General features: G+C 35.1%; 10 protein-coding genes across 10 annotated transcripts; 5 read left to right on the plus strand and 5 right to left on the minus strand.

Annotated features, from left to right (window-relative positions):
- Positions 1 to 17,647: 17,647 nt before the first annotated feature.
- On the minus strand, positions 17,648 to 43,344 carry LOC133328279 (poly [ADP-ribose] polymerase tankyrase). Its single transcript, XM_061536828.1, is given in 9 exon segments — positions 17,648 to 18,505; positions 18,572 to 19,118; positions 19,183 to 19,339; positions 19,411 to 19,703; positions 20,533 to 20,690; positions 20,771 to 22,508; positions 22,585 to 22,745; positions 22,907 to 23,689; positions 43,099 to 43,344. Coding segments are annotated over 9 exon segments (4,656 nt in total). The 5' UTR covers positions 43,283 to 43,344; the 3' UTR covers positions 17,648 to 17,870.
- Positions 43,345 to 47,051: 3,707 nt separating this feature from the next.
- Positions 47,052 to 51,118, minus strand: LOC133328271 (myogenesis-regulating glycosidase-like). Its single transcript, XM_061536820.1, has 4 exons — positions 50,959 to 51,118; positions 48,456 to 49,332; positions 47,303 to 48,021; positions 47,052 to 47,239 (listed from the first exon to the last, which is right to left on the minus strand). The coding sequence occupies exons 1-4, from the start codon at positions 51,116 to 51,118 to the stop codon at positions 47,052 to 47,054; spliced, it is 1,944 nt and encodes a 647-aa protein (XP_061392804.1).
- A 3,505-nt stretch (positions 51,119 to 54,623) lies between these two features.
- LOC133328285 (importin-9-like) lies at positions 54,624 to 61,020 on the plus strand. Its single transcript, XM_061536833.1, has 6 exons — positions 54,624 to 54,757; positions 54,832 to 55,479; positions 55,543 to 55,961; positions 56,030 to 56,415; positions 59,430 to 59,595; positions 59,674 to 61,020. The coding sequence occupies exons 1-6, from the start codon at positions 54,625 to 54,627 to the stop codon at positions 61,012 to 61,014; spliced, it is 3,093 nt and encodes a 1,030-aa protein (XP_061392817.1). The 5' UTR covers position 54,624; the 3' UTR covers positions 61,015 to 61,020.
- Positions 61,021 to 62,244: 1,224 nt separating this feature from the next.
- LOC133328283 (transketolase-like protein 2) lies at positions 62,245 to 70,975 on the minus strand. The gene is made up of 4 exons (XM_061536831.1): positions 70,856 to 70,975; positions 63,826 to 64,161; positions 62,498 to 63,769; positions 62,245 to 62,422 (listed from the first exon to the last, which is right to left on the minus strand). The coding sequence occupies exons 1-4, from the start codon at positions 70,957 to 70,959 to the stop codon at positions 62,245 to 62,247; spliced, it is 1,890 nt and encodes a 629-aa protein (XP_061392815.1). The 5' UTR covers positions 70,960 to 70,975.
- A 3,523-nt stretch (positions 70,976 to 74,498) lies between these two features.
- Positions 74,499 to 88,988, plus strand: LOC133328272 (inhibitor of nuclear factor kappa-B kinase subunit beta). The gene is made up of 6 exons (XM_061536821.1): positions 74,499 to 74,598; positions 83,400 to 83,806; positions 83,874 to 84,917; positions 85,863 to 86,035; positions 86,115 to 86,555; positions 88,901 to 88,988. Exons 1-6 carry the CDS (start codon positions 74,499 to 74,501, stop codon positions 88,986 to 88,988), a joined length of 2,253 nt encoding a protein of 750 aa, XP_061392805.1.
- A 1,020-nt stretch (positions 88,989 to 90,008) lies between these two features.
- Positions 90,009 to 92,686, plus strand: LOC133328273 (protein takeout). Its single transcript, XM_061536822.1, has 3 exons — positions 90,009 to 90,120; positions 91,944 to 92,318; positions 92,385 to 92,686. Exons 1-3 carry the CDS (start codon positions 90,009 to 90,011, stop codon positions 92,684 to 92,686), a joined length of 789 nt encoding a protein of 262 aa, XP_061392806.1.
- A 189-nt stretch (positions 92,687 to 92,875) lies between these two features.
- LOC133328275 (circadian clock-controlled protein daywake) lies at positions 92,876 to 93,974 on the minus strand. Its single transcript, XM_061536824.1, has 4 exons — positions 93,923 to 93,974; positions 93,443 to 93,683; positions 93,191 to 93,377; positions 92,876 to 93,118 (listed from the first exon to the last, which is right to left on the minus strand). Exons 1-4 carry the CDS (start codon positions 93,972 to 93,974, stop codon positions 92,876 to 92,878), a joined length of 723 nt encoding a protein of 240 aa, XP_061392808.1.
- A 29-nt stretch (positions 93,975 to 94,003) lies between these two features.
- Positions 94,004 to 94,351, plus strand: LOC133328276 (uncharacterized). The gene has a single exon (XM_061536825.1). The coding sequence runs from the start codon at positions 94,004 to 94,006 to the stop codon at positions 94,349 to 94,351; it is 348 nt and encodes a 115-aa protein (XP_061392809.1).
- Positions 94,352 to 94,998: 647 nt separating this feature from the next.
- LOC133328277 (uncharacterized) lies at positions 94,999 to 95,824 on the plus strand. The gene is made up of 2 exons (XM_061536826.1): positions 94,999 to 95,404; positions 95,769 to 95,824. The coding sequence occupies exons 1-2, from the start codon at positions 94,999 to 95,001 to the stop codon at positions 95,822 to 95,824; spliced, it is 462 nt and encodes a 153-aa protein (XP_061392810.1).
- Positions 95,825 to 103,715: 7,891 nt separating this feature from the next.
- LOC133328278 (insulin-like peptide receptor) lies at positions 103,716 to 110,885 on the minus strand. Its single transcript, XM_061536827.1, has 8 exons — positions 110,358 to 110,885; positions 107,991 to 108,275; positions 107,696 to 107,933; positions 105,954 to 106,307; positions 105,454 to 105,854; positions 104,460 to 104,538; positions 104,217 to 104,370; positions 103,716 to 104,148 (listed from the first exon to the last, which is right to left on the minus strand). The coding sequence occupies exons 1-8, from the start codon at positions 110,883 to 110,885 to the stop codon at positions 103,716 to 103,718; spliced, it is 2,472 nt and encodes an 823-aa protein (XP_061392811.1).
- Positions 110,886 to 144,179: the final 33,294 nt, after the last annotated feature.

The following is a 144,179-nucleotide window of genomic DNA, read 5'->3' on the forward strand; positions in this document are numbered from 1 at the left end:
GGTCCTAGACCCACCTTTAAGTATACCGATCGTCATATCTCGACTAGCAGAGTCAATGTAGACATGTGTGTCCGTCCGTCCGTCTGTTTATTATAATTTGTCAACACGATACAGGCCACAGTTATGGACCAATCTTCACGAAATTTTGCATGTAGAATGGGTTCTGGCCAATGAAGACCTCTATTTTTGTCGGTTTTTCTGGTCGCTCCAGAGGCCGCAATTATGGCCCGAACATCCCGAATTTTCAAAAGGACCCTAATTTTTGTGTGAGAAATGACAAAATGTGTATTCTATAGCGTATATATTTGCTCCTAAAGGACATAGACCCGAGAAGTAGATATTATATTCAAGAGGAGTGGTTGTACGCGGATGTGGGAGTTACACTTAAATATTTACAGGTCCTCACGTATTCATATATTATTTACCTATTGCTACACTAGAGGCCGGAAATGTAGCGTTGATCGCTTTGAAAATTTCCATGAGGATCCAGGTATGGTCGCAAATAACGCCTATAAATATCGATGATGATAAGATAATAATATTGGGATAAAGTGAACCGAAAACTTAATTTTTTGTGTTTTTCACCACAACACAACCCATGTTGAAGGGAATCTGGACAAGTAATTAGAAGAGTTGTACTGAATTTTAGTAATATTCGTTAAAAGTAGATTTTTGTGGATGTTGTGTAGGGTATCATATGGTCGGCCCCTGCTCCGCTCGCTGCTTTTTAAATTTTTTTTTAAAACCACAATAAACCTAGGCTAATAATGACCTGAGAAAAAATCCCAATTCAATTTAAGGGGCAAATACATCACGTCATTCTATGGCCTTTTTAATATTAGTAAAATTATTCCAAGAATATGTATTTTTTTCAAATTATTCATTTAATTCCATTTTATTGTTTCTTCTTATTCATATTTTGTATTATAACAACAATTAATTGCTGTTGTCTGCGTTGTTTTCTAATTATTAGTTTTTTCCTTCAATTTTGTGTTGTTATTTTTATTGCTATTGTCTGAATTAGTTGTTTTAATTTTCTTTATAATATTCCTCTGTACTCTGTAAGAAAAACTAAATTGTGTGAGAGAGTCAAAATGTGCCTCTCTTAACATTACTATTTTGAAGAAGAGAGAATAAGTTTATCTTGCTCTGTTCGTTCTTGCAACACACTCAGTTAATGATGTCAAATTAATAATCAAACTATAAATTAAGTATATTTTTTTTAATATAGAAAAAATCATGAGTGTTGCCAGATGGCAAAAAATACAATATTGGTATTTTTATTTTATACCTTGGATTCTATTTGTATAGGTTTAAAAAAAATATAGGGGAGAGGGGGGCACCTTTGAAAACTTTTTGCTTTCAAGTCTTATAATTTTTTTTATTTTATAATATATGGTTTCTTATAAATTTTAACTAATAGGTACATATGTAACCTTTAAAATGAATATACATATGACATACTTTAAGTTTGATAAATATATTTTATTACTGTTTTAATGGACGAACTCAAAGTGTTCAAAACTGCCCCCCAGGGGGGCAGCTTTGAACAGGGGTTGGCATTTTTGAACGACATGGTTTTTTACAGTGTTTATGTTCAAATATGTATGTATTTTATTCATAAATATCAGAAATGCAGGAATTCATTAAAAAATATATAAAAAATGTTCAAAATTTAAAAAATTTAGATCAAAAGTTATTAAAACATAAAATGACTTAAAAACAAAAATTAATATGGTGAAAAATACAGTTAATTTCGTAATCTTATTAGCCCATTTGAAATTTTGAGAAATCGAATCCAAAAGTTAAAAACTCATTTTTTTACTCGAGTTTAATGGGCATGTTCAAAGGTGCCCCACCCATGGCATTTTACGGAAATTTAAAATAACTTTTTTTGTAATAAATATATATGAAAGAAATTACATTAGTTATGTTTGAAATGATTGTTGGAATGCAAAAAAATTGTTTGACGAAAGAAAACTATCACAGAATTCTTACTGCGCCCTTACAACCAAATGAATAAAAGTTTACAATGACACTGCGAAAACATGGTCACCCATGCACAATTTTTCGACAAGTGCAAAAGCAAGCCAAAGTGATTTACGCATATAGAGAACAAAATTGCCATATACAAAAATGTGGTTGCGGGTCGGAAAAATATTAAACCCAGATTTTATGAGCGCTGTTCAAAGGTGCCCCACGTTCAAAGGTGCCCCCCTCTCCCCTATGTTTTTTTTTTTTTTGAAAATGAAGGCTTTTTATGTCCTCAAAAAAAAATGTACGTGTTAAAAATACTAAAGAAATATTTTTTAAATCCATTTTTATGATAAAACTCTAAAATTTTTTTTTTTTAAAAAATCGATGTTTATGATGTCTTCAAAGTTATATTTTTTTAATTCATGCTTATCGATGCCATCAAAAAAATTTTTTAATCCATGAATATTGATGTCCACAAAAAATATATTTTTATAAAATTCACGCTTATGATAGTCCTTAAAATTATTTTTAATATATGCTTCGATTTTTTTAAATTAGAACTTTTTATTATAATTCCCCCAAAAATAATTAAAAATTGGCGCGCTCACATTCAATATTACAAAGAAGCAATATGGCAACACTATTCTTATAACTAATTTTCTTTTTAAATCTCTTTGTATAATAATAGTTTCTCGCTCACCACGCTCTTTGACTATAATTTTTTTATATAAATTTTATAATATAAAAAAGAAGAACAAGAAAAAAACCATAAACTACTCATATTTTATCTTTTGTCTAAGTATGGGTAACAAAATTATAAGATTTATTAACTGTTATACATGCTAAAAATATATACATCTATTTAGCTGTTAATTAATTTTTAAATTGGTGGTTGTTTCTTTTACTCTCCCCGCTCTCCATTGAGAGAGAGAGATAGAGAGAAAGAAATGAAAAAAATATATTTTTTTTGTTTGTCAAACAAACAATGAAAATGTTTTTTTTTAATATATTTTTCTGTATAGTATTTTGTTTTTATAACTTAACCAGTATTTTTTTGATTGTGCACGACGAGTGTCTTTGTGTGTGTGTGCGAGAGCACACAAAACATAAAAAATGGAAAATTGAACACAAAATGAAATGAAAACGATATAACAATGCGCGCCAGCAGCCGCCACCAAACAAAACAACACAACCAACAACTGTTGTCGGCTAAACGAAATGTTGTTGTATGATGTGCGAGCGTGCCTTTGCCTGCCTGCTCAGCATATGCCATACTGTGTGCTTGTGTGTGTTCGTCGTGAGTGAGCATTTTGTGTCGCAGAAGAGCCATACCAAAGAAAACAACGTAATAAATATGGAAAATAAAAAATTATATACAAAAATAATTGTTTTAAGAGTTTAGTTTTAACTTAAATGCGGAAGAGTGCATACCTACTCTAAGACAAAGACGGCGACGACGGCATATCACAACGACGGCGGTAGAATATCTTTGGTCGTGTGGTGTATGCGAAACAAACAAAAATAACAACAAGACATTTTTCATTTGGTATTTTATCAAAAAAGAATTTTATAAAAAAAAATAAAGAAAAAAATTATTTTTGACAATTGATTTTTAACAACAACAAAATAAGAAGGTAAGTAAATAATTAAAAAAAAAATCTTACACAATTTTCTATTGACTCAATGGGTATTTCAAAAAAAAAATACATATATTTTTTTCTGTATTCATTTAATTATAATTAATTACGACGGGGTATATAATTTTCCATTTTAAAATATCATTTTTTATATAGTCATCATTACTAAACGTGTGTGTTAAATAATGTGTTTATTGTTTTTGTTGTTGCTTGTGAAATACAACCTTTTATAAATATTTTTTTATAAAAAAGAGTTTATTTTAAATTGAATTTGTTGTTTTTTTTACTTTGTGTGATTTATTATAACAAGCACCACACAACAAGCAATGAAAAAATATAAAAAATAATTACAAAGCATTGTGTGTTTTGCTGCTGCTGCCTGCCTGCCTCTGCATTATAATAAAAACATAAAACGAGAGACGGAGAGAGCTCACTGAGTGAGAATCATAACAAAATCCATTGTAGTGTGAGAGAGAGAGCGCGAGTTCATACAATGATGATGTTGCCACCACTATCATACCTTCCATCCATTCTATTATCTCTCTGTTTTCGTTTGCCTTTCATTTCACAGCCAAAGGTATTAAAGAACCCTACTTAAATTAGTACCTGTAATAATTAGTGTTGCCAATTGTGGCGATTTTATAAAAAGCGTCAAATTAAATTAGACATCTGACTTTAATTGCTTATAACTCGAGAACGACTTGAGTGATTTTCTATTAAAATGCACCAAAATGTTGGTAAAAGACTTAGGTTTAAATGATTCTATATGATCGAAACAAAATTTAACATGTTTTCATAACAGAGATGGAAGTTCCCGATAGAGCTCACAATATTTAAGACAAAGCTCCTGGACATTGGTATGAAAATAAATAAATATTAGTCGATTTTTTGGATAGACCAAATGTCGGTTTTTTGTGGACTTTGGTAACGTTTTTCAACCGAATTGTCTATAATTTAGTATTTTGAATTCTCATTGGTTAGCAAATACTCCTACAAAAAATATCAATACTGGCCCACGTTTTAGGATAAACCGCCTCCCTCCCACTATTAGTGTACGTTTTTTACAGAATTGGCTTTAATTTGAATCCAAAAATTGCCTATTCCGAATAATAAGTTCCACGTGAATTTGGTTCATTTCACTATGCCTATATTATGCATTCCTTTTGTGGTTTATTTTCTAGATGCGCTGTCCGGATACTCACCACAAACCAAGATTTTGCCCCACTGTTTTATCTGTTTATAATTTGTTTATTTTTGTACATTTTTAAGAACAATTTAAAAAATCGCTAGATTCACATGACTTTTATACTAGCCATACTTTTTTAAGAAGTTCTTCTGCTTATCGAAGCCACTTATTATTTATTTTTTGTTATTTTTTTTATTTTTTTTATTTAAATTTGTATTTTGTTTTTAAAATTTTTTATAGGCCGTTTTTTTAATTGTCTACACTCGCTACATTAGCATCACTTAATTTGTTTGCTATATTTGTAATCAGATCTATTAGTTTTTAATCATTTTTTATTAATATTTAATTTTCATTTTGTAACCCAAAAAATCCTCTACATTAGCATCACTTTCATTCTAGCCATGCGTTCGAGAGCATAGCCTCCTCCACTCACTCACTCGTTCTCCTCCTCTTTTAGCGGCCTACACTCATTTTCATTTGTTTGGTATCAATACCCCTGTTTTTTAATAAATTTACCTTTACTTTTCATTTATCTCTCACACTCATTGACAAATTTATGGCTCTCAAACATGTGAATATTTTATAGATTTTATTATTTTCATTTTAATTAAAAATTAAAAGAGAATGAGAATTCAATTTTTTTTCGCTTTTTTTGTTTTGAATGTAGAAATAATAAAGCTATTATTGTTGTTGTTATTTTTTTATTATTATTTATTTAAATAACAATTTATCGACAGAAAACAACAACGTTGAGTCAATAGAAAAATGTGCTAAGATTTTTGTTTTGTATTTTTTATAATGAATTAATTTTTGTTTTATATAATCAAATGTGATTTCATTTTATTTACAGAAATTTTGTATGAAAAAATATCAATAATAAAAAAACAAACACACATATAATTGTTGTTTTATAAAATTTCAAAAGAATTATATATTCGCGGCTTCAATCTGGCGCTCTACACTGAATATCAACCACGTCGTGGTCGTCCACGTAACTCTCTGCCTCAAATGGGTGAATTCGATTTAAGTTTAATTGAAGAATTTCGCCGTCGCACCAGTCTGTACGATCGCAATTCGTTACAGTTTAAGGATAAACTATATAATGCCCAACAATGGCAGGAGATATCAAATAAATTGGGCTATGATGGTAAGTTTTGATTAATCGTCGTATTTTTTTCAATGTGGCAAATGGAGGAAATGTAAAATGGAACACTTTTTATGCTCTTCTTTTTAAACAAATTAATTAAGTTATTCGTGATTTCAGATATGCATTTAAAATTGACTATTGCGGAAGCATTTATTTTTTGAAGGAAGTATTCGATGGAGTAATCTAAAGTTTGAGTTGTCGAATTTTGAAAAAAAGTTTACATCGTTGCCTGAATTTTTTAGAAAAAATTTCGTTCTGGCTTTCATTGAACGGGTCACCTTTGCAAAAACTTGCGAGATAATTTAGACACGCTCATAAATTTCAAGTCTCTAGAAGTTGAAAACAAATATTTCGGCGGTTTCACACATTTTTCGGGATCTTGACAGCACAGAAGTCATCTCCCCCAGTTCGAGTTGTATGAATGTAACTAATCTGAAATTTTTGGCTTTAGCACTCACTAATCTTAGGCGATATTCTCTGCTTAAAACTGCATTTCTACTGTTCACCGCAGGAAGAACTGGACTATTGATAAGTAGGTAACTACTAGAATCCTATTGGTCTTGCCTCTTTGTACCCTCAGCCTTAGGGCTAAGAAGGAGGGTATATACACTTTCCTCTGCAAAAAATGTTCCCCATCGGAATATTGGTTTCAGATCCCATGTTTCTTTGGGCCAAATCCGTTTCACACAATTCTGGAGTCGATTTACAAATGTCCGTCCGTCTGTGTGTTTGTCTTGCTGTAGTAATCGATTTCATTCAAACTTTGCACATTGTATTATTTCTCCCAAACTTACTTCATGTTCGAAGATGGGAAACATCAGTCCACTACTTCTGATACCTCCCCCACAAAATAGTTAAAATTAGCTTAAAATAAATTGTATATCATTATGCGAACGGAATAAGCGATTTGAACCAAACTTTACACACGCTATTATCTTTACCAATCCTTTTTATTGTTGGAAAATGGAACTTATCGGAGTATTTCTACCTCTCCCACAAAGGGTCAATGTTTTCAATTTTAATAAATCCAATATTAAGCGTATGGAATGTCCAATTTGACCCAAACATTACACATCGTAATATTTTTACCCATCATAGATCCGAAGTCCGAAGATGGCACCCATCGATCAACTCCTTCTGGCAACTTCCTATCCCGAAAAATGTAATGATTTTAAAAATTTGTTAATTCAATATCAAGCGAATGGAAGGTCCGATTTGATCCAAACTTAGCAAATCGTAATACTTTTAGCAATCCTAGATCATGTCCAAAGATGGGATCCATCGGTCCACTTCTTCAGGTACCTCCTCCACAAACATTAAAATATATATTTCTATAATTGTTATATAAAAATTGGGCACATCGAATTGTTTTGCCTCGTTCGTTTTTAGTTGGTTTTCTATCAAGAACATTGGATATTTTGTTCAACATCCTTTGAGTGGCCGTGTGGCCTTATATGAAGTATTATATAAAATTTTTAAATGGTCTTCTAATTGTTATTTAAAAAAAAATTATGAATCTCCTATAAGCATAGCACTTAATTTTGGTCAGAATGCCTTCAAGACTTATATAAGAATGTCTTTGGATATTCTATAAAAAATAGTATTTGGAAAATCTTCATTAGAAAATCTTTTCATCGTTTTGATATGCTATAAATGAATCTTCAAGTCGTATATGGGGAGAACTTCTATATGAAAGTCTGTTTAATGGAGAACTTCTAGAGAAATGTTTTTGGATCTCCTCCGATCGTCTTTAGGAGGATTTTTGTGTTCTCACTATGGACTCTTGAAATTCTCCTATAAAAATACATTCTCCTTCCTTTGCTCTCCTAATTTAAATATACTTCGGATCTTCTATAGAACTTTTTGATAACTTACTCTTAAATAAAGAGAATTTTTTTTTTGAAAGGAAATTTTCTATAAAAATTCCATTCGAAAATTTGTGAATGACCCTTTTGATACTTTACTCTGTTTGGGTAGTTTACTAGAAAATTTAATTCTTATGGTTTGCAGAATGTAACATTCCCCATATTTCCTATTTTCAAGTTTTCCTTCTATATCACAGTGTTATTATAAAACAACCCTTTTCCCAATTTAAAATACAAAACACACAAACATTTGCAATACAATGACTCATTCATATCTATTCCAGATGTGATACTACCTACATATCAACTGGTGATTGTCACTTTCACTTGTCTGTCGAGGCACTTTCGATTTAAATTGCAGCATTTTTTGCCTATAGGGAAAAAACAATTTTACTCTCATTTACAAACTATTAATTCATAAAATTGTTGTTGTTGTACAAAAAGCTTTTACTATGACTTACCCCAAAAATAGATTGATAACTAATTTTTGCCACAATGAAAAGGATTAAAAGGAGGTGGATGACGACGAGTGTTGATGCTATTTTGGCATTTACTACTTTCGATATGGTGGCGGCTATGCATAAAACATAAACAAATGCATTTCAGGAAAACACACACTCACAAACCTACACACAGAACACATGCATATCGAAATTGTAAAATTTAAACCCCTAAAAGCTTTCATGAGGAAGAAGGGCAGAGTATGGAATGAGAGAGGAAATATATATTTTTTAGAATTTAATGAATGAATGCATAAAATCAAACACATGTTTTCTCACCACCTGAGGGTAAAGCCAAAAACAAAATTGCAACCACAATTTTAAAGCAGCATGTGTTTGATAAAAGGGGTTCGACCGAACCATCCTTCCAACTAAAAACCACATTGCCATAATGTTTGCCACATTCGATTCGATTTTTACTTTTATTTTGATAAAGCCAATAACTAATTTGCCTGTATTTTTTAGTATCCATCCTTAAAGATCGCATGCTACAGCTACGCAATCGTTATAATTTGGAAAAACGACGCATGGAACAATTGCGTGAAGAGGTGCCAGGAAAATATCACGAATCCCCCTGGCCTCTCTATGACAGTCTACAGTTCCTTTCGAATCACATTAAGGCCCGGCGTAGATACAAGAGTATCTTGCCGGTAAAGGAGGACAGCCAAATGAATGATTCGGGCAATGATTACAGTGGCATGGGTCCAGATGATAATGCCGCCATGGTCGATGATGATGATGGCAATGGTGGTGATAATAATGAATCACAGACCGGCGGAATGCCGCCATATCCCAACGGTTTACTAACCGTTAAGGTTGAGGATGATGGATCCGAGGAACAGGGTTCGGAAGAGGAAGTGTAAGAAAATATTATTTTCAATTAAAAAAACCTTTTCTAATCAAAATTTTAATTTTTATAGAGTTGAAACGAATGATTATCGCCAGCAGATGCTACAGCGACAACGTCAACAGCAATTGCAGCAACAACAACAGCAGCATTTACACCTTCAGCAACAACAGCAGCTGCTAATACAACGGCAATTGGCACAGCAGCAGCAGCATCAGCAACAACAAGCATCCCGCATTACAAAACGTAACAACAACAGCAGCAGCAATTATGAACAAAATGAAAATCACCATCATCGGCCACTTCATCACAAATTACCACAATTGACGACATCCACTCCTTTGGCAAGAGGAGACAATGCCACAAAACGTCCATATGACAACACCAACGATGACATCAATACTCCAACAAAAATCGCCCGACTTAATCCTCGAGAAAATAAATACAATGCATTTGGTAATTTTATTGCCTCCTCCCTATTGGATTTACCCCAGAAAATGGCCTTGGAATTGGTTGAGAAATTCACCTCCGATATTGTTAAGGCCTTAACCATGAAAATGGATATTATGGAAGCTAATAATTCTGCAGCCAACAACACAAATGACGATGATGGGGACAACCATCATCATCACCATTCGCATCGTAACAATCATTCACAAAATAGTGAACAATGAGATTTACTACTACAACTACTTTTAAATCATAAACAAAATGACTTATTATTATTTATTACATAGAAAACAGAAACAAAAAACCAACAACATACAACCATACATTCTTTTTACAAATGTAAGAACGTGTTTTTTTATATTAAAAAAAATATATATATAGAAATTAGACTATAAATATTATAAAAGTTTGGTAATTTGTTTTTCTATTTAGGGAAGATATGCGAAGTGTGGTGATTTATATTTTATTGTCTTAAAGAACTCATTCTAGCTTTCTTTTTAGACTTTTTTTATAAAACCCCTTTTTGGGATTTATTGAAGCCACTTTATAAGAATACATTGAAGTCTTCTATGTGGAGTTTTTTTTTTTTTATTTTTTGTTATGAAATATTTTGTTTTCTATTAGAAGACTTGTGTTATAAAATCTATCTAGATGTGGTCAAAATGGATTTAAAAAAAAATATGATAAAAGTGTGAGTTTTTATAATATATATAATTTCAAGCAATAGTCAGAGGCGTGGATTATTCAAATGGTCATTAGAAACGTAGGTATAAAAAAATCAAAAGGCCGTCAGAGGCATTAATTAAAAGAAATTAAGAGATCATGTCAGTCTTTTATTTAAAAAAAAAAAAATTTTAAATGAATGAATAAAAAACACCAAGAATTAAAAAATGCTTTTAAAAACGACGACGAGGCGTTGATTAAAAATAAAATAAAAAAATCAACAAATGAGACAAAGACCAAATTACAGGTTTCCCGTTCTTGGGGGGTAATAAAACTTCTTTGCAGGAAATGGTCTATGTTTTAACGCAATTCTCATGCATATGTCGACCCTCTGTAGGTATTTTCCAACGGAATTGGCTGTATCATTTCAGAATATGAGAGGCAAAAATATATGTATATACTACAGAAAATTTTCAATATACATCCAAATTTTTTGAAGATAAAATAGTTGCATGTCGCGATGGTAGGGTATGTATCGTATGTTGGCATTTCTGCTCTTTCAGAGGATTTTTCCTCCTGGATGTTTTTGTATGTTTTGAAATAGTTCTCCATATTCTAGACTGTCCCATTTTTCTGTATTTCGAAGGCCTCAACGAGCCGAAGCAGCTGTAATTCTGCTATTTTGATGACCATGTTCTAATTTTTTTAACAAAAATTACAGTAATTTGATATTTTGGGTTATTGACGTATTCGAATAATCCTCACAAAAAAGATCGCTCTATCTTTCGTATACCCCGCCAGATTTTTATAGCCTTTTGGTGGGCAAAAGGTGGAGTGTATATTAAATTTGTTATTCCGCTTGCAACACTTCGAAATATTCTTTATCAGAAAAAAAAAATTCTATGTCGATTTACTCATCCCCATCGGTTGAAATCATGACAGAGTTTGCAATATTAAAGATAGAATTCTGAAAATTTGCATAGACTTTGATAGTACTCCTACGATGGTTGTTATTGCAAATGGATTCTCATTGTAAAACACATCTCAGTACTATTAATAATAGTTATCCACATTTCCGGGTAGTTCCCATATAACGGTACCACCAATTTTGGAAATTTTGAAGACTGCTTTCAACCGAATTGGCATTTTGTCAATTGGGTGTCAAATCTCACTATAAAAATTATTAATAGTGAACCAAGTTTCAGGGTAGGCCCCCAATGGTATCTCCCAATATTCGCTATTTGGGAAAATTTAGACATGTTTTTCAACCGAATTTTTAACTGGGGAGCCCCCATTAATTTTAGATATTTTGAATGTTTTCTTTTAGTTTTATTATGTGGAGGGTCGAACATGATATTTTTACTGGTCTATATTCTATTTCTATATCGTCTTGTCTTTTATAAGGTACATCTGTAGACTCGATTGGGATATATGGTAACGGGAACCTAGAGCTTTAAGGCTACTTTGTAATAATGCACCTTAAAAACCATTCATCATTGTTTCCAAGGCCTCCTAAAATTCATTAATTAAAAAAAAAAATAAATCCTCACCTATAATCGTCTCTACGTCTAGAAAAATCTTTAAACAAGCTAAATATAATATCGTTTTAAGGTCTCCCAAAAATCACTCTCATTTTAAATTTATTGTTCTCCAAATTCATGTATATATATTATAGATTCTAATATCTCCAAAAAATCTTTAAATAATTCACGCATATTTCAGATTTTAAGATGTCGTCTAAACTATCATCTTTCCTAAGGTCTCAAAACAATCTTGTTATAGCAGCCCTAATATTTTTTTTTATAAAATGGTGAGCATTGTTGGCCGAGTAACCCTCTGGTCATTTTCGATCGTAAAGGCTAAAGCACCTTTTTTATGTCATTAAAACAATTTTTTGGGCTTTATTTCCACATTTTCGGGCAATGCTTATGAGTTGGGAAAGTATAACATGGTTGGTTGGTAAGTATGGTTTTAATTTAATTTATTTTACTGCAACAAAGATTGTTTAATAGTGAAATTATTTGTGTTATATAAAGTGATTTATAATCGCCTCCTTTACTCTCCTCCTACCAAAAGTCAAAATTACGTAGGTCGTGCCTTGTGCTTATTTGTTATCATTTTTATTTTCAATTCAAATTGCACTCGTCCCGGCCTGCAGAAAAATTGACAAAGACATCAGAAGAGAAATTACAAAAAGAAAAAACATTAAATAATTAAAGGACAAACGTGTGAGGCATATCCGTGTGTGTATGTGTGTGGTAAGTTAATAATCAAAAAATATGTAACGGTAAAATTTCAAATAATTTATAACAATCAAAGTGAGAAGAAGACAGATTGATAATGATGCGAATACAATGTTATGGGTAAATTATCTACTTCAGAATATATTTGATCTTTTTTTTTCTTATTTTACCTTCATATATAGATGCTGCCTGCTTCTTCTTTTTCCATCTTCTTATTAATGATGATTATGCGAACAGACATTTTTGCATGTGTGAAATGTGGCCGCACGCAGACGCGCCCTGTAATTATATCATTTAATAAAATTGCTACATCTGCATAACAAAAAAGCAGATACAGTGGTGTCCGCCTTAGGCATAGCCAGGCACTTGATGAATGCAATATTGCGGCCACCAATGGCAGTAGCATGTCTATACTTTTAACCACAAGAACAAAAGTGCCAACAAAACCACACAAAAAAATTAAGAAATAATTTCAATTTATACAGAAATGCAGGTTTTGGATAAAATGTTAATGAATTTTTTATGCGAATGGTGGACTATCCGATTTTGAACTAAACTTTGTTCAACCTAATATTTTTAGTCATGCCTGTATAATGTTGGAAAATGGGGCTTATCGGTCGTCCACTCCTTTTAGTACTTCCGCCACAAAGGGTCAACGTTGTATAACTTGCGAATTGTGTTTAAAAAGATTTGAATAACCGATTTAATCCACTGATCTGGTCTGACGACTGACACTTATGTTTTATTTAGGGGTCTACATATTTTAGTAGTGTTTTGTATTATCATAATGACAACGAGGCTAACCTAGGAATATAGATTCTCTGAAAGTAGAAGTTCAGTGGTAGTTGTTTAGGGTATCATACGGTCGTGCCTGTCCGACCTGTCCCAGCTACCCTACTATTATTTTTCTTTTCTCTTTTTTCAAATAAAACCATATTTTTTTTTAATTTCGTATTTTTGTTTTTTTTTTCTTTTGAATTTATCGTTTAATTCATCATTGTTTATTTATTTTAGTTTCAAATATTTAAGTTGTTGTTTTTGTTATTGCATTTAATATGTATAATTTCATCGAATTTAAAATGTATTCATTTTTTTTTTGGTTTTGTTGTTTTTAAATTTAAATCGCAATTTGATTTTTCTTTTATATCAGTGTATATGTATATATATTAATATATAGCTTGTGTATATATATAATTTGTTGTTATTTAAATTTAAATTCTTAAATAAGTACGTTATCGTTTAAATTGTTGTTGTTGTTTTGTTTGCTTCGGTTTTAGTTCAATAATTACACGATTCGTTTTTGTTTGTTTATTTTTTGAATGTTTTTTTCTGTTGTTGATTTTTGTTTTGTATATATAAGAATAATATATATTTTTGTAATACAAATACATATAATATTTTTTTGTTTTGTTTTAGTAAATTGTAAACATCGGTAAACAGAATAATTGTTTTGACGATATCAATTAATTTCCAATAGATAAGAAGTTGAAAATTTGTTTAATTTTTTTCTTTATTACGGTTGTGAATTTTTTATTTTAATTTTTTTTTTTGAGTTTTATGACTATTGTTTTTAAGAATATATATATATGTATATTGATTTTTTTTTTTCAATTATAATACATATAAACGACGACAAAATATATGTAGAGAATTTTATTATTTTTTTCATTTAAGTATGAGAAGGAATTGATATATTTTAGTTGTATTTATTTATTTTTATATAATATTTTCAATGTGTGTGGAGGGAAAATTTTTGTTGTGTGTGTGTGTTTTTATTTAATATATATATTTTTTTTGTAAAAGGAAGATTCAAATAGAGAAAATTACATTTAATTTTCTGTTTTGTTTTCTTTTTTAATTATATTTTTATAATAAAATACATTTCAATTATCATTTAAATTCTGTTTTGTTGTATTTAATATTTATTTGTATAATATCCAAAATATTTATTTAAAAAGAGACACATTTATATATATATGTAATTAGTAATAATTAAAGTAGAAAAAGTGTATTTGAATTATTTAAATTTAATTTTTAGTTTTTGGTTTTAATTGTACATGCAAACGTTTGAAAATAACTAAAAATATATTAAAAATTGCAATTTTCCTAAATGTGATTTTTTTTTTTCATTTTGTTTGAAGAAAATTTAACTATCGACAAGGACAAGAGAATATAGTGTTCGGAAAATTGAAGATTTTCATAAACATTTTGACAATTGTTTTTTGTAGAATAATTAACCAAACTGTCTGATTTTTTATTATAATTATTAGTAAGAAAATAATTAACTTTTTAAAATTTTTATAAACAAATTGCTAATACTTTTCTTTGTTATTATTTAAAACATAACTTTCTATCTCAATTTTCACATACGACATTTCAAGTCTTTGAAGATACGAATACGTTTCGATATAGCTGGATTTATTAAAATATCAAATTTTATTAAAATACCTGAAGTAGTTCAAAAGTTATGACCCCAAAAATCGTAACCTTATTTTTTCATTTTCACCATTTCAATCTACTGCCATCAATAAATGCGATTGCCAAATCAGTCATATTAGGGAAAAATCAAGGTATTGTGTAAAATAAGAAAACAAATTCCAAAACAAATACATAATTTATTTCTATTTTTTTCCTTAATTGCAATCAATAATAGCATGACAGTCACAATGTGGCCAGATCAGGTTATCGTTGTTTATAAATTCCGATAAAAATCAAGGCATACCTTAAGGCGTTACATTAAATGTAAGGAATGATATTTTTAGTGAACGCCTAGAAGTATGCTTTAAGATTATCTAATTTGAATGAAACCATATAGAAATACCTTACAAGGGATATGGCAACGCTGCTAGCTAGCAAAACAGCACCACAAATAGAAAATGTAAAATATCGCCAAGATAAAATTGTGTGATACTAGGCGAACAGAATCATGTAGCAGCTATATTTTGTTACAAGGCAAAATTCAAATGCTCATATCTCAGCAACGCGTGGGTGGATTTACATGAAAATTTCACCACAGATATCGTATAATAATGTAGTTTTTATAAATATTAGTTAAAATACTATTATTTTTTAATAAATACTATTTAAAAAATTTACCAACATTTGTATATGGAGTTTAATTAAATTTTTTTCAGAAAATGTCTGCTATTTAAATTAGACCGAGTTTTCATTTGTAAATTAGACCGAGTTTTCATAAACACTCTGATTAATGTATTTTTTGAAAATGTAATTTTTTGAAATGAAAGTATATATATATATATACATATATGAAATTTTCAATGTCTGTCCAATTGAAATTAACTTTGAAATACTGTATAGCATTGAGTATATAATTACGTGTAATAAGTTTTATTGAAATAGGTTCAGATTTAGATATAGCTCAAATGTATAATTTAAACATATCAGCCGGTATGTTGTGGTCACCTGATATGGTAAATGCAATGATAGTTGTTGTTGTTGTAGCAGCCCTATTGCTTTTACACAATGGGCTGAGGTGGCAGACGTTGGCCGAGTAAGACTCTGGCGTGGAAACGACTGCAATAACAGTGAGTGTTGCTGCTGTATTTAAATATAGCTCCCATATATATTTGCGTTCGATTTTATATAAATGGTGCACCAATGACCCAATTTTTTACTTCTATTTACAGGAAATTTTACATAGCGTACTGAACTGAGTCTGAAATGACGTGTGTTAAGTTTTGTTGAAATCGGCTCTTATTTATATATAGCTTGCATATATGATTTTGTTCGATTTGAGTTAAATGGTGAACCGATTGAAATTTTACATAGCGTATTGAATTGAGCCCAGAATCACATGTGGTAAGTTTTTTTTGTAATCGGTGCGATGTAGATATAGCTTCTATACATATTTTTTTCTTCCGATTTCATGAAATTGTGCTCTGAATACCCAACGTTTGTTCGATTGAGACGAAAATTTGCACAGCGTATCGTCATAAGTCTAAAATGACGTGTGTATATGTTGGCTTTAAATAGGTTCAGATTTAGAAATATCTCCCTTATGTATTGTTCACATATATATTCTTCTATATGATTTCATCTAAATATCCAACATTTGTCCGATTGCGATGCAATTGTGCACATCCTACCAAAATGAGCCTAGAATGACATGTATATATATTTTCATTCGATTTCATATAAATTGGGTACCTAATTAAACATTGTTTGTTGTATTGAGATTTAAATTTGGATAGATTTCAGAATGACATGGGTATGAGTTGATTTAAATTAATCCATATATTTATGTAGAACACATATTTAATTTCGGCCGTATCCATGTCAATGGTTCTCCAAAGCTATGTCGGTTCTATACTATGCTATGTTCGACAGGATATTCTACATTAGAACATGTATAATCGACCCCGTTCGACTTTTGAACATTTCTTGCTGTTTTTTATTTTCCTTGCCCTCTACATCGGAATGGTGACGTATTATATATGTATATAAATAATTCCCGTAACATAATGGTCGGTAATCCAATAATTAAAGTTGTTTTCATTTATAATTTTTTATATAATATTCCAATGTAGTTGTTATGGGGTGATCAAACTATCCAGAATTAGTACGGGTTTCCTTTATAAGTTCAGTTTTCCTTTAATCAAAGCCTCTGCTCTTTTTTCTACACAAATTGCGTAAGGAATTTTTTGCCAACATGAAAAAAGTTTACAGTGATCCAAAGCGTTTATTCTTCAAACAATGTCTTTAATACAACTCTTTAGTGATGAACTTTTTCAAAAAAAAAAATGACAAAATAAAATAAAAATATTATTAAATTCGATATAAATAACTTAAAAATAACTTCGTTCGACCTACAGATACACACCAAAAAATACATCTAAGTACAAATGCTAAGTGTTGATAAAATTAAAAAAAATAAAATCTCATACAAATATGATTTTGTAAAATAAACTAAAAAAGGAAATGAGAACAAAATAAGAATAATAAGGCAATTTAAATAAAAGACATTTGCACGTACATCATCAACATTTGCTGGGGAGGACGAGGAAATATTGGGATAGTACTTTTGAGAGGACAAGGATAAAAAGTTTTATATGAAAATATTGCGAGCGTTTTATCATCTTCTTTTGCTTTTTTTCGTTCGACTATTTCATTCATAATGAGCTTAATTATGAGGAATAGTTGTCGTAAATTTTGCAATAGTTGTATTGTTATTATTAGTTGTTTTTGTAGTAGTAATTGTTGTTTTTTCTGCTTTTGTGGTAATAAAAAAGAGAGATCATTTTTTGTTGTTGTTTCTGGAAGTCTAAGTTTAATTTTTTGTTGCGGCTCCATTTGTAATTGTTGTTGTTGCTTTTGTTCCTGTAATCTTAACCAGCGTCACAACTCATAGGCAATGTTGTTCTGTTCGTCACGCGTCTTGCGCGCCTTAAACGGTGCAGAGAAATGCTCAAAGGCAGTTTCAGGTGTAAACGATGATGTGGAATACGAACGCAAACGACGATGCGGCGTCTTCGACGATGTATGCGGTCCCGAACTGCGTGACCTCTGGTAGGGTGGACGTCCAAAGGAGGTGCTATACAGACCGCTACGATTGCGGGCACTGCTACCGTGCGCTCCACCGCCACCACCCCCTCCTCCAGCACCAAAACAACGCATTGCTGCACAAATCAAATTACACCACGACGACGGTGAGAAATTGTAAAATGGTGGGGCTGATTTGGGCAGCAAGTGTTGTCGGCTATTGTGCAAATAGGGATTGTAGTTGGAACGAAACGAACCGCTGTCACTGCTATTGCCGCTATCAATGCTTGCCTGTAAATTGTTAAAGCGAAAGATGTTGCCATTGTGGGGATAGGGATCGTCGTCCGCCGTGTGAAAGCCATGGTTGTCGGCAGCATTTGAGGACAACGTATCAGTGCGATCAAAATCCCTGTCTATCGACACGGCTGGTGTGATAATCATAAATTGACTATATTTGGTGCGATATGAACGATTCGAGGAGGGTACAATGGCTTTGGAGGTTGAACTACCACCATGGCTTCCCCCACCAGAGGAAGAAGAATAGGAATTTTTATGACCAGATGACATGTGATGTTGATTGGTCGATGAAGCCTGTGATTGTTGCTGCTGCTGTTGATTGGCTGCAATTGAATTCAGCAACGTTTGATTTGTATCCACCGATGAAAACGAAGCTGTCGATGATGTTGGCGATAAATCAGCACCCGATGTTGCGGCATTAAAAAACGATGCCGTATTACCCAAGGCAGCTGTACTGCTTATAATCCCGGCCGTTTGACTTATAAACATACCAGCCGGTGATGGTTGGGTCGTGGTCACCTGATATTGTAACTGCAATGGCAGTGAGTGTTGCTGCTGTATTTTGGCATGTTGCTGTTGCAGAGCAATGCTAGAGGAATGTTGCGGTGGCAAATGCCCGGTGGTGGCATTTGTTGAGTGCTGTACTGGAGCCATAGAAGATTGTATTGACTGTTGCTGTTGCAGGGCTGGCGATGATGTGGTTGGTGTAGAACCGACTGAGGGCATCCATCATCTTGTTTCTTCGGTACCGCTACTGCTGTCCTCAGGTTTTACAATTTTATAGGTTATTAAATATTCTGGATAGGCCTGTATTCAGAAAGAGGAGGATTAAATAAATATCCAAAAAATGGAATACAATATCCACACACACCTGTTCACCTCTATAGACTACATATTCGGCAAAATGTAAACCGCCAGCCGAGGGTCTGCCAATAACGGAATGATGTCCCGGAGGTGCATGAGCCATTTTCATGGCACTATATTGCAGAAATGATTTACCCAATGCTACTCTACACAATAGCAGTTGTCTGTGGGGAAGGAATACACAATAAATTATTAAAAATTTAGGTTCTGTAAAATGTCATTTCTTTCTCCTTACCTTGGACACATATAACACGATTTATCCTTGTGCGATGGACATCCAATACCTCCACCAATACCATAAACATATTGATTACTTTTCGAACTGTGTTCGGCAAAATAGATGCCAGCACCAAACATTCCACCAATATAGGCATGTCGTTCATCAAAGCCCTTCTGGACAATGGCATTGATGAAGGGGCTACCATGGAAGAGCATTCGTTCATTGGCCTGCATTGTGTTCTCTTCGGAAACTTCTTGGCGACGATGGGCATATCGTTCCCATAGTTTGCGATTTTGTACCTTCTGAACCTGCAAAGAGAGTGTAGGAGGGCGGAAAATATGATTAGAATTATTATTGAAATATCAATTACTATCAATAGGGGAATCTCTTGAAAACGTTTTGTCGATTTAAAATATTTCTACTTTTCGGATGATTTCCGAAGTCATAAAGTAGCCTAAAATGTGCTTCAAAAGTTTTATTCAGGCCTTACAAATTTGAAATTTTTAAACAGCATTTAGATCCCTTAAAATATTTTATATTTATACCGGGCACGGCTAAAGTATTTTATCTGTAGAGGACCTTGACAAAATCATCTGTCATTAGGGATTTTTGAAACTACAATCTCGAAAAGGGAATAATTCCAAGGTTATCTTTCTATTGAAAACTTTTAGAAATTATTTAATTCGTCTCTGTAAATAACCTTCCGAAGGCCATTTTTCTCTAGAGAATCCTCAAAATATTTTATAATTATAGAGGGCTTTAATAATTATTTGATTTGTGTTCTTTAGAAGGTATTCTATATGTAGAGGACCTTCGGATGGTCACCTAAATATAATTTATATTCTGAATAACTTCAATTTACATGGGATGTCCAGAAAATTACCTTTAAGATTATTTCTATACACAAAAGTTCATATTTAGATGTTTAAATCGGATTTGAGTCTAAGCTAAATACATTGAGTTTGGTTGCGCCTTAAAACCTTCCCTCGTAGCTAAGGGTGTGCCGATCTAACAATAATTTTCAGAAAAGTCATTGCTTCTATGTCAAGTATTTCAATATTCTCTTGTGATCTTTAAGTAAGGCTTCAATATTTATTGCCTTTGGATTTCCATCCCCTTATCTTCGATACTACTTACTCGTATAATATTATATCGGGTAAAATAACCACCAGCTTGACCATTATCACGATGCTCTCGTATTGTGGCTTGCATTTCCTCTTCAACTGCTAGAAATTCTTTATCATCTGGTAAAAGATCAACTAGCAATGTGCCAGGATTGACATTATTGCCAATACCTAAAAACAAATAACAAAGAAATAGTCAGAATTTAAATTTTAAAACAAATTCAAAAACAAACATTTCCTCATCAACCCACCTGTGGTAGCCCTCAATTGAGCTATGCCCTTCAATATTTTATGCCGGAAACCATATGCCGACACTCCCACCTGTTTCAAATCTTCATGGCCCATCTCCGCCAATATCTCCAATGTGATTTGTTCTCTCTCAAAGAGATCCGTTAAATGTTCTAGCTGCAGACTACTTAAGAAACTGGCAATGTTTGTTATCGATTCAGGATCAGCAACATCTTCACCCAAATCAGTGGAATTTGCTTCGGCACCCTGGGCGGGACTAATACGTGTCGACAGGGGTAGAGGCACAGGAACACTTAGGGTCATTGAGGCACCCGAAGGCAGGGTAACGGTCTCAGTGCTGGGGGATAACACAGTACAGGCGGCCACATTGCTGCCATTTGTTGCCGACAAGCTGTTGGCGGCTGTGGCCGCTGTTGTTGCAGTGACAGGAGCCAGCGGTGTGGAATTGTTGCTCAGCAATGATTGTTGGGAAGCACTTAATGCCGAACTACTTAACGATGTAGCCATGGCATCTTGCAGCAAACATTTCACATCATCAGCTGTGGCTAATTCAATGGGTGTTTGGCCTTCTTGATTTTTCATATAGGGATCAGCTCCGTGGGCCAACAACAACGAACATAGTTGAGTGCGACCCTTCTGGGCTGCTTCATGCAGGGGTGTAAAACCCCATTTGTCGGTAGCATTTACCACAGTCTTGTGTTTGATGAGTAGAGCAGCTATTTCCAAATGGCCATACGAAGAGGCATTGTGCAGAGGTATTAGACCACCCTTATCTTGGGCATTGACATCGGCTCCATTCTCCAAGAGATATTCCGCCACCTCATAATTGTTGTAGCCAGCGGCCAAATGCAAGGGTGTGGAGTTGCGACCTTGAGCATCACGACAATTTATGGTTTCGGGTGTCACCAGCCTTTGTACTCGTGCCAAATTGCCTTTCTTGGCAGCATCCAAAAGGGCTGAGTTGCCTCTAAGCAACTCGGCCACATCATGATCGGATTCTTTGACTAAATCGGCAGGAGTGGCACCATCACGATTCTTTTTCGTGGGGTCTGCACCATGTTTCAGAAGTAATTTGACAATATCATATTTTCCCTTGGCTGCAGCTTCGTGGAGCGGTGTAAATTTCCACAAGTCGGAGACATTGACATTGGCACCAGCCTTGATTAACAATTTTGTAACTTCAAAGTGGCCATATGAACAGGCATTGTGTAGAGGTACCAGACCACCCTTGTCGGCTGCATGTACCTCGGCTCCCTGTTCCAATAGGAATTCCACAACTTGTACACGATTAAAGCCGGCAGCGAAATGCAATGGTGTTGAATGTCTACCGTCTAGGTCACGACAATTCACCGAATGAGGATTGGCCAAGACGATGCGTCGCACCGTATCCAAGTCTCCAGCCTTGGCAGCTTCCAGCAGATGTGTTTCAGTGTCTGGTGGATCTTTGAGAATTTTCAAAACACTATCTGAGGCCAGCTGGGCAGCGGTATAGCCTTCCAATGAGATAATGGAGGTGTCAATATTGTAGGAGAGTAATAAACGCACGGCCTGTTCGTCACGGGCACATTTGTGTAATGCCGTTTGTCCCAGCCCGTCAAGAGCATTGACTTTGGCACCATTTTTCAATAGAGTATCCATAATGTCGTAATGCAGTTGTTCGGCTGCCACATGTAGGGGTGTAAGGAATGCTTTGTTTTTCTCATTCAACAGAGAACCTTTGCGTATAAGTAGCTCCGATATCTGTAAGGGAGCAAAAAGGAAGAAAGGCAGATAATAGATTTTTAAATTATTATAAATTCGCCTTGATTAACATTACCTGTTTCCTTTTGGGATCAATGGACACAGCTGTGGCATGCAGTGGTGTATCTCCGGTATAGGGATGTACAAAGTTCACCGTTTCCGAGGAAAGGAATTTCTTTAACCTTGGTATATTACCCGTTTTGCAAGCATCTAAGACACAATGACCTTTATATTCATCTAGAAAAGGGAAATTTGATATTTTAATTGCCGCTTTATCAGAAATAGTTGGGGACTTTGAATAACGGGGTGGTTATTTTCAAAATACCTACTGGGAATGTGTGAGGCAGAACAAAAGACATCTCCAAATAAATTAGATTGTTTTGATTGCTACTACTTACAGTGAATACGTTCACGCAATTCCCTCGTTGGTGCCGAATCAATTGCCGATTTATTGTGGCAATTGAGTAGCGTCGGATTCGCCCCCTTGCTCAGGAGCAGACTACACACTTCGACACGACTCTTAGAGGCAGCTTCGTGCAACGGCGTAAATGCCCACAAATCATTGGCATTGACATCAGCACCGGCCTTGATCAATAGTTTGGTCACCTCAAAGTGACCATACGAACAGGCATTGTGTAATGGCACCAAACCACCTTTATCTTTAGCATGCACATCCGCTCCATGTGCCAGCAAAATTTCGACTATCGCTATCCGATTGTAACCCGCTGCTAAATGTAAAGGTGTTGAACGTCTACCATCGCTAGCATGACAATTAACATTGAGTGGTGTCAGCAGGGCCAACAGACGTTCCTTGGCCCCGGATCGAGCCGCCTCTAAAAGTTCATCCTTACGATATTCGCCGGTGAGAACGGGCCGTGTATTCTCGTCCGCCAATTCCAGTGGCGTTTTATTTTCCGAATTGCGGATATTCGGATTGGCACCGTGCTGCAACAGAGCTATGCACACATCGACTTTACCCTTGCTGGCAGCTTCATGCAGCGGGGTATAATTCCAATTGTCTGTGGTATTGGGACAGGCTCCGGCTTTCAGTAGCAAACGTACAACTTCGGCATGACCAAAGGAACAGGCATTGTGTAATGGATGTAGGCCACCCTCGTCGCATGCCTGTATGGAAGCACCATTATTGAGAAGAAATTCAACAACCTCTCGGCGACCGTAACCTGAAAACGAAAAAAGCGAAATGAAAACACACACACATACATAAACAAATTAGCATAGAACAGTGAATAACAATGTCAAAAGTCAACAATAACACATTGTGTCAATTTGCGTTTATTTCCTTCCCCCATGGTCCGCCGCCGTTCTCGGTTCGTTTCTTCTAATGTAATTCTTGCTGTTGTTTGTGCCTTTGGTTATTCTTTCTGGGCCAAGTGTTGATTATGAGGGGCTTTGAGAATAATGTGAACGAAGCTGAGAACGGAAAAAAAATCTTTTGTGTGGTATTTTGGGTTCATGGTTAATGGAAAAATAGTTAAAGGTTGTCATTGTGGGCCTATGAAAAATAAAAAAAAAATATCGAAATATCAGTGGTGATATGTGAGCTTGTGCCTAGTAATGGAAATTAAAGCAAATTGGTCATTATTTTCAATATCTATAGCAAAATTTTTAAATCAAATCCCGTTTATAATTAAGTAAAGGATCAAAAATTAAATATTGTCTGTCAAAGACGTAAAATTCCACCTTCAGCTGAACTAACTTTATGACACTCGAGGGCCTCTTTAGGTCGACTTTTAATGATTCTTTATAAAAAAAAAACTTTTAAGGAATATTAGTTAAGGGAAATCTTAAAAAGCCTTTGACGGGTTTTATGGACAGTCCCATTAGAATTATTTTTTTTTCTACCTCAAAAATTATTTTGAGGGTAGAACAAAAAAAAAACTGGTTCTCTTCAGAGAAGTATTTTTAATATTTATTTTTATATTTTAATATTCCACAAAATTCCTTCCTAGTATATCATTATTTTCCAAAAAATACTATGTAGTAATGCTGGAAATGACAAGAATTACAAGTAACGCACACACACACATTAAAACAACGTACATGCCGCATGCAAATATTGAGCACCATGTTCTTCAAAAAAACACAAGAATCATGTTCAGGCATAATTACATATATACGATAATATCTTTATATCCGTATTGTGTGCCTCTGTGTGTGTGTATGTCATTACAAATAAGCCAAGACAAGGTAATACAGGGTCACTTCGTAGCATAATTGAGAGAAATAGTAAATATATAGAACCAAGAGATAAAGGAAATAGTTTTTTGGTGACCTTGCAGCCATAATTGGAATGTTTTTTGAGTGGAACTAAGGATAAGAGGACTTGAAAAAGCATTATCGTAGTATAGGTAGAGATATAAGATTACATTTTTCGAGGAAAAGAATCTATTTAGAATAGATTGCCATACAAAAATAATCAATATTTTCGAAAAAGAAAAATTCTTTGGAAAAGTGAATGACTTGAAGGAAATTTCGATTCCAAATCTCTCTCTAATGATAAAGGATTAGAAAAATACTCTGGAAGGAAAGGAAATCCTTGCTGTTAAAGAATTAGGTTTAATTAAACATTACTTCAATGGTCTTCAAGCTGGTCCCGAGCCACTATTTCATTATCTTAGATGTCAACATAATTTAGGTTGGGTAGAATTCCTTTTTTTTATAGGGAATAGAAAATCGTATCGAACAGTTAGAGGGACGCTATAATCAATGTATCGCATATATTTTTTTCCCACATCTGAAAAATATGTCCGATGGATATCGTTGAATATTGAAGTGACTATGGCTATTATGAAGCATGTGATGAAAAATCGTAATTGAAAATGAAGATATCGTTTTAAAAACGATTTTTTAGATATGGAACTGCAATTAAACCAAAAAAGAGTTTCCAGACAATATTGAGACTGGAATACTATCCAATAAGGCCGCTACAATTTATGTATCGTCCCTCAATGGGATTGTATTAAATAAATAAATTGATGGCAAATATCTGTCAATATTCTTCGATCCGGATTCGATCTTCTCAGATTTGAAGAATATGCTCGCTGGAAAGAAAATAACGTCGAATAAAGAAGTGATCATCGAAACTATGACCTATATGAAAGGATTGTTTTAAGAAATTTGCCAAAAAAAAAAAATATATATTTAAATATGGAACGACTGGATTGATCCCCAAAAGTAACTCTAGTGATTTATATCGATAGTTCTTACAAAAACGATCCAAAAATTTATTATAAAAGTTTGGGTGAAGAAATATTAATGGACGGCCACACATGCGACATTTTATCACCAGTCCTGAGATTAGACGATATAGAAGTTGTTGTTGTTGTTGTTGTAGCAGCCATATTGCTTTTACACAATGGGCTGAGGTGACAGACGTTGGCCGAGTAAGACTCGGGTCGTTTCGGATCGTAGACCCCTCTGTCGTGGAAGTCGATATAGAAGTCGCTATATTCCACAATCTCTAATCTACTATTCAACTATGGAACCTTATTAGGTAGGTTAGGTTAGGGATGTACGGTTGTTAATAAAAACAGTTCACTGGGAGACAATTGTCCATTGTGATCATCCTTGATACCTCAAAGGAGAGGGGAAAAGAGGAGAGAAAGGAAGAGAGGAAAAATAATTGGACTTGGAGAGCCTAAAAGATGATTATTTCAGTCATGTCAGATTTTTGACAAAGACTATGATCTGATTGGGGTCTATTTTGGAGAAGATTAGATTTGAATTTCGTACTTTTCAAACTGTTTATGTATTCTGACACTCAGCGATGGACATCTACAGAGGGTATGATCAATTGTTTCTAGCTTCTCTTCGTCCTCACATAAACTACAGTAATCCTGTCCGTTGAAGTCCCATTTCGAAATGAGGGATCTAATCTTGCAGTGACCTGTTATGATACCCACAATGATTTTGATCTATCTCTCTTATTATGTGATAGCAGCGAAGAAGTTCTTCGGTGAGAGAATTCGGCAACCAGATTCTCCGACCATCTGTTCCCGACTACCTCGCCGTTTTGCCAATGAAATAACCAATAGGTGGTTGCACCAATCTCTCAATCGGAAGTTTGGACAACTGTGAACCCCCTCGAGCAATCTCGTCGGCTATCTCGATCCCTTCTATGTTGCTAAGTCCTGGAACTCAGCATAAATGAACTATCCGTCGTATCATCGTATCAAGAACTGCTTTTGAGTTTATAGTGACTGGTCTCGTATTATCGGCTGTAAGTATTTTGACTATCTCACCCGCTTTCGTGATTGCAAGGATTTCTGCTTGAAAAACGCTACAAAGATTGTTAAGTCGATTAAGATTGTTTGTTGTCGATTTCTCATTCCCTACAGTAAACGCCTGCACCAGTACCTTCCTCCATCTTTGACCCGTCTGTGAAAAATGACAGACCTGGCAGATGTAAGGAGCCACTAGATGGAACCTTATTAAATCTGCAACATCTCAACCTTATTAAATCTGAACACTTTAACCGCTTAACCAAATTTTTCCAACCATCACCAACCTTAAATGAAAGGACCGGGAAGTCTTCGAGTGATGCAGTCATATTTAGTGACTGCACATCCTCAAACCTAACCCAACCTGCGGACGGAAATAATAGATTACTGTGAACCCTTTAAAAGACAACAACAATAGTATATCCAAAAATGATTTTAGCGGAATATTTATATGAAATAACAGGGGAATATTTTATTTTCAAATGAAATGTTATGAAATTTTCTACAACATTATAGGCAAAACATCTTCTTCAATAAAAAAAACCAACAACAATATTTGTAATCTCATAAATATTTTTTTAGCCCATTAATCCAAATACATTTTCAAATTCTAAATCTAAACCGGAACAGATAACTGTACAAAAACCAAAGCAATGGCTTAATGGGTATCTATATTGGCAATACAAAGACTAATTGTGTAACACTTAAGACAACAACTGCGGTTTGGTTAATAAATTTTGGATTTTTAAGTTCCATTCGGTTATTAATAAATGTGAAAAATAAACCAAAAAAAAAAATTGGTAAAGAAGAAGACTACCACAGACCATGTTAACCAATTCAGTTACAATGGTTAATAGTTTTTTTTTTTCTTAAACAATAACAACAATAACTAAGTTAATATATTTCATTGGTATTGGTTACAAGAAGAAAAAATTAAACAATGACGTGACTTGAAATTTATATTCGAAAGGTATTCAATTTTTTTTATTTTTATTTTTTTTTTTTTTTTTTGGAATTTTGTTTTTTTATTGCAATTTTTATTTCACATTGTTATTTATGCAGAAAATTTTTTTGAGAAACCACACTTGTTTAGGTTATTTGAATGGGTGTCAGACGTTCGGGTGGTTTTTTATTTTGCAGACAGACAGGTATTGTTGTTATTGTTTGTTATTCGGTAGTCACTATGACTGAGTTTGAGATGATCCAGTTGTCAATCTTTGGTGGTATGGTTTAAAATGCGAAAGTGCTATATGTGTCACTATAATGAGTTACTGGGTGAAAAGTGTGTTTGTGTGCATTTTTGCGGATATCCCAGAGATATCTTTAACAAAAGATAATATAATCGGAATCATTGGGAAAAGCAAATATAAAAGTGATTAATATGTCAGCAAATTAAGTCATCATAGTTTGTCACACATGATTGTGTTTCCGGAGGTTGGGTCAATACGAAATATTGTTGTATATGTATTATCATTTAGAGAGATTTTTGAAAAAAATCGGACGCCGACAATAAGGAGTCGATTTATATGTTTTCCCACCTACAATAAGAATTGACTTTTTTTTTAAATATCTAAGGTAATGGCTATGGAGTCAAGTCTTTGTTTCTCTTTTAATTTTTTTGAAATTTGTTCCTAACATATTTTTTTGTGAAACATTTCTCAGGATTCCTTATCATCGTCGTGTATACACTATTATTGGTGAGTAGTAGAAAACCTCCAACCATATTATTTTTTTTACACATTTATTATCACTATTTCGTATTGTTTATTTAGTATTTGGCGACATATATCCACAAATAATAATAATGATAAGATATCATCATCACTCATATCGAAATTTGCAGAATTTTCGAAATAGAAAAATAATAAAAAAACAAAGAACTACTTGGGTGGCCTTTACTAAAAGAAAATTAAAGTTCTTTGTTTGAGAGTTTCTTTTTACAATGTGTATTTCACAGAACTTCACAAGGGTATCCCAATAAACCTAAAAGCCTTTTAATAAAATCCTTTTTTAAGAAGACATTTTCAGATTCAGACATTTTTTGGAAGACTTTTTAGTATTTTAGAAGTTTCCTTTCAATATTTCCTAAGAAAACGTTATGTCTTTGTTCGAGCTGGATGAAATTTGGCACAGCTCATTTATTTGGCCCAAGGACGAACACCATATGTATATTTTCGACCGATTTAATGTAAATGGTTCACCAATGTCCCTATATATCTTTCGATTTCCACGAAATTTGGCATAGCGTACTGACATATGTCTAGAATGATGTGTGTAAAATTTCTTGAACATGGGTTAAGATTTAGATATAGCTCCCATAAATATGTTCGGCCAATTTCATGTAAATCGTGTACCAATGTGCCTATATATCTTTCGATTTGCACAAAATTTGGCATAACGTACTGAATTGAGTCTAGCATGATGTGTGTTAAGTTTCGTCAAAATCGGTTCAGATTTAGATATAGCTCCCATATATATTTTCGCCCGATTTAATATAATTGGTGTACCAAAGTTCCTATATATCTTTCGATATGGACGAAATTTGGCAAATTTCTAGAATGATGTGTGTTAAGTTTCGTGAAAATATATATATAACTCTCATATATTTTCGTTCGATTTTCAGTAGGACCCAAAATATGTCCATTCGGAACAAAACATGCTGAAATTAATCTAACATAACCTGTGACAAGTTCCGTTGAAATCGGTTCGTAATTGGATATAGCTTTCTCATCTATTTCCATCCGATTTTTAAGTAAATGGTGCACCAAACTCTTCATGTATTTTCAGAATAGAATGACGTAATCGCGTGTAGAAGTATAGATATAGCCCATATATATTTCCGACATACTTCGTGTCAATTGGACTCCAAATATTCAACGGGTGCCCGATTGATATTTGCTTTAAATCTATGTATATAATTTTGTCCCATTGCAACAAACGACTGACATATTTGTGGATTGACATGGATTTAGATAAAGGATTCTGGATCTGTTAGGATGTACCTTTAAAAAATATACCCATAGTGGTGAAGGGTATCATATAGTCGTAAATTATAGGCCCCGTCCGACTTTACTACTTTCCTTACTGGTTTTTATTGGAAGTTTTTTTTTAAGATTGTTTCAGACTTCTGTAAGAAGGCTTATAGGTCTTCCTCGTTTGAGTCCCATTTAAGATCGGCTATGACCGATCTATAAACATGCCTATTTAGTCCTCTATAGTAAGGCATATGTAGACTTCAATTGAAAGATTTTGGAGATTTTTAGAAAACATATTTTCTTCTTCAATTTTCTAAATATTTGAAGACATGAATATCCCCTTAAATTTACTACGTAACAATATATTTCCCACGTCCTACATATGTGTGTGTGTGAACTTTTTGATTTCGGTTTCTAACAACAAATTTCTTTACTAAATGGAAAATGCATTAATGAGCGTTAATATAATTGTAGCTAGAGAGCGGAGCTGACGCTGACGTGCAGTGTGGTCGGGTCGGTTGGTTGGTGGTCTTGGTGCAGCACCACACCTCTTTTGTTAAGCGACAAAATTCCTTTGATGTTCTCTGCCTATCTGTCGTTCACACATTGGCATGATGGATGGATGAATGAACGGACAGTGAGGCTGACGAACAGTCTGACAAGTGCGCCTAGCGTTTATAATGACTTTAGGAGAACCTTGAATTTTGTTATTAACATTATGTGTAGAATTAATGGTGTTGTAGCAGCTATAATGCACTTTAAATGTTAATGTATGTGTGTCGGATTATTTTGTTGATGGTTATAATAATTAGAAAAAGTGCGGTTGTTATGAATTTTTATACCCTACACAACTATGTTGTCAGGGTATTATAGCTTTGTGCAGCCCCAAATGTTTGTAACGCCGCGAAATATTGGTCCTAGACCCACCTTTAAGTATACCGATCGTCATATCTCGAATAGCTGAGTCGATCTAGACATGTGTGTCCGTCCGTCCGTCCGTCTGTCCATTATAATTTGTAAACACGATACAGGCCACAGTTATGGACCAATCTTCACGAAATTTAGCATGTAGGATGGGTTCTGGCCAATGAAGACCCCTATTGTTTTTGGAAAAGATCGGTTAATATTTAGGGGATGAAATGGACCAAAAACTTTATTTTTGTCGGTTTTTCTGGTCGCTCCAGAGGCCGCAATTATGGCCCAAACACCGTGAATTTTTGCATGGAGAAGGGGATCGGGCCAGAGAATAAGCATGTATGTTTTGATAAAGATCGGTCAATATTTAGCGGGTCAAATGGGCCCTGACTTTTGTGTGAAAAATGACAAAATTTGTATTCTATGGCATATATATTTACTCCTGGAGGATGTAGACCCCAGGAGTTGATAGCATATCCAAGAGGAGTGGTTGGCCTTTAAATTGATACCAAATATAGTGATGTATCTACTCAGATGTGGAAGTTACAGTCAAATATTTACAGGTGCTTACGTATTCAGATATTATTTAGTAACCCATTACCACATTAGAGGGGGAAATATCGCGCTGATGGCTTTGAAATTTTTCATGAAGTTCCAGTTATGGTCAAGAACAACGCCTACAATTTTCGGTGATGATCAGATTAAAATTTTGGGATGAAATGGACCGAAAACTTAATTTTTTGTGTGTTTTCGAGTCGAGTATAATCCGAAAATCACAACACAAACCACCGTGAAGGTAATCTGGGCAAGTAATTAGAAGGACTGTACTGAATATTCGAAAAAAGTAAGGAAGAGTTGTTGTTGACCTCTAGTCGGACAAGAAGGGGCAAATATAACGAAATATTACTCAGACTCGGAATAAACATCCTAAGAAAGTTAGAGTTCGTGGTAGTTGTGTAGGGTATCGTATGGTCGGCCCCGTCCGACTATACTGCTCCGCTCACTGGTTTTAATTATAATTGAAATGTTTAAAGGGGCAAAAATTGGAAAGGGGAAAATCAGAACTAAATGGACATTGGAAACATATTTATTTAGAGGAGAAATATCCAAATACAGATAGGACATATTGTCCCTTTGACACAATATTATAACATATTTCAAATTACAAATGCTATAATAAGACATATAACTGATAATAACACTACTAAATATACCGTCATTCCATCGCTTATGACGTACCAGAAATCTGTATAAACAATTCCATAAATCTCGAATAATTATTCAATGACAATACTATATTGTCAGCAACAAAAACCAACAACAACAAAAAGAAGTAATTGCATTTACCAAAAAAAAAACTAAGCATATAAATTTATTATTAACCACAATGAGTGAGTCATAGCCTGACCAATTGGGTTTTGAGATACCGCTATTACTAACAAAATCTCAATACTTGTTTTTTGTGGTTTAAATTTCATGGTTTAACACTTAACGAAATATCAGAATAAGAAAAATAAAACAACAACAACAACAGTAACAAACAGAAAAAAATATTGGTAATAACACAGAAGCAACAATAAAGATAACAAAACAACAACAATAACAAAAAACAAATCAGTTGAAATGCACATTTTTATTTGAATCCAAGGTCTGTCTATTTTGTCTGTGAACGTGAATGCGAATGTGAGTAACAACAAAGATAGGTCGGTCGATTGGTGGGTCTTGGAATGGTTTCGTTTATCGATGATTTCCCGAAATCTTAAAACCAATATGTGTTTACGATAAGCACACACACATACATATCAATCACATTGTAGCACAATAGGAAAACCAAGAGATCAATCCATAAAAAAGGTGGAAGTAATGAGGAGGGAGGGCGGACAGCAGTTAGTATTCAATACTATATTACATATCGGTACGTCTAATGCCCTTGTAATCTCAATATTCGCCCGTTTCTTTTTTTTGTGAACGATAAAAATACGAGGTTGGTGTGCTAAGAAATGGTTACGAAATTTGAATGTCAACAGAAACATACATTCTCCATCTCCTCCATATGAAATAATACCTTCTATAGAAAATAAAAATAATTTCTTCAGATCTTCCATAAGAAAGAGGAAGTTGTCATTAAGCTCTTATTCATACATAACCTTTATCATATCGTCTATATTAAAAAACCGACTAACTAACCTCAATCCCTACACATGCTATTCTGCAACCTATGCTAAATTTTGTAAATCGATTTAAAGCAACCTTAATACACGCTATTCGGCATGCTGCACTGTTTAAAATTTAATCTCAATCGTACACCTATTGTTTTTTGGGTATACAATTAAAATGAATAGGTCGAAATTATATATTGGATCTATGCAATATTTAAATCTGTACCCATTTCAAGGAAATTTGCCAGAGATTAATTTATATTAACTTCAGTACATTGTGTCAATCGGCCTAGCTATGGGTCTTTAGTGCATCATTTACCTGAAATCAGAGTAAATCGAAGTCTTCTTTATCTAATTTTTTGGAAGAATACCATATTCATCTCTCTTGTACAAGATGAATACCTTCGACAGCTGTTCTAAAGATGATCTTATTCAGCTCGTCTATGGAGAGACCTTCTTTTGCTCCTCTAGGAAAGAAACTCTTCAGTTACGGTGCAGGGAGCTATTAACCCACTACCAGGGGCAATCGTTGTTGAGATCACAAGCAAAGTGGGGATAAGCTTCCGGAGGAACTGCTACTAAATCTTAACCTGACTGATGATGAGCAGGACACCACGGTGATTCCGGCCAAGTCTATACAGTGGGATTGTTGTAGCCTCAACGGAGGAAGCGTAGACCTTGTTGACCGACCAACTTCTAGTCTGACTCCAACAGGTCCTGTGTCGGCACTTGCCGATAATAAACTTCGAATGAAAACTGCGACGGAGGAGATGTCCGGCGATGGTGAATCTATCGAGACTCCAGCAACGGACAGCGGCTCAAAGGTCCGAAATGCCAGAGAAGTATCCGATGCAAATCACTACAAACCTGCCGTATCGTATCTTCACAAACTCGTGGGGCGAGAATTGAATTTGCTTTCGGGAGGCCCATCTCATCAAGGGCAAGATGAGATTCGTAAGGAAGTTCGAGAGAATTTACCCGCATGCCCTCTCTCCTTCCCGAATCTAATTGTTCGATCAAAAATTTCCAAGGAGACCTCTGAATCGAGTAAAGTAGTTGTCTCTGACAAGAGTGCAAAACTGACTTCTGATCCGAAGCCTAGCTCGAAAGTCAAAAGGCAAAGGAAAAGGCTACTGAGCACATCCCGACACAAACTGTCATCCTTAAAGGTAATCAGCGTGTGGAGGGATCTGTCTCAAAGCCCAATTCTACGCCAAGCGACAAAGGTGAAGCGGTTGTTGGTAAAGCTTTGAGTGGATCTACCAGAGAAAAAGCCTATTACTGAGAAGGCATCAATCTCAGAGTAAGCCCAATGACAGACCGACCACGGTAGATGCTGACGAAGACTTTCAATTGTTTTGAGAATGGATGAGGATTCCCCCACTCAAAAGGCATATAAAAGAGAGTATAGTGATCGTTCACGCAGAAGAGGAAGGCCACAAATCTGATGGAAAGATAAAGTACAAGACAAAATCTCGGAAAATGGTCTTTCAAATTGGATGAGATGCGCACAAGAACGAAGCGCTTGGAAATTTTAATTTTTTAAGCTCGTCTTGTGGAAAGACCGTTCCATAACAAGCCAGCTAAGTAAGTAAGTCCATAAAAATATCTGCCATTAATATTAATTATCATACCCCTGCTCATAAGATTACAACAATAATTTCAAGGCCCAAGGCATATTTCTTTGTCGGTGAAACATACAAAAAAGAAATAAAACATGAACCACAAAATTTTTATATATGTACATACATACGAATATATTATGTTTTGTTAATAACTTAAAAAAGAATACATAGATATGACAGCAAAAATTATAACAATAGCCTAAACGAACGAATAAAAGAAGGTGTCCAAAGAAGGGTGAGGGGTACACAACACGACATAGGAAACCAACAAATTTGTTGTTGTTGGCTAGCATTTCGATGTAATCGTCATTTCTGTCAAAAACTTGAAGAGGAGGGGGAGGAGGTTGTAACTAACCTTGATGCGTTTGATTGTCGCAACAATAATAACAACAAATCCCACATTATTTCCATGGTCCAAGATTTCACATTCATGTGACTGAAAAGGGTTACCCTAATTTAGGGTTGGAGGAGAGATAGAACATCTTCTTCTGATTCTTCTTCTCTTCAAGAATATAATCTATGTTTGTGATATGTGTTAGAAAAATCGTTTCCAGATAACCACGACCCTTTTGCTGCTGCGTCTTGAATTGTGAAGTGGAAATTGTGTCAAACCTCATCATCATCAGCAGCAACTGAAGAAGTACGAAGAAGAGGGTGCGAAATAGAGGCAGAGTAGCAGTGTGCCATAAAATGAACAACAAATTCATGCTCTACATAGTTTTTGTTGAAGTTGAATGCCATTCTAAATAATTGTATCCAAATGAAATGACATTTAATGTTCAGAGAAGAAGAAGACGACGACAATAACTAAAAATGGGAGGAGTAGAAGAAGAACATCATGAAATTAAGACAGCCAAAGTAATGATTTAATGATAGGGTAATTAAAATCAAAAAAATAAAACAGCAGAGGAAAAAGAATAAGGAGACGAAGTTGTAGCGGAAGAAGGCCCTTTTTTGGTGAAGTGCTAAGAATTATACAAACAGCTTTTTTTGTTTCCTTTACCCAAAAAACAATAATTTCCATTTACCGCTACAGGTGTTTGGGATCCAAGAGATGTTGACAATGAAAGTTTTTGACTTTCCCCCGCTCACTTAAAGTGTGGTGTATTTGTTGTTGTTTTCATTTCCCTTATTTAATTACTGCGCATGTGTACGTATGCATGCATGCATGCGTATTGTCATTTAAATGTTAACCTACAAAACATCTGAAGTAAAGACAGCCGGTAGGTCGGTGTCGATGTACAAGAGATTTGTAGAGGGGAAAAAACACGACGGGCACGTACCTATCATTAGCGTATTTCATTTTTGATAGTTGTTGTTATTGTCTTACCTTCTAATTTGTTAAGTTTTAACAAAATAGGGATGCCAAATTAGATTTTTTAGAGATTATTTTTTACTTCTGTAGACTTATTTTTTCTTAAGTTATTCTACAGAGAGGCCTTGTGGCCATATAGAATAAACTTTCTATTTGTTCTACTGAAAATTAAGATTTTTTTTAAACTGACTTTGGACTCCATTTTCAGATAAATGGCATCTAGCTTTGTAGAATAAAACAACATCTAATAATAGATATAAGTTTTTAAGTCCTACTTCGTTTTTCCTTTCAGATTTTCTATATGAGAATAACACATGAGATTCATTCAAATATTCCTCAGTACGAGTCTTTTTCTAAAAATTCCTTATTTTCTCTGAAGACTATTTTTTCTATAAAAAAACTTCCTCATTTTGTCTGAGGACTGTTTTTTCTATAGAACAAAATCCTCAGTTCGTCTGAGGACCCTTTTTTATAGAAAAAATTCCTCAGTTCGTCTGAGGACTCTTTTTTTATAGAAAAAATTCCTCAGTTCGTCTAAGTACTCTTTTTTTCTATAGAAAAAAATCCACAGTATGTCTATAAAGAAAATCGCCCTCAGCAAAAATTTATAAGTAAATTAATTGGTATTTAAGTGATTGTATTATTTCTGGTTTCTTACCGCCAAAAAGTCTTACACACAATAAATCAAGAGACCATTCGCATAGCTCACTCTGAAGGCATAACTAAGTATATGAACAATAATTGAAAAATTTGTTGCCAATAAAAAGTGAAATTTTATTTTGTGATTATTATTTCGTTAAAAAGGCTAATAACAACAATTCACTCGAAAAAAATGCGCTTTTATCATTAAGCAGAATTGTACGATATTTTATGAGTCAGTTGTGGCTGCTACCTTGAATTGGTCATTTATTATTATATTTTTGTAAACAAATGGTAACTGAACGATTATGAAATTCAATATCTATGGGATTTAGCACTGCTGCTCTTAAAACAAAGATAATGATAAGATTTCCAAAACTAAAACAAACAATAATTTTGATCATTAACGTCCGACGATAACAATCACCATTTGAAAACGATAAAAATATATATTTCTCTTTTTTTCTATTAGTCAATGGCCTTTTAATTGTTTCTTATCGCCATGGCTAGTTTTCATTTACAAAAGAAAAAACATTGAAGCAGGTTTTTAATGGAATTCATATGTTGGTTGGTTTTGACAGAAGCCAAATCTTATTTCACTAATGATGTAAATATTTGTTTTTTTAGAGAATCCACATACACACGTTTTTCTCTGAGTGTAAAAAAATCTGAAAACCCAAAACTAAACCACAACAATTGGTGATTGTGTTTTGGCATGTTCATGCTATTCACATGTCATGAATGAATAATAATCACAATTACAGTAGCTGTAATGCACATTATGTTCATATATACAACACACACACTCACATATATACAAGCCATCATTTACACTGCGTAATTATTTCATCTAAATATTCGAGAAAAGCCGAACATGCCCACCAAAATATATTTTCCTCTTAACCCATTTCCCACTCCATAATGTTTGATCCGTTATCTTACATTTCATTTTCTATTCAAATGAAACGCAGTAATGCAAGTCACCTGGTTTCCTTCTCACACCCCCATACCACATCCCATATACATACACACACACTCACATAACAACTTTCCCTGCAACAGGTGAGTCTCAAAAAAATTAAACAACCTACCTACCGTTAATTTTTTCTTGCATGACCGCAAAATCAAAAAAAAAAACCAAACGCATTCAGAATGCGTAAATAAAATCAAAATTAATTAAATTTATTTTTTTTTATATTTGGGGATGTGTTAGTGGGTAAGTGTTCGAGTTTGAAGTACGTGAATTGGTTGGAATCAAACACATTTTATTACAATTTCAAACCAATTTACTTTCATACAAAAAAATCCTCAGACAACTGAGGAATTTTATTTCTATAGAAAAGAGTCCTCAGAAATACTGAGAAATTGTTTTCTATAGAAAAAAAAGTTCAAAAAGAGTTTTCCAAAAAAAAAAAAATTTTTGTCTGCCCTAAAATTTAAGTAATTTTTAAAATATTTATGCATTTCCATAAATCCCATGAACACATAATCATTTGTTGCTTCACATTTATTCAGCAGTTTGTAGCTGCTTAAAGCCATTCGAATACATATACCGAAATAAATTGAAAAAGGACGAACGAAAGCAAAAAAGACAATAACAACATCCATTAAACTAGGTCAAAGTCAATAGGATTTCCAGGGAAAAACTAGAAAAAACGGAGGCTGACAATATCAACAATTTGCCATTGTCATTAGGAGAAGAAGAAGAAAAAAACAAAAATAATAATAGCTCATACCGGGAAATTAGGAAAACCCACCTCATCTAATATCTCCAAAGACACATAGACAAGCTTTAATAACATCTGTGGATTTCGTTTGTGTAAAAATAATAGGAAAACACAAACACACAAACATATTTATAATAGTTGTTTTTCAAAACAGTAGAGAATCCTACATTCCACCATAGGAATAGATGTAGACTCTTTGTTTTTACGCCACATTACTTATCTCAACAACAACAAAAGCAACAGCAGCGGCAGCAGCAACAATTTGTCCTTTTAAAGGCCATTCAACGGGCCACGAACATGGAACACAACAGCAGCAAGATAGTAATGGCAGTAACATTTCAAAATAACCGAGAAGAAAGAACAACAAAAAGAAACAACCTTGCAGGGATAGTGGCAACACCTACCCATCCCTCTCCCTCACCACCAATTGTTTTACAAATGTATCGTGAAGGAGTGCTGGTTGATGGATTGCTTTGCACATCATTCATATTTCTTATTGCTGGAGGTGGTAGGCACCCAGGCAGAGGATCCATTATTGGAACAACTGCAAATTCAGTTCTGCCCAAAGCTATTTTTTCCTCGCTGCTCACCATTGCACGTTATATTGCTCATTCGTTCGAGAAAAAGAGGTCAGTACAGATTTTTTCCATGACCTTGAAATACTGAGACAGAAAAGCAAACAATTTGTGAGGGTGATTCGTTAATTGCACAAAGAGTTCAAGGAGGGGGAATTTTTTTCTATAGGAAAACACCTAAACAAATTTATTTTTCTATAGAAAAAAGTCTTTACAACAACTCAGGACTCCTATAGAGTCCTCAAAGAAGTGACGATTTTTTTCCATAGAAAAAAAACAGGAAACTAAGAAATTCTCAGGAAACTAAGAAATTTTTCTATAGAAAAAAGAGTCAACCTAAAAATGAGGAATTTTTTTATAGAAAAATAGTCCTCAGAAATTTGTTCTATGGATAAAAGAGTCCTCAGAGGAGATGTGAATTTTTTTCGATAGAAAAAAGAGTCCTCAGAGAACTGTGTATTTTATCCTGTAGAAAAAAGAGTCAAGAGAGTACTGAGGATTTTTTCTATAAAAAAGTCATCAGAGATACGCAGGATTTTTTCTATAGAAAAAATACTCAGTTTTTGATGACTAATTTTTCTGTAGAAAAAAATCCTCAGTTCTGTGAGGACTTTTCTATAGAAACAATTCTCTTTTTTCTATAGAAAAGAATTTCTCAGTACTACTCTGGACACCTTATTTCTATAGAAAAAAATCATCAGTACCTCTGAGGCCCTTTTTATTGAAAAAGTATCCTCAGTATTTCCGAGGACACTTTTTTCTATAGAAAAAAGTATCCTCAGTACCTCTGAGGACTCTTTTTTCTATAGAAAAAATTCCTCATTATCTCTGAGGACTCTTTTTTTATAGAAAAAATCCTCAGTACCTCTTAGGACGTTTTTTATAGAAAAAATCCTCAGTAACTCTGATGACTCCTTTTTCTATAGAAAAAATTCCTCAGTACCTCTGAGGACTCTTTTTTCTATAGAAAAAATTCCTCAGTAACTCTGAGGACTCTTTTTTCTATAGAAAATTATACTATAAAAAATTCTATAAAAAAATTCTTCAGTATTTCTGAGGACTCTTTTCTATAGAATTTTTTTATAAAAAAAAAATCTGTCTTTTTTGTATAGAAAAAAATCCCCAATACGTCTGAGATCTCTTTTTTCTATAAAAAATCCTTCAATACTTCTGAGAACTCTTTTTTTCTAAAGATAAAAAACTCTTTTTACTAGAGAACAAATTAAATTAATCCGTTTTTGTGACTATTTTCTGTAGAAAAAAATTTTTCTGGGGACCTCATTTTCTATAGGAAAGAAATCTTTTTATAAAAAAATTAACACTTTTTATTTAAAAACGCATCCTTAGGTATCCATTTTAACATTTTTTAATATAAAATATTTCTCTATTGGTTGTCAGAAGAGAACAACAGGACTCAAAACCTTCCAACACCTCCCTCATGTAAATGCTTCTGACGTATTTATTAAAAGCAACAATTGTTGCTCAAATGCGATTTTTAGCAATGATGAAGATATGACCAACAACAACAACAATTTGCGTAGATGTTTCAAGTCTGCCTTCATGACTAATTTAAAACTTTCCGGAAGATATAGCAGGAAATCTCTGACAACCAAGGCACACAAACAGATGAAGAAAGGACAGGAGGAAAATAGATGCTGACTTCGGAGACCTCCACCAACCAGCCAAAGCCAGTCCAATGAATATTATCAATGACAAAAAGCTACAACAACAAAAAAGCAAGTAAATCTGGGTCAACTTTGTTACAACAACAACAACGTGATACACAACATCGTCATGCATTACAACGACAACAATTCAATGATTTTGATGCAACTACAATTTGGTACTAAAAAGCATAACAAAGCAACAAGAACACCAACAATAGACTTAATCAACAATAAGGTCTGCTCTGATGGCGATGGTTACAAGTTGTTTGAGTAACAGCTTCGTTTGCCGAAATATAAAAAAAAACATAAACAGAACAGATCAGAGCTGCAATGGAACACTGTCGTCATAAAACGTGATGACGACGACGATGTTGCTTGCTTTTCATCGTCATCATCGTCCCATAGTCCACCACCCAGCCTAGGCGAGCAGGCAAGCATCAAAGGTAGGTCTAGGTACTACTAATAAAGACATGTCTCTTTTGGTGCCACCAATTGAGACACCTCTGTGAACCATGAACTAATTTTCTGTTGTGGTGCGGTTTTTTTTCGAAGTTTGAAATGACGTAGCCAACAAGCCAAAGTAGGTAACAAATGCCAGTATGTCTGTGTGTGTGCACGTACATGGTTCAATTGGTTCGATTTTGGTCACACATTATTTCTCTTGATTGGTTTAAAAAAATTATTAGGTGAGGGGAGTGGGGATATTTATTTGAAGTTCTTAGCTTGAAAAGCTTAAGCATTCCACAAAGATACAAAATACTCTAGAAAGAATAATTTGAGACCAAAGAACTCTTTTCTATGGAAAAGATCCCCAGTTCTCTGAGCACTTTTTTCATAACAAAAAATTCCTCAGTTCTCTGAGAACTCCTCAATTCCTCTGAGGACTCCTCAGTACGTCTGAGGACTCTTTTTTTCTATAGAGAAAAATTCCTCAGTATAACTGAGGACTCTTTTTTCTATAAAAAAATTCATCAGTAACCCTGAGGACTCTTTTTTTCTATAGAAAAAAGTTTTTTCTCTTTTTCTATAGAAAAAGAAGTTTTTTCTCTTTTTTTATAGGAAAAAAATCCTCAGTATGTCTGAGGACTCTTTTTTCTATAGAAAAAATTCCTCAGTAAGTCTGAGGACTCTTTTTTCTGTAGAAAAAATTCCTCAGTAAGTCTGAGGACTCTTTTTTCTATAGAAAAAATTTCCTCAGTAAGTCTGAGGACTCTATTTTTCTATAGAAAAATAGAAAAATTCTTTTTCTATAGAAAAAATCCTCAATTCCTCTGAGGACTCCTCAGTACGTCTGAGGACTCTTTTTTTCTATAGAGAAAAATTCCTCAGTATAACTGAGGACTCTTTTTTCTATAAAAAAATTCATCAGTAAAAAAGAAAAAAGTTTTTTTCTTTTTCTATAGAAAAAGAAGTTTTTTCTCTTTTTTTATAGGAAAAAAATCCTCAGTATGTCTGAGGACTCTTTTTTCTATAGAAAAAATTCCTCAGTAAGTCTGAGGACTCTTTTTTCTGTAGAAAAAATTCCTCAGTAAGTCTGAGGACTCTTTTTTCTATAGAAAAAATTTCCTCAGTAAGTCTGAGGACTCTATTTTTCTATAGAAAAAAATTCCTCAGTAAGTCTGAAGACTCTTTTTTCTGTAGAAAAAAATTCCACAGTATGTCTGAGGATTTTTTTTTTTATTTTTGCAAAATTAGCCTTAGTTCTCGGATGACTCTTTTTTCTTTAGAAAGTAATTCATCAGTTCTCTTAGGACTCTTTTTTTATAAGACCAAATTCCACAGTTCTCAGAGGACTCCTTTTTCTATAGAAACATTTTTTTTCTATATAAAAGAAGTCTATCGTTATTTTCAAATTAAATTTCTAGAATTTCAACAACGAAGTTGCTTCCCCATCGTTCTCGAAAATAATGCCCAAGCGATAAAACAAAATATCTAGAAAATAAATTGAGTTATCATCAAAACAAGTCCCTCCCCTTCCATCTTCCTCTTCCCTCCTACTTTATTATCATGAAAAACTAAGATTACCTTGAAAAATTAAAAACAAAACAAACGAGGCAAAAACAATTTGACCTTGCATCAATGGTGCTGTTTGTTGTCAGCTACATACTAGGCGTGGTCTTGACCAAGTCCAAAGGATTTTAAAACTTAAAATTAAAAAAAAAATATTTTTGTTTATAATAATAAATTGTTTCAGATTATCACAGTTTTGAAATATAAAAACAAACCGAAACAAAAAATCACAACAAGGACGCAAGGTGGATGGATGGATGGTAGAGAATAAACTGCAATAGTTTTTGCAAAGTGAATCTGGCTCAAGGACATTTTGAGATGATGATAAAAGGAAGAAGAAGAATATATACCAGCAACAACAACAACAGCACCATCGACCACGACGCAGCTTTAAGCCATGACAACAACACTGGCACTGTCATGAATTGCATAAAGGCAAGGATAAAATAGAAAAACACACGCGCATAACTAGAAACCAACACCCCTCCACCTCCCTTTTTCGTGCACCTGCCCCTGCTACAAACACATAAAATGCAACGCATAATGATGAGTGGTGCAGCAGCAGTAGTAGCAGCGAATGCCAACAAAGGTGACTTTATTGCCAAGTGCTGTTGCAGCAGCATCCGCGTAAATGGCAAGGACTTTTACTCTATGTTTGCATTTACGCAGAAGGGTTTGGTAGGATGGATGGTTGGATGGCTGGATATTCCCTTGGTTGCAACCAGTTCATAGCCATACTCACCTGCTGCAAAGTGTAGTGGTGTCGATTTGCGTCCTGCCGTATCACGAGCATTAACTGTCTGTGATGTTATCAGCTTCTTAACTTTGGCAATATCGCCCGTTTTGCAGGCCTCGAACAGCTCACGTAATGGATCATTGATGACCGCATCCAGGTTAACATTTATAGCTCGGCTGCGGCTGGTCATGGTATTGAATCCAACATTAAATCCACCAATAATTGTTTGCAAGTTGATGTTTTACAGCTGGTGAGGGGGTGAGGGCCACCACCAGACCAGACACTCTTTTTTGTTTTTTCTTTTTTTTTTGCGTTACGTTTTGTTAGTTATATTTCGTTTGACTGACTGGCTTGCTGGGCAGAGAAAACAAAAACAATACACGAAAAATTATACTTTTCTTCTTTTTTGTGGTTTTTTATTTTGCTCAATAATAATTTTCTTTTTCTTTCGTCAGGGTTTTCCTTAGCAGCCCTTTTGCTTTGATATTACTTCTTTTCACAACAAGGGCGTTTTCAAACAAAAAAAAATTCCCTTGAATATTTTTCTCATTGGTTTTTTTCCTTCTTATTTAGATTTCCACACAATATATTTCCAAGATTTTATTTTGCACACTTATTTTTTTTCTTCTACTTTTGATAGGCCCCACAAAAATTGCACTTGTTTTTTCGATTTTTTCTTTTCTTCAGCTCAGCTTTGCCCTTCCTTTTTCACCAAATTTTATTTATTTTTTCTCGATTCTTTTGCACACACAATCGCTGAACGCACACACTTTCCTAATAATATTTACTTTTTTAACAAATTATTTTGACCAATACATTGTGATGTGTTTTTTTCCTTTTTTTCTATTTGTCTTCCGTGTGATATACCACCGACGACGGAGTAGATTTTTTTATTTATTTCGTTCAACAGCTGAATTTACAATAGAAGTTGTGTCGCTGCGAAACGAACGAAGTTCAGAGTAATGATTCACGGAAATGAACTAATGAAACTATTGTTCGTTCTGCTATCCACTGTGGAATGATTACTCGTCGTGTTAATTCCATTGGTTCATTTTTTGGTCAATCGAAAGTAATTCAAATGCGTTGATAATTGAAATAAAAAGGGAACGATTGAAATAACTAAAACAATCTGGTTACTTTTCCAGTAACATTTACTCAGTAAGGTCAGAAAGTAAGCCGTTTTACTCTATTTTGCTATAATACTGAGAAATTTTTTCCTTATAATATTTCAAAATGTTGGCAGCATTGCACATCGAATATAAGTAAAATTTACCACTTTGACATTTAATCAAGTCATCAGCTGCGCTAAATGGACTAGGTAGTTCCATATGCATTTTTGATATATTAATGGATAATTATGAAAGTATTTAGAGTAACTTCCGGTAATGGGGACTACGCGTCTAATGTGGACCACCCCCCATATCTCAGAAAATGCTTGAAATATGTCAATGCCGCCTTGATAAATGTTTTCCTAATTAGTGAAAACAAACATCAAACTTGGTTTTTAATAAATAATTGCAATGTTGAAAATTTAGTAATAGAAAATATAGCTCTGATTGTAAAAGTGAGATTTGGACATGTTTTAGCACAACAGTCGAACGTTTTTCTTCTCGAATATAAAGAATTTATGTGTTTTTCTTGTATTCTTTAACAAAAATATATGTAATTACAATCGGTGATTTTTAATTTTGAAGCCGATAATTATTTTTAAGGGAACCCCACCCATTCTCGATTTTAATTTTTCACGATTTTCAATGGGCTGGTAAATCAATACCAATGCTTATTAAGGTTTGTAACTTTGCACATATATATTTGAAGATTTAAAAGAGAAGAAAAATAATTTAAAAAAAAATTTTGTTATTGTTTTGTTGTTGTTTTTTGTAATCAAAGAAAAGTCCTTATTTTTGATGGCGGGCATGATAACTCCTCACTGGAACATCGGAATCCGAAAATTCCAACGGTGTTAGAAAGAGTACATGTCTGGCTCTCGTATGAACTAGGATTATTGACTTCGCTCTAAAATTAACAAAATGGTGGACCTTTGAAAAAATATTTTTGGAAAATCGCCGATTTTTTACCAAAACCCAAGTTAAAAAATAAGGAAGATCTTCACCGATTGGCTTTATCCTAGTTCATACGAGAGCTATACACTCCCAGAGAAACGTTGCAAAATTTGGAACCGATTGGATTATTAGTTTTAGAGTTATGGTGCCCGCCATTCGCAAAAAAATGTTTAGAGAAAAACGCGTTTAAAGTTTGAGAAGCCCTTCAGCCGTCACTTGATGCTGACACAATAAATCGGATATATCTTCAAGAGTTCTTGAGATTTTCACTTGAAATTTTGTAGAGACATTCTTTAATCAGTGTAGATTCGAATTATATCAACAAAAATTTTGGCCCCGAGAATGGGGGGGGTCCCCTTAAATAAAAATATTCAATGTCGGGTAATGTGGACCACTATAAAAATTGGGACCTTTTCATGAGGACGAGTTCGAAACATGGGCGCATTTAATAAACGAGGAGGTATTTTATCCTCTGAAAACTCGATATGCGAAATTACAGGTGCTTCGGTTGGATAATGAAGCAAGGACCTTCAAAATACCGCAAATGGGGCGGTATCCTTAAATGGGGGCTATTCCAAAACATGAACCCATATATTTTTGCATTCATTGTGCAATTAATTTAAATTTATCACAATCAATCCACAACCTACCTTTAACTTACGGATTCTGATTACCCACACATACTGGTCCACATTACCCGCCAAGTTATTTTTATTCGCACTTTAGAGTTTTTTGAAATATAATGCAATAACATTTTTATTGACAAATATATATAATTTTTAAGTTGGAATATCTTTAGTCTACATATCTACCATGTTGTCAAAACAATTTGTTTTTATTTTTTACCGTTGTTAGTTAGTTAAAAATTTCTAATGAATACGCCGGTTAATGTGAAAATTTTGTACTTTCTTTACTTTATCATAATGAAACTCAATTCACAATAGTGGATGTTGGCAGAAAACTTGAGAGACAGCTGATATCCAGTTGGTCTCCCTGAATGACTTTATTAATAGACCTTGGATTGAACCATGATGTAATAATAAGGGCATGATGCAATCATAAGATGATGTTTAAAAAAACCTTTGTTTTTGTCCCGACCATCTGTCAAATTGTTCCTTATAATATTACACATGGTTGGCAACATTGCACATCAAATTCAAGTAGATGCCATAATAGGGTGATGTATCAAAATAAAAACCTTTGTTTTTGTCTCGATTATCTGTCAAATTTTTCCTTATAATATTTGACTTTGACAGTTAATCGAGACATCAACTGCTCTAAATGGACTCCCTATTTATTGTGCCATGCTACGCACTTTGAAATTTAATCGAGTCATCAGCTGCGCTAAATGGGCTACCTATTTATTGTGCCATGGATTGAATAAAAAAATAATTTATATGGTTTTCTGTCTGGAAGTTATTACTTTGCTATGGAAGAAAAAATATTTCATGGTATTTTCCTTCGAGTTTTTTTGGAAGAAATTATAATCTTTCATTCAAAAAAATACAAAGATTTGATGCGTATGTTTTTTATATTTGACAGAAGAAGGCACTATCTGCACAGTTGCTTTTTTCTTATTCACCTCAAGTTGTCCTACCTTGGTTCTTCAGAATCAGGTGATATATACAAATTAAAGTGTCTTTTTCTGTATTAAAAAGTAGAAAAAATACTTTAAGATTCTGGAACAGAATCTTTCTTATTTATATATTTTTTAATTTTCATTGTATGTACACGATTTAGCAAATGATTAGCAAATCGAGATATTAAGCAAATCCGACAATAAAAAATAAACTTCAAAATTTCATTCTATTTGAATTTATTATCTAATTACTACTAAACACTACTAATTATAATACACATATGTTTTATGCATCCGCGAAAAGAAAACATCAAAATTTAAGCTTGTTTAATGAAATATGGCAATGTATCTAATGGGGCTGGGTAATCCATTATCCAAATGGGACCGGTGTGAACACTATCTGAATTACCATCTTTCCATGTACCCTTGGGTAGATAAATGTCACGTTTAGTTTCATTTTCCCTTATAATGGGAGCTGCGATAATGCTATCACCCAAGAGGAATTCTATAAAAAGGAAAACATAAAAATATTAATATTTTACAGATTTGAGAACTAAATTCTACTTACGATCACATATACCCTGAGCAGTTCTATCCTCTGGATCTACCCACCATAGAGGAGGATTAACCGGTTCGCCTGTGCTGGCGGCCAACTTAAAACGTTCCATTATCTGTGGTGTATAGTCGGCGTGCAATTTTGTAAATTTCTTACTAATCTCAATTGTTTCCTCATCGAAAGTCCATGGCACAAAAGAGAATTGTAAACTTGGCATAAACACATTGGCCTGCAGCCATCTTATGAACAACTCCTTTGTTGGTGGTTTATTATTATAACCATTACCACCAATCATATCGGGCAATACAAATGGATAACCGTTCATATTCAATTGCAATAGGGTTGTGATCAGCGTCAATAAACCATTATTCCAACTCCATTCCGAGTCTTTGTCAATCATACGAACAAAAATGGCCATATCTTGAGTGCCTTGGCCAGCACGTACCTCAACCATGGGACCGAAGGAGCCCACAGTACGTACATATTGTTGGGTAATCTGGTGTGGGGAAAGTACATCGTCTCCGCTCAATATGGGATCGCTTGGCACCCAACTTGTCTCGCCAGCATCAAACTTAAAGCTCTCAATACCATCTTCGGTTTGTAAACGCTGTAAACGTTTCTTAAACCATTCTTGAACTTCCGGTTTTGTAAAGTCAACATAGGCAGCTTCACCAGTTTTACTATTCCACCATTGGGTGTTGGGTTTGCCATTGTGATCCAAAACTAAATATCTGAAAAAGAGAGAAAGAATTTGAAATGTTATTTTTAATAGTAATACTAATAAATGGGTGATCTGTCAGTGTCACTCCGAGATTAAATATATGTTCATGAATGACACAATTGGTATGTTCCCACCATGACCCAATAATAAGGTGATGTATCAAAACAAAAACATTTGTTCTTGTCTCGACCATCTGACAAATTTTTCAATATAATATTTCACATGATTGGCAACATTGCACATCGAATTCAAGTAGAAATTATGCACTTTGACAGTTAATCAAGTCATCAGCTGCGCTAAATGGACTACTTATTTATTGTACCATGGTACTGCACTGAAAGAATTTACTAATTTTTACTATATTTGTCGATATCTCGACGGATTATTGCTGTACGGGAACACACCAAATATAAACAGTTAAAGGGTTCCCTTCATTGAACATACCCTTTGGCAAGAGCATCATTATATGTGTCTTGACAATTATTATTAATGAAAGGATGTATCCACAATGTTACACGGAATCCTTTGGCCTTCAAATCATCAGTTAATTTTTTAATATCGGGGAACTTTGATTTACGGAATGTCAGGGCACCATAACAATCCTCCCAGTCATCATCAATTTCCAATTGGCTATTCTCAAACCCGTAGTTCAAAACCGCATCACCAAAATCACGTACAATTTGTTCATTAATATCAGCTTTGTATAGAGCCCATGTCGACCATATGGGATATTTAACCATACGTTCATCCGGATAACTGGTAGGATGTCCCAGCAAAGTTTCAACAGCATGCATATGAGCCGTTTTAGCATTATCTCCAACACCAATGTGATAAACAAAACTACGCGATTTGGCTCGGGTATTATAGGGTAAACTATTATGGGCCGATAAACACAATTTATTCTCATAACCTTTGGCATTTTGAGTAATGAATAATGGCGTCTCGGTTTCCACATAAATGAATAGACCATTTGAATTAAGCCAATAACGTTCGGCAACACCGGCATTATGGTCCTCTTTTGTGACATAGGAATAATCTTCAAATGTTAAACGTTCTACGGGATAGTATTGATAACGATCTTCAGGGCCACCATACCAATGTGTTGAAGCCATATCTAAATCGAAACAATCCATTGGTTGTCCATTATCGGCAACATTCTCACGTATTACACGCACGTGAGTTATTGTGTCACTAGATGTGACCAATTCGAATTCAATTGTCTCCTTGCCATCGCTTATTTGTATGGTACCTTTCGTTGTCATCTGTAGATCATTGTCAGTATTAAAGTTGTCAAATGTTACAGTTTGTAATATTTTGGAACCTGAAAAGAAGCAGAAAAAAATAAAATTCAGTCGATATTCTTCACTACGAACTCGATACTCGATTTTGGAAAGACATCATATAATTTTATTAATTTTTTGCATTTTTAGTTATATGTTAATAAATGTTAAACAAACACAACCATCTGTTGCGTATATTTCTTTTATATTTGACAGAAGAAACCACTACCCACAGAGTTGCTTTTTTTGTTATTCACCTCAAGTTTTTCTACCTTTTATTATTGTACTCAGATACACTTAGGCTACGTTTAGACTACTAAATCCACTCGATTTCAAATGTCAATTTAATTGCGTACACGTCACGTTAACCCTGTTCACAAATCCAGTGGATTATATTTGACGTATAATGGTGTTTTTATACGATATATATTTTACATATGTGCTGTCACATTATTTACATATGGAAATCGAACTCGTAATGTGAAACATACGGAAATTTCAATGTGTCAAAACGATATGCAATTACATATGTATTTTTTCCCAATAGGACGCGCTCTATTTTCCTATGTGAAGCATAAGGAAATCAGCTGTTTGAATGAAACACATTGTTGGAAGAAAATATTTCAATTGCAAGTCAAAGAAAAGGATGAAAAGACAACAATTACAAATTATTATTTCGTTTGTAGGTGTTTAATACAAAAAAATTATGTTGATTTACGAAAAAATAAAAGTGTTTTTTTTTTTTTTTTGTTTATAGGTTATGTCATATGTAAAATACATATGCCGATTTGAACACAAAAAATAAAAGTTTTGTGTGCGCTGCTAATTTTGACACACATAAGGAATTACATATGGATGAAATAAGTGATAGCACATATGTAAAATACATATGGTGTAAAAACACCATAAGCAATCGAATTGACATTTGAGATCGAGTGGATTTAGATTTAGGATTTTGTACTTGAATTCGATGTGTAGTGTTGCCAATCATGTGAAATATTATAAGGAAAAATTGACAGAAGAATCAACTGTTCCAGAAACCATGCCACAATTAATGGCACTCGATTAACTGTCAAAGAGCATAATTTCTACTTGGATTCGATGTGCAATTTCAGTAAATAAAATTTGAGTATATTTAATCGCGCAGTCACCGCGATTTCATCTGTATTTCACTAATGTAATAATTATTTGAAAAAAAAACTGTAATGTGTTTGAAATCATTATTTGTATTTGTAATTATAAAATTTGCATGTTCGTTTCTATTATCTTCGATTTAATTATAGCAGCTACAAAATGTTTAACAATAACAATGATAATTGTTATCAGTAATTAATTACATTTGTTTTTTTACAAATTTTTATTTTTACACGCATAGATACTTGAGAGAATTGGCGTCAGCACTTATCATCAAAAGTCAATAAAGAAATCAGGAATTTTCATAGGTAGATTAATTATAGGTCTATGTTTAAAGGAAACAATATATTAGGAGAAAGTCTTTTTAGAGTTGTATTATGCATAAAAAAATATTTCATGGTATCAAATAAACACAGCCACTTGTTGATTTTTTATGTTTGACAGTAGAAGGCACTTCCTACATAATTGCTTTTTTCTTATTCATTATCCTTCCTTCAAATGAAAAAAAAGGAAAATCACTTCATAATATTCACCTTTTAATATTTCATATTGTAACTTGGTAGATTTTTTCAATTTCACTGATATATCCGTATTGGCGAATTTATTTGTTTCCTCCACACGTTTACATCCTATTGAATAATCTAAGGATATTCCCAGGATCACGAACACAATTATTGTTTTTAAAGTAAACATTTTCACAACATTTCTTTATTCAGTTTCGAAATTTTACACAATTCGTTCTTTTGTTTACGACTATTCACAGAACTCTGTACTTAATTTGTAACAAGTTGGCGCCTTTTATTAAACTTTTCATCTACTCAACGTTGAGTATTTCCCGATTGTCATATCTTGTCAAGTATTTGTTTTAGGGAATAGGGTTCATTTGATACGTGATTTGGCCATTGTTGTTTTGTTTATTAGTAAATCCATGTGAAAATAGTACCTCCTCAACACTTGTCACAATAATACATTTCGATTGCACTTCAGTTTGGCAAATAAGCACACACACACACACATTACAATTAAATAAAAGCTGTTTTGAAAATAATAAGGGGAAAATCATATACTAAAAATAATAAGTCATCCAAATGACCGGAGATTATTAATGCTGATAATTTTCCCATAGGAAAAGCGGAGAGAAGAAAATAAAAAGATAAAAGTTTTTTTGTTGGGGTAGTCTTGAAAATGGTACAGAATTAATTTATTATAAAACAAAAAATAATTTACAAATTTGTATTTTATTTCATTTTGTCCAAAATCTTGAAAATACAATACCGTTTAATGTAGTAGATCTAAATCGTCAATTCCAATTAGGTGATTTTACACTATATGCATTTTACATATGTGCTGTCACTTTATTTACATATGCAATGTCTGTCAACTCATATGTCTTATGTGTGAAAATTACGTACACAAAAATTTATTTTTGTGTCAAAACGATATGCATTTACTATAAACAAAAAAATCACTTTTATTTTTTTTTCAACATAATAAACACCTACAAACGAAATAATAATTTGTAATTGTTGCCTTTTCTCTCTTGTTTTCTTCCAACAATGTGTTTATGTGAAACATAAGGAAATCAGCTGTTTGAAAGAAACACACTGTTGGAAGAATATATTTGAATTGAAAGTCAAAGAAAAGGATGTTTATAGGTGTTTAATAAAAAAAAAAAATATGTTGATTTAAATTATGTTGTTTTGTTTATAGGTTATGTCATATGAAAATACATATATAGGTTTGAACTCAAAAGTCGTGTGTACGCTGCTAATTTTGACACACATAAGGAATTACATATGGATGGAAAAAGTGACAGCACATATGTAAAATACATATCGTGTAAAAGCACAATAAATTCTAAATTCCATTACATATGGCACAATAAATAGGTAGTCCGTTTAGAGCAGCTGATGTCTTGATTAACTGTCAAAGTGTGTAATTTCTACATGGATTCGATGTGCAATGTTGCCAACCATGTGAAATATTATATGGAAAAATTTCACAGATGGTAGAGACAAAAACAAATGTTTTTGTTTTGATACATCACCATATTATTGCATCATGAAATGAATAATCATAGATGAGGCCAATTGTACGTTTACATTGTAAAGGACTAAGTTAACCCAGTGGGTTTTAATTGTCAATTCCATTACGTATTTGTCAAATAAAGCCTCATAAAGGAGGTTAACCCTGCCAAAGGTCTAATGTACATGTCGTTCAATAGTACATTTACTGGATTTCGTTTACCCAAGGGGTTAAATTGTCATTTCCATTAGTATTTGTCAAATAAATCCTCATAGAGGATGTTAAAGTTTTAATATAAATGTCGGTTTAACAGGATTTATTAAATTATGTTGGATAATAATAAATAGAACGCCTTTAGGCTACTAAATCCACTGGATCTCATATGTCAATTCTATAGGGTATGAGTCACTTTAATCATGTTCACAAATCCAGTGTATTATATTTGAGATAAACGCTATGAAATTGACATTTGAGCAGTATTGTTTTTGATTGCGGTAAATCCAGTAGATTTAAATTGTCAATTCCATTATATATGTCAAATAAATTATCATAAAGGAAGAATAAAAGATGAGATGATAATATTAATCAAAAATAAATTATTCTTATTTTCAATACGAATACTATCGACATACTAAAGCTATCATCATTTGTTGTGGCATCTTACATTTGTCGATCATTAATGTTTCTGATTGGTTTCGTTATCAGTTCTACAGTAATGACACTCAAAGTGCATTCATTATATTTACAATATTGATACTGTGAACATGTTCAATTCACGCAAAAAACACATTTGGTCTGTTCCCGTACTGCAAGAATCTACTAGTTATTACTACGATAACGAATTTTCCTTTATGATATCGAAGAAAATAGTAAAATCGAGTAGATTCTTGCAGTACGGGAACAGACCAATTGTATGAACGTCGACGTAATCAGCACATTGACAATGAAAATAATTGATAAGGAAATGCTGATGATCGTTTTCGTTTCTTTCTTCATTTATTATTATTAAATTGCAATTAGATTTGCGAAATCCACTCGATATCAAATGTCAATTCCATAGCATATACGACACGATAAAACGGCATGTACATGAGAACTTTTTCAATCCATATTTTCATAATGTTTATGATATAATTATACAGGGTAACCATGGTACAGTAATACAAGATTAGAACTAATGATGTGAATAACAAAATATCAACTCTGTAGGTAATGGCTTCTTCTGTCAAATAGAAAATAAATGTACGCAAAAGGTTATATAACTAAAACCCTAAAAAAGTAATGCAAAGTAACGATTTCGCCTAGGGATTACCGTGAAATCCCCATATAAAAAAGCTAGATTAGACTATGCCTTCTTAATTGTGTTGATTTTTAAATCGAAGTATAAAGTTGATTTATAAGCTGTTATTTGTTTACGTATACATACACATTTCACTAGTTTCATATCGAGAGTGAACTCAATCTTGTATGGTAATTCGAAGTAAATTCAACTCGATTTAGCAATTAAATCAGAATAACGCCCATTATCACGATAAACGCTACAGTCTAAACGCGCCAAAAATAATTTCTCCTAAAAGTATGCTTCAAAATACAATAAATTGGTAAATAGTTGTCAGACAAAAATATGACAGTTGCTGATATGTTTTTTTATTTATAATTTATGTTACTATATTTAAAAACAACAAATATATTTTTGTAGATTTTTCGCCGAATGGACAGCAATTCCTATAAAAACAATTAAAATAAAGCATTCCACGACATAATTGATACGTTAAACGTCATACGCCAACGCCATTACTGTGTTTCAACGATAACATCAACATTTGACGTATATCGATTACCAAAATACTTGGTATTCGATATGTCTACTGCAAACATTTGTTGTTAGTGGCAGAGCGCGAAATTTTTTTGCACCATCTGCATGCCGCCACACACCGCTCACACCCATATTTCATTGCAAATACTGTCGAATGCATTAGAAGAGGCAACGTTCTAGCCAGAGACAAGAAAGCCGGAAGAAAGACACGCTGTATCCAGTGGAAGAAGAAAATATACACAAACTAATAGAATATAACGCGTGTGTGTGCTATTAACTATTACATTGTTGAAGTGGAAGTGCGAAAGTGATTCATTATTTTATTTAATTTCAATTAAGCAAGAAACTATTAAGAAACATGTCACTGGCTTTCCAAAATGCCGAGTCTGTTAAACAGGCTCTTTTCGAGGAGTTACAAAGTTTGCTCAGTTCCGATTCGGCGGTACGACAATCGGCAGAACAGCGTATGAAACAATTAGAATTTACAGAAGGTAAGGTGTCACATAATTTAAACATATTTGTTTTATTTGTTAGACTCATGTTTGGTGGCGTATGTGTTTTTTAGGTTATGGCGTGTATTTGTCTGAATTGATAATGAACCAATCATTTGATTTGGCCCTTAGGCAGCTGGCTTGCATTATGCTAACACGTTATGTGGAAAATCGTTGGGGTGAATGCGATGAAGAAGGCAACCCCAATGTAGATGGCGGTCTGGCAACGGATCAAGCCAAGCGAACAATACGCAACATATTGCCAAATGGCTTGTATGATCCCAATTCAAAGATACGTTCATCGGTGGCCCATGCAATTTCGGCAATTGCTGCCACCGATTGGCCTGGTGTCTGGACTGAATTGTTTGATATTATTGTTAAATGTTTGGGTGGCAATGAGAATTCCATACATGGTGCCATGCAAATTTTACAAGATTTCTCATACGATGAGAAACAGATAAAGGAATTGGGACCAGTTATCATATCGGAGGTTTATCGTATTTTCGAGTCGGAGCAGAATTATTCCATCAAAACAAGAACATCAGCCATACGCATACTGAAGCCATTGTTTGCTTCGATAAGTATTAATATTATGGATAAACAGGAACAGGCCAATATGGCAAATTCTATTTTGACCAATTTCATGGAAAAACTTATGCATTATTTGTCAATGGATTGCGGGGCCTCGTCGAATTTTATGTTGAGAACGGAAATTGTTAAAAGTAAGTGACCAACCTCAATTATCCTCAATTTTTTTTTATTTTACTAATTGTAACTTCTTCCAGTTCTCACCCACTTGGTAACTGAAATGCCCAAATACATTCAACCACACATGGAACGTATTCTACCAGTTATATGGCGTTTGTTGACACAAGTTGCCGAAACGTATGTTAAGGTAACAGTTAACCAAACCGAACCCAGTCCATTCCCTGAAGGTGAATCTGAAGAAGATGATGAATTGAATAATTTCTCTGCCATGATCATACAAATTATTGAATTTGTTCAATGTGTAATTGGTGCTGGCAAATTCCGTTCAACCATTAAAAATGTTCTCACCGATTTGATTTATATTATGATTGTGTATATACAAGTTCCCGTTGAACAAATCGAAGATTGGAATGAGGATCCTGAACGATTTGTTGAAGACGAAGATGATGCGGGGGTGGAGTTGACCATTCGTGTCTCTGGCCAAGATGTGTTGGTGGTAAGTTAGAGGAGGACAGACATATCATTTGTTTTCACATTCAATTACAAAATATTTGTTTATTGCAGGCCTTGAATGAAGAGCTGGGTCCCAAGGTTTTAACAGCCTTGCAAGAAGCCCTCGGTCGTCACATGAATGTTGCCGAAGCTGAAAAATCTGCCGGCAATCCAAATTGGTGGAAAATTCAAGAAGCTTGTATGGTTGCAGTTCACGTTTTCCGTGATTTGATTTTAGAATCGGAAGATAAATTTGAATTGTTAAATTATTTGACTTTGGTACGCAATTGGTTGAATCATCAAGAGTGTCCACATTTGGTGGGACGTGCCTTGTGGACATTGAGCACATATTCCAAATCGAAATTGTATAATGCCCAAATGTTGGAAGAGATTTTGAATGTCACCTTGCAAAGTTTGCAGGACGATAAGGCTATAGTTTTGAAAATAAGCGCTGTAAGGTAAGTTCAAATCGTATTTTGTGGATAGAGTTTGGTAATTAACATTTCTATTGAAAATAACGGGTCATATCAGTACAGAAGAACTTTTTCTGTAATCCTTGAAAATTGTCGGAAAATCCTTCGAAACAAATGCTTAGCTTAGCTGGCTTGTTACAGAACGGTTGTTCCATAAGCCGAGCTTAAAAAAGATTTCCAAGCGCGTCGGTCTTGTGCGCAAGTCCACCAATTTGGAAGACCACGTTCCAAGATGTTGTTTTCTACTTGGTCTTTCCATCTAATTCGTGGCCTTCCCCTTCTACGGGAACCATCCGTAGGCTCATTTTTATATGCCTTTTGAGCTGGGGCATCTTCATTCATCCGCACAACATGGCCTAGCCACCGTAGTCGCTGCAGCTCAATACGACTGACTATGTCGATGTCTGCGTATAAATTGTAGAGCTCGTGGTTCATTCGACGCCGATATTCACCGTCGACGCAGATCGGCCCGTAGATCTTTCGGAGAATTTTTCTCTCAAACACCCCAAGCGCTGCCTCATCTGCTTGCGCAAGTACCCATGCTTCTGATCCATATAATAGCACGGGTAGTATCAGCGTCTTGTAAAGTGTGAGTTTGGTCTGGCGAGAGGTGGCCTTGTTTCTAAACTGCTTACTTATACCATAGTAGCATCTGTTGGCCATCACAATCCTTCTCCGAATTTCAAAACTGATATCATTCGTTTTATTTATGGCGGTACCAAGGTATATAAAGTCTTTAACTACCTCGAAGCTGTAGTTCTCAAGTTCCACAGTTGGTCCGAGTCTACTGGACGTCTTGCGCGTTGATACCATCAGCTTGGTCTTCTCGCCGTTTACTGCCAGACCCACTTTAGCAGACTCCTTTTCAATTTGTTCAAAGGTGGCTGTTACCGCTCGCAATGTTTGACCCATTATATCGATGTCATCGGCGTAGGCGAGTAACTGGTGTTGTTTGGTGTACAGAGTGCCATTTCTGTTCACCTTTGCGTCTCGTATGACCTTTTCCAGTAGGATGTTAAAAAGATCACACGACAAACTGTCACCTTGTCTGAATCCTCGTTCGGTATTGAAGGGCTCCGATAGGTCCTTTCCTACTTTAACGGCTGACCTTGTGCCACTTAAAGTTATCCTGCATAGCCGTATTAATTTTGCAGGAATGCCGAACGCAGACATGGCTTTAAACACCTCTGAACGGATAGGGCTGTCGAATGCGGCTTTATAGTCGACAAATAGGTGATATGTGTCGATGTGTTTTTCGTGGGTCTTTTCCAGGATTTGGCGCAGAGTGAAAATCTGGTCAATGGTCGATTTGCCAGGTCTGAAGCCGCATTGGTATGGTCCGATGATGTCATTGACCATTGGCTTCAATCGTTCACACAGCACACTGGATAGCACTTTATATGCGATGGGAAGGAGACTTATTCCTCTATAGTTGGCACATATCGTCTTGTCTCCTTTTTTGTGCACGGGACACAGGATGCTGAGGTTCCAATCATTGGGCATGCATTCATCTAGCCAAATTGTGTTAATCAGCTGGTGCATGCTCCTGACCAGCATCTGGCCACCAGTCTTGAATAGTTCGGCTGGTAACCCATCGGCTCCTGCTGCTTTGTTGTTCTTGAGCCGATTAATTGCTTTTATGACCTCATCTTGGCTAGGTGGTATACACTCTATACCATCATCTCCTATTGGTTCTGGGGTATCTTCTTCATCGCCACTATTTGATACTAGTAGCTTTTCGAAATGCTCCTTCCAGATCCTCAACACGCTGTCTGTATCTGTCACCAGGTTTCCTTCTTCATCTCTACAGGAGGATGTGCCTGCACCAAAGCCTTCGGTTTGGTGTTTTACTCGTTGGTAAAATTTCCGGACTTCATTCTGACTCCTGTACATCTCGATTTGCTCACGCTCACGTTTTTCTTGTTCTTTCTTCTTTTTTCTGAAAACACGTTTCTCCTCTCTCCTTTTCTCCCGATAATTCTCCATCACGTTACGTGTTGCTACTGTCTGCAGGGTTGCCCTATACGCTGCGTTTTTCACATCAGTAGCATTACGACACTCCTGATCGTACCATGGGTTTCTTGGTGGTGGTTTTTGGTACCCAATTGTTCTTTTTGCTGCAGTTTGTAGGGAGTGGGCGATTCTTTGCCATTGTGTTTCTATACTATTATCGGGACAAGAAGTGCTTTCTTCAAGCAGATGGGTAAGTTGAGCGGAGTAGGCCTCGGCTACCTGTTGTGTTTGCAGCTTTTCGACGTCGAGTTTCCGTGTTGTATTAGATCGCACCTTTGCTGCAACATTTAGACGTACTGATTTACTTACGCCTGTCCCTTTCCATCGCATTTCCTGTAAGGCAATAATATCGGCTTTGTACTTCTTAAGTATATCCGCCAAAGCGAACACTGCCCCTGTTCTGTACAACGTGCGCACATTCCAAGTGCAGATTCGCAGATCGTGGTCCTTTATACGTTTGCGGGGGTCGTCAACATTAGGGGGGTTTGGTTTTCTTTTTCTTTGCTTTTTCATAGTAGGTTGGGTTTTCCGAGAGTGGGCAACTAACCCGACGCCTCAACCCATTTTTTTATAGTTCTTATGGGTGAACTCGCGGCACATATTAGCTCACTATTTCATCGGGTGATGAGAATAGCTCCCCAGGTGGCACCGCGGGGAGGTCAGTGTCCACAATTGAGATGAAAGAGGGACCAAGATAAGCCTGGGCTTCGCCATGTTAAAGCCAATCAAAGCCGTTGCTTGGTATCTATCATCCCCTACGCCACCCACCTTCGAAACAAATATTCCTTCGAAACAAATATTCCTTAAAAATATGCGATTATTCCTCTGAAAGACCTTTAAAAAATATTCTTTAAAAATTCAAGATTAATTAACGATTATTTTCCTAGAATTGCATGATTTTTAAAACGAATTTAATATTTTGTATTCAAAATGCACATTTTCATATTTTCACTGATTTCATGTACATACGTCTTTCTTTATTCCAGAGCTATTCATGGATTCGTGCAGGCTCACGAAAAATCGGATGGTGAAAAACGTGCTTTGATACAAGCTAAATTACCAGGCTTTGTTGAGGGTATTATGAGCCTAATACCCGGCTGCAAGAGTTCAGTTTTGGCAATGCTTTTGGAAGCCTTGACGACAATTATAACGGTAAGTTTCATAAATTTCAAAATCTCTTTAGTTTTCGTAATAACTCAAACCCCATTTCTTTAATTTCTTCTTACACAGTTCGATCCAGCATTTGCTGCTCAAGCTCAAACGAAAATTATTCCCCTAACAATTGCAGTATTTTTGAAGTATCCCGAAGATCCATTCATTTTGGAAACCGTACAAGATGTAATTAAGGTCCTTTGCCAAAATCCTCATTGCCTTCAACCATTGCAGGAGAAATTCATTCCAACCATTGTTAGCATTCTATCGCTACAGGGTGATCAGGCAAATGCCGCAAAACAAGATATAGCTTTGGATGTCTTAACCACCATTGTACGGTATTCACAAGCGCCGTTACCAGCTGCTTTGGTGGAAAATGCCTTCCCTGCCATGATACACTGTGTACGTCGCTCCGATGATCAAGCCGTTATGGTGGCTGGCGGTGAATGTCTGAGAGCTTTCATATTTGTCTCTCCCGAACAAATTTGCACCTACAACAATGGCGAAGGCCTAAATTACACCATGGAATTGACCACAATGCTCTTGAATCCAATGAACAATGAAATGACTGCTGGGCAAATCGGTCGTTTGGTCATTACCATAATCACCAAAATGGGTAATATGTTGGGTGAAAATGTTGATCTGCTCTTGAAGGCAGTCATCAGTAAAATGCAGTTGGTGGAATGCCTTAAAGTTATTATGAGTTTAGTGGTGGTCTTTGCCCATTTGTTCCTTACACAAATGGATGCTGTATTGAATTTCTTGTCCACAGTGCCAGGACCAACTGGAGAACCAGCAATGCATTTTGTGTTCAGTAATTGGTTGCCCAAACAGACCTCCTTCTTTGGCACATATGAACGCAAAGTAACCACCATGGCTTTGTGCAAACTTTTCGAGTACGGTGTTACCACACAAGACCCACGTTTAACATCGGTGAACGTTAAAGATATGGTCATCAATGAGGCTGCCAACAATACACCTCGCATTAAAACACGTTCCCAATCGAATGCCAACCATCAATGGGTAACCATACCGGCCTTGGTGAAAATGTATAAATTACTTATCAATGAGCTGTGCCATCTTAAAGAAGCTAATTTAGATGATTATGAGACTGATTCGGAAGAAGATGATGATCCATCCTCAGGGGGTGGTCTCACCGACAAGCCATCTGGCAGCTCACCACCCAAGGCTCGCTTCATTTCCGATCTTTATTTCAACGATGATGATGACGATAACACCGATGACGATCAACTAACCCAGGAGCTGCTCAAGGATCCATTATTCCAAGCCAACATGGAAGAAAATCTTACCAAATTTTTACAAAACTTTTCAAGTAGTGAACATTTCCCCATGTTTGCCAGCCATTTGTCGGAGGCTGAAAAGGCTGTATTGAAATCTATACAAGTTGAAGTTCCTTAAATTGTTTGTCTGCCGTCGTCGAAGTTGGCTGGTTAATGTGGCGATATTATTATTATATTCACATTCACATTTTTCTGTTATTAAAAAAAATAGTTATTCTTTTTGCACTCATAATATTTAATAATTTGTTTTTTATCTTATTCTCTCCCATTCTACATTTATCCATGTTAAGAATAAACATTTTTTATACCACAAAAAAATAAATATTAAAATTTTTTGTATGCTTTACGATATAGGATCAATGATAGAGTGACCGACCGTACTGCTGGTGGTATCAAACCATGCAAATGTTTAATGACCTCATTGGATTTATCGCCCAAAGGTTTGCCATGCCAGTTATCCCAATCCTCAATGTTGGGGAAGAATTTACCTTTGAAGGTTTTGGCAATAATAGCAATGGGTTGATTTTTGGTATTGGCAGCTCATGGAAGGCCTTGCACAATTACTTATCATCATGTCCGCCGACAACTAGGTCGTTGAAACCGAAAACTTCCAAACGCTTGCGGTAAACATCCATTTGATGTTGCAAGGAGGTGGCTTCAGATTGGCCCAAACGATTTACATCGAAGATGAACCGTTGTGTATATAATTAGGCATTGCGCCGTTCCAAAGAATAATGTAAGTCCATGTTTTGGCCCACAAAACAAACCCAAATTTCGATATTTTTGAACTTCTAGCAGTTTTTTTGTATTCTCAAAGGATAAGCAATTTCCCGGCCCAAATTTGTCAATATAACCCCCATAGAAAAGAAATAGGTCCATGAAGGTCGGTCATGATATAATTTTCAGATCCCGTACTTATGTTTCTCATAAGTTCGGAATGTACTTATGCGTCCATATAAAAACAACATCTTAGATTTTTGTGTGTATTTCAAATATATTTTTGAAAGATTCTGAAAATCGGATATTTGTACATTTGATACAAAATGATGTATTATTTTATAAACATAGGTATATAAAAATAGTTATGAAAGAAATGCAATATTGAATGCCATATAAATGCATTACCGAAAGGAGATACAAAATGTTAGGAATGAAATAAATGTTTTTGTTTTTTTAGTATTTTGTTTGTGCTAACAACCATAATATATTATAACCCCCCACAAACTATATATATGGATATGTAGGGGGAAGGTATAATAAAAATAACGTAAATATAAACACTTAGTGTAAGGTAAGATATTAACAAGCCCTGCGCTAGTTGGGGGCTTTAGATTCATTTGCGCACAATTTACAATTTCAAAACAGCATTGGCAGCATCAACAACATGGCGAGCCGAGATGCCAAAGACATCCAAAAGTACGGTGGGTGGGCCGGAACGTGGTACACCGGGTACATACAAATGTTTGACAACGAAATCACGTTTGTCGGCCAAGGCTGAGAGGACAGCTTCACCCAAACCACCTTGTCTGTAGGAGAAAAAAAGAGAATAACAAACATAAATATATTTCAAAAATAAATGAAATGCCTTTCGATATACTCACTGGTAGTGATCTTCTACAACAACAATGCGACCACCACAGGCACGTCCATGTTCAACAATTAAATCAACATCCAATGGCTTAACAGTGAAGGGATCAACAACACGGGCATGTACACCGGCCTTCTCCAATTCAGCGGCAGCCTTCAAGCACTCATGCAAAGTGACACCAGCACCAATGAGCAAAACTTGATCGTTGGCCGATTGTTTAACCACCTTACCCTTGCCAATGGCGAAGGGTTCATTGTTCTCGTACAAAACAGCGGTGTTGGGACGCGAAGTACGAATGAAGCAAATGCCCTTGGTGACAGCAGCCAATTCTACGGCACGTTCGCAACTGACAGCATCCGAAGGATAGAAGACAGTACTGCCGGGAATGGCACGGAACATGGCAATATCTTCCAAACCCATTTGAGAGGGACCATCTTCACCAATGCTGACACCGCAATGGGAGCCGGCAAAGTTGGCATTAGTTTGGGAAATGGCACCCATACGAATTTGATCAAAAGCACGGGTGAAGAAGGTGGCAAAGGTGGAGGCAAAAGCAATGGTACGATCACGGCAAGCAGCACCAATGGTAACACCAACCAAATTCTGTTCGGCAATGAAACATTCGATGTAACGTTCGGGGAAGGCCTTCTTCAATTTATCGGAGAAAGTCGAGTTCTTGGTATCACCATCCAAGGCAATGACACGGTCGTTGTTTTCGGCCAATTTGGCCAAGGCGGTACCGTAAGCCAAACGGGTGGCAACTTGTTCTCCCAGCTTGTAGTTGGGTGGTGACGACAATTGCACCTTGGTAATATCAACTGGGGGTGCTGGCTTGCACTTGGTGGGTGTTTGGGGAGCCAATGCTGGTGGTCTGGCTGAAGAGTCAACCATCAAGCCTTGCAAATGTTTAATGACCTCATTGGCCTTATCGCCCAAGGGCTTGCCATGCCAGTTATCCAAATCTTCAATGTTGGGGAAGAATTTACCTTTGAAGGTTTTGGCAATAATGGCAGTGGGTTGATTTTTGGTATTGGCAGCTTCGTGGAAGGCCTTGCACAATTCCTCAACATCGTGGCCGTCGACAACGAGGGCGTTGAAGCCGAAAGCTTCCAAACGTTTGCGGTAAACATCCATTTGATGTTGCAAAGAGGTGGCTTCAGATTGGCCCAAACGATTTACATCGAAGATGACACACAAATTGTCCAATTTGTAGTGGCCAGCAAAGTGTAGAGATTCCCAAATGGAACCTTCAGCGGATTCGCCATCACCAACAACGACATAGGTTCTGTGAAACAAAGATTTTTTCATTGGAAAACAATTGCAGGCGCCATAACTCCTTACCTATAGTCAGCCTTGTCGAAATTCTTGCCAACATAGGCCATACCGGCAGCAACAGCAACACCCTGACCCAATGAACCGGTACCAACATCGATGAAATTCAAACGGGGTGTGGGATGACCCTCCAAATCGCTGTCGATTTTACGCAAATTTTGCAATTCCTCAACTGGGAAAAGACCAGCCTCAGCCCAGGCAGCATACAGAATTGGTGCAGCATGACCCTTCGACAAAACCAAACGATCACTGGAGGGATCGCGGGGGAATTTCAAATTTAAACGCATGGTATTGAAAAACAATACCGACAAAATTTCGGCAATTGAGGCGCATGATGTGGGATGGCTGTAAGGAGGAGGAGGAAAAAAAGGAAATAGAAGGTTAGATAAAAAAATGTGCAATTTTTCATCATCATAAACAACCTGTGACCTATTTTTTGGCTACTACCGTAGGCAACAAAATATGTTTTATGTTTTTTTTATCAAGATCAATCTGGTTTATGCCATAATGTAAATCGAACTTTGTTATCAGTGACAAAAACAGTCCACATGTTAAGTATGAGTGGGCCCGCCCGTCTAGACTAATAAAAAATCCGCACACACACGCAACAAACAAGAGATATGCAAACCATGTGGACTACCAAAAACGAAATACATTAACAATTTGGTGGGGGCTCGTCTTTTTTTTAATTTTGTTGCCAGCAGACTTCACATTTGCTTCTTTTTATTTCTATTCACAAAAATCACGTTTTTCAAAATTCGTTAATGTAGACAAACATGTCTGGCTTTTGCCGGTGTGTATGAACATATGTGTAAATGTGTATATATTTTGCGATTAAAAAAAAAAAAAACAACAATTTCGGCATATGTAGATTGTGCCGGTCTTTTATGCTTGGAAACAGATCTAGTGGAGATTGTTTTCTTTTTTTTTGGCAAATGTCTGTTCCTAATAGTCCAATAGGCTTAGAAATTTGTATGCTTAAGTTATAATATTGCTTTTTTTAATTTATTCAATTAACATTATATTAAATAAGTTAAACATATAACAAAAAATGAAGATATCTTCATAATATATCTGAATTTATGTTCAAGGTAAAAACAGATAAAGTTTGACATAAGAAGTCTCGATTTATATGAGGAGGTTTGCTCTTGAAAACCAAATGGAGTTTTTTGAATATATAGCTATCACAACTGTCTCTGTCTCAAAAAGCCATGCTTCCATAGATTTCAAAAATGAACAACAGATATGTTCTGAAACAGATTCACAACTTGATTGACTTCGATATTCTACAACAACAGAATGATCACCTCAGCCACGGCTATTTTAAACTATAAAATCTACATCCAGTTTCAGAAATGTGTACTAAATTAGGTACAATTTAAATTTTGGGTGAAGTGATATACAGTTAGTTAGAATTCCGAAATTTTGAATTAGGATCACTGTGGTGGTGCAGGATTGGTGTTTGTAGGAAGTTTTGGAAATTGGTAATTATATGTACTATATTTAGTCCCATTTGAATTAGGGGGGAGCAGATGGAGGTGGAACTGAAACTTGGATTTAGGATCACCGTGGCGGCGTAGGATTGGTGTATGTAGGAAGTTTTGGAAATTGGTACTACTATGTAGTAAATTTGGTGCAATTTGAATTTTGGGTGAAACGATAGAGTTGGAATCCTGAAATTTGAATTTGGAATCATGGTGGGGGTGTAGGATCGGGGTATATAGGAAGAGGTGGGTACTTATGGAAATAATGTGTGCTAAATGGAACTAAATTTGGTAAAATTTAGATTTGGGTGAACCTTTAGAGCTCGAATCATAAAATTTTGTACTAAATGGTCCTAAAATTTAATTGATTTTTTTCTGACATATGCAGGCTTTTAAATATTCCCCACATTCGCTAACGAAGTAATCCTCTAATAAATCTTAAAAAATATATCTAAATCTAAAATCTTCGCTAAAAATATCAGTATCCGACACAAATTTTGGTTGTTAAAAATATTTTTTACATTCCGCTCTTCTAAAGACTAACATATTCAGCCTTATTCTGGACATTACCGCCTTGGCCAAGTTGGACGGAAACAACGACCGTGTAACATTCAAAGGTAAATTCTTCCCCAATATTGAGGATTTGGATAACTGGCATTATCATTAAACATTTGCAAGGTTTGATGATTGACACTTCGGTCAGACCACCAGCATTGGCTCCTCAAACACCCACCAAGTGCAAGCAAGCTCCCCCAGTTGATATTGCCAAGGTTCAGTCACCATCCAAATACAAGCCGGGAAACCGCCTTGGCCGGAAACAACGACCAAGGCAATTGCACCTTGGATGGTGATATGAAGAACTCAACATTCTCCCATAAATTGATCAAAGCCTCCCCGAACGTTACATTGAATACTTTATTGCAGAACAGAATTTGATACCATTTGTGCTGCTTGCCATGATCGTACCATTGCCTTTGCCTCGACCTTTGCCACGTTCTTCAACCGTGCTTTCGATCAAATTTGTATGGGTGCAATTTCCCAAACTAATGCCAACTTTGCCGGCTCCCATTGCGGTGTCCGCATTGGTGAAGATGGTTCATCTCAATGTGATACAGAAGATGTAGCCATGGTCCGTACTCTACTTTAAGCTTTATGTCACTTTTGGAGCTGTTACTAATACATTCCAGCAAATTCCTATGGTCAACAAGGACATTGTATTCACTGTGTTATTAAACAATTTTTTAATGATCTGATAGATTTCTTTATCGGCAATCATTTACGGAACTTCAATCTAAAATATTTGTTTCAGGAATCCCATGGATTTTCTGGTGGATCAATAAAGAACTTCGGTCCTACAATTTCTTATTGTTGACATTTGTAGATATGTATATGTGCACACCACACACATCTTTAAAAACACATGGTTCTTATTCTGCAATTGTTCAATGAACTTGTTTCACTTAGAAACCCCATTATCAAGAAAAAAAAACTTGGTTGACAACCGAAGCGCACATGTTTTTAGATAAAAATAAATCATTTAGAGTAGCAGGAAAATTTTGGCTTTGACTGACTACTACATGTGGAGAAGCCATACATTATTAGAGGTACATTCACATTTTAAGGAAATTTCTGATATTTACAGATGTATGCCTTGCTCCATAAAGACATTTATTGGTAAATGTTTCCATTTACTTCTATATATGATTCATGTAAAATCTAATGCTTAAAAAAATTCATATAAAATATTTTATTGCACTAACAAAATATCTGTGATTTACCAATGATTTTTTCATAAACTAAATGATTATAGTTCCCCTTGTTTAACTGGAATGTACTGCTTTCAAATTTTTTACAATTAGTACATTGTGCTTTTTCATGATCACAAAACGTGAATTGCATTGCAGATTAAATGGTGACGCGTTAACCAAATAAATAAAATAATACCACTACAATTTTGAAAAAAAGTGCATGCTCACTCTCTCCATTCCAGTCAAGACCAAATAAAGAATGATAGCATGATAATTGTAATTAGCCGTCTTCTCTCCTAAAGCCAATTATTATTAAAAAATTGAGTTGTTTGGGAATAGATCAAAAACAATTGCAGTTCCGCTCCATATAACACAGTTTTTTCGCATTCTCTTTTGGCTTGTCGTCGTCATCGATTTGTAAAGTCATTGAATTAAATATAGGTAATCAATGCAGCGAGCGACAGCAGCAGTTGTCTAGGAAATACTTGAACTGATTATAATTATTGATAGTATATTTGTATGATTGGTTGTTTTTATAGGCATATAATCAGGCGATTGTTTTTTTTTTGTTATATTAACAAAAGATTTTTATTTTCTGTGTTTGTTTATTAACTAAAAATTGATTTGGTGTGAAATTTCCGGGAGATATAATACTGGAACAAATATTAATTTGATTTCGAATCGAATAAAAAGAGAATATACCAAATATGCCACTTTAGCAGAGCTTGTGAGATAATTTACCAAAGTCAAATGTTTAAATTGAAAGGCGTTTACATTGACCTAGCACAACATCTTGCGTTTATCGACTATTTTATGAAAATCATAAATTGACTATTTTATTTGCTCTGGTTGATTAACAAACATTGCATTTAGTCTATAACAAATAAGTTTCAAATCTGTTTATAATTGAACGAAAAACTAATTTTCTACACAAACATTTGTATTTAAAAATTATTCCCCTAAAATATGAAACTAACCTAGGAAGCATGGTATAATAATAAAAGGTAACAGCAAGTGTTGTTGTACAACAAACGATACAACAACCACATGGAAATTTGTTGTTGTAAGTTCTACTAGTGTCAACTCTTTTGACAGAAAAATGTAAACAAACAAACAAATTATCATCAAATTATTTTTATTTTGAAAATGAAATATTTTTGAATCCACAAAATAAAAATTGAAAAACATGAATGAAAATATATCAAATTTATATTTCTATCGCTTCCACATCTTTACTATAATTGAGCCATTGCCATTTATATGTGTAACACATATGCAAATGCTGGGAATAGCGAGTTGTTCCTTGAAGAAAGATTTGCTTCCTCAAACGATCCCAGCAGGCAGATTGAGTAAATTGAATACGGGAGGACATTTAATAAAGAACAATTTCGAATTGTTCCCAATTTTCCTGTTGGGTGATTTTTAAAAACATAATTTGTCAAATTCATATTGACACTAGTATTACGTTGAAATCAAATCAGCTGGGATTTGCTGTTACCTTTTATAATTGTACCATGCCTAGGAAGTAAAAAATTTTAATTTTGCTAAACGATTCACTGTGATCAGCTTTATATAGGCCATTTTTGTATTTCATATTCCAAAACAAATGACAAAAAAAATTGTTGAAATGTTATCATATATGTATATTATGTGTGGTGAAAATATAGTTATCTCCTGAACAACAAATATGGTGCTATCGCTTAATCAAATACAAAAACCATAATAAACTTTCTAGATAAACATAATTAACAATTTTATATCAATGTTGAAAAATGTGGTTTTGTGGGCAGTCGTACGATTTCATTAGGTAAATTTTCTAGCAATTTTGCATGGGAAGATAGCAGATAGTTTGGAATTTATGCATAGGAAAAATATTTAAATTCCTGTCGTAGTTACTAACTACTTTTTAGGAAATCTTCGACTTCCGACTATTTTTACTTGTCGTTAATTTCGCCCTAGACCAACTAATAATACTCTTCAAAATTTCTTAAGAAGATCGGGATTTTTATATGTATAGGTTAGGGATGTACGGTTGTTAGTAACAACCGTCCACTCGGAGACGATTGTCCATTGCGATCATCCTTTACACCTCAAAAGAGAACGGGAAGAGAAGAGAGAGTGGAAAAGAAAGAAGAAGATAGTAGGAGAAGGAGAGCCTAGAGGTGGTTATTTTAGCCATGTCAGATTGTTGACAAAGCCTAGGATCTGGTTGGGGTCTATTTTAGAGAAGAAGGCTAGGTTATAAATTTCATATCTTCCAAACTGTTTATGTCTTCTACCAATCACTGATGGAAATCTGCAGAGGATATGTTCTATTGTTTCTAGCTTTTCTTTGTCCTCACATAGACGAAAGTAATCCTCTCCGCTGGAGTCCCATTTCGAAGTGTGAGATTTATATGTATGCATGCTATGTCATTGTAAAATGTCTGCTAGTAAGTTGTCTGGGAAAATTAAGTACTACATTCTGATAGGCAACGTATGGAAAATTAAGCGAAATCAATTTGTGTGGGACTATTAAAAAAAACAAACACATATTTTGAAGATTTTCTTGAATGAAGTATTCACCCAAGAAAATGGAAACACAAGACTCAGATAGAAAAACTTTGCTGGGAACTTTTGAACTTACCGAAAATTTTTCGGGACCAATGCATTTTTAACATTTTCTGGGAAAAAGTTTTGTATTTAAAGAAATTGGATTTACAAATTACAACCACTTCGGTAAGAAAATGCGGCTAAATCGGTAAACATATCTATGAGGATTTATTTGGCATGTATACAATGGAATTTACAATTGAAACCCACTGGGTTAACGAAATCCGGTACAATGTAAACGTACTATAAGCCCTTTACGATCAGATTTAAATTGGACATCTTCACAATTTCATAAAAAGTATAAAGTTGTCTTTTAAAAATTATAAAGATCTCATCTAAAATATACTCAAAGAATAAATCTTGATTTCAAATTATTAAAAATCCTACAATTCCATCACAGTACAACAAAACACTATCTCTCAACACAGGGTTTGTTATCTGTTCATTATTTTTTGTTGAAGACTGTTCCCATACAAAAAAACCAACAACAACAAATTGGAGGTATGGCAAAACAAACATACACACATATCTACAATAGAACAAACAAAAACGAAAAAAAAAAACAAAATAAATAATATTCAATATTGGAAGTTAGAATGGAGTGAGTTTTCTGTTACTATACTCAAATGTAGCCAAGGTCAGGTAAGGTCATCACAAATACTGATTACATCAAAATCTTATAAAAAAAACATCGAATTTCATCATAGATTGGAGGAGGATATTTCGTTAAAAACACGACTTGTGTGACAAATATTCCATCGTGAAAGAACATGTTTTGTACTCGCTTAGGGGGGCGCACAGCATGCACAGAACCACGTGTTTTACTCAAATCATTGCCAATACATTCGAAATTTTGAAATGAAACAAAAATTGTCATACACATTTTCAATGTCGATTGTAAGTCTTAATATTTGCTCGTTTCTAGTTCAAGGGAAAACTACTTTTCCCTCTAGAACTTTGAGTTGTTTTCTATTTTATTTGCATTTGCAAAATAACCTCTACAAAATAATGCGAATTAATAAACGATTTAATACGAAACAAACACAACGACGAATACCAATCATGATTACGCTCGCACGCTCACCACCAACCACTTGGATTTTAACTTTTGGAAACCAATTTATATAGACGACACATTCTAAAATCTATATACACACGCATACACACTCACTAATGTGGATACATGGGGAATAGATGGTTGGGTCACAAACTTACCCGGATTTGGAGGCCTGAGTTGAGGTAATTGAATGAATACGCAAACGATGTGCGATATCTTTCAATTCTTGGATAGCTTTAGCTTCAGGCTTGTGGTAAGACATTTTTGTAATTTAGTTTTGTTTAGACACAAATTTATAGAAAAAAATAGGTGCACTTTGTTCTAAAAAATTAATTGCAAAAAAAATGTGTTGTTGTCTTTTTTTGCTGTTAAATGCCAACGGATGTTCCTGAGCTGCTTCGTTGTTTAGCGGCCGGCTTTCGAAAACCAACTGACAAAATTCAATTTTAATTCAACGTTAATAGGCGGCTAATGGCTGCCGCCAAATGGAGTGTGAGTGTGTGTGTGTGAGAGAGAGAAAAAGAGTGCAATTGCTAGAGCGAGTAAAATTGTACAACAGGTTTATGACAATAGGGATGCCAACTCATCGATTTAATAATTTCAAATTTACGTTTGCATTTGGTCTGTTGCCGTACTGCAATGAACCAATTAATTTATACTACTCTTTATACCCTCCACCAAACTGTGGTACAGGGTATTATGTCTTTGTGCATATGTTTGTAACAGGCAAAAATAATCGAGATAAACACATGGTTCCTTTTGAGAATATGCATAGAATCACTTTCTGAGTCTATTTACGCCTGTCCGTCGGTCCATTTATTTTTTTTAAACAATGTACAGGTCGCATTTATGCTCCGATTTGGATGAAATTTGGCGCAGCTCACTTATTTGGCCCATGGACAAACCCTATTGAAATTGAAGAAAATCGGTTCAGATTTAGATACAGCTCCCGCATATAGTTTCGTCCGATTTAAGGTAAATGGGGCACCGAAGTCTCTATATATCATTCGAAATTTGGCACGGTGTACTCAATGGAGTCTAGAATGACGTGTGTTAAGTTTCGAGAAAATAGGTTCAGATTTAGATATATCCCGCATATATAGTTTTGTCCGATTTTAGGTAAATGGTACACCAAAGTCCCTATATATCTTTCGATTTGCGCGAAATTTTGCATAATATACTGAATTGAGGCTAGAATGATGTGTGTCAAGTTTAGAGAAAATCGGGTCAGATTTAGATATAGCTCCCATATATATATTTTCGTCCGATTTAAGGTAAATGGGGCACCGAAGTCTCTACATATTTATCGATATGCACGAAATTTTGCATAATGTACGTATACGCAATGGAATTGACGTTTGAGATCGAGTGGATTTCGTAGTCTAAACGTTGCCTAATTGTTTACACGTACCTTTATTCATGGTCTAAATGTCAATCAGCTGATGTTTTGTTTGAAAATGAGAAGAAGAATTACAATAATTGAGATATTTTCCCAATGCTGGGATCGCTTGGAAAGTTAAAAAATCACCTGAAACACACAAAAATTCTATAAATAATTCATTTTCCTTTAAGTTTTTTATTTTTGCATTTGGCAACCGTAAAATATATGAACAAACAATATGTGAAAACAGTTGCAAATTTTGGTACATTGTGAGAGAGTTGTAATTTTTCGTACAAAAACCGCGTTGGATCTCATTAGTATCGTGATTTCGATCATGATTTAAAATAAACCCTGCCGCACGATGATTTAAATTTGTATGATAAATCGTGGTGAATTCAACCTGATTAAGAAAATAAACTTAAAGTACATTTACATATACGATTTTAAATCGACTCGATTAACGAAATCCAGAAATACACCCTAATTGTTTACACATACCGATAATCATGATCTAAATACGGATCAGCTGATGTTTGTTAGTATACATACAAAATTATAAATTTGCTGCAAAAATGTTTGTTTGCAATTTGAACATGAAACGAAGAATTACAACAATGTAAATTTTTTTGAAATGGTGCGATCGTTTGGAAATTTTAAAAAACAACGAAAAACACAAAAATTCTATAAATACTTGTTATTTAATTTTTGTATTTGGTAACCGTTAAATTTAAAAACAAACAACATGTTAAAAAAGTTGCAAATTTTTGTACATTGTGAGAGAGTTGTATTTTTTAGCACAAAAACCGCGTTGCATCTCAGTAGTATCATGATTTCGATCATGATTTAAAATAAACCATGCCGCACGATGATTTAATTTTGTATGGTAAATCATGGTAAATTTAGCCTGATTAAGGAAATAAACCCTGATTCGTCCTTTAATCATGATCAAATGTTATATGTAAATCCGCTTTTAAAGTACATTTACATATACGATTTTAAATCGACTCGATTAGCGAAATCCAGAAATACACCCTAATTGTTTACACATACCCTTAATCATGATCTAAATGCCGATCAGCTGATGTTTGTTAGTATACATACAAAATTATTAATTTGCGCCAAAAATATTTGTTTGCAATTTGAAAAAAAATTACCACAATGGAAATGTTTTTGCAATACTGTGATCGTTTGGAAAGTAAAAAAAAAAACACCTAAAAACACAAAAATTCTATAATTAATTTTTATTTTCCTTTGATCTGTCATTTTTGTATTTGTCAGCCGTTACATTTAAAAACAAAGGGCATGTCAAAACAGTTGCATATTTTGGTACAATGTGAGAGAGTTGTATTTTTTCGTACAAAAACCGCGTTGCATCTCAGTAGTATCATGATTTCGACCATGATTTAAAATAAACCCTGCCGCACGATGATTTAAATTTGTATGATAAATCGTGGTGAATTCAATTTGATTAAGAAAATAAACTCAGATTCAGCCTTTAATCATGAATAATGTTATATGTAAATCCGCTTTATATAAAACTTAATTTATTTTTAGGATTTCGTAAATTCACATCATAAAAAGTGCGTGTGGAAGGCTACGTTTATACTACTAAATACACTCGACCTCAAACGTCAATTCCATTCCGTATACGTCACGTAAATCCAGTGGATTATATTTGACGTATACGCAATGGAATTTCCATTTGTGATCGGGTGGATTTCGTAAATCTAAACTTACTTTAAATGCGCTATTAAACGGGAAAGTGTTCTTTATCAACTGCACGTTTACAGTAACCATACTGTATGTTTACGATACGTTATGCAGTAATTATCGTTAATAGTGTCGTAGAAGGATTTGTTCTTATTAGATTTTTATTAATTAAAATATAAATTCATAAAATAATAAATAAATTAAATTCATATTGAACCCAACTTAATAAAATTATTAAAATAAAAGCTAAAGTTCTGGAATCATGTGTAAAAATCGGTATGCATGCAATAATGCTAACGTGTAAATACAATCACAATTCGAAGTTTGTAGCCCTGGTTGTCACAGTCAGTTGCTGCTGTTGTTGTTGCTTCAAACGTATGGATGTCAATCGCTTGCTGTTGTTTTAGATTTTGTATGTGGTCAGTTTCGGTTTCAGATTCGGATAGTACGTGATATATCTTTATGCATTGGCAAAGTGCAAATAATAACAATAATATGAATGTTTATTTGTGTTATTCTCTTTTTGTGCAAAATATTTTTTGTTGATATAAAAAAAATCTCATTTAGACATCCAAAAATAAATAAAAAGGTGTGAAGTGTATTTGTGTGTGCGTCTGTTTTTTGGACGAAATCAATCACAACAAAGAAAAAAAAAAACAATAACAATAACCTAAAGAGGAAGTTAAAAGAAAAAAAAAAATAACCCAAAAATGCAATCATATAATGATTGGGAATATATTCGAGGTCTGGGTGTAGGTGGTTTTGGAGAAGTCCACCTGTGGCGGCATCGTATTACAAATCAGGAAATCGGTAAGCAACAGCAAATCAAATTTTGGAAGAATAGTGTTTTAATTTTTCATAGATATATTCTAGGTAAGAAAGAGAGCGAGAGAGGGGAGAAAACAAATTACAATCTTTAAAACGATTAAAACGATTTAAAACAATTAAAACGAATCGAAATTTCCAATCAATCAGGATAATCATGAATTTGTTTTGTTTCCAGTCTTTTGATTATAATATTTGCTTATATCTACAATCCAATCTACTAAAAAAACTGAACATAAAAAAGTGTGTCTGAGACTTCGGCGGCAAGTGTGTTTATTGGCATGTGTGATTCACTTGAACTGTTGAATTCCAAGAATTGCACTGCGCTGTTGTTGTGTGTTGTTTGTGGAATTGCTATTGTTGTTATTATTACTTAAACCAAATTTTATATTATTTGTGTATTTGGTGGGGTTATAAATACTATATCTAGCAAAAGTATAAGTAGCTTCTTCCGTTAATACTTCACCTTTTAGAGGGACATATTTTGATTTATGTACACACAATAAAATGAAAATTATATTAAATATATGAATTCGAAGTGTTCATCAAAGGCTCCACAAAATGTATATTCTTGATAAGATTGTCTCATTTAATCTTAATCGATTGTCATATAGACTTTTGAAATTTTGCACATATTTTGATATTCCTCCAAGGGTATTCAAAATAAAATTTTCTTTTTTTTTTTGTACAGTGTAGTCCCACCATTATTTTTGTTAAGACTCTAGCTGCATACTTCAAGTGAAAGTTTTTAATTTGATATTTCGGTTTCTTGGTGGATAAGGAACATCTTCTCAGAATATTTTCAATACGGGTCCATATTTTAGCAATCCAGTATGCTATGCCAAATTTCGCGCAAATCGAAGGACATATAGAAACTTTGGTGAACTATTAACCTAAAATCGAACGAAAATATATATGGGTGCTATATCTAAATCCAGAGCGATGTTCACGAAACTTAACACACATCACTCTAGACTTAATTTAGTTCGCTATGCCAAATTTCGTGCAAATCGAAAAATATATAGGGTCTTTGGTGCACTATTTACCTAAAATTGGACGTAAATATATTTGTGAGCTATATCTAAATCTGATTTTCCCGAAACTCACTACTCATCACTCTAGTCTTAATTTAGTACGCTATACCAAATTTCGTGCGAATCGAAAGATATATATGGGGGCTTTGGTGCACCATTTACCTTAAATCGGACGAAAATATAGGGGAGAGGGGGGCACCTTTGAACGTGGGGCACCTTTGAACAGCGCTCATAAAATCTTGGTGTAATATTTTTCCGACCCGCAACCACATTTTTGTATATGGCAATCTTGTTCTCTATATGCGTAAACCACTTTGGCTTGCTTTTTCAGTTGTCGAAAAATTGTGCATGGGTGACCATGTTTTCTCAGTGTCATTGTAAACTTTTATTCATTGGTTGTAAGGGCGCAGGAAGAATTCTGTGATAGTTTTCTTTCGTCAAACACATTTTTTTGCATTCCAACAATAATTTCAACTTTTGGCTTCGATTTCTCAAAATTTCAAATGGGATAATAAGACTACGAAATTAACTGTATTTTTCACCATATTAATTTTTGTTTTTATGTCATTTTATGTTTTAATAACTTTTGATCTAAATTTTTTAAATTTTGAACATTTTTTATATATTTTTTAATGAAGTAATGCATTTCTGATATGTATTAATAAAATAAATATATATTTAAACATAAACACTGTAAAAAAACACGTCGTTCAAAAAGATGATATTATGCTTAGATATGACGTTTAGAAACAAGTCCACCTCCCGCCAGACCAAACTCACACACTACAATACGCTGATACTTCCCGTGCTGTTGTATGGATCAGAAGCATGAGTACTTGCGCAAGCAGATAAGACAGCTCTTGGAGTGCTTGAGAGACAAATTATCCGAAAGATCTATGGGCCTATCTGCGTTGATGGTGAATATCGCCATCGAATGAATTATGAGTTGTAGCATCTATTCTCGGACATCGGCATTGTCAGACGTATCGAGCTGCAGCTTGTTGGGAGAATAAATGTTCTGTCACAAGCCAGCTAAGTAAGTATGAAGGTACAAGCTGCATTTTCCAATCGAAAAATATGAAGAATACCATCAGTTATTCCATGAATAAGAAGAAGATTTTCAACTCTTCTTTGAAGAGGAAGGCCTTCAGACCTTCTGTGAAGAAGACCTTCAGACATTCTATTAAGAAAAAGAACCCTTTAAGACCTTCTGTGAAGAATACCTTCAGTCATTTGTATGAAGAATAGGGCCCTCTATTTAGAAGAATATCCCCTGCTCTTCTATGAAGAATAAGAGTTCCAGTTTTTTATGCAGAATAATACCTTCATTTCATTTATGACGTTGAAAATTTTTAACTTTTCAATGAAGAAGGTCTTTAGCTATCCTATGAATGGGCCTTCAGCTCTTCTAAGAGGAAGGAGATTTTAAATTTTTCTATGAAGAAGACCATCAGGGCTTTATTTTTGAAAAATACCTGCTATTCTATGCAGATGACCTCCTCTATTAACGACTTCATTTAAGAAGAAGAACATCTTAAACTCTTCAGCTCTTCTATTGATGTGTCTCTGTCTCTGTTTACCTTTTGAAAAATTACACCGGTTTTTTTTAGTCAAAAATTATAATTATTGATATCAATAAAAAAATAGAAAACGTGTCTCTCGCAATAATCTTAATACAATATAATAAAATTTTGCATTTCTTGTTTGTTGATTTCTGATAAGTGTTCTTCTTCTAATTCTCCTCGTGTATGCATCCGATTGACTGACTGACTATTTGCTAAACATTCATGAATCATCTATGAAACTATAATGGGCTTATCACTTTCACACACACACACAATGTAATTAAACCGGCGTTTTGCATTGCAATTTGCCCAGGCCCCTCCGCTCACTTCCCTTGAGATCACATTTTAATAACAATATAAATGCTAGTTTATATAATTGTTAAACAAGTATTTGATTTAATCAAAAATATGAATTTAGAAATTTAACAACAACAATAATGTGAGTGGGAAAATGGAAATCCCTTTTGGGCTTTTTTGTTTCGCCACTGTGCCGGATATCAACACTAAATGTTATTTTAAGAATTTTTTTCTGTCTCATCCAAATGAGAAACAAAAAATATTGTTTTAAAAACACGCAACATCTAAAAATATAGCACACACAAAACTGTTGCTATCAATTTGGCAGTAGGCCAAAGTTTTCGAAAAAGTAAAAGAAAAGAAAATTGCCGGTACTTTATAAATACAAGCAAAAAAGTGCATTTTGAAATTGTGTGTAACAATAAATAGTTTTAAATCCGCAATTAAAGCAGATAATATTGTTGCAAAACCTCTTATCGCTTTGATTAGACAGCCAAAGAAGTAAAGAGTTTACAGTTTGATAATTTTTACTGTTATTTATATTTCTAGGAATTCGATGTTAGGTGATAGATTATTTGGGCATGTTGGCCCACAAGCGAATTTTTATAAAGTTTTATTTTGTTTTCAATAAACTATTACAGAAGCAATGCCAGTAAAAACTGGACATCATTTAACTAAGTAATACTGACACCAATCCTAAAGAATATTTTATAAAGTCCACATATAATCCAGAAAAAATATTGTTTTTTTTTTTTTTAATTTAATGGGCCCTAAAAAGGATTCTTTATAAAATCCACCAGTTTAAAAGTTATTTAAACTCCCTATTTTTGAATGATCCCTGAAATATTTTTTAAAATATCCATCCCTTTTTTATGGTCCCTAAAAAAACGAAACTTAAAAAATTTACTTCTTTTGCTGGTCTCTGAAGAAATTCTAAATAAAATCCCACACCTTTAGATGCACCATAAAAATATTCGTTAAAAGTGAATTCCTTTTGATCATTGATCACTGAAAAAGAACAGTAGGTCGTAAAGTCGTACTGGGCCGACTATATGATACCCTTCACCACTTTGGGTATATTCTACATATGCATCCTTACAATTCCTTCGAGGGAACATTGATATGAAATTGAAATAAATATATGGGAGCTATATCTAAATCTGAACCGATTTTCATGAAACTTAGCACACATCATTCAAGACTTAATTCAGTGCGCTATACAAAATTTCGTCCAAATCGAAAGATATTTAGGGACTTTGGTGCATCATATACATTAAATCGAGCTATATCTCAATCTGAACCGATTTTTAGGAAACTTGAAACATACCATTCCAGACTCAATTCAGTATGCTATGCTAAATTTCGTGCAAATCCAAGGATATATAGAGACTTTGGTGCACCATTTCTATTAAATCGGGCGAAAATATATATGGGAACTATATCTAAATCTGAGCCGATTTTTCTCAATTTCAATAGGGTTCGTACTTGGGCCAAATAAATGCCAAATTTCATCCAATTCCAATCCAAAATGCGACCTGCAACATCAACAGATGCACAGAAGGGCGTACGGACATGCATAAATCGACTCAGAAAGTGATTATATGCATATTCTCAAAGGGAACCGAACAACGTGTCTATTTCTTAACTTCTGTCTATTTCTATTTCTTAACTTCTCGGTTCCCCCAATGTTTGGAATTTTTATTAAACCTGCCTGGAGAAAACGAACCAGACTCTCGGTTCGTTTGGGCCTAGAACATACCAAAATTAATTAAAATACCAAACATTTGGGGAAACGGGAATTGCCACTCAACGATAACTCAAAAATACCAAAGTTCAGCCAAATCGATTAAAAAATTTACCCAGAATTTCCAAAATATAGAATGAAGATGGGAACAGTTTTATAAAAGCTTCCCCGAAACTTGGGTCATTATTGATATTGTTTGTTTTGTTTTCGATTGGAATATTTTCTAACCTATTTGAATCCAAAATACTAAATTACACCCTCTAGTATCAATATTTTTCGGAATTCGTAAAAACAACAAAAATCTCAGTATTATTTTGCGAAAAAGTCATAAGATGGTACACCATTTTAATATCCATTTTCGTAGAGGGCATAAAAATGTTTCTAAATTTATATATTTTTTTTACAAATTGTAACCCGATAAAACCCAGATTTAAATTTAATAAGACCTTATACGGAATACTTTTGGTTGGGGTACGCGATGTTTCGAAAACAATATTTTTTGCGAATGTGTAACCCTTTTGAGAATCTCAAAATAGATATGGCTACGCTCAAAAATATTACACTATGGTTACGAGATTCTTTATCAATGTAAAGAATCATATCCGAACTTATTCCTATTTAAATGCTATTTTATTCAATTCTTTTCTCTTAGAAATAACGAACCTTATTAGACCGTATAGAAAAAGAAGATTCGAAGGCGGTGATTGTCGGAATCTGGTGTAGGAGGATTTGTTTTATTAACAACATTACGGATACGAATGATTTAAGATTCCTGTTATACCTTAAAACACCTTAAACCATCATAAACATCTTGGGGTACACTAGCATATAGCAAAGAGCATTTGTACAGATTGGATTTTGGTTTTAATATATGCAACGAAGCTCTCATTAAATAGAAGCCCTATATGAAAATGCTTTATTATTTTTTCCAATAACACAAAACTCTCATATACTATTTTGTGATTATGTTGTGGTCACTTCATGAAAAATGCAACGCCGAATATTATAAAATTTTACACATATAAACAATTAATACAATTTCTAAAATAACTATTTTTTTGGAACTTTTTCAGTTTTGTGCATTGTTTCAGAATATCTTTTGTTTTTGGATTAGGATTGAATGCTCATGAAACAACAATAAACAAATATCATAATTTCTTTGCTAAATCCGGTCAGTTGATATTTTCTTTTTTTGAAGCCCAGATAAACATTCAATAATAGCAGAACTCGATTTATGTTTAACCACAAAAAATAAACATTTTATTCTTAAATGTGTTGATGAGTACAGAGTCAGTGCAGACAGCCGCCTTTTCAATTCATTTTTATTGTTTATTTTCTGTGGTTAAAACTCACACCAAACGACGATCAGGTCATGTTACAGAGAACAAAAATAAATTTTAATTAGTTTTTTTTTGATAGGTTTAATATGAGAGCTGCTCAAAAATAACAGCTGGACTGGCTGAAATATATGAGTATGAAGTCATAAATATTAGAATTTAGTTTTCAAAGAAAAAAATTCATTATTTTTACAATAGTCATAAAAATCTGAATTTTTGAAACTCTCTCATGCGCATACCAAATTTCTTCAACATTAGCTTCAAATATTATGAATTATTTTTTGTTGTTCTTGTTTATGTTATTTTATGAACATAAAGGAACCCATTTTATTTTGGGTTTCATAAGATAGATTCAAAATTTCACTTCGAGAAATATTAATATTAATTAATATGTTCAGGTCAGAATAGAATTCTATGTCGATTAAGGCATATCTGTTCGCCTGTTGTTGTCATATGTTGCTACTACTACTTCCAGGGTCATTAGTATTCAGAATGGAATATATCGGTTCACGTTTTGAAATAGTGACCAGTTTTAAAATCACTGTAATTATACACAACATTTTAAATATAGCTCAATGTATTCTACATAGCCCCGATATGAAGGTCTCGTCTTATTTATTCTAGGCACTTTTTGTTACCGTAATTTGGCATTCTTGCTGGGCAAACAAAAAAAAATTTCTTCGGAGAATATTTTCGATATGAAAGGTCTTCATGTTTAATTTTCCAATTTGGGTTTCTAAAATTTGGTATTTCGAATTATTTTCAGATCATAAAAAACCCTCCAGAATGCCTGTCACATGATGGTGGGTATAATAAGTTTCGGAACGTCAAAACTTAACAAAGCTATTTTATTCGAACTTACGCTATTCAGAAACGCCCCCCCTTAACGTTTTTTTCTTGAAAAATACAAACAAAAGATGTTTTGAGGTCTTCTATGGACAGTAGAATTTTGTCTATCGTTAGAGTATTTCTTAAGTTGTTCTAAACGCTGAGTATATGTTGAGGTCATCTACAGGTATCGTATAAATATATGTGAGTTTTAACCACAGAAAATAAACAATAAAAATGAATTGAAAAGCTGTCATGTACTCATCAACACATTTAAGAATAAAATGTTTATTTTTTGTGGTTAAACATAAATCGAGTTCTGCTATTATTGAATGTTTATCTGGGCTTCAAAAAAAAAAAGAAAATATCAACTGACCGGATTTAGCAAAGAATATAAATAGTCATCTTGAGGTCTTCTATACACAGGGGATCTCCAATAGACAGAAGAAAATTTTCAGCATATAGACTGAAGACCTATTGAGGTCATCTACAGACCAAGGACGTGGTATCGTATATATAGAAGTCATCTTGAGGTCTTCTATACACAGAAGTCTTTTTGAGAATTTCCATACACACAGGGTCTTCTATAGACAGAAGATCTCAAAAAGGTCTCCTATAGACAGAATAATTTTTCCAGCATATAGACAGACTAAAACCCTATAGAGGTCATCTACAGACCGAGGATGTCTTATGGTCCCCTATTGACAGAATATCTCTTGAGAACTTCTATGGATAAAAGATCTCTGAAGATTTGTATATACTAACAGAAGACTTTTTGAGACCATCTGCAGGCAGAAGACCTCTTGAGCATATAGAATGAAGACCTATTGAGGTCTTATACAGACCGAGGACGTTTTATGATCCCCTATAGACAAAATATCTCTGGAGAACTTCTATAGATAAAAGACCTCTGGAAATTTGGATATACAAACAGAAGACTTTTTGAGACCATCTACAGGTAGAAGACCTTTTCAGGTATTCTATAGGAAGACCTTTTTGTCTGAGAATCTCTCTCGAGTTAGGGAACGAATTTATATACATCGGTACTGCCATAAACAAAACTAATAACATCAGCTTTGAAATCCGGAGAGAATAGTATTGGCCAACAGATGCTACTATGGTCTGAGTAAGCAACGCCACCTCTCGCCAGACCAAACTCACACTCTACAATACACTGATATTGCCCATGCTGCTGTAATATGGATCTGAAGCATGGGAACTTGTGCAAGCTGATTAGGCGACTCTTTGGGGTGTTTGAGAGAAAAATTCTACGGAAGATCTATGGGCCAATCTGCGTCGACGGTGAATATCGTCCATCTATTCGCGGACATCGACATAATCAGACGGATCAAGCTGCAGCGACTACGTTGGCTAGGTCATGTTGTGAGAATGGATGAGGATTCCCCCACTAAAAAGGCATATAAAAGCGAGCCAAGTGATGATTCAGGCAGAAGGGAAAGGCCACGAATCCGATGGAAAGATCAAGTAGAAGACAACATTTCGGAATATGGTCTTTGAAATTGGATGAGATGAGCACAAGACCGAAGCGGGTGGAAATCTTTTTTAAGCTCGACTTATGGAACAACCTTTCTGTCACAAGCCAGCTTGATTTCTTTTTTAGAAATAAGACCTTATGAGGTCATCTGTAGACCAGAGGTATCTTAATATAGATTTTTGTGATAGGAGGTGTACTATTGGATGCCAACTTAAAATTGGTATCAGAAAAATGCCTTGCCAAATATTTTCATTCACGGACAAGCCGTTTCTTTGGCTTCAATTACCGACAAATGAAGTCAAAGAGAAACCCCTTTATTTGAGGTATTTAACAAAAATGAATTTTTCTTAGTATGGTGGAGGCATGTCCATCGGAATTTATTTGTTTCTTTATTAAATTTTGAGATATTTAGTAACTTGTTTTATTATTATTTTTGTTGTTGTGATTCATAATTTATTATTGCTGTTGTTTCTCGTCTTTTTACAGCTACGAAACTTTTGAAACCCAACACATTGCTGAGACCACACGAAGTTGGCAAATTTAAAAAACGTTGGCTTCAAGAATACAATTGGATGCATTCACTGCAGACGCCCTACATTGTGGGTGCCATTGATTTGCCCGACAAGACATTTCTCAGTTATCTACAGAATAACAATCATATGCGCGAGCTACCCGTTATAGTCATGGAATACTGTAATGCGGGAGATTTGCGTAGTCGCCTGGAAGAAATCGAACACCAAAATGGTTTGCATGAAAAGGAGATTCGTGGTATATTGCTGGCCCTGCGGCATGCTGTAGAATATCTACACAATGAATGTAATATTGAGCATCGTGATATAAAACCAGAGAATATTGTCATACATCGTGATGGTGGTGGTGGAACTATTTATAAGGTAAGAGGTTATATTTCTTATATATCTTGAAAATTTAAATTTAACTTTCTTTTGTTTTTTTTTTCAGTTAACAGATTTTGGTTATGCCCGTGAAATACCAGAAGAAACAATTGCCCAAAGTGTGGTGGGCACCCGACACTATGTCGCCCCCGAAGTTATTGAACCCGGTAGTTATACCAAAACGGTGGATTATTGGTCGGTCGGTGTCATGACGTTTGAGTTAATCTGTGGCATTCGACCATTTCTGCCCCACAAAGAATTCAAAGTGATTTTGACAGAGATTTTGGTTAAACCACCCAAAAGTATTGCCATTACCCAGGATTTGAAACCTTTCCAGCAACAAGAAAAATACCATAGTCACGATAAAATATTCCATGAAAATCTTTGTTCGCCCATTTTTATTGAACGTATTGAGAAATGGCTTCAATTGGCTTTGGATGGTAACTACAAGACCCGAGGCCACACCGAAGACCGGCTGTGTTTCTTCACCGATTTGGATTCCCTATTGGCAACGAAAATTATCACCGTCTTCTCTCTAAGTTCATATGAATTTTATCATTTCGATGCTACAACATTTGCCAATACTGGCGATTTTTTCAATCAACTTTCTCAGCAGACACAAATTAAGCCAGAACACATTTTCATAACACTACCACCATTACATCCGAAACGAATTTTGGCCAATATCCGGGAGCCAATTGATTTCTATGTGGACGAATGGTCAGATACCGGTAATCGTGATAATCCACGTGCCATGTTATATGTAACGGATGTAAAAAAACGACAATGCGACTACAATTCACATCGTAACACGATGAACTCATATAGCGCGCAATCGATAATGGAATTTTTTAAAATCGATAAACAAAAATATGACAAAGTTCCGATTTGGTTGTTGGAAGAATTTGAAAGGCGTGTCCACTATTTGTTGCAAAACGAACAACGTTACTTGGAATGCTATATACATGGGCTATATCAATTTATAATTTCCATTGAAGATGAAGCTTTTCGTATGGAAGAGAGCATTCAACGAATTCATGAGAATACATTGCGTGTGGCTGGACGGTTCCAACAATATGAGTATACAGCAAATTTATGTGCCAAAATGCAGGTAAGAAAAGGATGTATGGTTTCCCTAAAAGACCTCAAGACAGGTCATCTATAAAATATCTCAAGTGGTCTTCGGTCTATTCTATGACAACGGAAACCCTTAAGAGGTAATATCTACTTTCGTATTCTACCTAAATAAGACCTCAAAAAGGTCTACCTTTTATAGACAACCCCATGAAGTCTTACTTCTGAAGACCCGAAGAGGTCTATAAAACACATCAAAAGATGTTCTCTTCATAGTCTAAAGAAGATCTCAAGATAAGTTCTGTCTGTAGATTTTTTTCTATAGATGACGTCAAGTAGTAGTCTTTCTATCGAATATCTCAATAGGAATTCTTTCTATACAATACTTTAAGATGCCCTCCTTCTTCTTATTACACTCCAAGGGGTCTTCTGTATTCAAGGAAGCGGCTTTATATAGAAGACCTCAAGGGGCCTTCTGAAACCAGAAGAGCCCAAGGGGCATTCTTTCTATTTAACATTTTAAAATGCCATTCTTTTATAGAATACCTCAAGAGGCCCTTTTTCTATATAACGTATCTTCCTTCTGTATACGACTTCAAGAGGCCTACAGGAGACCTTAAAAGCTCTTCTGTCTATAGAAGATCGAAAAATGTCTTCCGTGTATAGAAGAACTCAATGAGTCCACGACCTTCTGTGTATATTACACCTCAAGGGGTTTTCTATCTTCAAAGGGACGTCTTTATAAAGAATACCTCAAAGGGTTTTCGGTCTATAGAATATCTTAAGACATGTTCTGCCTCGAGAGATCTTCTGCCTTTAGGAGACATCAAAAGATCTTCTGTCTGCAGAAGGATTCACTCTATGAAAAAGTCTTCTGTCTATGTTAGGCCTCAAAACTTCTTTGCTCTTTAAGTTCCACATACTTGAATTTACCTTTTCTATATTTTATTCATTAAAATATTTTCCTATTTTTTTATTTCAGAACTCACAAGTCCCTGCCGGACGGGCTAATGCATTAAGTGACAAATTGCACGTTCTGCAAGGTGAGGTCGTCTCAAAACTTAGAGAACGTCACCGATCATTATTGAGACATTGTAAAGCTCTTGCCAGTCGGGAAATACTACAATCTCTGCCCAAAGAAGATATTTACAAGCTGTAAGTAGATTTTCATAATACATATTATTTCCCTAAAAAAAACACCCTAATAAAATGTTGTATTTCTTTCCCACCATAGCAAATCATTTCGTGAATTTCTCTCCAGAACAAATCTATCCATGGCATCGAATGCCCAACGCATGAATAATTGTATTGAGGCCGTTGATAGATGGGCAACACAAACATCGAAATTTCCCAGCAACGAATTATTTGAACTACACGATGAAATTATGATCCAGTGTAGTATTTATGTGAAAATATTATCAAGTTTAGAACCCAACTTTAAGCTATTGAATAATTTGGAAAAGGAACTAGAAAGTGAAACTGAAAGAATGCTATCGATGCCGCCGCGTCAAAATGGTGAACTTATTACGAAAATGGGTAGTCTCTGTATTGATGGCGGGAATGATCTTCCTCAACCGGCACCGATGTCTCACAACAGTGTGGATTCTTTGTCATTGGTGTTGAATGGTCATTGCCAAGAGGATGTTACAAAACTCATTGAAAACATTAATAATTTGTAAGTATATAAATGATTTTGTATAACTCGGTACCTCCAATAGACGAAAAACGGTTTTTAAGTATGTTCTTCAATAGACAGAATGCTTTATATGATTCAATAGACGAAAACGTTTGAGGTGTTAATAGAACTCTTATGGTATTTTTTAAGTAAAAATCTAGTTGACGCCTTGACGCCTTCAATAGACGGAATTTGTTTCTCGGCCTTGAGACAGAGGGCCACTTGAAGCCCACACAATGTTTTTATGAACTACAAGCGTGAATTTTTTAAGAATATGTAGCGTGAATTATACGGGATACAGTAGATATTTATTTTGAGGATTTTTAAGTCTTCTATAGGCAGAATACCTCGTGAAGTCTTATATCGACAATAGACCTCTTGTGGTATTTCATAGACAAACGATCTCTTGAGATAATCTATTAACTTAAGAACATTGAGGACAATATGTAGAATAAAATATGGAGATTTTTAAAGAATATTTTGGACTGGACTATAAGTGCGACACACGGGAATTTTTTAAGGATTATTTTCTTGGACTATGAATAAAATTAGTGAATATTTTAGATATTTGGTAATGGGGTATAGTCACTTTTTTTGTAAACTGTAAATTTTAGAATAACTGAAACATGTTCTATAGTTTGCTGTTCTCAAAAAAATAAGATAGAAATGACCTGTTTAATTTATTTAAATCACGTTGAGAATCAGTACCAAAAATAAAATTTTTCATGAAATTGACTTTTTTTCGGTTGAAGTTTAAAAATAATTTTTTGTTTTACGGATGTACTTTAATCGTTATTACTAAAGCATTAAAATAATCAGTATGAACTAAAAATCAAATAATATGCGCGACTGCACCACATAATCACCAATTTGGAAAAAAAACTAGACATTTCTTCAGTAAACACAAGTTTAGGTAATGTGGTATACCTTGATTCTGCATGAAAAAAGGCCAGCACTAGACAAAATCTCATTACTATGTGAAACATTTGTACTCTACGAGAGTCTACCATGAATCACAAGGATGAAAAACAAAGGCTATGAGTTTTAACAACTTCTCCATACAAAAATTAAAAATTGCCATGTGTAGACATTATTATATAATAAAAATTAAAGTTGCACTCAATGTATCCGTTAAAAATCTTAACAGGCATAAATCTCGAGCTAATTCGCATTCATTAAAAACAATAAATTATATAAGATATCAATTGGAAGTGAAAATTATACTATACCACATTAACATCATGTGGTATACCACATTACCTGCACTTTTTTTAAAATCACTTTTTGTGGGATTTCAAATATTTTCTCAAATATCTCTTAAATTGTTAGAATAATATTATTTTCAAATTGATACATGGAAAGACAACACATGTAGCATGTTAAGTGTAAATTTTCAATTTAATCGGATAAAAAATAAAAATTTGGCAATCTAAAAACAAATGGGTATACCACATTTGCATCACCTCCTATACACAGACAGAATATCTCTTGATGTATTTTTTTGACAGAAGGTGCTTAAGAATTTTTGAAATGTGCAGAAGACTCCTTGAGGTCTTCTATTTACAAAAACACATAAGACATTCTGATGTTTTCTTTATTGGCCAAAGACCTATCATGTCTACTGATGGAAAGCTTCTTGAGACCTCTTTGAATCTAATATATAGATATAAAAAAATTAAGAATCTAAAAAACCAGGAAGTATAAGGATGTAGTTAAGAGGTTTCGATGGCTATAGAAATTCGGACTTAAAGTTTCTAATGATGCTGTAGATTAAAACAGGTTCCATAGTTAAATAGGAGCTTAGGCACGGTGGAATGTGAGCACCCACCAATCTGTGCCGCATGTAGGCCAGGACTGGACAGCGGCACAGGAGATGCTCACTTGTCTCCGTCTCCTCTTCGTCAACACAGAGTCTGTAGTAGTCAGTAACATCATGGTCCCATTTACTGGTAAAGGCCTGCCATTAGTCTGACTATCCACAAAGATAGTCACCGGTTCAACGATCTCTCCATACAGACTTTTTACCAAATCAGCTACATTCCAGATCGATTTCAGCTTTGAAAACACTACAGTTGCTATCCAGCTTGTAGGTAATCTCCAGGCCTAACCTTTCCGTCTGTATAGAAAACCAGACCGTCTAGAGGAGAGTTGCTACGTTTCCAGTCGTCTTTATTAGGAATAACGACTTCTAAATCGTCAAATCTCAGAGCTGGTGATATATTCGCTTAGTTTTACACGTTAGTCCAATGTCATACCTATCTTCGGATTACTGGTTTCGATATTTTATTTTATAAATTGAGTTGAAAAATATTTAATTTTTTATTATTTTTTTTTCTTTTTTACAGAAATGATTCACTCATGAACGTTTGGGGAACTGAATCGGATGATATGTGTATCGATGATAGTTTGCCCACAACTATTAATGATATATAAACTTAAAAAAAAAAATAAAAATACATTTATTTTTATTTTTTGTCTCAAATATGTTATAAATATTATTTAGAATGCTTACTCTTTACCCTACTCTTCCATTCTCCCTCCCTCTCTCTCTCTCTCTCTCTCTCTCTCTCTGTTTTTTCCAAATTTTCTACAAAACCAAAGATAACGTTTTAATTGCATTTTGAATTTGTTGATCAAATCCTGAGAAGACAACTGAACATAGTTTTAGATAAACAAAAAATAAAGTATCTCAGTTATCCTCCATAAAAAATTATATAAGATAAAATTTATTCTTACTTTAATATAGAAAAATCAAATATTGTTAAACTGTTTTTTAAATAAAATACGTTTATTATCTGACTGTTAGTGAGCGTTAATACTTTATAATACTTTAATTTCCTTTTTTATGTATTTATCTAGTCTTGAATATCTTAAACATATTTTAACAATCAATTCTTATTATTATTATTTTAAGATTATTTTTATAAACATTTCAATTGTTATTTCTACAAATTAATTGGTAAACTATTTTTTCAACATTTTATACCGCCCATGACATTTTATTCTACAAAATTAAAATGTACAATAAAAGTCATAAGATGGCAACAATATTTCCATCTTAATAATAACATTAGTATATTAAAAAAAATTAAACTATTTTTTGGAATATTATAGCAATTAGATTTTGTTTATATGTAAATGTGATAGACGAAAGTGCCTATATTATTATTTTTTTTAATTTTATTTTATAAAAATATACCTGTACAAAAAACATACACATATACTGAAAAATAAAGAAAAAAAATCTTTCGACAAGACAAAAACAAATATCACGTTTTTATTTGGAACTTCTTTCTTGGTCTTCTTCTACTTTGATTTTGCATAGCTTGCAATGTCAATACAAAAATTCATATTCAGCATAAATTTATTTTATTTATAAACCGCGATAATGGTGGTCATTAGACACAGTTCGCCGTCGAAATTCCGGAGAGTAATTTGTAAACACACTTAAAAATGTTAAATGGAAAAGTGTATCAGTTCTTATATGCCATCGTCTTTTTGATATTATGGAATCAAACCTCAGCTGGACCTGGCTACAGTAAAAGGGAACGATCAATTAAATTGCGTGAGTATTACTGTTTCAGAGGTCCTCTTGAGGTCTTCTTTGTATAGAAGGCCTAAAGAGGTCTTCTTTGTATGGAAGACCTCAAGAGGTCTTTTGTCCATAGAAGACCTCAAGAGGTCTTCTTTGTATGGAAGACCTCAGGAGGTCTTTTGTCCATAGAAGACCTCAAGAGGTCTTTTGTCCATAGAAGACCTCAAGAGGTCTTCTGACTATATAGAAGACCTCAAGAGGTCTTCTGTCTATATAGAAGACCTCAAGAGGTCTTCTGTCTATATAGAAGACCTCAAGAGGTCTTCTGTCTATATAGAAGACCTCAAGAGGTCTTCTGTCTATATAGAAGACCTCAAGAGGTCTTCTGTCTATATAGAAGACCTCAAGAGGTCTTCTGTCTATATAGAAGACCTCAAGAGGTCTTCTGTCTATATAGAAGACCTCAAGAGGTCTTCCTATATAGAAGACCTCAAGAGGTCTTCTGTATATAGAAGACCTCAAGAGGTCTTCTGTCTATATAGAAGACCTCAAGAGGTCTTCTGTCTATATAGAAGACCTCAAGAGGTCTTCTGTCTATATAGAAGACCTCAAGAGGTCTTCTGTCTATATAGAAGACCTCAAGAGGTCTTCTGTCTATATAGAAGACCTCAAGAGGTCTTCTGTCTATATAGAAGACCTCAAGAGGTCTTCTGTCTATATAGAAGACCTCAAGAGGTCTTCTGTCTATATAGAAGACCTCAAGAGGTCTTCTGTCTATATAAGAGGTCTTCTGTCTATATAGAAGACCTCAAGAGGTCTTCTGTATAGAAGACCTCAAGATATAGAAGACCTCAAGAGGTCTTCTGACCTCTATATAGAAGACCTCAAGAGGTCTTCTGTCTATATAGAAGACCTCAAGAGGTCTTCTGTCTATATAGAAGAGAGAGGTCTTCTGTCTATATAGAAGACCTCAAGAGGTCTTCTGTCTATATAGAAGACCTCAAGAGGTCTTCTGTCTATATAGAAGACCTCAAGAGGTCTTCTGTCTATATAGAAGACCTCAAGAGGTCTTCTGTCTATATAGAAGACCTCAAGAGGTCTTCTGTCTATATAGAAGACCTCAAGAGGTCTTCTGTCTATATAGAAGACCTCAAGAGGTCTTCTGTCTATATAGAAGACCTCAAGAGGTCTTCTGTCTATATAGAAGACCTCAAGAGGTCTTCTGTCTATATAGAAGACCTCAAGGGGTCTTCTGTCTATAGAAGACCTCAAGGGGTCTTCTGTCTATAGAAGACCTCAAGGGGTCTTCTGTCTATAGAAGACCTCAAGGGGTCTTCTGTCTATAGAAGACCTCAAGGGGTCTTCTGTCTATAGAAGACCTCAAGGGGTTTTCTGTCTATAGAAGACCTCAAGGGGTCTTCTGTCTATAGAAGACCTCAAGGGGTCTTCTGTCTATAGAAGACCTCAAGGGGTCTTCTGTCTATAGAAGACCTCAATAGGTCTTCTGTCTATAGAGAAGACAGAAGAATTCAAGACATCTTCAGTCTTGAGTTCTTCTGCCTTTAGAAGACCCTAAAAGGTTTTCTGTCTTTAGAAGGCTTCAAAGGACATTCTTTCTTTGGAGGACGTTTAAATGTCTTAATTTTTGAGAAGGCCCCAAGAAGCCTTCTGTTTTTATTATACCTCAAGAGGTCTTCTTTCATTAGAAAATCTCGAGCGGTATTCTTTCTTTAGAAGATCTCATGTGGTCTTCTGAAGAGGGTCTCAAGTGATCCTCTGTAGCATGTGATGATCGCAAGAGGTCTGTTTATTACCTCAATGGGATTTTTGTCTATTGCTCTTAATATTTTTAGCTTCCTTTTTGAAAATCTGCCATCGTTCGGATCCTCAGCTAAATAAATGTGCCCGCAATGCACTGTATTCGTTAAAGGATCGTTTAGAATATGGTATACCCGAATTGTATATACCAGCTATGGAACCATTGGTTATACCGGAAATAAAAATGAACCAGGACACCGGTGCTGTGTACATAAAATCCAGTTATAAAAATGTTGAAATCTATGGCATGTCTAGATTTGCCGTTAAGTCGCTGCACATTGATGCGAATAAAATGAAATTTACCACCACCATGCTGTTTCCCAATCTAACCATGCATGCCGATTATGAAATTGATGGTAAAATAATGATGATGCCAATGACCGGATCGGGAAGATGTAATGCCAACTTTAGTAAGTATAAAAACGGCCAATTTCTTTACCAACACACACTAAGAGTAGTCATTTTTTTTCTCCTAGCCGATGTCACCATGACCACTGTGATTTTGGGTGAGCGACAAAAGAAAAATGGACGCACCTATTTCAATGTCAAGGATATCACAGTGAACTATAATGTGGGGAAAGTTCAAATCCATTTAAATAATCTGTTCAATGGTGACAATGCTTTGGGTGAACGCATGAATGCTTTTTTGAATGAGAACTGGGATTCGTTGTCGGAAGAGTTGAGGCCATTGCTGGAGAAAGCCTTCTCTCGGGTAATACGTTCGTCAACAGATAAGTTATTTAAAGCTTATAGCTATGATGAGCTGTTGCCAAAGTAAGGAGACAAATATACGAATTTATGTTTTTAAGGTATACCATAAGGCGTGGATTTTTTAAAAAATATTTTTAAAGTATGCTATTAGGCATCGGTTTTTTATATTTTATTTAATTTCTTCTTCTTAAAACTATATAATAAAATTTTATAATAAATATATAAAATAATTAAATGCAGTATAAAATAACAACAATTAAACTAGCCATAATTTCAATGGTATTTTTGAGAAGACATTATTCCACAGACCATGGAAGATGTCAGCCAGACCCTTTTCCAAATCTGGTCTCAATTCAGCAATGACATCATTGCCATTTTGATTAAGGAACGAATTAATGGAGGCGGCCAAAATTTCATTGCCATTGAAAAGATTGTGGAGATGAATGCGCATTGAGCCGACATTGAAGGTTACCTTCATGTCATCGATGTGAATTACTTCCTGGAAAGAGAATAGAAATTAGGGATTATTTGCAATACATTAGATTAAAATAAAATTCGGAAAGTGAACTACCTCTGGAGCATTACGTAAACTAATTTTGGTATATACAGCCGTTTTGACATCCTTCAAGGCCAGCCGAACATCTCCATTGCCCACCAATGGTAATACCAAAATGTGACCATTTAAATTATATTTGGCTCGTATGCGTAGCAAGGGGATTTCCAGTTCAAAATTTAAGATTTTCTTTTCCAAATCCAAACTAGAATTGAAGGGGGTTGTTGAAGTTTTGATTTAATAATTCTTTTCAGTAAAATTTCCACTTACACAGCCCTCTTGACGGTGGCATTTGAGGGACCTCGTATTACAAGATTTTGAAAGCCACCAGCCAATATGAGATTTCCACTACCCTTCTGTACGGAAACTTGATCAATGTGCAGTGGCTCAAAGCCGTTGACACCAATTTCCGGTATACCCGTAGCCAAGGCCGGAAAGCAACCCTCAAAGAATTTTCTAAAGCATTTATCTTCATTGGGATTTTCACGAGGGCAGGTTCTTAACCAGGAGGCTGGAAGAAAGCAGGGGAAGGGTTTATTAGAATCTAGGGAATAGGGCAACTCGATGCTTTATTGTTAAATATGGTAACTATAAAAATTTAAATTACAAATATTTCAAAAATTTAAAACAATTGTTAAAGAGGAAACTAAAAATAATTCCAAATCCCGCAATTAACCAAATTTCAAAGTTCTGGTCATCAAATATTGAAGCAGGATGCATTTTTATCCGAACACTGATATTAACTTTTACTATGAATATTTGCCTTCGTGGAGCCTTTATTGTCGCACTCCAAAGAAATCATGGAAACGTCGAACACCTCCTCCCCGAACCATGTACATATATCGTGACCTAGAAGCCGTCACACTGTCCCGGATTCTTCGCAAACATTTATTTGTATCGAATTCAAAATGGCCAAAATCACGAATACGTTACGAAGCCTGCTTGCCGTTGTATTATGGAGTTGGTGGTCGTTTTATACGCCTGGAACGTGCCCCGCCGTTGGGCTTTAAATGTTCACCAAGACCCATAAACTTAAGGGAAGCACAAGCTCTTGTGGAATATGAGGAGAAATTGGCCAAAATGGAGGCCAGGCTACAAAAACAACAGGAAAAGGCTGCTGAGGCGGAGGCAAATGGTGGGGATATTAAGAAGAAGAAAAAGAAGGGTCGCATGAAATGAGGTGAAGATGTAAATTTTTATTATGTAAATGTTTTGTATCGTGGTTTGTTGTGCATGTTTAGATAATAAATTACAAAAATAGGCGTGATTTTTTTTAAGAATATTCTTTTAGGACCTTCAATAGGCTCGGATTTTTTTAAAGAATATATTTTAAGACCCCCCAATTGGCGAGGATATTTTAAAGAATATTTTTTCAAGGGCTGATGGATTTTTTAAGATTTTTTTAAGGGCTATATAAGGCATGGATTTTTTTAAAAATAGTTTTTAAGGGTATATAAAGCGAGGATTCTTCTACAAATATTTTTTCAATGGCTATATAAGGCGAGGATTCTTTTACAAATATTTTTTTAAGGGCTATATAAGGCGTGGATTTTTTTACAGAATATTTTTGAAGGACTCCAATAAGCGTGGATTTTTTAAGAATATTTATTTAGAAAGTTCAATAGGCTTGGATTAAAAAAAAATCAAATATTTTACATTCATAATTTCTTTCCTGGCACCTCATGCTGTTCTCTTCAGTTATTTGAAAAACTTCAAAAAAATAAGTTTACCAAAAAAAATTGTTGTGTTCTTTATTTTTTATTCTCCAATCAAAATCTTTGTGAAACTTCTTTTTAAGCTCCCTTTGAACTCCACAATCTCCTGCAATGCGTTTCTATCCCAATGCCAACATTAGTATTTATTGGGAATTTAATCCCTGGAATCTGTATTGTCGTGTACCACAAAAATCATGGAAGCGTCCGTCGCCATTAGAGGGCAAACATACGATAGCCTATTGGCGTGACATCAATGGAAGTCGTATGGAAAAAATCACACAGAAAAATCTACATATTCCGAATTGGTCTATATCACGAATACGATCACAGGCTTGTTTACCGCTCTATTATGGTGTGGGTGAGAGGTTTATACGTTTGGAAAAGGCTGAACCAGCTGGATATAAATGTTCACCGATGCCTTTGAATTTGCAAGAAGCTAGGGAGATCCGAAGGCAGGAGAAACAATTGGCAATGGAAGAACGTCTGAGGCAAAAGGAACATGCAAAAATTGCAAAAGGTCAAAATAAAAAGAAAAATCGATTTTTAAAATAATTTGAAAAAAATATGCTAAAATTAGATGTGATTTGTTGTAGATGTATTAAAAAAAAGAAATATGATAATATAGAATAATTAGATTTTTTTTTATAAATAAGTAAGTGATTTATTTCTAAAACAGACTGTATCAAATTTTCAAAAAATTCCTTGGTAGTACCGAGGTATGGAATCTATATGATATATATAGATTTGTTGTGTTGTTTGCATCTTGTCGAAGTTTTCGAGTAAATCCAGTACCAGCTGTCCGACATCTAAACGCTATATTTTGACGAACCAATGGAAAATTACCGCTTCGGGAAACTTTCGTCCTCTCATCCTTTTTTCAGCAGATGAACGTGATGAGTTTTATCGTACGACCAACTCCATTCATACCCATGGATGAGAGAACATATTCTTGAAGTAGAACAGGTTAGCATGCGATCGTCATAGGAAACCCGGACTAGACAACCTCAAGCATTGCCGCAGTTTATAGAGGTTCTCGAGGGTGATAAGGCGAATAGAAGTGTGATCTTTAGTACAAGAGCCCTCAAGCCTAGGTGGTACCACTACAATTTACGAAGGAATATGTATTGATTTCATCGAATGCCTTGGGCCCTGACGGAATATGTATGGTAATCCTTAATCAACTAGACGCACTCACATGCTTCCAGAAGACGGGGAAATAGTTTCACTACTGATGCCTCACAAAAATGCTATCAGGGGTGAATAGTAAACGCCGATTTCAATTCTGCCACAGTAGCAATGACACTTTAGGTGCTATTCCTCCTATCGATCAGAATCATTTTCTCATTAGCATGGATTCCGTAGTTCCGCATAGTTCCACGACAGCCTGTCACTTCAATTCTACACATATTATTAGACTGGATCAGAACAGACCGAGCAACGAATAATTATGATGGCTCTTGACCTATCGAGGCCTTCGATTTCATCAATCATGCCAGGCTGTCCGGTAATTTCTAGAAGATCAGCATCATCCTATTTTGTTTGGAACATTGTATAATCAACTACATGGAGAAGAAGATCTTCAGCTCTTCTAGGGGGAAGCAGAGCTTTATACCTTCAGCTGTTTTTCAAGTCATTCAGCTCTTCTTCAAGACATTCAGATTTTCTTTGGGGAGGAAAACCTTCTTTCCTTCTATGGCGAGGATTTAGAGAAACCACTATCCTGCTTTGAAACATTGAATAATCAACTACATGAGTAGGAAGATCATCAGATGTTCTATGAGGAAGCAGACCTTCAGCTTTTCCATGAGAACCAGACCTTCAGGCCACCTATAAGAAGCAAATCTTCAGATCTTCTATGGTGAGGAAGACCATCAGTCATTCTATAAGAAGCAGACCTTTAGCATATTTCTATGGGGAAGCAGACCTATTCTTCTATGGGGAAGCAGAAATTCAGCTCTTCTATGGTGAGAAAGATCTTCAGCCCTTTTATGAGAGCATACCTTAAGCCCTCTTCAATGGTGTTCTATGGGAGAGAAGACCTTCAGCTCTTCTATGGTGAAGCAGACTTTCAGTTCTTCTTGGAGAAGAAGGTGATGGTAGCAGGTGAGGAAAATCTTCAGCTACCATATGGGGATGCAGACTTTCAGTTCTTCTATGGGGAAGCAGATCTTCAGCTCTTCTAAAGAGGAAGCAGACATTCAGTTCTTCTATGGGGAAGCAGACTTTCATCTCTTCTATGGGGAAGAATCGAATTTGTGAATTTAAAGAAGGCTTCTGGTTGGAAGTCACTGAAACAGGCCTCTTAATTGACGCTCAACGAAGTGGCCGCGGACAGCGACATTAAAGCCGAGGAACAACAAAAAACCGATAGCGACAAAAATCTGTCTTTCGACGAAAATATGACGCAGTTTACTGACGCACAATTCCGACAACTCATCCAGGCAATGCAAAGCAATGGTCGTGCTGGATCGTACTCACATTGCACCGCTCATTAAGCAATCTCCATTCAAACACGATACATCATATCCATCTGATAAGATTACTCGGAGTAAGGATAAATACCCTAAACCAGCTCATTATGCAGACTTTCAATCTCCATTCAAACACGATACAAAGTATCCATCTGATAAGATTGCTCAGAGCCGTTTTGCAGTCCAACATAACCAACGTTTCACTGACGCCCTACGTGGAGCCTGTTACATAAAGCTCCACGAGAGGTCTTCTTTATTGGCGCCCAACATGGGGCCTGTTACAGTAACGCTCAACGAGAGGTCTTCTTTATTGACGTCCTACGTGGGGCCTGCTTCATTGACAGTCAAAGAGGGGTATTCTACAAATTCTTATTGGGCGTGAAATCTAACTACCAAAAATTCTCAATATTGGTCTACATTTTAGGATAGCACCCATAGAAGAGCTGATAGTCTTCTTCATATAAGTCTTCCTCTTCTTAGAAAATCTTAAGGTCTTCTCCATCATAATAGATTTGAAGTATTTTTCTTCTTCATATTGAATTGCCAAAATTTAGCACATACTCCTGCTATATATAAAAATTATCAAAATTTTGAATGTATAAATGTATAACCTCCTTATTATCCGTCGTGGTTTCGGATTAACCTATTTGGCTTTCATTAGGTATAAAATCTTCCTACCAAATTTTGACCATGACATAGCCCGCCATATATAAAAATTTCGAACGATTACACCCATTTTAAATGTATACCTCATGATGGAAGTTAAAAAAAGTTCGACTCGTGCGAACTTAACGATGCTTTCACTAGTTAGGATTAGATTTTTTTTTTTTAACTCATTTCACATTCAAAGTCAATTCGAATATGATATCCTTACGTCTTTCTTGTAGCTGTGGTTTGTCGTTGACGATTTCGCGGGTAAATGCCATAACATTTGCCGAATGCAGGACGAACAGTAAATAGATTTTCGGTAGCAATTTTATATTCCACAACATTTTTGAGGTTATGATTTAAAAGGCTGTAGATTTTTTTTGTAAGATTACTATTAAATTTTTTTGAGTCACTTCCTTAAATGTTGTTGCTTGCAAAAATATTTTAAGCGCGAAATCCAACCATCGTCTTTAACGGTTCAAATGTAACTGTCGCTTGGCTAGTTGGGTTTGTAAAAAATGCATAACAACAGGTAAATCCCGTAACAAAAACAAACCGACAATCTCAAAACAAAAAAAGACAAACAAACGAAAAAGTGGAACTGCCATCATGGCAAGGTATTCGGGTTTTTATTGTTTTCATACAATTTCGGTTGGATTTAAGTGGCTCTGGTTATAAGTTGCGCGGTATAAACAAACATACTTGCTGCTGACAACTTGTTTGCAACATCAAAATCCCTTATGGGCAAAGATTTTACAGCAGCCTAATTATGGGAGAGAAGAAGTGAAGTGGAGGCTGGCCGAAGATTTTGGGGAGCAGAGAATTGAGAGCTGTAACCCAAAACAAGTGAGACAATAACAAAAATTATATAAACAAACTAAGTTGCATGTCTTACTTCAGTTTGAGTAAAAAAGAAGAAATAAACTAGTAATTACCTATTATTAGTTCCACGTCCAAATCGCTCCGAAGAAGTTCGTTGCTACCATAGCCGATGGCGGCAATGTGAAATGGTGATGTTTACTTTGTTAGTTGTTTTCAGTTTTGTTTTTTTGCAACTGATGTAACAACGGAAGCTTGTCACCAGGTTTTTTGGTCTCTTCACCTCCTCCTCCACCACGGCTCCCCTCATGGAAAATCCCAACGACATTCCACGCAACCAGCAACAACCATCCCACCCCACCTCCCCTTGCCACCCAAGCAAATGAAAAGAAGTATGACCATTGCATAGTTGGCCGGTTATTTGGTATGTGGAAAATAAGCCAACATCAGCCGGAGATCTGCTTTACCCACCTTGTCCAGTCCATTCCAGCTATGGCAAATGATGCAAATGAAAATATAAACCATGACATTAAGTCACTCTGTTAATCGGCCCCAAAGACGGCAGTAGCAGCAGCAACAAACGAAAGTTGTTTTTCACCGCCCATTTATTGTTGTTGTTGTCGAATTAAACGCTAAATGTTTTATTTGTTTGCAGTTGTTGTTGTCGTCGTTGTTTTCTTTATGCGATAACTGGGCGTTTTTATTTTTTATATTTTGTTATTATGTTGCGCATGCGGGTTAACTACTGCCACATTCGTAATGATAGATTGCTGTAATGCTGAGAAGGTAATAACATGCAGGAAATTTGGTTCAATATTACGAAAAAAAATGCTTTGGGTGATTTAGTGGGGCTTTTATATAAAACAATGGAAGGTTGTTGTAGAAAAGATAAGAGGGGGTCTTTTGTGGAAAATTGGGAAACCTTCTAATGAGAGGCCTAATATTGGCGACGATCAGCAATTGATTCCAAAACAGGAACAATTTTTTCATAGAAGAGCTGGAGGTCTTCTCCACAGAAGATCCGAAGGTCTTATTCATTATAAAAAGCAGAAGGTCATCTCCCTTCTTTCATAGAAGAACTGAAAACCTTCTTCTTCATAGAGGAACTGAAGGTCTTCTTCTTCTTCATAAAAAAGCTGAAAGGCTTCTTCTTCATGGAAGAGCTGAATGACTACCTCATAGAACAGCTTTAAGGCTTCTTCTTCATAGAAGATCTGAAGGCCTTCTTCTTCATTTAATGCCTGAAGGCCTTCTTCATAGAAGAGCGAAAGGTCTTCTTCTCCATAGTAGAGCTGAAGGTCTTCTTCTCCATAGAAGAGCTGAAGGTCTTCTTCTTCTTCTCCATAGAAGAGCTGAATGTCCTCTTCTTCTCCATAGAAGAGCTGAATGTCCTCTTCTTCTTCTCCATAGAAGAGCTGAATGTCCTCTTCTTCTCCATAGAACAGCTGAAGATCCTCTTCTTCTTCCCCATAGAAGAGCTGAATGCCTTCTTCTTTTTCATAGGAGAGCTGAAGGTCTTCTTCTTCTTCATAGGAGAGCTGAAGGTCTTCCTCTTCATAGATTAAGGCCTTCTTATTCAAAAAGAGCTGAAGGCTTTCTTCATAGAGCAACTGAAAATATGCATCTTCATAGAAAAACTAAAGGTCTTTTTCTTCATAGAAGAACTGAAGGTCTTATCCTTCACGGATGAGCTTAGGTTTTCTTCTTTATAGAAAAGCAGGAGGCCTTCTTCTTTTTCCTAGAAGAACTGAAGGCCTTCTTCTTCATGGAAGAGCTAAATGTCTTCTTCTCCATAGAAGATCTAAAGTTCCTCTTCATAGAAGAGCAGAATGCCTTCTTTTTCATAATAGAGCTGGTTCATAACAGAGCTGAAAGTCCTCTACTGTATAGGAGATCTGAAGATCTTCTTCATAGAATATCCTATGTTCCTGGTTACAAAATCACTAAGTAAAAATCCCACAGATCACCAGCGTAACTTTTTTTGGACTATAAATATTAAATATGAAAATATGAAGGTTATTTGCCCTTCGGTACAGATTTATGAGATGAAATGTAGCACCTCATGAATAACAACAACAACAACTGCTACTTAATATTTTTATTGTTGACTTGACACGCGACAAGTGGAGCCTAACAAGCAGCATCGTTGTTGCAGTACCAAATACCTGGGAATTGAAATAAAAAAAAAAAAACAAGACAAGCGATAGAAAAAAACGTGACTTGAAATGGAAATTTTTTGGTAATGAACCAGTTTTGGTTACCGATCGCCGAAGTGGATTCCCAATAAGTTTTGTATTAACAGTCATACAGTAGTAATTTATGGAGGTGTGCATGGGATAGTGCAAGAGGTGATTGAACAACTGCTGGATTTTGGTACAGATCTTACATAAGTGTGTATATGTGTGTGATTAATAAATAGATGGCGCCCAAATGGGATACACAAATATTTTAATAAATTCAATATTATTTACACATCTGTGTATTGTATTATTTATAGGTGGCCCATTTTATTTTTTGAATAATCTTTAACTGTTTCATTGTTAGCCCAAACTGACCTTAACCTAAAAAATCAAACATCGAAATGTTGGACATCAACCTCTTTATTTGTTTGTCTGAATTTGTAATTGATTTTTGTTTTTTTTTATATAAATTTTGCAAGTATTTCAATTGGTGTTGTTGTTGTCGATATAACCATTGTTTTTTGTTTGGCATGGGTTCACCACTTCAAGTGATTAAGCCTCTGGGTAAATCTCTTTTATTTCCATTTGTTGGCTCAATTCCATTCGGGTAATTAACTGTGTAATATAGAGAGTTATTACGTTTCGTACCGCAGGGTAGGCAAATACAATGCCAGTAATATTTGCGAACATAGTAAAGCGGTTTTAAACAATAATTCGAAAACCTCAAAACCAAAAATACTTCTCCACAACAGATTGGCTCATAAATGAACTGAACGCCTTTGTCCTCACAAAAGAGCTGAAAGTCTTCCTCTATTTTATAGAAGATCTGATGATTTATCTATCTATTCTTTGTCACAGAAGTTCTTCTTTTTCACAGAAAATCCAAAGGTATTCTTCCTCATAAAAAACCACAAATTCTTCATAGAAGAACTGAAGGTCTTCTTCTCCATAGAAGAGCTGAAGGTCTTCTTCTCCATAGAAGAGCTGAAGGTCTTCTTCTCCATAGAAGAGCTGAAGGTCTTCTTCTCCATAGAAGAGCTGAAGGTCTTCTTCTCCATAGAAGAGCTGAAGGTCTTCTTCTCCATAGAAGAGCTGAAGGTCTTCTTCTCCATAGAAGAGCTGAAGGTCTTCTTCTCCATAGAAGAGCTGAAGGTCTTCTTCTCCATAGAAGAGCTGAAGGTCTTCTTCTCCATAGAAGAGCTGAAGGTCTTCTTCTCCATAGAAGAGCTGAAGGTCTTCTTCTCCATAGAAGAGCTGAAGGTCTTCTTCTCCATAGAAGAGCTGAAGGTCTTCTTCTCCATAGAAGAGCTGAAGGTCTTCTTCTCCATAGAAGAGCTGAAGGTCTTCTTCTCCATAGAAGAGCTGAAGGTCTTCTTCTCCATAGAAGAGCTGAAGGTCTTCTTCTCCATAGAAGAGCTGAAGGTCTTCTTCTCCATAGAAGAGCTGAAGGTCTTCTTCTCCATAGAAGAGCTGAAGGTCTTCTTCTCCATAGAAGAGCTGAAGGTCTTCTTCTCCATAGAAGAGCTGAAGGTCTTCTTCTCCATAGAAGAGCTGAAGGTCTTCTTCTCCATAGAAGAGCTGAAGGTCTTCTTCTCCATAGAAGAGCTGAAGGTCTTCTTCTCCATAGAAGAGCTGAAGGTCTTCTTCTCCATAGAAGAGCTGAAGGTCTTCTTCTCCATAGAAGAGCTGAAGGTCTTCTTCTCCATAGAAGAGCTGAAGGTCTTCTTCTCCATAGAAGAGCTGAAGGTCTTCTTCTCCATAGAAGAGCTGAAGGTCTTCTTCTCCATAGAAGAGCTGAAGGTCTTCTTCTCCATAGAAGAGCTGAAGGTCTTCTTCTCCATAGAAGAGCTGAAGGTCTTCTTCTCCATAGAAGAGCTGAAGGTCTTCTTCTCCATAGAAGAGCTGAAGGTCTTCTTCTCCATAGAAGAGCTGAAGGTCTTCTTCTCCATAGAAGAGCTGAAGGTCTTCTTCTCCATAGAAGAGCTGAAGGTCTTCTTCTCCATAGAAGAGCTGAGGGTCTCCTTCTCCATAGAAGAGCTGAGGGTTTCCTTTTCTATAGAAGAGCTGAGGGCCTCCTTCTCTATAGAAGAGCTGAGGGCCTCCTTCTCTATAGAAGAGCTTAAGGTCTTCTTCATAGAAAAGCTGAAGGTCTTCTTCATAGAAAAGCTGAAGGTCTTCTTCATAGAGGAGCTGAAGGTCTTCTTCATAGAAGAGCTGGAATATAAGAAGGTTTTCGATAGAATGTCCTCCTGGAGAAGAAATATCTTCCTACTAAATATCAAAATGTCTTCATATAGAATTCTAAAATAAAGTTGTCAATATATAAAGCCAATTGTTCGGCTAGGTGTAGCACCGAATATACAGTTTGTCTACCATTAAATTTTTATTAAATTATGCTTTTGGTTGTTGTCTAAGGTAGAATAAAAAGCTGTTACATTTGTTTGTTAATAGATGGCGTTAGTGGTGTCTGTCTTTAAAAAAACTATGTGCATAATCGCTTCCAAGGGTTATGGTAGATATATTTTTGAACCTTGTCATGTTGCTTGAAAATTAAAATAGTTCCAATTATTTTTTAAATCACATATCTCTTTTTATTGAATACTTCCCCTCTCTGGTTCTCTATTAGCATGCATACAATATATCCTAATGCTATTTACAAAAGAAACAAAAAAAGAAAAACTGAAAATCTCCTTAAAATCCAAACCAACAATTAATTCGAAACACCCGCCACTGGAGTCAATTTAAAATTTTCCAACAGTAGACCTTCACTTTTGGTCAAGGTCTGGGCCCATAGCAATGTCTCAGGTCCACAACCATTGGCTAGACCTTCAACACAGGCCCTCAGACTTATACGATACATTGTGTCGTCTTGCAGACCAGCCAATCGGAACGAATGTACATTTCCCGCCACTTCATAATCATATGCCAGCTCTTCCAATTCGACACAATTGTTTTCCTGTTTATAACTGGTATTCGGATGTGAGACATTGCAAATTTTGGGCACCGGAGCAATTTCAAAATCTTCTTTACGATAATCCTGTTCAGCTTTGGTGGCATTTAGAAATTTCGCCTGAGTTAAATAGAATTGTTCTTCGGAATCTGGAGTTGTGATAACGGTTTTTGTGACATTTTTAGGCTTGGATCTGAAAGGGAAAAACAAGGTACTTAAATAGTTGTCGTTGTTATTGTTTTTGCTTTGATCGGAACTTACACATAAATAAAATTAAACAGACCCTCTTCGTAAACAATTTGTTCGTGATTATAATAGCTCTTGTCCATCGGTATTGGACCACTTAATTCGGCATCCATTCGCGGACAATGACAATTGCCGAAGTTGCCAAATATTTGTTTGTCAAGCGGTACGGCTGTGTGGACTATGTTTGGAGGGGGAATAAAGAATAATTTTGTTATTAAGTAAGAAATTAGATTTTGATCCTGAAATGGCTTCACATACTTCCTTTGACAATTTTGTATTTTAGCAGATATTTTTTAATGATGCCGTTTGGATTACGCGGAGGCCACCAATGGATTTCCTATTGGAAAGATAAAGAAAATTAGATAGAGGGAGAATGTTTAATGTAAAGATTAATGGGATTTCCTACTGGAAGATAAGTAGTCATTCTTATTGGAAGAGCAATGTGTTTTCTAATTAGAAAATCAGAAAAACCATAGGTGTTCTAGTAAAATGATAGAATACTAAAATGAACCCGAAAAAGTGTTCTAATAAGAAGTCTTATAATAGTCTTGTTATAAGTCTTTTAATAAGAACGACATAAGAAAACATATACGTCTTCCAATAGGAAGTCCTATACGTCTTCTAATAAGAATCCCTATACATCTTCTAATAAGAATACCTATACGACTTCTAATAAGAATACCCCAATTAGAAGGTCAATATGTCATCCAATATGAAGATGCATGGATTTTCAAATAAGAAAGTCCATGGATTTTCTAATAAGATGTTACATAGATTTTCTTATAAGAAGATCAATACATTTTCAAAAAGAAGGCCAAAAAGTCTGCTTATGTAAATACCGATGGGTATTCCAATATGGATACCAAGAGTTATTCGAACAAGAAGGACCAGTGTGTTTTCTAATAAGAGGTCCAACACGTTTTATAATAGGGAGACCAATTAGAAAGGAAGACTAGTAGATCTTCTAATAGGAATACAAATAGGTCTTCCAATAGGAATACTAATAGGTAGACCGTAAGAATTTCTTATACGAAGAGCACTCGTTTATCTAATAGGATTCAAAATAGATGCTCTTTCAGGAAAAAAAATAAGTTTTCTAATAGGAAGACCAGAATGATTAATAATTCTTCTAATTGGAAGACCAACAGGTACTCTAATTGGAAGATCAATAAGCCTTCTGATAAGAAAATCAATTGGTCTTCTAATCAGAAAACCCAAAAGATCTTCTAATTGGAAACATATTTCTACTCACAATCTCAGTGGGCGACAATGAACGATAGTAGATTTTTGCCAATGGTCCCGGTTTGGCGGGTGCTGTTCGAAAATATTGTATCTCTGATGTGGCATCGACTTGATAATGAAAACTGGTCGCGGTCAATGTTTTGACAAAATATGCATATTGGGTGTAGGGTTTCAAATTACGCAAGACATGACGACGCTGTGTGGACGATGTCGAGTCCATGAACCAATTATCCAGACCACAACCATGACGGCTGTGTTTACTGATATTTCGTTTGGGGGCTTCACGATATAGAAACACATAACCGATGAGCGGTGCCAAATCTTCGGAGGTTAGATAATCGATAACAATGCGTGCTTCGTTTGAATTAACGGCCTCGACGGTGGTATTCAAATATTCCAAGATACTTTCACCTAAAAAAGGAGGAAAAGAGAGAGAGAGAGAGAGAGAGAGAGAGAGAGGAGAGGTACATTAAAATTTTCTATTTTTGTTATTGTTATTGTAATACTCACACAAAGCTAATTCCCCATTCGAATTTTGGGAAACATCGGCAATGGAAATATTCGTCTCCTTTAGTTGTTGGCCCAGTTGGACTATTTTGTCATGACAAAGCCTAGGATTGAAGTGGAAATAGATACGGCCGCGTGGTAGTGATACTCTTTGATTTATATTCCATAAATCTTCCAGATAATGATTATCCACAACGTACAGGACGTAGAGGTTATCGATAAGAAATTTCCCAGCAATGGTGTGTAGGTTACGCAGGAAATGCAATGATACCAGATAGTGTGAGCGTATTATTTTTAAATATCCCGTTATTTCACTGAGATTACCCAGGGCCTTGTCTAAAGCGTCGATATTGGTATCTGCGAAAAGAGAAACAACATTTTTATTAGGAGAATAGGGGGTTTGTTGAAGGTAGCGAGATTCTTATTGGAACACAGGGCGGTCTCCTAAGACAAATACATTTTCTTATTGGATGGTCTATAGGTTTTCTAAGCCTGAGAGAACCAATTCGAATTCTAATATGAAAATCTATAGGACTTCTAATAGTAACCCCAATAGGCCTTAAATGGGAACACCAAAACCTAATAGGAAGACCAATAAGCCTTCTAATAGGAATACCAAGTAGTCTTCAAACAGGAAGTCCAATAGAATTTCTAATAGCAATAATATTAGGTCTTAAAATAGGAAGGTCAAAAATAATTCTAATAAGCAGACCAAGGGGAATTCCTATAGGAAGGCTGATAGGTCTAGGATAGGAGGAACAATATGTCTTCTAATGAGAAATTCAATCGACATTCTAATTGGTAGACGAATAGGTCCACTAATAAGAAGGCCACAAATATTATTTTTTTATTATATATTATTTTTTTCTAATAGGAATATCCTATTGTCTCCCACATAGGGAGACCAAAAGGTCTTCTTCAAAATGGAAAACCAATAAAACCTCTAATAAGAAAATCAATTAGTATTCTAATAATAAATCCGATTGTACTCATGTACGAAGATCTATAGATTAATTAATAAGAATATAATCAGCTAATTTAAAACCCAAACATATTAGGTAATCTAATATAAGGGTCATGAGTCTTCTTCTGATTGGAAGACCAAAAGATCTTCTAATTAAGATACTAATAGGTTTTTTTGTAAGAAGTCCAATAGGTTTGTCAATAAGAAGACCAATATGTCCTCTTATAAGAATATCAACAAATAATCTAATCCAAGTCCTATTAGATCATCTACTTGAAGGATCATGGGTTTCCTTCTTATTGAATACCAAGAGATTATCTAATTGGAAGACCAATACGTATTCTAATAAGACCAATAAGTATTCTAATAAGACCAATACGTATTCTAATAAGACCAATATGTCTTCTGATAAGAAGACCACCAAATCTTCTAATGAGAAGACAATTCGGGTTTCTAATAAGATGACCAACAATATATTTTCTAATATGAAGACAAACAGATCTTCTAATAAGAATACCATTAGGATTTATTTTAGGGTGACAAAGATGGTATCTACCTAAGTTATTCCAATAAGAACATCAACAGGTCTTCTAATTGGAATATCATTAAGACTTCTAATACGAAAACAATAGGACTTCTAATATGAAAAAATATACAATATTTATATGAAGACTAATATAACTCCCATAGGAAGACAATAAGCCCTCAAAAGAGAACACCCGTTGACCTTCAACAACGACGACCTGTCTTATTTTACATTGCATTTTTCCATCCAACTTACTATTAAAATTGGTTAGCTCCAAAGTCAACGAACCCTGCAGTATAGTGCAATCTGCCAATCCCTCCAAATCCTCCAGAGTTTTAATTGTGAAATTTCCACTACAGCGTAGAGAACATGAACGCGGAACACCATTCACTTTCACTGTTTCATACATTTTCGGGCATTTTTCGATGCAATGGACCCCTAGACGCAGTAAACCATATTGACTGCAATCGGCTACACATTGTCTGCCAAAGGCCTGTAAGAACAAGAGAGGAAGAACTATTTATGACAAATTTTAAAAAAATCCACCTACCTTCGCCCTTGGCGGTATACAATCCCTGACACATTTCTTGCCACTTATCAGCGTGGAACAGTAGCGACAGCTATCATCGGCACACGACGTCAAACAATTGCCACTGCAACATTTCCCCTTTTTATTACATTTTCCCGAGGGACAATTGACAGGGCATTGATTGTTGTTGTAATCGGCTAAAATTTGTTTTTGTGGCTTACCCAGGGACCAACAATTCTGATAACGTTCTTGTTCGGTGGGATTTAGGCCATAGCAGAGGGGACAATAGTTGGGTGATTTGTTGTTCTGGGGGAAAATGCCGAATTAAATTAATGTGTATCTATTAAATTTGTATCTATTACAATAACGAGATAAATTATCTAAGGTATGTTTAGAAGTCATTCTCGTCTTAAGATAACATAGATAATCTATAATTATAGTGTACAAATTGACATTCTGTAATAAATTTTTAACAATGAAGATAATTTATCTACGTCATCTAAAATTGTAGATAACTTATAAATTACAAATAAAAAAACTGTAGATAAAATTTATGTAAAAAAGCAGGTTATTATTTACCTGTAAGTCATCTATGTTATGAAAACAGTATATATAAATTATTTAAGTTAAGAAGATATCGTAGATAAATTATCTATGATGTGGAAACGAAGTAAATAAATTATCTACATGATAAAAATAGTGTAGATAATTAATTATCTTATATAAATAACGTAGAATAACCATCCAAAAATAGGAGATAATGTAGATAAATCATCTACGCCATCCAAATACCGTAGAAACATCATCTACGTTATGAATATAGCTTAGATAAATTATCTACCTTGTCCAACATTTTAGATAAATCATCTACGTAGTCCAAATATCTTAGATAATTCATCTATGCTGTGGAAATAACGTAGATAACTTAACGGCATTATGGAAATATCTTAGATAATTCATCTACGGTATGTGTAATATTTTAGATAGTTCATCTATGTTGTGAAAATAAGGAAGCTAACTCATCTGCATTATGGAAATAATGTATATAACTAGTCCATGCTAAGGAAATGTCATAGATAACTTATCTACGTCAAAGAAATAGTATAGATAACTTATCTACGTTATGGAAATATCGTAGACAACACAACTATGTTAATGAAATAGCTTAGATAACTAACCTACGTAATGGAAATTGCTTAGATAACTCATATACGTTATGGAAATAACGCAGATAACTTATCTACGTTATGGAAATGACGTAGATAAATTATCCGTGTTATGGAAATATCTTAAAGAACTTATCTACGATATTGAAATAGCGTAGATAACTCATCTATGTCATGAAAATAGCTTAGATAACTCATCTACATTATATATAGCCTAGATAACTCATACTCGTTATAGATATGGCTTAGATAACTCATCTACGATATGAAAATGGTGTAAATAAGTCATCTATGTTATGAAAAAAGCGTAGATAACTCATCTATGTTTTGCAAATAGTATAGATAATCCATCTACGTCGTAGAAATGACGTAGGTAACTCATGTGTGTTGTGGAAATATCGTAGATAACTCATCTACGTTATGGAAATAACGCAGATAACTTATCTACGATGTGGAAATTACGAAGATAACTTATCTGTGTTATAGAAATAACGTAGATACTTTATCTACGTTATGTAAATGGTGTAGATAAATTATCTGTGTTATGGAAATTGCTTAGATAAATCATCAACGTTATGGGAATAGTGTAGATAACTTATCTACGTTATGAAAATGGTGTAGATAACTTATCTACGTTATGAAAATGGTGTAGATAAGTCATCTATGTTATGAAAATAGCGTAGATAACTCATATACGTTTTGCCAATAGTGTAGATAATCCATCTACGTCGTAGAAATGACGTAGATAGCTCATGTGTGTTATGGAAATATCGTAGATAACTCATCTACGTCATAGAAATGACGTAGGTAACTCATGTGTGTTATGGAAATATCGTAGATAACTCATCTACGTTATGGAAATAACGTAGATAACTTATCTACTATGTGGAAATTACGAAGATAACTTATCTGTGTTATAGAAATAACGTAGATAACTCATCAACGTTATGAAAATGGCGTAGATAACTCATCAACGTTATGAAAATGGCGTAGATAAATTATCTGTGTTATGGAAATTGCTTAGATAACTCATCAACGTTATGGAAATATTGTTGATAACTTATCTACCTTATGAAAATGGTGTAGATAACTTATCTACGTTATGGAAATGACGTAGATAAATGATATAATGATGTAGATAACAAAATTATACATTTATGGAAATAATGTAGATGGAAATAATGTAGATAAATTAACTACTATAGGGAAATAACATATTTACCTTCAAAACATAATGAAACTCTTTAGAGTGATTACCCAATATCGATACCCAATTAATTGTATGGGTATAGCACAGCGACGGATTTGATTCGATGCGTATCGAACCACGTATAACCCGTAGCAATGAAATTAAACCAATATTTTCCATATAACGATTTTCCAATATAACCAAACCATACCGATCATAGAGTAGATGGACACCACGTATCACCAGAAGTTTGGGAAAAATTCTCTCCAAACTGTCCAGACCATGTATCCGATAGACTAATAAATAATCGGTGATTTCTTCCACTTCCAAAGGGCGTAAAGTCAACAACATTTTTGGAGTCAACTCGAATTCCACCAGCTTGACATGACCAGTTATTATTGTACAATTTCGTATCTGTTCGATGTCATGGAGGTTTCGTATTATGGTCGATTTACACAAAATTGGTTCCTGGCCTTGGCTGGCGGCATAGGGGACATGGAGGCACAACAAAATGAAGAAGGTGCTGATAAAAGGGAGAAAATAAACCGGCAAGCGTTTCATTTTGTTGGCATTTGGGTTCTTTTTTCCTCGTTTTGTTTTTCGGTGATGGGAAAGGCCTCTCCACCTCCTCCTTCTTCGCTATGGAATTGCCTTATGCTGGTGTATTGTTGGCGTTGGTGCTGATGATGACGACGATGCTGCTCACTCAGCTGAGTTAATTGTTTAATTGGAAACTTGACCCCGAAATCAATAGATATTATTTTCACTAAGAATAAATTACTTTGTGTACTTGTGTCTGGCGAGATACATTTCTCTTCTTCGTTTTTGGGTATTGTTTTGGAATTTTTGTTGTTGTAATTACTTCTTTATATTATTTGTCAAAAGTAATAATTGATATATTTCTGTTTCTTTTTTTTAAGTTTTTTTATTCAATTTCTTGGTGTTTTCACTTCAACCTCTCACTGGGCAATCGATGTTCACCCTTTCGTTGATCAATTAAAACTAAATCGTGAATGTAGATCAATTTCTTTTCAATGGTCTTTTATTCTGAGACCAGACACTCATTTAGAGAGAGTGAGAGTTAAGTATGATTTTATTTTGGTGAGAGCAAGAGGTAGATAGTATAAATGAGATTTTGAAGAGTAAACTTAGTTATAAACATAAACAGAGATACGGATAGGACTTTAAGGAAACCTATGAATGCAGTCAAAGCCTGGCTTAAAGTTAAGATATCCAGGGTGGCCATCTGGTGGCAAAAAGAAATGGTTTAAAGATAGATAAAAAATAAAATCCACGTATTTTTTGGGTACTTGAAATAAATTTTCTTTAAAAAGTCCAATGGCTTAGGGGAAGTCAAAAAAATATTTTTTTTTTAAATCACGCCTGTGAGAAGTCAAGACATTTTCTTTAAAAAATCCATACCATGCGGGAAGTCGAAACCAGTATGGAAAGTAGTAAAGTCGCATTGGGCCGACTATATGACACCCTTCACCACTTTGGGAATATTCTACATATGTATCCTAACAGATCTCGCCTTTTCAAAGGAATATTGACATAAAATTGAACGAACTTAAATATGCGATCTTTATCTATAAGTAAACCGACTAACATTCCAACACATGCCACTCTGAAACCTATTCCATACTTTCTAAATAGATTTAAAGCAAACTTTACACACCCTATTTGGTTTGCTTCAATCAGGCACAGATTGATTATTTGGTGTACAATCAAATTATTATGGAAATTATATATGGAAGCTATGATATACCTACATCTGAACCGATTTCAAGGAAACTTGCTAGATATTAATTTTTATTAATTTCAGTACGTTTTGTCAATCGGCCTAGGCATGAGCCTTTAGTGAACCATTTACTTAAAATCGGATGAAAGTATATATAGAAGCTATATGTAAATCTGAACCAATTTCAAGAAAACTTGACACACGAAAGGTTATAGGAACTTCAGTACATTGTACAAAATTGTGTGCCGATCGTCCAATCTTTGGGTCTTTAGTGCACAATTTAAACTAAATCGGTCGAAAATATTTATATTGGAGCTATATCTAAATCTGAACCGATTTTCGCGAAACTTAGCACATATCATTCTTGACTTAATTGAGTAACCTATGCAAAATTTCGTGCAAATCGAAAGATATATAGGGACTTTGGAGCCCGTTTACCTTAGAACGAACGCAAAATTTTATGGGAGCTATATATAAATCTGAACCGATTTTCTCGCAACTTGGCAAACATCATTCTGGACCTAATTCAGTACTCTATGTCAAATTTCGTGCAAAACGAAAGATATATAGGAACTTTGGTGCCTCATTTACCTTAAATCGGACGAAACTATATGTGGGAGCTATATCTAAATCTGAACCGATGTTTTCGAAAGTTAACACACATCATTCTGGGCCTAATTCAGTACTCTAAGCCAAATTTCGTGCAAATCGAAAGACATGTTGGGACTATGGTGCACCATTTGCCTTAAATAGGACAAGACTATATGTGGGAGCTATAACTAAATCTGAACCGATTTTCTCGCAACTTGGCAAACATCATTCTGGACCTAACTCAGTACTCTATGCCAAATTTCGTGCAAATCGAAAGTTATATAGGAACTTTGGTTCCCCATTTACCTTAAATCGGACGGATATATATATGGGAGCTATATATAAATCTGAACCGATTTTCTTGAAACTTGGCACACGTCATTCTAGACTCAATTCAGTACACTAAGCTAAATTTCGTGCAAATCGAAAGATATGTAGGGACTATGGTGCACCATTTACTTTAAATCGGACGAAACTCTATACGGGAGCTATATCTAAATCTGAACCGATTTTTTCGAAACTTAACACACATCATTCTGGACCTAATTCAGTACTCTATGCCAAATTTCGTGCAAATCGAAAGATATATCGGGACTTTGGTACACCATTTACCTTAAATTGGACGGAAATATATATGGGAGCTATATATAAATCTGAACCGATTTTCTTGAAACTTGGCACACATCATTCTGGACCTAATTCAGTACTCTATACTAAATTTCGTGCAAATCGCAAGATATGTAGGGACGTTGGAGCCCTTTTACCTTAGATCGAACGAAAATATTTATGGGAGCTTTATATAAATCTGAACCGATTTTCTTGAAACTTGGCACACATCATTCTGGACCTAATTCATTACGCTATGCCAAATTTCGTCCAAATCGAAAGATATATCGGGATTTTGGTGCCCCATTTACCTTAAATCGGACGAAACTATATATGGGAGCTATATCTAAATCTGAACCGATTTTCTTGAATTTCCATTGGGTTTGTCCTTGGGCCAAATATGTGACTTGTGCCATATTTTATCCAATTCGATCTGTACTTTGTTTACAATTTAACATCTACAGACACGGACGGACGAACTGACGAACATGCATAAATCGACTCAGAAAGTGATTCTATTCATATTCTCAAAAGGAACAATGTGTCTATCTCGTTTCTTTTTGCCTGTTACGAACATATGCATAAAGATATAATACCCTGTACCACATTGGGGTGAAGGGTATAAAAAGCTTTTTTCAGGACTATGTAAAGCGTGGATTTTTATACCCTTCACCACACTGTGGTACAGGATATTATGTCTTTGTTTAGTGGCATTTACAGTATGCATTTTTGGTTAAGTTGGCAACCCTTGGTTTTACAGGAGGCAGGTCATTCTAAAGTGTGTTGCCGCACATAAACCAAAACCGGTTGTTCTTGATATTTGGTGTTCATTTCAGTGATGACCTGTGGAAGTTTTTTTTTTGCTTAATGATATGAGGTGGCATCATTAGCTTTGTTGTTGTAATGAAGTGTGTTGCATTGTGAATATTGTTAGTTTAAAGGAGGTTGGGATGAAAACTTCATCTTTTGAATGAAAGAAATACAATTAGGGAAGTCGATGTAGATATGATTTGTTTAATTAATGAAAGGACAAAAGCAATTCAATATTATTTAAAAATCTCTCATATTGGTTACTCTGTAGATAACCAATGTTATATTACTAAAAAGAAATAATATTTATATTCAGAAGAAATAGAAAAGGTGATGGATGGTCACTGCTAAGCCTTATTTTGAGAAGAATATGTAGTCACTGTTGCAAAATGTAGTATTCAAAAAATAAATTTATTGTTTTTTTTTTAATAAATTCAAATTTTTCCAAGTTAATCTATGTTCACCTTTGAATCGTAAAACGATGTTCTAGAAGGTACCACATTTTTTTTTTGAATTCACAAAATATTATTTTCTTTTATGTAATAATATAACCTTTGTTGTTGTTTCCGTTTTACCAACGGACATTAATTAAACAAAATATTCAATTTGTTTTCTTCATAACTACCCAAGAAAAAGGTACTTCCAGAAGAAGAGTTATTTAAAATTATTTGAAGAAAAAAGAAATATGCAAACAAAAGAAGGAGAATCCTATTAAAACTTTTGTTCTGACCAAAAATTTTTTTCTATTCTTTATTTTGTGCTTGATTGACATGGTATTTCTATTATTTGTTTTCGTAGCGCTCATTTTAAGCTTGGCCTACTGGACAATGGGCGTATAATTTTCTGTATTTTAAAATAAGTAATAAATTGAAAAATGAAATGTGGAATAAAGGATAACGTTGGGCAAGAAAAAGTTAAAGAAATAAAAAAATCGTGGTTGGATCAGAAATTAACATAAACACCATGTGATAAGAAATTGAAAAAAAAAAAGATTCGTGGGTGGTATCTAAGGTATCTAAGGAGTGGTTTTTCTACTCTTCAACACACTGTGGTACAGGGTAGTATGTTTTTGTGCATATGCTTGTAACAGGCAAAAGGGAACGAGATCGACACATGGTTCCTTTTGAGGATATGCATAGAATCACTTTCTGATTCGATTTATGCAGGTCCGTCCATCTGTCCGTCTGTAGGTGTTAAATTTTAAACAAAGTACAGGTCGCATTTATGATCCGCTCTGGATGAAATTTTTTTTGCATAGTATACTGAATTATGTCTAGAATGATGTGTGTCAAGTTTCGAGAAGATCGGTCCAGATTTAGATATAGCTCCCATATATATTTTCGTCCGATTTAAGGTAAATTGGGCACCAAAGTCCCTATATAAACTTCGATTTGCACGAAATTTGGCATAGAGTACTGAATGAGGTCCAGAATGATGTGTGCCAATTTTCCAGAAAATCGGTCCAAATTTAGATATAGCTCCCATATATATTTTTGTCCGATTTAAGGTAAATGGGGCACCAAAGTCCCTATATATACTTCGATTTGCACGGAATTTGGCATAGAGTACTTAATGAGGTCCAGAATGATGTGTGTCAAGTTTCGAGAAGATCGGTCCAGATTTAGATATAGCTCCCACATATATTTTCGTCCGATTTAAGGTAAATGGGGCACCAAAGTCCCTATATATACTTCGATTTGCACGAAATTTGGCATAGAGTACTGAATGAGGTCCAGAATGATGTGTGCCAATTTTCCAGAAAATTGGTTCAAATTTAGTTATAGCTCTCAAATATATTTTCGTTCCGTTTCAGGTAAATTGGGCACCAAAGTCCCTATATATACTTCGATTTGCACGAAATTTGGCATAGAGTACTGAATGAGGTCCAGAATGATGTGTGCCAATTTTCCAGAAAATCGGTTCAAATTTAGATATAGCTCCCAAATATATTTTCGTTCGATTTCAGGTAAATGGGGCACCAAAGTCCTTATATATACTTCGATTTGCACGAAATTTGGCATAGAGTACTGAATGAGGTTCAGAATGATGTGTGCCAATTTTCCAGAAAATCGGTTCAAATTTAGATATAGTTCCCATATATATTTTCTTCCGATTTAAGGTAAATGGGGCACCAAAGTCCCTATATATACTTCAATTCCCACGAAATTTGGCATAGGGTACTGAATTGGGTGTAGAATGGTGTGTACTAAGTTTCGAGAAAATCGGTTCAGATTTAGATATAGCTCACATATAAATTTTCGTCCGATTTAATGTAAATGGTGCAACAAAGTCCCTATATATCCTCCGATTTGCACGAAATTTTGCATAACGTACTGAATGAAGTCTAGAATAATGTATGCTAAGATTCATGAAAGTCGGTTCAGAATTTGATATAGCTCCCGTATATATTTACGTCCGATTTTATGTAAATGGTGCACCAAAGTCCATTATATTTATCGATTTGTACGAAATTTGGCATTGCGTACTGAATTGAGTCTAGAATGATGTGTTGTAAGTTTCGTTTCAGATTTCGATATAGCGGATATCAATTTTGCTATAAATCGTTTTCTATAAATTTGTCCCATGGTACACAGACGACTTTAAATCCGCCCGAATGAAATTAAATTTATCATAGGTTGCAGAAAGGCATGAGTATGTTTCTTCGAGGGAACATTGACATGCAATTGTAAGGATACATATGTACAATATACCCAAAGTGGTGAAGGGTATCATATAGTCGGCCCAGTCCGACTTTACTACTTTCCTTACAGGTTTTTAAATATTTTTTTTTCGAAACAATGTAGGATGCGTGGATTTTTTAAATAATTTTTTCCGAGGACTATAGGACGTGGATTTTTTATTGCGTTTGCAATCGTTAAACTACCCCTCTCTTCACTCCCTAATTGCTAACCTATTTTCAATAACAAAAACTAGGTTAATAATCGTCATCGTTGAACTTTCCTCAATTGCCATTAAAAATCTGCAACAACTCACAACTGGTTGACAAATAACTTCAGCAACTATGTCAGCCAGTCAGCAGAAAACTTTTCGAGTTAATTAAATAGAAATCCCGGTCAAGCTACGCTGGAATGCTGCTTAAAATGTCATCATCATCCGCCTCGTCATTTTCATCCTTGTCATATTGTGTTGTGTTGATAAATATTTTCTGTCCCCCCTGCATTCAAGGCAATTATCTTCACAATTGAAATTGAATTGAACTTTTGAATGAAAATAAAAAAAGTTGTTGTTTTGTCTGATTTCGCTTTTCTTGGCAAATTAACAAAAAATGCGAATTAAATTCGCCAATAATCACTTTTTTTTTTAAAACAAAAGTGCTCAATATTCGCAATCCATACAAATGTAGTGACCTAAACACGTACACAATACACGCGCTCACACTCATCAACTCTCATTATTGAGGAAAAGTGTAAACAACACCAACAAATGTTCCATCCTCATTGCCTTATTTCGCAAAACAAAATATAGCATACTTTTGGGCAATTTATTTTCTTCGATTTTATTTCTATTCGCCCACAGGAGGCCCACAGCTCATCATGGCCTTGTGTGAATTGAAATGATTACGTGTTAGGCAACTGGGTGGTGAAGAGGGGGCCAAAAGTGCCAGAGATTGATTGTTTATTTTACAATGGCGTTTCGAAACAACAACAACATTTCTTGACTCCTTGCCAATGAACAAAATTATCGGAATGTTTATTTTTAACTTCTTTTATTACCAAATCGATGGGCTGTTTTAACATTCACAATGAATAAGGATTTTCAGTAGTATCAAAGGGAAGAGGTCTGTGGAGAAATTTTGTATTACACATGATCAAATGTTAGAAGGAGAATACAAAATTTTAATATAATGAATATGTGTGTGTGTGAGTGTGTGATAATTACGACCGATAGTTTTAGAGCCTCCATGGTAATTTTCATACCTTATCATTCCCCGCCTCTTTGTATACCTCACATTCTCCTCGAAACTTCATTATCAGATGACAAAAATTTAACAACAACAACCACAACTTAGCAGCTTACACTGATGATAGGATTGAGGTAAAATTTGTGTGAATGTGTGTGTGTGTGGTGTTGTTGTCATGTTTTTGTTTTGCTATTACTTTCATCTTACTTATGTTCCTCTACGCTAACATTTGTCCTCTAATGCTATTATACTCTGCTACTCATGTGTTTGCTTATAAACAATAGTAAAAACTTAAAGCTACTTTTCGAATAGCTTCTTTCGGGAACAAGAAGAAGAAGAACAACAACAATAGTGGGATGGTAAATTTTACAGATGTTGTGGGTGTGTGTGAAGGGAATATATCAAGAATTGAAATATAAATAATACGATGCAGCTGCATGTTCCGGACAATTTAAGGCGAGAATTTTGTTGAATACTCTTTTTTCCAAGTACTATAGGAGGCGTGGATTTTTTAATTATATTTTTTCCAAAGACTATATATGAGGCGAGGACATTTTTAATATTTTTTTCCAAGGACTATAGGAGAGGTGGATTTTTTTTTATATTTTTTCCAAGGACTATAGGAGGTGTGGAGATTACAAAAGCCTACTCCGCTTAACTTACGCCACTGCTTGACGAAATCACCCCTTGTCCCGATAATAATATAGAAGCACAATGGCAGAGAATTGCCCACTCCCTACAAACTGCACCAAAAGTAACACTTGGGTACCAAAGACCACCATCAAGAAATTCGTGGTACGATCAGGAGTGTCGTAATGCTACTGATATGAAAAACGCAGAGTGTAGGGCAACCCTGCGGACAGTAGCAACACGTAATGCGATGGAAAACTATCGGGAGAAAAGGAGAGAGGAGAAACGTATTTTCAGAAAAAAGAGCAAATCGAGATGTAAAGGAGTCAGAATCAAGACCGAAAATTCTACCAACGGGTAAAACACCAAACCGAAGGTTTTGGTGCAGGCACACCCTCCCGTAGAGATAAAGAAGGAAACCTGGTGACAGATACAGATAGCGTGATGGAGCATTTTGAAAAAAAGGAGCATTTTGAAAAACTTCTGGTATCAAATAGTACCGTTGAAGAAGATACCCCAGAACCAATAATAGATGACGGTATAGGGTGTATACCACCTAGCCAAGATGAAGTCAAAATAACAATCAATCAATCACCTGAAGAATAATAAAGCAGCAGGTGCCGATGGGTTACAAGCCGAACTATTCAAGACTGGTGATCAGATGCTGGTAAGGAGCATGCACCAGCTGATTAGTACAATTTGGCTGGAGAAATGTATGCCCAATGATTCGAATGGAGACAAAACGATATGTGCCAACTATAGAGGAATAATAAAGTGCTATCCAGCGTACTGTGTGAACGACTGGTCAATGACAGTATTGGGCCATACCAATTTGGCTTCAGATCAAATCCACCATTGACCAGATTTTCACTCTGCGCCAAATCCTGGAAAAAACCCACGAAAAACACATCGACATTCAACATATTCGTCGACTATAAAGCCGCATTCGGCAGCCATATCCGTTCAGAGGTGTATAAAGCCATGTCTGCGTTTGGCATTCCTGCAAAATTTATTCGGCTATGCGGGATAACTTTAACAGGCACAAGATCAGCAGTTTAAGTCGGAAAGGACCTCTCGAAGCCATTTAATACCGAACGATGATTCAGACAAGGTGATAGTTTTTCATGTGATCTTTTTAACATCCTGCTGGAAAAGGTCATACGAGAGGCAAAAGTGGACAGAAATGGCACTCTGTACACCAAACAACACATGTTGTTACGCCGATGGCATCGACATAATGGGTCGAACATTGAGCATCGGCCTTTGAACAAATTGAGAAGAAGTCTGGCAGTAAACGGCGAGAAGACCAAGTTATGGTATCAACGCCCAAGACGTCCAGTAGACTCGGACCAACTGTGGAACTTGAGAACTACAACTTCGAGGTAGTCAAAGATTTTATATACCTTGGTACCTCCATAAATAAAACGAATGACATCAGTTTTGAAATTCGGAGAAGGATAGTGATGGCCAACAGATGCTACTATGGTCTGAGCAAACAACTCAAAAGCAAGGCCACCTCACGCCAGACCAAACTCACACTCTACAAGACGCTGATACTACCTCTGCTGTTATATGGATCTGAAGCATGGGTACTTGCGCTAGCAGATGAGGCAGCGCTTCGGGTGTTTGAGAGCAAAATTCTCCGAAAGATCTATGGGCCGATCTGCGTTGACGGTGAATATCGCCGTCGAATGAACCATGAGTTGTACCAGCTATTCTCGGACATCGACATTGTTAGACGTATTGAGCTGCAGCGACTACGTTGGCTAGGTCATGTTGTTAGAATGGATGAAGATGCGCCAGCCCAGAAGGCATATAAAAGCGAACCAGCTGATGGTTCACGCAGAAGGGGACGACCACGAAAACGATGGAAAGATCAAGTCGAAGACAACATTGACGAAAATGGGCTTTCACATTGGAAAAAGTGCGCAAAAGACCGACCTGGAACTCTTTTCTAAGATCGGTTTATGAAACAAAAGTTCTGGCACAAGCCAGCTAAGAAAGTAAGTATAGGAGGTGTGGATTTTTAAAATATTTTTTTCCAAGGACTATAGGAGGCGTGCATTTATTTAAATATTTTTTTCCAAGGACTATATAAGGCGAGGATTTTTTTAAGAATTTCTTCTTTATAAGATATCCTCTTCACAACCTATATCAAGAAGCGTTTTTCTTCGGACGAAAGAAATACTCAATAGGCGAAATAAGTGTTCTATGGATAGAAGAGGTCTTCCATGGATAGAAGAGATCTTCCATGGATAGAAGAGGTCTTCCGTGGAAAGGAAATTTCTTCTGTGGAAAGAAGAGATCTTCCATGTATACAAGAGGTCATCTATGGATAGAAGAGATCTTCTTTGAATAGAAGATGTCAAATCGAAGTTATATAGGAACTTTGATGCACTATTTACATAAAATCGGCCGAAAATATATATGGGAGCTATATCTAAATCTAGACAGATTTTTACGAAATTTAACACACATCTTTCTGGACTTAATTCAGTACGCTGTGCAAAATTTCGTGCAAATCGGAAAAAAGATAGAGACTTTGGTGCACTATTTACATAAAATCGGACGAAAATATATATGGGAGCTATATTTAAATCTGAACCGATTTTCACGAAATTCTAGATCTGAGGCATTCTAGACCTGAGTCATTAGGCTGTGCCAAATTTCGTGCAAATCGAAGGATATATAGGGACTGTTTCCATTAAATCGGACGAAAATATGTATGGGAGCTATATCTAAATCTGACCCGATTTTTCCCAATTTCAATAGGGTTCGTCCTTGGTCTAAGTAAGTGGCCTATGCCAAATTTCATTTATTTACAATTTAACATGGACAGACAGACAGACGGTCGGACGGATGAACGGATATGCATAAATCGACTCAGAAAGTGATTCTATGCATATTCTCAAAAGGAACCATGTGTCTATTTCGTTTCCTTTTGCTTGAAGGGTATAAAAATAATTTCTTAAAAGCTTACCTTACCCTATATCACATTTTGAAGCCAAATCATAACATAATCAAAATTGGTAAATTTTGATGTAGGCCGCATATAGTTGTCCGACTTCAATTTTGCTATTAGAAAGGTTTTAGCAAAATATAAAAGATAATATTAAATCTATGTTCAGAAATTTTGCAAAATAGGACCATGCATTGACATAGCTCTCATATTAAGGTCCAACCTTCCATTTTTCGATATTATTAAAATTTTGTATTCCGAAATATAGGAATGGAGGAACCATTCAATATTTGTGTCTTTCATACGTAAAGGGCTTCCGAAAACGAATCCCCCCTAATTGGTTCAATAAACAAATAGTCTCTCTTTGCACGGTAAATTAATAAACAATTATTTACAAAATGCCAACCGCACATCGCACAACTCGTATCCCCATAAAATTGCAAATGAAATTCATCACCCATCGATGAATTTATTGAAAAATATAATTACTTTTTTTTTGCGATTCAGTCTGGACTGTTTCGAAATAAATTAAAACGGGAGAAAAATTGAAACAACATTGATTTGAAAAATATTTTATAAATGAATATTTAACAATGCCAATTGGACAACAATGCAGCGAACAACTCCACTGAATAACAACAACAATATTCGAAATAAAATATCATTATTTTATTTAAATAAAAATAACAATTCAGCGCGCGATAGTCATTTCTATGGTGATTTTTAATGAAATCGACTGGTTGTGTATGGTACAGCATATCATTCCAATAATGGTGTATTGTTGTATTTGTTTTTGTGTATCAAATCAAAAATATAGCAACAGGACATAACATGTTTATAATTCAATCAAATTTAACAATTTTCACAATTCGCACACATATAAACTATTAATATGTGGATGTAACTATAGCCACTAGTAACCACATACACACATACAAATGTGCTCCAACAGTTAGTGATAGTGCTATGCGAACTGCGAGATAGTTACCCTGGTGTTGGTAAACTAACAAATACAAATGCATTGCAGCATGATATTATTATCTGGGTAATGTAAACACAGCCACTACTAATACTATTATATTCTTTACACACACACACACCACAGTCTTCGTAGAATATATATGCTGCCATATGTCCTTTAACAAAATCCGACCTGACCATGAGGACAAATATTTATAAGGTCATGGCTCGAAGCTTTTGCAGTAACGAAAATATTTGCATTGCAACTGAATTGAATTGATGAGCATGGCGTTGATCATATATCACATCTAAGTATGTTTGTTTGTGTGCGTTTGTGTGTGTAAATTCTTAGTGTTAATGGTAATCTGCTTACAAGACAAACGAACGAACGAACGAAGGGCCAACAGCATACCGAACCAAACCAAAGTACATAAGATATCATGGATTTATTTTTGTTTGCGATCAATTGATTTGTAATCATTTGGACCGCATTAAGGCTATTAAATTTTGAGAATGAATGAAGAATGAAAAGAATGGTCGTATTAAAAGTGAGTAGTATTAAATTGTAAAAATTAGACTCTAAAAATTATTCCAAGGTACCCAATGTGAGACCAAAACGTCTTCCTCTCAGGAAATTACAAAAAAAAATTTCTTTAAAAAATCCACGCCTTCTGTAGACCTTGCAAAATTTCTTTAAAAAATCCACGCCTTCTGTAGACCTTGCAAAATTTCTTTAAAAAATCCGCGCCTTCTGTAGACCTTGCAAAATTTCTTTAAAAAATCCACGCCTTCTGTAGACCTTGCAAAATTTCTTTAAAAAATCCACGCCTTCTGTAGACCTTGCAAAATTTCTTTAAAAAATCCACGCCTTCTGTAGACCTTGCAAAATTTCTTTAAAAAATCCACGCCTTCTGTAGACCTTGCAAAATTTCTTTAAAAAATCCACGCCTTCTGTAGACCTTGCAAAATTTCTTTAAAAAATCCACGCCTTCTGTAGACCTTGCAAAATTTCTTTAAAAAATCCACGCCTTCTGTAGACCTTTAAATATTCTTTAGAAAATCCACGCCATCTGTAGACCTTTAAATATTCTTTAGAAAATCCACGCCTTCTGTAGACCTTTCAATATTCTTCAGAAAAGCCACGCCTTCTGTCGACCTTTAAATATTCTTTAAATAATCCACGCCTTCTGCAGACCTTGAAAAAATATTCTTTAAAAAATCCACGCCTTCTGTAGACCTTAAAAAAAAATTCTTTAAAAAATGCAGGCCTTGGATAGACCCTGAAAAAATATTCCTTAAAAAATCCAGGCCTTATATACTTACTTACTTAGCTGGCTTGTTACAGAACGGTTGTTCCATAAGCCGAGGTTAAAACATATTTCCAATTTGAAAGACCACGTTCCAAGATGTTGTTTTCTACTTGGTCTTTCAATCTGATTCGTGGCGTTCCCCTTCTACGGGAACCATCAGTAGGCTCGCTTTTATATGCCTTTTGAGCTGGGTCATTCTCATTCATTCGCACAACAGCCATCGTAGTCGCTGCAGCTCAATACGACTGATTATGCCGATTTCCGCGTATAAATTGTAAAGCTCGTGGTTCATTTGACGCCGATATTCACCGTCGACGCAGATCGGTCCGTAGATCTTTCGGATAATTATTCTTTTAAACACCCCATGAGCTGCCTCATCTGCTTGTGCAAGTACCCATGCTTCAGATCCATATAACAGCACGGGTAGTATCAGCGTCTTTTAAAGTGTGAGTTTGGTCTGGCGGGAGGTGGCCTTGTTTCTAAACTGCTTACTTAGACCATCTGTTGGCCATCACAATCCTTCTCCGAATTTCAAAACTGATGTCATTCGTTTTATTTATGGCGGTACCAAGGTATATAAAATTTTTAACTACCTCGAGGCTGTAGTTCTCAAGTTCCATAGTTGGTCCGAGTCTACTGGACGTCTTGAGCGTTGATACCATCAGCTAGGTCGTGTCGCCGTTTACGTCCAGACCCACTTTGGCAGACTCCTTCTCAATTTGTGCAATGGTGGCTGTTACCGCTCGCAATGTCCGACCCATTATATCGATGTCATCGGCGTAAGCGAGTAACATGTGTTGTTTGGTGTACAGAATGCCATTTCTGTTCACCTTTGCGTTTCGTATGACCTTTTCCAGCAGGATCTCAAGACAAACTGTCACGTTGTCTGAATCCTCGTTCTGTATTGAAGGCTCCGATAGGTCTTTTCCGACTTTACCTGCTGACCTTGTGCCACTTAAAGTTATCCTGCATAGCCGTATTAATTTTGCAGGAATGCCGAACGTAGACATGGTTTTAAACACCTCTGAACGGATAGGGCTGTCAAATGCGGCTTTATGGTCGACGAATAGGTGGTATGTTTCGATGTGTTTTTCGTGGGTCTTTTCCAGGATTTGGCGCATAGTGAAAATCTGGTCAATGGTGGATTTGCCAGTTCTGAAGCCGCATTGGTATGGTCTAATAATGTCATTGACCATTGGCTTCAATCGTTCACACAGCACACTGGATAGCACTTTATATGAAGAAGCCTAATTCCTCTATAGTTGGCACATATCGTCTTGTCTCCTTTTTGTGCACGGGATACAGATGCTGAGGTTCCAATCATTGGGCATGCATTCCTCTAGCCAAATTGTACTAATCAGCTGATGCATGCTCCTGACCAGAATCTGACCACCAGTCTTGAATAGTTTGGCTGGTAACCTGTGGGCTCCTGCTGCTTTATTGTTCTTGAGCCGATTAATTGCTTTTATGACCTCATCTTGGCTAGGTGGCATACACTCTATACCTTCTTCACCACCACACGCTGTCTGTATCTGTCACCAGGTTGCCTTCTTCATCTCTACAGGAGGATATGCCTGCACCAAAACCTTCGGTTTGGTGTTTTACCCATTGGTAGAATTTTCGGACTTCAATCTGACTCCTGTTCATCTCGAGTTGCTCACGCTTACGTGTTTCTTGTTCTTTCTTCTTTTTTTCTGAAAACACGTTTCTCCTTTTCTCCCGATAATTCTCCATCACATTACGTGTTGCTACTGTCTGCAGAGTTGCCATATACGCTGCGTTTTTCAGATCAGTAGCATTACGATACTCCTGATCGTAGAATGGGTTTCTTTATGGTGGTTTTTTGTACCCAAGTGTTGCTTTTGCTGCAGTATGTAGGGCAATGAAAATATTTACCCCTGATGAGGTGAAGGAGGGACAAAGATAAGCCTGGACTTCGCCATGTTAAATCCAATTGCATGGTATCTATCATCCCCTACGCCACCCCCAGGCCTTATGTTGGCCTTGAAAAAATATTCTTTAAAAAAACCACAACTTGGTTTGAAGTTTTCTTCTTAAAGATAATAATTAAACATCTCGTTAAAAATAAAATATTGTGATTTAACATCATTTTTCCCTTTCTCTATGCACTTATTATTGTTGTTATTTATGTTCATGTGTACCCACAGACACACACACATATAAATATATGTGTCAAAAATATATTTTATAACATTAACGCTATATACCAAAAAATTTACAAAACTGTCATCATTATGACTATAAATGACATAAACAGTGAGACTCCCCGCCATAGCTGGGAACAATGGCAAAGCCAACTCTGTCTCTTTTGCGACTCAGTTTGGCCACTTGCCTGACAGCTCATCCGATAGCATCACCATGTGGCAAAAATGGGAATATCAAGCCAAGCTAAACAACCAACTGGCATCCTAGAACCAAAACAGAGGGATGTAAGGGGCACAGCAGCGGCAGGATGAGCTCTGATATATTAGAATATGAAATGTTGTGGGTTCCAGTTTCTTCTCTACATAGTCTTGCAACCATGTGTCGCACACACACACACCAACACAATGAAATATAAGCTCGGCATGAATGAATGAATGAATGAATGGAAATAAGATTTAGTGATGTGTAAGCGTGAGTGTGTGTATTGTAATTTTTTTCGTAACGCATATCTTTTAATTTAAGAACAGATTAAATGAAAGGAAGAAGAAGAAAGAAACGAACAGAAAAAAGCGACCACACATCGTCATCTAGGATCCATGGCAAAAAATGTCACATCTGTCTGCCTAGTCATATGTGTGAGTGTTTGTGGCATCTTTAATTGTATGTGTTCGTAACACCTGTCAACATTTCCCTACAATGTTATTTGATTTTATAATTTCCGTTCCCCATCCCAATCGCCCGGGGGTTTTATGCGAAATTATTTTATTTTAAATTAAAAATGAAACAGCATCGCCGCCACATGCAAATATTTCCCATGTAACTAATAGAGCCTAGGATGATTCCCTGTCAAACACCTGTAACAGCTCGGGGTTAGATTGTGTATGTGTGTGAGCGTGTAATATAGCTTCGGGCTAATGTCAATCATTTTAATACTTGTATTTGCATCTGTGACAAAAAATAATATTGATGCATATTTTTAAAATTATTTAATGAGATAAAAATAATATGCGGAAACAGGATGTGGGGGAATGGATTATTAAAAAAAATCTACGCATATTCAAATCCATTGAAAAAATGTATTTTTTAATCCAAGCTTCTACATAGTCCTTAAAATAATATTTTTTTAAAAAAATCAACACTAAAGGCTGGTCGTCATATTTTTTTGAAATATGCAACCTGTTGGGAGGTCCTTGAAAATGAGCTTTATTTAATACATTTTTACAAAATATTCTTGGTCATTGAAAAATAAAATATTTTTTTTTAATTTCACGCTTTGTATTCCCTTCAGTCTTACACTTATCCCACTATCTATGTAACCTTTTATATAAAAAAAAAAAATTAAATTCCTTAACCTCAAACGAACCATTAACCCAAACATCTAACCACCACCACCATGCAGGACATAAATCATATCTAATACTAGCTGTAGCAGCAGCAGTATCACATTTTCATTTTCTCTCAGTGTTGTTGTGGTTGTTCACTTTGTTGCTGTTGTTGGTTTTGTTGCTCGTTGGACGATAATAAAGTTTGTTTAATTTGTATAAGCTTGACACCAAACTATACCAAAATGGTCGAACTCCACCCCCTCAAAATACAAATAAAAATTGTAAAATGTTGCAAATGACAGTTTCAATCTAAGAACCAAACAAATATACACACACACACATATAAATGCACACATTTAGATAGAATGCAATGCAATAGGCAAACACATGCAAATGAATATCGTTGTTAAGAAGGAACAGTGGTGAAAACAGGGCAATAGTCTAAAATGTTGGTCCTTGCTTAAAAAAATATTCTCAAAAAAGTCTACAACTTTTTGTGAGCTTGAAATGAAAAAAATATTCTTTAAAAATATCACGCCATATTGTAAGCTTGAAAAAATATTTAAAAAAATCCACGTCTTGGCAAGGACCTTGAAAAAAATGTAAAGAAACCCAAAAATATTTTAAAAAAAATCACATGATGGAAAGGACTTTGGAAAAATATGTTTAAACCAATAAGGAAAGCAGTAAAGTCGGAAGGGGCCGACCGATACCCTTCACCACTATGGGTATATTAAACAGGACTATTAACATGAAATTTTACGAACTAAGATATGTGATATTTATCTAAATGTCAATCGACTTACAAATGTTACAATGGGACAAATGTATGTAAATCGACTACGAACAAATATCAATAGGACATCCGTTGGGCTATGTCTGTACTTCTAGAAAACGCAACTACGTTATTCTATGCTCAATTTTGTACGTTGTGCAAAATTTCATATCAATCTGACAAAGATGAGGAGTTTGATGCACCATTCACTTAAAATCGGACGAAAATATATATGGAATCTATATCCAAATATGAACCGATTTCAACGAAACTTGTCAGAGGTTAGGTTATACTAATTTCAGTACGTTTTGTTCCTATCAACTATATATTGGATATACATTAAATCGGACGAAAAAATATATATCTAAATCTGAACCGATTTTAACGAAACTCAGCACACATCATTCCAGGCTCAATTGAGTACGCTATGCTAAATTTCGTGCAAATCGAAAGATTTTCGTGAAACTTATACATAAAATCTGACGAAACTATATATGGAAGCTATATCAAAATCTGTACGAAACTTGGCAGACATCACTCTAGGCTGGATTCAGTACGTTATGCCAAATTTCGTGCAAATCCAACGATATATAGGGACTTTGGTGCACTATTTACCTTCAATCGGACCAAAATATATATGGGAGCTATTTCTAAGTCTGAACCGATATTTACGAAACTTTGCACACACCAGTCTAGGCAGAATTCAGTACACTTTGCCAAATTTCGTGAAAATCGGAAGATTTATAGGGACTTTGGGGCACCATTTGCATTAAATCGGACGAAAATATATACGGGACCTATAACTAAATCTCGACCGATTTTCACGAAACTTGGCAGACATCGCACTAGGCTCAATTCCGTACGTTATGCCAAATTTCGTGCAAATCGAAAGATTTATAGGGACTTTGGGCAGCATTTACATTAAATCGGACGAAAATATTATGGAAGCTATATCAAAATCTCGACCGATTGTCATTTAACTCAGCACACATCATTCCAGGCTCAATTCAGTACGCTATGCCAAATTTCGTTCAAATCGAATGATATATAGGGACTTTGGTACACCATTTACATTAAATCAGACGAAAATATATATGGGATCTATGTCTAAATCTGGCCCGATTTTCAGGAAACTTAACAAACATTATTATAGATCTAATTTATTACGCTGTGCCAAATTTCGTGCAAATCGAAAGATTTATAGGGACTTTGGGGCAGCATTTGCATTAAATCGGACGAAAATATATGTGGAAACTATATCTAGATCTGAACCGATTGTCACGAAACTCAGCACACATCATTCCAGGCTCAATTCAGTACGCTATGCCAAGTTTCGTGCAAATCGAAGGATTTATAGAGACTATGATGAAACTTATACATAAAATCGAACGAAACTATATATGGAAACTATATCTAAATTTGGACGGATTTTCACGAAACTTTGCAGACATCACTCTAGGCTCAATTCAGTACGTTATGCCAAATTTCTTGCAAATGAAAGATTTCAATTCAATAGGGTTCGTCCTTGGGCCAAATAAATGAGCTGTGCCAAACTTCGGATTATAAATGCGACCTGTACTTTGTTTACAATTTAACACCAACAGACGGACGGACATGCATAAATCGACTCAGAAAGTGATTCTATGCATATTCTCAAAAGGAACTATGGGTCTATTTCGATTCCTTTTGCTTTTTACAAACATGTGCACAAAGGCATAATACCCTGTGCCACAGTGTTGTGAAGGGTATACAAATCCGCGTCTGTTTTGGGTCATTGAAAAAAAACACTTTGAAAAAACTCGGTCCTTGAAAACATATATTAAATAATCCAAGCCTGTATTGAGTCCTTAATAAAATATTGTTAAAAATTCCTCGTCTTTATGGGTGCTTGAAAAAAATGTTCTTTAAAAGATCCACCACTATTGTTGATGGTTCTTTTTTAAAAAATACACGCTTTTGTACCCCTGTACTTCTAGAATCCTTGTGCTATTATTATTGCCACACACACATGCACACATTCTCATCTAAACCGATATTTAAACCACTCTCTTGAGTGCTCAATGATAAACATATTCAACCAAACACACACTCACACACATGTTCACACGTATCTGTACACATTCCGCCAACTACAAAGGCACATTGATAAACTCGCAACAACACATTAGAGACGACCAAGCCGACAGACAGACGAACCAACGAACGATGGACGACGATTCAATAATTGCATAACCAAACACAAACACTCAGATATACTTCTATGTTTGTGAGATGGTGGACACACACACACAAACAAATAAACTAGCAAGCGAACGATCCATAGCAGAGCTATGAATGGATGGCCGGAATTTATGTACGAATGGGGAGTAGACAAACAGGAAGATTTTAATGTTGCCGGTGTCGGTGCTGGTACTACTTGCTGTTGTTCATTCATGCTCGTTCATGTTGGTAATGCCCAGGACAATCAAACATATAAAAATTGGCTAGAGAATGAGAATAATATCCTGCTGGGAGCATATCTGCTACTTTGGGTCCATTATTAAGTCTCTCAAGTGTTTGTTGGGCAAGATATATTTCCGTATTTCCCTGGTTTATTTTCTTTTTTTCCTATTTTCCTTTTGCAAAGAAACAAATTTAGATGATGTGTAAGTGGGTGTGTGTGTGTTCGAGTGTTTACATATCTCAATGGTGATATTTTGAATGAATGCATTTTTAAAAATACCCTCAGACCCATTGTTGTCTCATCCTATTTAAACAGAGTTTCCATTTTCCAATTCCATGAGAAATGAAATTACAATCTTCGGGCTTCCTTAGGCTTTTGGCAAGTGACAACCACAACATCTATCATCCGACGACTCTCTTTGTCGGTTTTGTGGACTAATAAATACTATGAACGAAATGAGCTAAACGATTATCATAGACATGGCCGGAGAGTACATTTATGAGTTCATTATTTCTTATGGAAATCTTTTATGGACCATAGCATCCGACTCGAGCCACCGCCGCCAACGTTTTCGGACAAAATGAAATGAAATTTAATTTGCATATTTTTCTACACAAAAACTGCTATTCTTTGTTGGAACTAGGAAACAATGAATTGTTGTCGTTATTGCTCGAGTGGAGCAAATGACATTCCACAGGACATGGACACAATGTGAATGTGATATTTAAAATGTCACCTTTGTTGAAGTGCTGAGTGGCTGGCTGGTGTGTTCGGACACTTGCCTTAATGGGTTAGAAACAACTAGGTCAACAAGAACAGAAACAATGACACTTGAAATTAAATTAGGAAATGATTTATTACTCTGGCATTCATTAATAGGATAATAAGATTTTTTTAAGGGACCACGGATTTTTAAAGAATAGTCTTTCAGGGATCATACAAGGGTTGAATTTTGTAAAGAATATTTTTCAAGCTAGATAGTGCTTGAAAAAATATTCTTTACAATATTTTTTCAAGCGTGGATTTTTTAAAGAATATCTTTTCAAGCACTATCCAAGGCGTGGATTTTTTAAAGAATATTTTTTCAAGTTCTATCCAAGGCGTGGATTTTTTAAAGAATATTTTTTCAAGTTCTATCCAAGGCGTGGATTTTTTTAAAGAATCATCAGTACTTCTATAAGGAAGAAGACTTTTAGTTCTTTTATGAGGATAAAGACCTTTAGCTTTTCTATGAAGTTGTAGGAATTCAACGCTTCTGTGAAGAGAAGAAATGGATGAAGACCTCCAGATGAGAAGAACCTCCAGATGAGAAGAACCTCCAGATGAGAAGAACCTTCAGCATCTTTTGTGAAAAAGAAGACCTGCAGTTCTTTTATTAAAGAGGCAGCATTCTGCTATTTTATGAAGAAGACCATCAGCTTGTCTATAAGGAAGGCCTTCAGCACATTTATGGAGAAAAACAACCTTCAGCTGTTCGATGAAGAAGACCTCCAGCTCTTCTATGCAGAAGAAGAAGACCTCCAGCTCTTCTATGAAGAAGAATACCTTCAGCTCTTCTATGAAGAGGAAGACCTCCAGCTGTTCTATGAATAAGAAGACCTCCAGCTGTTCTATGAAGAAGAAGACCTCCAGCTGTTCTATGAAGAAGAAGACCTCCAGCTGTTCTATGAAGAAGAAGACCTCCAGCTGTTCTATGAAGAAGAAGACCTCCAGCTTTTCTATGAAGAAGAAGACCTCCAGCTTTTCTATGAAAAAGAAGACCTCCAGCTTCTCTATGAAGAAGAAGACCTCCAGCTCGTCTATGAAGGAGAAGACCTCCAACTCTTCTATGAAGAAGAAGACCTCCAGCGCTTCTATGAAGAAGACCTCCAGCTCATCCATGGAGAAGAAGAAGACCTCCAGTTCTTCTATGAAGAAGAAGATCTCCAGCTCTTCTATGAAGAATAAGAAGAATACCTCCAGCTCTTCTATGAAGAAGAAGACCTCCAGCTCTTCTATGCAGAAGAAGAAGAAGACCTCCAGCTCTTCTATGCAGAAGAAGAAGACCTCCAGCTCTTCTATGAAGAAGAAGACCTCCAGCTCTTCTATGAAGAAGAAGACCTCCAGCTGCTCTTCTATGAAGAAGAAGGCCTCCAGCTGTTCTATGAAGAAAAAGACCTCCAGCTCTTCTATGAAGAAGAAGACCTCCAGCTCTTCTGTGTAGTAGACTTCTTCTATAGAGAAGATTTCCTTCAGCTCTTTAATGAAGAAGACTTTAAGCTCTTCTTTGAGGATTTTTTTCATATAATCTTTGGAAGTAAGCACGCGAAATTAAATTATTTTAATGTTTAAATTTAGAATAATTCAAAATTTTAATTTTAGGAATCCTTCCAAACAAACAAAATCCCTTGGAGAATTTTCTGTTTCCATTGAGGAACGAAAATATGCCAACAAAGAATATTTCCAACAATAATAATTTTCATTAGCATAGAATGAACAGCTTTCAGGGAAAACATTTCCCCTACATCCTTCTCCACCCACCCTGATATTTCATCATGCCATTGTTAAATTGAAAGGATAATATCCTGTTTAGTTGTCGTCGTTGTTAGTTGGAATGTCAAATAGTTAAATGATGTAACCAAACGAAATTAAATTGTAAAACTAGTTGTGTGTGTGTGAGTTCATTCATGTATGTGTATATGTGTGTGTGTGTTTATTACAATTACAACAAAATAACATTACTCATCCGCAGTACATCAACAACAGCAGCAGCAGCAGCCGTAGTCGGATCAGAAGTGGAAGTAACAGCATCATCTGTAACATCAAATGAAAATGTCAAAATGCGAAACATAATAAAAAGAAACACGAATAACAACAACTACAACTACACCAAAAAGGCCCCGAAAACTGCAAGTAAGACGCATGAACAAACTAGTTCTTCTTCTGACAGACTGCCTGCCAGTCTGGTTGACTGTTTATTTGTTTGACTTAGTTTCGCAGTTAATCGTTGAGTTACTTGGCTATTGGGCAGACGATGGAAGAAAAGAAGAAGAGGAGGAAAACTTGCTTAACCTTATTTTTGACACAAAAGCCAAACCTTTGCTCCCTCTCACACACACAAGCCTTATTTGCCTGCTGCCATGGCTGCAAGGATCGTGCCACTTTGGCAAAAGGATAATGGCACAAATGTTGCCATTGGCATTTACTGGGGAAATGTTTGGGGAAACATGGCAGTGTGGCTGCTGTTGTTGTTGTTTTTCTTCTTCTGATTCACAGATAAGGTTAGAGGATGAACTGCAGCTGTAGCTGATGCCACCGCCAGATTCACACACATCGATGAGAATAATAAGAGCGATGCGGATGATGTTGCCGCTGATGATGTTCTAGATTCGTTTCTTTTCGCAGAAAAATACATGGCTTTCCATTTTTACGCACACACACACACACACTTGAAAACGTATTCTATCAGGCCTCTCAGCTCAGCTAAGTAACAAAAAGTTTTCAAAAACGAGTTTCATTTAATTGAAATCTGCGGCGAACGTGAAATCAACTGAAACTAAAAGCGATTTGCTTAGGAAATTTCCTTGCTTTATGCATACAAATGAACATGACGACGATGACGACCTACAGTCATAGTCATTCTATCATCCTCCAAACACTACCAAGTGTTCCCATTGAACAACAACACCACCAGTAAGGGCAATAAAGACAAAACCTTTTGCACATGTTTACCAACTAATGATGCCTAGTAGTTCTTCTTCTTCTTCCTCGTCATCATCATCCTTCTTTTGAAATATCTTCACACACACACGCACACATTGATACACTTATCTATTGAAATCTTCATGAGGCACTTGATTCAACCACAACATAATGCCGAGACACGTTGAAAGAGATCTTCTGAATTTGTAACTAAGAAGTTGTCGGAAAACTTGCAGCATGCCCAAACAAGCAAGCAAGCAACCAACCAGAGATAATGTACTTAGAAATGTGAGATATAATCAGAAATAAAATCATCAGAACTTTAGGATGCCCTACGTCAGGAACTTTTAATGAAATTCTTCATAGAAGAGCTGGAGGTTTTCTTCTACATAGAAGAGCTGGAGGCCTTCCTTTCATAGAAGAGCTGGAGGCCTTCTTCGTCTTATAGAAGAGCTGGAGGCCTTCTTCTTCATAGAAAAGCTGGGGGCCTTCTTCTTCATAGAAGAGCTGGAGGTCTTCTTCTTCATAGAAGAGCTGAAGGTCTTCTTCTTCATAGAAGAGCTGAAGGTCTTCTTCTTCATAGAAGAGCTGAAGGTCTTCTTCTTCATAGAAGAGCTGAAGGTCTTCTTCTTCATAGAAGAGCTGAAGGTCTTCTTCTTCATAGAAGAGCTGGAGGTCTTCTTCATAGAAGAGCTGGAGGTCTTCTTCATAGAAGAGCTGGAGGTCTTCTTCTTCATAGAAGAGCTGGAGGTCTTCTTCTTCATAGAAGAGCTGGAGGTCTTCTTCTTCATAGACGAGCTGGAGGCCTTCCTTTCATAGAAGAGCTGGAGGCCTTCTTCATAGAAGAGCTGGAGGTCTTCTTCTTCATAGAAGAGCTGGAGGTCTTCTTCTTCTTTATAGAAGAGCTGGAGGTCTTCTTCTTCTTTATAGAAGAGCTGGAGCTCTTCTTCTTCTTTATAGAAGAGCTGGAGGTCTTCTTCTTCATAGAAGAGCTGGAGGTCTTCTTCATAGAAGAGCTGGAGGTCTTCTTCTTCATAGAAGAGCTGGAGGTCTTCTTCTTCATCGAAGAGCTGGAGGTCTTCTTCATCGAAGAGCTGGAGGTCTTCTTCTTCATAGAAGAGCTGGAGGTCTTCTTCTTCATAGAAGAGCTGGAGGTCTTCTTCTTCATAGAAGAGCTCAAGAAAATCCACGCTTTGTATGGCCCTTAAAAAATATTCTTTAAAAAATCCACGCCATGTTTTGAATGATCCTTGATAAAAACTAGAAGTGTTTTTGGTTCGCTGTAGCGAACTCAATACCGAACCTAAGCACTAAAACTTAAAAAATAGTTTTCTTTTCTTCTTCTATTTATTCGTAGGAACTAGAGTAAAGAAAAGTAATCACATAGATAGATGAGATAAGATGAACAGATGAAAAAACCTAATATTAAATATTCATTAGCATAAGTTACACACATACACATGTGTACACACACACACACTGCTACACAATCATTGAAGAAACGTGTCAAACATATGCACTGCCACGGCCACAGATATTAGCACAAGCAAACAGTGTTTTAAGTGGTACTAAGAAGCATATTTACCTATTGACATTAACCAACACAAACATTGGTACAAGCACACACACACAAACATATGTATATATACTTGGCTACTGAAAAACTCTTTAACACGTCCACGCACACACACACACACACGTATTTGGTTAGTATTCAGAGTCTGTTCATAAGTCGTGAAACACGTTTCGTTACTTTTCAAAATGAAGGAGTTGTTAAGAAGCGGAATGAATACGAATTTTGAAGAGGTGGTGGGAAATGCAGTTCCTCACCTCTCTTCCGATATATTGTGGTGCATTTTCAATGGTGACCACTAATGGAATTATAAGGAAGATCAAAGGTGAATATATTCAAAAAGAAATTACACTTGTAGTAAAGAATCTGGATAGGTGGTCTCAACCTTAGGACCCATAGGCTTGCAGGAAGGACAACACGAGACTTGAAGGACAATACGAGAGCTATTGTGGAAATCGGTTATGTCTCTGAAGGTATGGTGACGTCAATTTTCCTATCGAAAATCTCAAGTCATTTACAAAGATTATCTTATCCGATATTTTGAAAGACCTCTAGAGGCTATCAATTCTTCCCATTAAAAAAAGGGGGAACATTTATTAGTCTCACTAACAAACATATTATATTTACTCCAATCATACCACACCAATAAAATTTTAGCTAAAATTGAATTTACATCAAATCTATTTTCATACCTCCACAAGTCATTCATCTTTATCTCATTCCATATTCAGCAATTGAAATATGTTTGTGTATGTGTGTCTGTATCTTTTGCCTAAGTGCCAGCATTAAAAAAAGTATCAATTGACTCTAAGGAATCCTTAAATTGAACAAAACCCCTTAACATCAAAATGAAAATTCGATTTACTTCTGGACCATAAAACAAATCTAAATGCATTTGTATGTGTGTGTGCTACTCTTATATGTGAGTATTGTGTTTCTGTGTATATGTGTTGAACGTTTTGTTTGTTATTTACTTGGAATTGTTCTAAAACGTGATGAGAATACTCAAAAAATTCGAATTTATTTTATTCGTTCAAGTATTTATTTATCTTCGACAAATAGTCATTAATGTAACTGTGTCGGAATTTATTTATTGGGGGACTTTGTATAATGGGGTGTATTGATGATTATTGCAGGCGATGACTGACCTCTAAGATATAACCCTAGAAGAAATTATATTACATTAAAGTCCTAAAGGGTTGGGAAACAGTTCTGTGTTTTTTTTTTTTTTGAGAAAGCGTCCTTGAGCAGCTGGAGGTCTTCTTCATGGAAATTCTGTGGAGAAGAGCTCATAGGAGAGCTGGAGGTATTTTTCATTAGAAAAGCTGGAGGTCTTCTTCATCAGAAAATATGGAGGACTTCTTCATAGAAGAGCTGGAGTTCTTCTGTATAGAAGAATATAATGTCTCCATTATTGAAAATCTTGAGGGTTTCTAGTCATAGGAGAGCTCGAGATCTTCTTCTTCATAAAAGGGCTAAATGTCTTCTTCATAGGGCTGAAGATCTTCTTCATTAGAAGAGCTGGATTTCTTCTTCATTAGAAGAGCTGGATGTCTTCTTCATAGAAGAGCTGGAGGTCTTTTTCATAGAAGAGCTGGAGGCCTTCTTCATAGAAGAGTTGGAGGTCTTCTTCTTCATAGTAGAGCTGGAGGTCTTCTTCTTCATAGAAGAGCTGGAGGTCTTCTTCATAGAAGAGCTGGAGGTCTTCTTCTTCATAGAAGAGCTGGAGGTCTTCTTCTTCTTCATAGAAGAGCTGGAGGTCTTCTTCTTCATAGAAGAGCTGGAGGTCTTCTTCTTCATAGAAGAGCTGGAGGTCTTCTTCTTCATAGAAGAGCTGGAGGTCTTCTTCTTCATAGAAGAGCTGGAGGTCTTCTTCTTCATAGAAGAGCTGGAGGTCTTCTTCTTCTTCATAGAAGAGCTGGAGGTCTTCTTCTTCATAGAAGAGCTGGAGGTCTTTTTCTTCATAGAAGAGCTGGAGGTCTTCTTCTTCATAGAAGAGCTGGAGGTCTTATTCTTCATAGAAGAGCTGGAGGTCTTCTTCCTTATAGAAAAGCTGAAGGTCTTCTTCTTCTTCATAGAAGAGCAGGAGGTCTTCTTCTTCATAGAAGAGCAGGATGTCTTCTTCTTCATAGAAGAGCAGGATGTCTTCTTCTTCATAGAAGAGCTGGAGGTCTTCTTCTTCATAGAAGAGATGGAGGTCTTCTTTTTCATAGAAGAGCTGGAGGTCTTCTTCCTCATAGAAGAGCTGTGGAGGTCTTCTTCTTCATAGAAGAGCTGTGGAGGTCTTCTTCTTCATAGAAGAGCTGTGGAGGTCTTCTTCTTCATAGAAGAGCTGTGGAGGTCTTCTTCTTCATAGAAGAGCTGGAGGTCTTCTTTATAGAAGAGCTGGAGGTCTTCTTCTTCATAGAAGTGCTGGAGGTCTTCTTTTTCATAGAAGAGCTGGATGTCTTCTTCTACAAAGAAGAGCTGGAGGTCTTCTTCTTCATAGAAGAGCTGGAGGTCTTCTTCTTCATAGAAGAGCTGGAGGTCTTCTTCTTCATAGAAGAGCTGTGGAGGTCTTCTTGATAGAAGAGCTGTGGAGGTCTTCTTCATAGAAGAGCTGGAGGTCTTCTTCTTCATAGAAGAGCTGGAGGTCTTCTTTATAGAAGAGCTGGAGGTCTTCATTATTGAAGAGCTGGAGGTCTTCTTTATAGAAGAGCTGGAGGTCTTCATTATTGAAGAGCTGGAGGTCTTCTTCTTTATGAAATGTTGAAGGTCTTCTTCAAATAAGAGCTGAGAGTCTTCTTTATAGAAGAAGACCTTTAAAAAAATATCTTTAAATATTTACGCCTTTCAGTAGACCTTAAAATTTTAAAATATCTACGCCTTACAATAGACCTCCTAAAATATACCTATCCTAATATCCATTTCTAGATCTCTCCATTTGTTTATAAATTAACGCAAAATAATGTGTGTGTGTGCGTATTTTTCCTATACAAAATCCGCACAACTAACGCTAACTTTATTTTATGGATTTGAATGCATACAAGAAAGAAACAAAGCCACACACACACACATCAACATACACACCTATTCACACATATGTTTATTTTTGCGAAGGTCAATTCGTGCATGTCATTGCGTTTCTGCTGAGTGCTATGCCATCTGAATCTGTTACCAGATTTTTTTTTTGGATTTTTGTAATTAAATAAAATTTATTCTTAATTTTGTTGTTTGTTCAACATGATTTATGTACATTTCACAAACATACCAACACTCGTTCATCTATACATACATATAGATATGAGGTGAAAAACATATAACAAATATTACGATAGAGAGACATAAATCCTTTACGCCACTTTAAACAGCAATTTCACTAAAAAAAAACAACAACAAGAACAACAATTGTAGTCATAAAATGTTTTGTTTTCACTTCAACACATTTTTATTAAATGTGTGTACAATAAATTATTTACCCATTCGAATGTTGTACGTACGGTATACACATATATGAAATTATATATAAATATTTTATTTATTTTTAATTCTTTTCGATGTGAGTGTGTGTGTGGATTTTTTAAATGATTTTAATAGTTGTTTAATGTGATGTGACAGTTTTGATATTAATATTAATACTTTTCAAAAAATCCTCGCCTTCGCTAGGACCTCAGAATTATTATTTTTTAAAATTCATGTCTTCGCTAGGACTTCAGAAATATTTCTTTAAAAAATCCACGTCTTCGCTAGGACTTCAGAAATATTTCTTTAAAAAATCCACGCCTTCCCTAGGACCTCAGCAATATATTTTTTTTTTTTTAAATCCACGCCTGCGGTATAACCTTAGAAATATTTCTTTAAAAAATCCATGCCTTCGACATGACCTTAGAATTATTCTTTTTTTAAATCCACGCCTTCAACATGACCTCTGAAATATTTGTATACCCTTCACCACTCTGTAGTACAGGGTATTATGTCTTGGTGCATATGTTTGTAACAAGCTAAAGGAAACGAGATAGACACGTGGTTCCTTCTGAGAATATTCATAGAATCACTTTCTAAGTCGATTTATGTATGTCCGTCCGTATGTCCATGTAAAATTGTTAACATTGAAATTTGACACAGTTCATTCATTTGGTCCAAGGACGAACCCTATTGAAATTGGGAAAAATCGGTTCAGATTTAGAAATAGCTTCCATATATATTTTCGTCCGATTTTATGTAAATGGTGCACCAAAGTCCCTAAATACCTTTTGATATGCATAAAATTTGGCATAGCGTACTGAATTAAGTCTAGAATTATGTGTGTTAAGTTTCCTGAAAATCCGTTCAGATTTAGATATAGCTCCCATATATATCTTCGTCCGATTTAAGGTAAATGGTGCACCAAAGTCCCTACGTATCTTTCAATTTGCACGAAATTTTGCACAGCGTACTGAATTGGGCCTAGAACAATGTGTGTTAAGTTTCGTGAAAATCGGTTCAGATTTAGATATGGCTCCCATATATATTTTAGTCCGATTTAAGGTACATGGGGCACCAAAGTTCCTTTATATCCTTTGATTTGCACGAAATTTGACACAGCGTACTCAATTAAGCATAGAATGATGTGTGCTAAGTTTCATGAAAATCGGTTCAGATTTAGATAGAGCTCCCATATATATTTACGTCCGATTTATTGTAAATAATGCACCAAAGACCCTATATATTATTTGATTTCCACGAAATTTGACACAGCGTACTCAATTAAGCCTAGAATGATGTGTGCTAAGTTTCATGAAAATCGGTTCAGATTTAGTTATATCTCCCATATATATAGTTTCGGACTATTTTTGGTAAATGGCGTACCAAACTCACTATATAGCTTTCGATTTGAACGAAATTTGGCATAGCGTACTAAACTAAGTCTAGAGTGATGTGTGTTAAGTTTTGTAAAAATCGGTTCAAATTTAGATATAGCTCCCATATATATTTTTGTCTGATTTTAGCTAAATAGTGCACTAAAGTTCCTATATATCCTTCGATTTGCACGAAATTTGGCACAGTGTAATGAATTAGTTCTAGAACGATGTGTCTTAAGTTTCCTGAAAATCGGTTCAGATTTAGATATAGCTCCCATATATATTTTCGTCCGATTTAATATAAATGGTGCACCAAAGTCCCTATATATCTTTCGATTTGCTCGAAATTTGGCACAGCGTAATGAATTAGGTATAGAATGATGTGTGCAAAGTTTTGTGAAAATCGGTTCAGATTTAGATATAGCTCCCATATATATTTTCGTCCGATTTAAGGTAAACGGTGTACCAAAGTCCCTAAATATCTTTCGATTTGCACGAAATTTGGCATAGCGTACTGAATAAAGTCTAGAATGATGTGTGCTAAGTTCCTTTCAGATTTAGATATAGCTCCCATATATAATTTCGTCCGATTTTATGAAATTTTGCACAAAGTATCAAATTGAGAATTGAATGACGTTATTGGGTTTTGTTGAAATTGGTGCAGATGCAGCCATAGCTTTCATATGTATTTAGAACGGTTGTCTGATTGAGATTAAATTTTTGAACTGTACGGCGTACCGAATAGTGTGTATAAATTTTGCTACAAATCGTTTTTTCATATATTTGTCCCATGATACACAGACGACTCTAAATCTGCCGAAATGAAATTAAATTTATCATGGGTTGCAGAAAGGCATATGTAGGTTCCTTCGAGGGAACATTGACATAAGGATTCATATGTACAATATACCCAAGTGGTGATATATAGATCATATAGTCGGTCCAGTCCGACTTTACTACTTTCCTAACTGGATTTTTTTTTTAAATCGATGTTTTCGAAAACCCGCCAACTACTCAAATTGAAAGAAGATATCCTACCTCATCCTGAATATTATTTTCATGGCCACGGGTCAAATTGAAATTAAACGAAATAAAAATCCAAAGCAAAACCAAAAATTTCACAGCCTTCACTGATGTCCCGCCCGAGGACCTTAATTCACAATCAAAATATTGACGCTTTTTATTTGTTCACACTTCGTTCAAATTAGGTGAGGGACTGTGGAACATTTTGAGGTTCTAACAAATAACACGGTGTGGAAATAATAACTTTTGGTTTTTGGAATTAATTTCAGTTCTGGTTTTTCGTTTTTCGTACCCCGCCAACCAAATGAAATGAAATATTTTCATTGAAATGATGATGGCTAACTGTTTATTTTGACAATATTACAAAAGCATTTCCTTCCTACATTGCTATGGGGTATTTTTCTAAAATGTTCCTTGTGTCTCTCTGGTTTCTCTTCCGCTCTCTCTCTACCATTCTTTACTCCATATCAATCATGGTGTTGGTAGGGCCCAGGATTTGTTGAATAAATTGAGGCTTATTTGTTATGAGGTTGATGAGCTATGTGAGCTTTTTGCCACCATTCTCCCCTCTCTCTCTTCTTGACTTTTGGGGACATATTTTACCGCCTTATGGTTTCTGCCTTTTGGCATTGTTTACAGTTTCATTTGTCAACAGGCAGACGTTTATTAAAACGTGTTTGCTTGGTTTGACTGGCTGGTTGCGTTCGGCTATTCTGCTTTGCTTTGGTTGGGTTTACTAGCTGGGCGGATGGCTGGTCGGTTGACTGGTTCTGTTGGTTGTTTGGTTAAAATATACCCGCTGACACATTGAATGAAAAACGAGACAATTTCTCCTTGGCCTCCGGTGCAAAAGGGACGAAGCTTTAGCGACAGCTGAACGATGGCTTTCACCAGTCATAGCCAAATGGCAAAGACTTCCGCGTAAACTGTCCAAAATAGGTCAACATTTCAAATGGCATGACAATTTGACAAGCTCCTATGCAAAACGGCCATAAAAATATTTCAAAAGATTTTCACTTGATATTCCTCCTCGATTTTATTTTCTCCTTTTTTATTTTTCTGTTTTCATTATTCATTCTGTCATTTCATTTCATTCCATGCCATTCCATTCATTTCATGCATTCATTCATTTGTTCACTCATTCGCTCAGCCAGCCAGTCAGTCACTGTGTCAGTCATTGGGTTCGGGCCATGTCTACGGCGGAAGTAGTTTGATTTAATAATCAAAAGCCCATCAAAAAGCATAAAACGTTCGAGTGTTTAAATAGCAAATGAAATGAGACCGGGGTTAATGTGCCCATAAGTATACTTTGCGTGTTGTTGTTGTTGTTATTGTAGCATTCATTAGCAGCGTTTGTTTTTGTAAATTGCTGTTTTTCCTGTGAAGTTGATTTTTATGTTGTAGATAATAAAACAGTTTCCCTTTTGTTTTCTAAAAATGATATGAATAGTAATATTTAATTAGGACTCTAAAGGACTTCCTGTTGGGGAAAGGGGGTCCTGGAGTTCTTTGATGTTTGGAGTTTGATTTAAATCTAATTTGCATTCTAAATGACTTTGATATGACAACCAACAAAAAATGTTTAGTGTTACTAAAAATAGGCATGACCTTACAAATATTATTAAATCCTCACCTACGCCAAGACCTCAGAAATATTTTTTTTAAATCCACACCTTTGCCAAGACCTCACAAAAATTGTTAAAAAAAATCCACACCTTTGCCAAGACCTCACAAAAATTGTTAAAAAAAAATCCACACCTTTGCTAAGTCCTCAGAAATATTTCTTAAGAAATCCACGCCCAGGTCTAAGACCTTAGAAATAGTTTTTAAAAAAATCCACGCCTTTGCTATAACCTCAGAAATATTTTTTAAACCAGTAAGGAAAGTAGTAAAGTCGGACGGGGCCGACTATCTGATACCCTTCACTCCTTTGTATATATTCAACAGATGTATCCAAACAGACGTCGCATTTTTAAAGGACCAGCAAAATGAAATTGGATCCATAAACATATCATTCTGCAACCGATACTAAATTTTTCATTTGGTCAGATATAGAAGGTATATCTAAATCTGAACCGTTTTCCACGAAACTTAGCACACATCGTTCTACACCTAATTCATTACGCTGTGCCAAATTTCGAGCAAATCGGAAGATATATAGGGATTTTGGTGGACCATTTACATTAAATCGGACGAATATATATGGGAGCTATATCTAAATCTGAACCGATTTTCAGGAAACTTTTCACACATCACTTTAGACTTAATTTACTACGCTGTGCCAAATTTCGAGCAAATCAAAGGATATATAGGGACTTTAGTGCACTATTTAGCTAAAATCGGACGAAAATATATATGGGAGCTATATCTAAATCTGAACCGATTTTCAGGAAACTTAGCAAACTTCATTCTAAGCCCAATTCATTACGCTGTGCCAAATTTTGTGCAAATCGAAGGATGTATAGGGACTTTGGTGCACCATTTACCTTAAATCGGACGAAAAGAATATATGAGAGCTAT

This window comes from Musca vetustissima, unplaced genomic scaffold, assembly GCF_032173495.1.
Source record: "Musca vetustissima isolate MV318-11 ecotype Yass unplaced genomic scaffold, APGP_CSIRO_Mvet_v1 utg11186, whole genome shotgun sequence".
Classification (NCBI taxonomy): domain Eukaryota; kingdom Metazoa; phylum Arthropoda; class Insecta; order Diptera; family Muscidae; genus Musca; species Musca vetustissima.

Excerpts from the sequence above, each read along its gene's own strand:
- LOC133328276 (XM_061536825.1), top strand. The coding sequence starts at position 94,004 with ATGTACATATATCGTGACCTAGAAGCCGTCACACTGTCCCGGATTCTT.
- LOC133328277 (XM_061536826.1), top strand. The coding sequence starts at position 94,999 with ATGCGTTTCTATCCCAATGCCAACATTAGTATTTATTGGGAATTTAAT. Across the intron at positions 95,405-95,768 it reads ACATGCAAAAATTGCAAAAG|CAGATGAACGTGATGAGTTT; the intron begins GTCAAAATAAAA and ends TCCTTTTTTCAG.
- LOC133328283 (XM_061536831.1), bottom strand. The coding sequence starts at position 70,959 with ATGTCTTACCACAAGCCTGAAGCTAAAGCTATCCAAGAATTGAAAGAT. Across the intron at positions 63,770-63,825 it reads TTCGACAAGGCTGACTATAG|AACCTATGTCGTTGTTGGTG; the intron begins GTAAGGAGTTAT and ends TTTGTTTCACAG. Across the intron at positions 62,423-62,497 it reads GTTGTAGAAGATCACTACCA|ACAAGGTGGTTTGGGTGAAG; the intron begins GTGAGTATATCG and ends TTTCTCCTACAG.
- LOC133328271 (XM_061536820.1), bottom strand. The coding sequence starts at position 51,118 with ATGTTTACTTTAAAAACAATAATTGTGTTCGTGATCCTGGGAATATCC. Across the intron at positions 49,333-50,958 it reads ACAATATGAAATATTAAAAG|GTTCCAAAATATTACAAACT; the intron begins GTGAATATTATG and ends GCTTCTTTTCAG. Across the intron at positions 48,022-48,455 it reads AATGATGCTCTTGCCAAAGG|ATATTTAGTTTTGGATCACA; the intron begins GTATGTTCAATG and ends TCTCTTTTTCAG.
- LOC133328285 (XM_061536833.1), top strand. The coding sequence starts at position 54,625 with ATGTCACTGGCTTTCCAAAATGCCGAGTCTGTTAAACAGGCTCTTTTC. Across the intron at positions 55,962-56,029 it reads CTGGCCAAGATGTGTTGGTG|GCCTTGAATGAAGAGCTGGG; the intron begins GTAAGTTAGAGG and ends TGTTTATTGCAG. Across the intron at positions 59,596-59,673 it reads CCTTGACGACAATTATAACG|TTCGATCCAGCATTTGCTGC; the intron begins GTAAGTTTCATA and ends CTTCTTACACAG.
- LOC133328275 (XM_061536824.1), bottom strand. The coding sequence starts at position 93,974 with ATGATTTCTTTGGAGTGCGACAATAAAGGCTCCACGAAGGCAAATATT. Across the intron at positions 93,684-93,922 it reads CACGAAGGCAAATATTCATA|CCTCCTGGTTAAGAACCTGC; the intron begins GTAAAAGTTAAT and ends GCTTTCTTCCAG. Across the intron at positions 93,378-93,442 it reads GCCACCGTCAAGAGGGCTGT|TTTGGATTTGGAAAAGAAAA; the intron begins GTAAGTGGAAAT and ends CTTCAATTCTAG.
- LOC133328278 (XM_061536827.1), bottom strand. The coding sequence starts at position 110,885 with ATGAAACGCTTGCCGGTTTATTTTCTCCCTTTTATCAGCACCTTCTTC. Across the intron at positions 104,539-105,453 it reads CATTGTCGCCCACTGAGATT|GAAATCCATTGGTGGCCTCC; the intron begins GTGAGTAGAAAT and ends TCTTTCCAATAG. Across the intron at positions 104,371-104,459 it reads ATACAAAATTGTCAAAGGAA|CCGTACCGCTTGACAAACAA; the intron begins GTATGTGAAGCC and ends TAGTCCACACAG.
- LOC133328273 (XM_061536822.1), top strand. The coding sequence starts at position 90,009 with ATGTTAAATGGAAAAGTGTATCAGTTCTTATATGCCATCGTCTTTTTG. Across the intron at positions 90,121-91,943 it reads GGAACGATCAATTAAATTGC|CTTCCTTTTTGAAAATCTGC; the intron begins GTGAGTATTACT and ends TAATATTTTTAG. Across the intron at positions 92,319-92,384 it reads AAGATGTAATGCCAACTTTA|CCGATGTCACCATGACCACT; the intron begins GTAAGTATAAAA and ends TTTTTCTCCTAG.
- LOC133328272 (XM_061536821.1), top strand. The coding sequence starts at position 74,499 with ATGCAATCATATAATGATTGGGAATATATTCGAGGTCTGGGTGTAGGT. Across the intron at positions 74,599-83,399 it reads TATTACAAATCAGGAAATCG|CTACGAAACTTTTGAAACCC; the intron begins GTAAGCAACAGC and ends GTCTTTTTACAG. Across the intron at positions 86,036-86,114 it reads AAAGAAGATATTTACAAGCT|CAAATCATTTCGTGAATTTC; the intron begins GTAAGTAGATTT and ends TTCCCACCATAG.